Raw genomic sequence first — 114,119 nt, 5'->3', positions numbered from 1 at the left:
CTAAGGATTTTTTAAAGGCAGTAACACTAAGGCCGCCGCATCGTCACGGGCTCCACGCCCCGGTCTTGAAGTACCGAGTGATAGAAAAAGTAACGGCAGACAACGGTAAACATCCGAGGGTATTTCTGCTATGAAAAATATCCGCATGAAACACCATCTGCCGTTTGCAGGCGTTATAAAACTGTAGGTGCCTGCCTGCATTTGTAGAAAAAAACTTTCTGATAAAAAAATTAAAAAGAAAAAAGATTTTAATATTTTGGTAAATTTTTTATTATTATTTTTGAATTTCGAAATTTTTGATTGTTTAAGTATGCTTGGAAAGCTTGGAGTTTCGCCTTTAAAATGATACCTAAATTTTTGTGAAAAAATACAAAACGTCAGAATCGTAGATCCGCCCATTTACAAAGAAAACTACGGCTGGATGCCAATAGAGATTCTGACCTGTTCAAAAAGCCAACGTAAATACTTAAAAAAAATATTGTAAGAAACATTCTGCTGTTAACAATTTTCAAATTTTGTAAGTATAAGTTTTATCTAAACTCACTTGCGCTTATGACTCAAAGCAAAAAACTTAACCAGGCACTTAAGAGAAAAAAATGCAGCACCTTATACCGCAATAAAAAAAAAATGAGTTGATGAATGAAAAACAAAAAAGTAGAGAATTCTGTGCAATTTTATTCATACATCAACAACAAATCATTCATGGAATGGTGAAATACAGCATAGGCGAATATATTTTTCAAGTTCACTGACTTCGAAGGGATCAAATGAATGCTTGAGAACTGAATTTTAATGTTGTTTTACTAAGGTTACACATTTAATATTTTGTTTACGTTTTAATAAAACATGAATTCCGGGAATACGGAATTGCAATTACAACATTTTTTCAATTAGTGAATATGAGTATTTACCCATTAATCCAATAAAATACTTTACCGCTAGTCTTTCCATACATACATACATACATGCACATACATATTTGGCGAGAGAAACAGTTGTGGCAGTGAAATCGGAGTCGATCGACTCGCATAACGGACATGCCAGATAACATTTTGAAATACAGGCTTTTTACCTGTTTAACGGCGACGTTCCCGGGAGCACGTATGTTTTGCCAAAATTTCTGCTAGCCTCAACACAAATTTGCTACAAAGGCAAAATAAATAGTTCAGTCAACGTAAAAGTTGTGGGAATCCAACTCGGAATACCCCCTGGGCCCGTTTGAAGGGGATAATGTTTAACAATAATTGGTGTAAATAACTGAAATCGAGTCATCGAGTCAGGTTTGATGCGTACTCAGCAAAATCGTCCATTGACCTGGAGTGCGTCACCGCGTGCCTTTGAGTAAATAAAATACTCGCAATACCGCTGACTTGAGAGCTTCACGAGAATTTGGGCTGGGAAACTACGACTTAAGTTTTTAAGTGTGGCATTAGGGTATGTGGCTTGTTCCGTTATGCGCATCCCAAGCCATCGTGGCTGTGTACGTCTCAATAAGTCATAAAGAATCGCCTTCAATCTAATTTTTACTGGTTACTTTGTATTTTGCGTGCGCATAGAAATTATAAGTACTCGCACATATGAGGCGTACTAGTACATATGCACTTTTTAGTTATATAAAAGCAAAAGCTCAAAGATTCGCTTTACGGCTTGCCATTTAAAAACAATCAAGTCAATCAATTTCTTGAAAAGGCTATCGGACAAAAAATGCGCAAACAAAACCAGGCATTGAAAGTCAATGGTATTGCGTCAGTCAAAAAGTTCCATTATAGCAACCGGTAACCGCAATGGCACGAGTAGCGGTTAATTAAGCAAATAATACAAAAATCATCTCAAAAAAAACAAAAAAAAAAAAAATACAATAAACAAAAAAATCGATCTCAAGGAAGGAATAGTTACAATAGACAGTTAAGGGGTGTGGCCTCAAAGCAATGGAAATTTTCTGGGGCAAAAGCAGAAAGAAGAGGAAATGTTTAGAAACAAGTAAAGAAGGAAAAAAATCGCATGGATGTTACTGATCAGTACAAAGTACAAAAAGAAAAAAGCTTTAAATTATTATTTTGTCAATTAATAATGGCATATGCTGCGATCTTTCAATTTCTTAATTGGGGACTTTTTATAGATTCCATAAGCATAACAGTAAAGAAGTGTTTAAGCTTGGCCGGCACCAAACTTTATATATTTTAATATATAATTAATCTAATTTTTTACATTTTATCATAACAAACTTTAGTATGTTTAAATTCTGGTACACAAATGGGTCGAAGTTCACAGACAATAGGAAGGGTACAGGTGTCTTTGTGCCGAACTTTAAGAGATCAAAACCTATGTGCGGTTATCCCAGACATCCATGGCTTAGAAATCGATGTCAAATAATGCCTTCTAAGTGGCACGATTTCCAAGCGCATCTGCATGTGATCAGACAGCCAGGCAGTCCTATCTGCCCTGCAGTTTTACATAATAACATTCGAACTCGTTGAAGGTTACTTCACTGCCCTCAAAATCATGAGAGCAAATAACCTCATTTTATTGCGATGAAGGTTATGACGGCGACGAACAGGCTAACTGCCTGGAAAATTAAGGCTCTACTTCAAAATTGAATGAACTGATATAACCCTTTTGCTCACCAAAGCGCCCATAAAGGCATTTATGAAAGACTGGTATGACAGTGAATTCACAGCGGATAGAGAGGGCTAACGAACTCTCAATGGATATTACACGTTATCATTTCAGAAAACTATAATTATTTTCTGTTGTTGTAATCAAAAACATTCCCCATACATGTACGGAGAGTGCTGCTGGAGATATGTATAGTAAATCCGGGTCGTTCCATTAACGTAGAACCGGCTGTCGTGGGAATTAGTAGAAAAAACGGCTCCAGTTTTTGTGAACTGGACGATGAAACTCCAAGGCACATCCTTTGCGAATGGACCCGATTGCGAATGAAGGCCCGCAGACCAAGGTGGTGTAACTCTAAATTCATTAGTGCTATGGAACAAAAAGCTAGAAAAGGTGCAAAAAATTAAACAGAGGTCTCCAATTTTTGGTGAGCGTTTAAACCCAATAATAACAGTAATAAAAATAATGTACATACATAAATATTTACGCGTAGAGAGCACAGCCAATAAATAATTTATATTTAAAATAAACAACACAAGGTGGCGCAAAATTAATCATCCTTTTTTTTTTTTTTAATAACTTTTTTACTTAAACACAAAAACCAATTAATCTTTATTTTGACCTTTACGCGCTCCATTGCTTGTCTGTTTGTATACTGCAGCTGCCTAGTTCAAATATGATGTAATTTGCAAAATTTATAAATCTTCCGATAGGGTGATTAATTTTGTGCCACCTATTTAAAGTATACATTACATATGCATACATAAGGTTATACAAATGGCGCCCCATATTTTGTTGGATGTTTGGCCGACCTGCTCCGGAAATTTGAGGTGTGTGTTCTTCAAACGGATCGCCCTACAGTTTGATGACGCCAAAAGAAGCTGTTTTTTGACTTTGCAGAAATCAAAAGCAGCAACAAAATGCGATATAGTGCTTCAACCTCCACATCATTGGAATTGATTTTGATATACCTTTAACTTAATCTACTTTTTTCGGTGTTTTAAATTATCTCATATTTTGTATGTTATATTCTTTCTTTCGAGATTTCTTTTATAAACAATTTTCGGAGGATTTTCCTTTTTTTTTGTTCCTTTTTTGAAGTTTTGAATTTTTTTCAAATAACTGGACGTTTTTGCATATTATTAAAAACTAAAAACTGCAGTATTATATAAGTAATTTTAATATTAACAATCGAAAAAAGATCATAATTAAGTATGAATGGAGTTTTTCGAAAAAATTGCGAACGATTTTTGTTTCTTTAATTTTTAACCTTTTCCAACTATTAATAAAATTAAAAAAAATATGCTGTTCTTCCAGAACTATTCACATGTAGTAAAATTGGGAAAATTTTTTTTTTTTTTAATTTAAAATTACAGGCGCAGCTGATCTATGCCCCCGCTGCTTAAGGGGTTATATGCAGTTATTAAGCAAATAAAAGACGGGTTGTCAAGGATTTATCCTGAAGAAACTTCAGAATATTTTAATTTGAAAATTTTTGGCGGTTATAAAAGCATCCTTCAAGAACGTAACAAAATTTTTTATTTATGAAAATGTTGATTATAGAGCGCGCTGCAGGCGATTTCTGGAACCTCCTTTAAAAAAAGACGATTTACGGTGTACATCGTAACTCAGGATTGGATTATCTGAAATCAAAAAACCAAACAAATTTTGTTAATATATTAGATTATCTAGTAATTAATCGTTCGGCTAATCAAAATAGTGAATTTTCACAAAATGGCAGCTTTTAAAAGAAATGATTTCGATTTTTACGTTAAAATTTGGCCGTAAATTGATTATAAAATGGAAAATAAGTATCAGATTTACAAAAGGAACGATTAATTACTAGAAAATGTATCTTTAAAGATTGAGTTAAAACGGTTGACCGATCAAACAAGCCGTTTTCGAGAAATTCGAAGAAATTCCAAATATTTGCTACCACCGCTTACTCCTTGAAATTCCAAGGTGAATTTACTCATAAATTTTCTTATTCCCACCACATGAAAGTAAACGCCCTATGATAAAATAAATGTATTCCACCATTTTTCAAATTTACGAAATATTAAAAAAAAAAAAAAAAATTATTTTCATTGACCATATTTTACATTCGGTAATATTTTTTTTCGAAAATCAAAGTTACTCGATGGTATTGCGCTTGAAATGGCGCCAAATATGTACATTGCGACGCAAATGTTCTGCACAACTCCACACAAAACCAAAGCCGGCTGATAAAAATATGTTTTATTATCTAACTTTTCTACCATAAATGAGTAAATAAAAGTCGAAGCATTGCTAACTTTTTATCGACAAGTTATTTTCCACTATATATGGCGCCGTAGTTCAATGGAGAATGTTGACGCTCTCTTACACAAATAAGAGAAAAATATTCTCTTTATACAAATTCGACTTCCGGCACGTGAGCATGTGCTCGTGCTTTCTCTCATTTTTGTTTTTACCTTTTTGATTATGGTTACACAGTTCGTTAGAGCCCTAGACCTTCACGCAACACATTAAAAGCAAAAAAAAATTGGACAAATATTTAATGAGATTTAGATAAGTTTTATCAACTCCGCTTTTGTTTGAGTGTTACACTTACACATTGAAAGCGCCCTTTGAGTATGTTAAAAGGTGGCTAAAAAGACAATTTCTTGAGAGAAACATTTCATAATTTAGAATGACCTTGAAGTGTATACTTTTAGCTCGCAACTACGTATTCCATTCCTGGGTATCCCAGAATGTGATTTAAATTTTTCGCACAATTGCATGCACACGAAGTTCTGTGAATCAGACACACGTACACATACAGCCACATGTAGATATAGTTTATTTGGTGGTTGTATTCCACCACTTTGTAACAATAAAATTTTTGAAAGGCCAAATATTCCGCCAATAAATAAACAAAACTTGTTTAAAAAAACTAAGTTGTATTTTATGAGAGAAAAAATTCCATTAGCCTATCGGAATTGTTGCAGCGGTGTTACTTGAAGCATTTCAAAAGAGAAGAAGTCAAAATAATTTACCACAAATTGCGAGAATTTCATCATTCGTTTTCGCACGGCGGACCTTTGTAGGTCATAAAAAGTGGTTTTGGCGGACAAAGCGGCTAAGCAAAGAGAAGAAAAAATGTTTGCAACAAGTCAAATGAATATATCCATATATTGATATAAATGCATGTCGAAACCCTGCAGGAAAATCCACTAGAATCGAACTAATTCGCTTGTATTGAATTTAGCACCAATCTTAGTTTAGTTTCTTATTTTTACATAATGATTGCTTAGACAGTGTCAGTTGTCCCCATTTTGGTGTTGTCCCTTTAGTGATAGTTTGGAACTACACCTTTTAAAATAGTACTTCAAAAAGTGTCAAATGTACTTCAGAAACCGTAAAATTTATTTCAAAATAATCATTCATACTTCAGAAATAATAAAATTTACTTCAGAAACCGTAAGCGATATTTCGGAATAGCCAATTATACTTCAAATCCGTAAAATGTAGGTCAGAAACTGTAAAATGAACCTCAAAATAGTAAATTGTATTTCAGAAACCGTAAAATGCATTTCAGAAGCGAAGCCGTTGTCGAACACAAAGCAAGTCCTAGAGCCTTTGTGGGAGGGACTTATTGACGAGTCAAAAACGACAGTTGTTGATTGTGATTACGGCAGAGAAATTCAACATTTTACCACTTTTCATTCAGAAGTGCCATCTTTATTAGATATGCCAGTTCGTACATAAATAATTAATTGTTTCATTCGTAAATAGACATTGTGAACAAACTACTGCTATGTAATAGTAATTTGGATAATAAATTAAAAAAGCAAATATGTACATATAATTCAAATCACTATTATGTGTTCCATCTAAACAATTAGAATTTATTGTAATTTTCGTCTTTTGAAGTACATTTTACGATTTCTGAACTGCAGTTGACTATTCTGAAATATATTTTACGCTTTCTGAAGTGCAATTGACTATTCCGAAATACATTTTACGATTTCTGAAGAACACTTTATGGTTTCTGAAGTACATTTGAAGATTTCTGAAGTAAAAGGTGTAATAATAAAATTGACATTTGAGATGTAATACGCTCTGTGTCCCTTTTTCGATAGTTTCGAACCAATGTTGAATTCAAAGAATTATATTCATCAGAAATAAAACTGAGTTTCACTTAGTGCAGATGCTGCTGTCGCCATCTCTGGTAGGTTTTAGTATTGGCGGTACTGAATTCAATACTTTCGAGATAACCAAAAATGTGTAGCCTTAAACATTAGGCCTCTTCTTATCGCCAAGCGTTAGCAAGTGGCGAATAGATGAAGCAACTAGTATAACTTAACATACATTGGCAACGCGGGAATTGAGGTGCCTGAAATTCAATATGTGGATACAGCAGTGAGTTATACCAGTCTAATGGTCTATAGCCATACCCGATAGCGGCGAATCTAGCTCGATAACTTTGTAGTTACTTTCGCATGCAAATTTTTCGTTAAGTTAATCGAACATAGAGATAGCGAGAAGGGAAATGGCGAATAGGAGAAGCCTATTACTTAACCATCTGAAACCTTAACCCAACTATGAAAATTAAGTGCTAAACATCAGAAAAGTATCAACTTGGCATTTGCGACAGGGTTGCAATCGTTTATAAGTGTTGCAATACTATCGCTTTCATTACAAGCGTCATATCTCCCTACTTCCAACATTATTAGCGAAATATTTCCTATTTCGCAAAATTGTACTATCTCTGAATCAGCAATTAGTTTCACCATTTCAAAATTTTCTCTGCAGGGAGCGAGTGAATGAACACACGCATATGAGTGCATATGTATGTTGTACACTTCACATGCATACTACACATGTACACACATACACACTTCAGCGGCGTGAGTCTTCGAACAGGTTTTTATTGCTTACGTGACGTCATACACGAGGGGCTTGTCAAATACAACCAGTCTACAAAGCAGCCTCCACAGCCAAAGCAGTGTGTGTGTGACAGCCTTCCATTTCGAAAACTGGCCACTTTTCAACTGTAAAAGTGTGTACGAATTTATGTATTGGTGTAGTGTAGATGTATTTGTGTTATTTTTTCCACCGGCGAAGTCTGGCAAACAAAGCAAGCCTTGTACGTATGCAAAATTTATACCTACATATGTATGTATATGTATGTATGTATGTACATATTTAATATTAGCACGCGATTACTGAATTAGATATGCACTATCATAATTATCATAAATTTAATACAAAAAAAAATAAAAAAAAAAAATCAATAATGTTGACTCAGGCATAGAAGCTTGATGTACCCACATACATACATGCATTCAGATGTATATATAAGGGCTGGTCGATTCACGAGTACTTGAATGACTTTCAATTCCATTCAAAGTGGAGGACTGAAGAGTGATTGTGACCAGAGCCGATGCGTGTGACCAATTGTGAAATATTAATTTGTTATTGATGGCTAATCACGAAAATCAAATCAGTATTCTATGACGTGCATATACACTTCTATATTAAAGCACAAAAGCAAGTAACTGTTTCCGTACTTTTTGGAGTAATGAACTTGGATAAGGTCGCTTAAATTTTTACTTAAAAAAAACAACAATGGCAGAGTAAAACCAAAGTCGATTTACATTCACTTATTACACTGAACCACACCATTTTCGGGTGGTAGGTGTGAAATTCCTTACCTATCCATGGTATCGGGTGAGTATATCGAACCTCCCAAGGCGTACGACTCACGGAGGTAAAATTTGTTTGGTGGTTAGATAAATTAAATTTTCATACAAATTTCCATATAAGTTTTGAGTCCGTTTTTAAAAGGGTATCTTAGGTACTTGTCAAATAAAGGGTAAAAAATACCTACTATGAGAGACAATAATGGGTTGAAATGTTTTACGATAAGTTCCTCCTTAAATTTGATTTCTTATTCCCAAACACTATATTTAGCTCAAATTGATATTTTAAACATTTTTTTTTTTTTCGAAACAACCCTGGTCACAAATATGAAAACTTAATCGACCTCTCCGGATCGAACCTCTTGGGGATTTCGATATATTCATCCATCGTTCTGGAAAGAATTTTCTATCACCTCACACCTTGGCCTTCAATTTGTCTCAGAATGTTATTAAAATGAATTTTGAATTTAATTTACTTAGTACTTTGTTAAATATCTTCTAATAGCCGGGAACGATTTATCACTTTTCCACCTTGAGTCAAATAAGTTTTGACAGATGAAAGTCGTGAATGCGTACGAAAGCGCATTTATAAGTTGCAGCACAGCTGCTCATTGTTCGATGGCAACATTTTTGATTGTGGATTGTGGTTCAATAATGATGTTGGCCGCTAACCACTACACAACATGAGACCGCTAACCGCCTCAAAGTGCTTTTGAAATAATCAGCTAATTTGCTGAAGTAACCGGTGCTATGTAAGCGGTTTGTTTACGAAAAAATGGGATTGTATTCGTGATATACGAAAAAAATCAACACAGTCTTCGCTCATGTTACTTCGTTGCCATCTGAACACCGACTGCTTGAACGAGTGAAATTAACGGACAGAATCCACTGCCGAATCCCCAATGACGTGACAGCCGAAGTTACTCTCACCATTTCGCTTCGGATGGCCAAACCTGTTAATCTATCATCCTTGACTAAAATGTAAACTTTGCTTTGTGCTTAGAGCTGTTATTTTGTTGAGCTGCATATTTTCTTCAGTGTATTATTAAATAGTATTCTGGCCCATAAGTTACCACCACTAATTAAACCTTGAAAAATTTTTTTTTATGAAATAAATCTTTTCACTTCGTGCTTTTCCACTAAACGGTGATCTGATTTTTTTTGTAGTTGGAAATAACTTCCATAATAGTAGTAGAAATCTATTTTACTACATTTTCGATTATTTCTTTTGAATCTGCAACTCCACGAATTTTTTTATAAGAATTTCTTTTTTTACACAAATCTTTGATATTTTTCCGAGGCTCTCGACCACTATGCTAGCGGCTATGAATGTCATACTAGGAGATAAAAAACAAATTTAATTAAAAACACTTTTAAACCTAAAAAAATTTAATATTGTATTATCACTAGAGAACGCCAAACCTCGGCTTCGATCACAAAATTCCATTTCGATTTCAGTTCAGCTTTGGCAAAAAAAAAAAATTTTTTTTTTAAACAAAAAACTTCAACCGAACATTTTTAAAAATTGTTTTGTTCAAACATTCCATGAACCTTTAGTTTTTGTAACATTTTTTGAGTACTAGCATCAGTTCACATTTTCTGTTGAAAAAATTTGCTTTCAAATATTACCTGCTCCTCCATCGATTGTGACTCCATAGTGATAGATGGTTCTGCTACCAAGGTGGAAATATCGGTAAGCTATTATTTTTTCATTACAATTTGAAAATCTTCAACTATGAGTATTAAATAATTACCAGATGTATTTTAAATTTGTGTGTACTCTTTTTATTTTGTATTATTAAAAATACTAGATTTTTAAAAAGTTATTGCCTACTCGGATCATCGAAAATATTCGGTTCGGTGCGGCCTTATATGTATGTTCGATCGTTCTGCAATTATCCCCGAGCTCCTGTTATGAAAAAAACCCCTTATAACTTCGGCCAATTTAGCACTGGCCTTGATCGAGTAACGGCGTTTTATGAAATTTAGGCAAATATATGTATAGCATTTCCTCAAAGGATTTACTTAGGTCAAAAATAGTACGGTTGATCGATCTGTGTGTAAGCAGTACCTATTATTTCTTACATAGCTGTATACTGATATCAAACCGTTTGATGGATATTGATGCCATAATCTGCATTTTTTTTAGAAAAGTATGCAGAAGTGGTTTACCACTCTCGTTTATGCTGTGTAAAAATTGCATAGCGGTATCTATTGTCACTATCCACGTGTGAAGTAATGCAAAAGCTTGGTGAATTTGGCAGTATCAGCTGTTGATCTGACTTAATTTTAGAGTCTTATTTACAAGCAACTATTTCCTTTCTACTCTCCTTCTTGTTTACACTTTCGAATCTGCTCACAAAAACTCTCCATTTATTTTTCTCGCATACCTCATCTGCAATTTCGTCACGGAAAAGTTACGTTTTTCATTCCACTTCAATTTGCGTAATCACACATCATAAGTATTTCATTAGTATGAAATGAGGCTAAATTTTTTACCGACGAAAGAGTAGTAAATTCAAAACTTTAAAACAGATTCTTCCGATTTTTTTTTTTTAATTTTCGTCTCCTTCATTTCAACTCTCTTTACTAATTACTTAATCACACTCCTTTTTTAATTTTACTTTAGTGTGGTAAATTGTTTTCGTTTTATAATTTATTTCATCACATGTAGATTAATTTCATTTATTTTGTAATTATTTAATTAACGGTTATTTTAAGCTGTTGTATATTTGTATTCAATTTTATTTAATAAAATTTGTTTTTAATCTTCGTTTATTAATAGTTTTTTGGTTTATTTTATTTTATGCAAATTTGTTTTTTATATTTTGTTATGCTATTCCATTTAACCTTGATTTTTTTTTAATTTAATTTACTTTTATTTTTTTATTAATTTTATGTATAATAATATATTTACATTTTTATTTGTTTTATTTTTTTTATTAATTTTATGTATAATAATATATTGAAATTTTCGTATGTTATTATTTTTTGGTTTTTATTATTTTATACAAAATTGTTTCCTCGATTTTATTTTAGTTTAATTTATTTTGCTTAAATTTTTTTTAATTTAGCATAATTTCATTTTCCATTATTTCTATTTGTCTGTTTTTTTTTTTTAATTCTTTCCAATTTGTTTTTTTTTTTCTTAGTTTTGATTTTATTTTATTTTGTCAAAAAATGGTTACAAATTTAATCTTCAAAATAATAGCCATCGCTAGCGACACATTTTTCTCATCTCTCAGGCAATTTGTGGCCGTCTTTGGCCGCAAACCAATCATCGAGCCATTTTTTGGTTTCTTCGTGAGAATTGAAGCGCTGCTCGGAAAGTGCGTGGCCCATCGAAGCAAACAAATGATAATCGGAAGGCGCTAAGTCTGGTGAGTAAGCCGCATGCATCAGCGGTTCCCAATCGTACGTGTCCACCAATTCCCGGGTCGTTCTTGTTCGATGTGGCGGTGCATTGTCATCAAGAAAAATTATTGTACTTTGTGACGCCGATCGGCATATTCTCTGCGTTTTCGGTGCATAGCGCTGTTTAAATCGGCCAATTGTCGTTGGTAGCGTGCACCGTCAACTGTTTCACCAGGTTTTAATAGCTCGTACCAAATCATACCACGCTGATCCCACAAAACACACAGCATTGCCTTGCGGCCGAAGCGATTTGATTTGGACGTTGTTTTTGGCTTGTGGCCGGGCGGACCATACGATCGTTTACGCTTGGGATTGGAGATTCGATGCAAAAAAGACTTCATTTTGAACCGGGAGAGCAGCATTTCATAAGTGGTTTTACGATGTCTGCAAATCATAGTTTGAAGGCACGAAATTTGACATTGTTAAGAGCGACAAAAATGCATTGTTGAGTGAAACGTAACAAACAATGAACTGAATATTGTTTTTGGGAAGGTTTAAAAATACTCCTAACGATATCTATGGACTGAATAGCTGAAAGTCTCACTTCATAGGTATACACCAGTAATTTTCCATTGTATTGTTTTATTTTATTTTTTTGCCAATTTATATTTTTGATTTGATTTTAGTTTAATTTATTTTGCTTAATTTGTTTTTAATTTAACAAAATTTTATAATCTTCCATTATTTTCATTTTTCCTTTTTATTTTAATTTTTTCAAATTTGTGTTTTTACTTTTGATTTTATTTTATGTTATTAATTATTACGTTATGGTAGGTCATGTTTGTTATGTAATTTTATTTCAATTAATTAATTTTGTTTAATTTTCTTTTGCTTTGATTTTAATTTATTTTATTTCTTTTTTCATGTTAAGTTTTTTATTTCATTTGATGTAATTAATTTAACTCAATTTAATTGTCCATTGTACTTTTTCTGTTTTTTTTAACATTTTCAAATTCGTTTTTTTTATTTTGATTTTATTTTATCTTTTTTATTTATTTTCTTTTTATTTTATTTCAATTAATGTATTTCTTGTAATTAACTTAATTTTCCATTGTATTTTTTATTTTAATTTTTGCAAATTTATATCTTTGATTTGATTTTAGTTTAATTTATTTTGCTACACTTTTTTATTTTACATAATTTAGATTTCCCTTATTATTATTTTTCTGTTTTTTTTTTATTTCATTCAAATAGGTTTTTGTTTTATTGGTTTTATTTATTTTTTTTTATTTTTTTTTCTGTTATATTAAGTCAACTTTGTTATATTATTTTAATTTATTTTGTTTAATTTTATTTATTTCGATTTAATTAATTCAATTAAGTTTTCCTTTGTTATTTATTTATTTTTTTGCTCTTTTAATTTCACGCAAATTTATTTTTTTGTTATGAAATGTTTGTTTTGTTATCTTACTTTATTATATATTAATTAAATTATTTATTTTGATTATTGTAATTTTAATTTATTTCACTTTAGTTTTTATTTGATATTATTACTTTTGTATCATTTAATTTGTTTACCTTATGTTCTTAATTTATTTAGTTTGAATTGAAATCTGTGAACACCTCTTATATAAAAATAACTCTCTACAATTATGCAGGCATGCAGCGCTCCACGAAGCATTAACTTGTCCTCAAAAACCTGTTTAAAAAAAAACTAATATTATCGAAGATAAATCAAAGTGCTTCGATATACCACACATGCATACGGAGGGGCATATGCTTGTATTTATGTAGTATACATATAGGCACATATATTATAAATTGAAATGATTTATGAGTGTGCGTGGAGCACAAAAACACATCAAAGTACATTGATAAAAAAGCGGTCTGCTTGTCCGACGCGTCAGACAGTCAGTCAGTTTGACAGCTTTGCCTATTGGTTAATGCAACTCAATCCACCGTACAGTCGGTCGTCTCGTTTTCTAGACAAGCAAACAATCAACTACCACATATACATATCTGCATATATTCGAATACTATATGCCCAGGTATATGTATAACGGATTTACTTTTGCAGCCAAACACTTGTGTGGGCATGCGGACGTGTGGGTTGTCGAGTATGAATGGAAAATTTCCAAATGGATTTTCTATTTTTACACCACGGTAATTTTCCATTAAAAATGTTATTTTTTATGCCAAAGATCACATATCTGTAGGTATGTAGTGATATAACCATTTCTTAAATTTTACAGTGTGTCGATTTTGAAAATCAGCAGTGTGGGAGAAAAAGATACTCATTTTTGTGTTGATTCACTGCATGCCTAAAGTAGAGCGCTTCTGGAATATTCCGCAGACAAATTTATCAGCCATTTGACGCTTGCTGTAGAGACGTTTGCTGGCTGCGCCGGAATGCCAAAAACTGTAAAAAACCGATGCGCGGTAGCAAAGTGTGCCGCTGATGATGAAAACCGGAGAGTCACAGACCAGTTTATACATAGCTTTTGTATAGGCATACATAGCTGCGTATGTTTGTGAATGCAGCAGACTAGCAGATTTTTATTGTAGAAGTGGGAAACCGTCGTAAGGTCACGTTTTGCACGTAGGTAGTGGCTTAAGATGCAAAAAAGAATGAAAAGTTGTGTGATTACTCGCTTATTACAGATGGGAATTAAGATGAAAATCCAGTTATTTCATTTTGATAACATGAGACAAATGAAAAAGTTGTTTGAACAAAAAAAACTTTCGATTATCAAAAGGTTCAAAATGATCAGTGGTTAGATAAAGTTATAAAAGTTATTTATGTACATACACACATACATACATACATTCTTTCTCACTGGGGTGTAGCGAACGTTTAAAGGTCGAAGCCAAACAGTTCTTTCCAGCTAAAATGCCGAGTAATGTTCATATGCTTACAATTTATTTATATACATTTATGAATCATTTTTAGTATAAACTCATATCACATCAGACTCTGAATGAAATATTAGCAAATAGCAATAAATACTTTTCCAGTTATATGAGTAGCCGAACATGAAAGATATTCCATTGATTGGTTGTTATATAAAAAAATAGTTGCAAACTAGACGTCTGTTGAGGGACCCGCCTCCAAACACACCCAGTTATTCAAACCACAAATTTGCCGATTGGCGCCCCTGCAGGGAAAATCTGAGACAGTGCAACAACAAAAAACTGATGCTATTTCGGCAAATGCAAACCATTCGAAAAGTAACTAGCAAATGTAGCTGATTCTTATCGTGATTACTATGCGGTTGACAGATGCTATAGAAATTATAGAAAGCGGCAGATGAGTCCTGGCACCCACAGACAAAAAAGGCATGTAAAGAAAGTTCAGTGCTCTAAATTAAAATAAAAACACCAGTGTTTGGGAAAAGAGCCATTAGAGAAAAGAGATGAAATCTAGTTTTAGAAATATGGTCACCTTAGAAGCTTCTGAAATACGCGATGATATGAGAGCTATAAATAGTTACAACTTTTTCTACCACTTGACGCCGTATGCCGCTCAATAGTTGTTGACGTCAATGTTATGAGCGTAATGGCTTTTAAAACCACAAAAAAACTCGTCCAGAGTCTGCATTTATTGAACTTTGCAGGAAATAGCAGGACGGATGAGCTAACTGGACTGTAGATCGGTGAGGTGGTTTCCCCGCGAAATGAGAGGATTGCGATCTCCTTGACTATCTGTGGTCTGCTCCTGGAAAGGTGGGCTTCGCACCAACTCAGCGGTTGCTGTGCCAATCACCAACTTGCAAGGTCCCGCAACTTTACTGATTCTTCTGGATCCGAGAAACTCAATTAAGGTTAACAAAACCGCAGCTCTCGACTTTTTTGAGTGCTCTTATCGGATACATTGTCCGCTAGGCGCGCATGCTGTGCGACTCGGTAATACTTCAAATCCTTTTTGCAGTAGCTATCTGGAGCATAAGGTACAATCATCCCGGCACCTTCACTTTGCTGTTGTACTGCTCTCGCGGTGCTAAGATGCAGGCTTCTTGCCGCCCACTTCTTTGCTACGATTGCAGATTTAGCAGGATTAGATATGAACTATCTGATTAATTTCATCGGTAGCATGAAGCAGCTAACACAACCGTTATTAGTCATGTTGTTGTTGTATACCGGTACTAGTTGTTATTTGGTCTGCTTTCTTTGTTTTGCATAACCCTTTTTCCGATGCAAGAGTATCACAAGGGACGAAATTGATTTCTTTTTTAAGTGCGCAACCATTTAACCTAAACTAATTTGGGTTCATGGACAAACAAGGAATAAATATGGATGGTATATCTTACGCCTCTAATACCTTTTTTTGCTATTACAGGGATGAGCAGGTGGGGGTAAGCGTTCAGCACTCTGCTTTTTCTCTGGTCAAAATGCAGCAGTGCTGCCTTAAAAGGCAAACATTTCTTTGAATGCTCTGTGCGCTTAGACTTTCGCAATGGGCCACCACAAATGGCGAACTTAACTAAGAATATTTTGCATAAATTACACAAATTACATATAAAAAATTATAAATTAGACTTTTTTCCAACCTTGCCATTCAAATGATAATTGACACTTCCTTGAACATCACCGTGAAGGGTCGCGAACTACATAGTAATATTTGCCTGCAGGGCTTCTATCAATAATATATACACACAAAATTCAGTGCATACACATAACGGGTGATGACTAAACAATGAGACTTTTGTAAACTCCTTTTATTTTAAAGCTAACGCTTCGAATCTGTAGGCGCTAGTTTATATCCTTGCCAAGGATAATTTAATTCACTACGTAACTTCCAAGGCAAATATATTAAAGCTGATATCGGTAAATCAGCTGATTTGATCAGCTGATTCAACATTATTTGTTTTCTACTTTGCCAATCCTTTGCTTTGACAATCAAACCTACAAAACATTGTTGTTGGTCTATACCTTTTCAACTTCAAATTGGGACTAAACACATTCAAATTGGGACTAAACAACTTCAAATTGGGAATAAACACATTCAAATTGGGACTAAACAATTTCAAATTGGGACTAAACACATTCAAATTGGGACTAAACAATTTCAAATTGGGAATAAACAATTTCAACTTTAGTAATAAGAATTTTAAGTTGGAATTTAGCATTTTAAGTAGAAATTAAGCATTTTTAAATTGATGCAAATTTGAAGTTATTTATTGTAACATACTAAACATTATAAATCATCATAACAAATAACACAACTAATAATTGAAAAGGTATATATATATAATAACACAACAAATTAAATTGATTAATACAAATAATTATTACATATGATTAAAAAGACATGTCATTCATATTTAACGCATCTGGTATAAATCTTTGGACATGGGCGACATATTTGGCACAAGTAGCTACATTTAATTTGGCGATGTTCGGTTGTATTACATTTTCTAGCCGTTGCAGGCGATACTCAGTTTGAGTCATATCTAATAAAATATGAATAAAATAAGAAAAACAAAATTCAATAAAAATATCGGTTTTATGCACAGCATTCTTTATTTATTTAATTACAATCCTTATGACTAAAGTTTAAAAGACATTCAAATTGTTTATTCCCAATTTGAAGTTGTTTAGTCCCAATTTGAAGTTGAAAAGGTATAGTCCCACCACCTTTAAGAAATGCGTCTGGGTAGCTTATATTTAAAAAAAATAGTTTTCGTAAAGATGCGGTCGAAGCAACAAACCATACGAGAGCGCATTGTGTAATTCTAAAAAATAAAATGAAAGGTAGGCAAAATATTACAAGATCTTCTTTATATAGAATTATGATTAACGGCGCCTATCAAATCTTAACAATAAGCTCAACAATTAGTCTACGTAACACCCTTACAGAAGTTAATTAATCACAGCTATATCTGCAAAACGTTAAAAAACTTCAAATAAATTGCTGATTAGCCGAAATTAGGTCAGCAAAATACATCGTCGAACAAATATCTAAAATGAAATCGCAATGACGATGGACTCGAAATTTCAAATATATTTTCCTTTCTCAAATTGCAGGTGCTTGGAAATTATCCATTTTATACAAATGGCATTTCAAACTGTGGCTTCGATGTGAAATTGGAGCTTAAGCACAAATATGAACCTAGAAATAAATTTCTGAGCCTTTGATCAAGCCAAGTAGTCTTGCAGTGAACAAAGAGGAAAACCACAAGGAATGTTTAGACAAAATTTGGATTCATTCCTTAAAAACTATAATTCTGATTGCAACTATATCCTCTGGCCTAACAAAGCGTCGTTCCATTACGCCCTTAAAACGTAGATGTTTTTAAATAAACGAAAAGTTAATTTTGTACCAAAAGAGGGAAGCCACGCAAAGTTACCTCCAATGTCGGCCAACAGATTTTGGATCTGATCAGGGCCCTTTGTCAGCTATACAATAATTTTCCTTAATGTTCTACCACTAGCAAATCATTTTATTGTATACTTTCTGTAAAGAAATAAAATAAATCGATTTTACGTTTTTAAAAAGTCGCTTTTTTTGTCATCACCCGTTACATGAGGTATACTAATATGTATTTAGAGCTACTGTCAATATTAAATTTCTATCGCAATTACGAGCAAATATTTCAAAGATCAATTACAACCACCAGATCAACGTCAATCATTTGCACGCAAGTAACCGAACGCCTACAATTTTTAAAATTAGCAATTAAATGACGAAATATTTGCGACAACCGGATATTTTTAGAAACATACCTCTGCACTTATACATAGATAAATACATACCACCTGCTTGGGATAGAGTGAAAGCGGGAAGGCGGCTTATCACACATACAGTCCGGTTCACTTGATTAGAGGCAATAATTTTTATGGTATACAATGGTTATTAAAGCAAGCGTATTTGATCTAGTGACACAAGGGTTACTGATAATTCCAGTGAAGACTGTACTTTGGTCGAAAAAAAATATGCATCAATATATGATTCTATCTCGCAGCAGTAAAACTTCTACAGTTGTAATATTGAGCCTGATTTATTGGTTCTCTTGAATAGGGGTGCTCAGTTAGACTACATTATTTGCGCAGTAACGTTGTGAAAAGGGGTCGGTTTTTTAAGCATTCACTTCTCAATTCTAATAAATTGTGAAAACAGAAAAGTTTAACAGATCGCGAAAAAGGAAAACCCGATATCTTGACCTCACAGAAGGGCTTTCAAATCGCCAAATTGTCAAAAAGATTGGCCGAAGCCCAAATGTTGTGGATCTTTACGTGAAACAGGGTGCCTCCTGTGGTAAAAACTACAGAGGCAGAACTGCGATGACTTTAACACCGAAGGAAACACGCAAAATCCTTAGGATTGCATAAAATTCCACCCTTTCAACAGCAAAAATTAAAGCGATGACAAATGTTGCAGTCAGCAAATCTACTATTCGAAAAGCTATTCTAAAAGCGCCCCATCTGAAGCATAAAAAATTACAAAAAACCACCTTCAATAAATTCAAACATGGATGTGAGTTCTGTTACAAATAACGATTCCGCTGAATGGAAAAAATTCGTATTTAGTGACAAAAAGAAATTTAATCTGGATGGGCCGGATGAATACAATTACTAGGGAGGCAGGCAATGGCAAACCTCCGAGTGTATTCCCTTATTCCATTTCTACTAAATGTTACCGTCAGGACGATGTAGTCAGTCCTCTTCGAGCTGTACTGGGCTTGTCGAAGTAATAGACTGGCATGGCCATGAGCTTTTTCCTTCCAGCGCCCCGCTTCATTTAACCTAAATGCACGAATTGTTGCCATCTTCTTGATATTTAGATCTACCGGAATAACGTGTGTCAGAGCGTTCAGGGCCTCCCTAGGACATGGTCTGATTGCACCGACTGTTATTGCACAGGCTGATCTTTGTATTCTGCTAAGTAAGCTTTCCTAGGTAGAGCTTTCCACCAAACTACCGAGGCATACCTTAAAATTGGTCGTACAACCATAATGTATACTTGGGTTGAATACCCCCATCTTCTTCCCATCATGCGTTTACAGGCATATAAAGCGGTTTCTGCTTTCTTTACCCGTTCTTCAATGTTTTATATCCAGCTAAGTTTGGACTCCAGAAATATTCCTAAGTACTTTGCACTGGGTGAAAGTGAGAGGACTTGTCCGTTAATGTTTGGTAGAGTAAAAATTGGTACCTTATATCTGGTAGTAAATAGCATGAGTTCTGTTTTACGCGCGCTTAAACTTAGGCCACAGCCTGTAGCGCAAGAGTTAAGCTCGCTTAGTGCCCTTTGATTGATCCCACTGATCGTATTGGGACACAGTCCTGATGCCATTAACACCACATCATCAGCGTACGTGAGCACTTTTACCCCACCTCCATTAAGTTTTATTAAGATTTTACTAATAACAAATAACCAGAGGAGTGGATATAATACTCCCCCCTGTGGAGTGCCCCTATGGACTCTTTTTGTTATGTTGATATTACCCACATTAGCTCTAATTATCCTGGTTTCTAGCATAGAGATGATCCAATTGCTGATACAATTTTCCACCCCTAAGTCTATTAACGCCCGTGGGATAGCATCAGTGCTAACGTTATTAAATGCGCCTTCTATGTCAAGAAAAGCTGCCATGGTGTACTGTTTGCTTGCTAGAGACCCCTCTATTGTTCGGATTACCTCGTGAAGCGCTGTCTCCGTCGATTTGCCTTTGAGGTAAGCATGCTGTGCAATTGATATACTAGAGCTCTCCAGCGAGCTTCTAATGTGTATGTCTAAAAGCCGTTCAAATGTTTTTAAAAGGAAGGACGATTTGGCCATGAAAGGAAAATGTTTTGCGTCCGTAGAGGCCATGCAAAAGGCTTGTACCGACATCCTGATGGGCATCCTTTTAGATCACCCAAACCAATGTATCGAGGCCTGAGGGGACTATTTTGAATAAATAAACTCGAAGTTATAAGAACAAAGCTCTTGGCGTGTCTATTTTAGCTCTGCCTTGTTTATTTTGGATTTTACATTGTATATATAAGAAAGGAGGAAAGGAGTCTACATCACAGCCGTGAAGCTGGTGTTATGGTATGGGGAGCAATATTATACTATGGCGCGGCGCGTTCGGATGAGCTGCTACGAGCCGTCGTACCCTTGAACGAATCAAATCCTCACTTTGTGCATCACGTAAACGTCGGATTTTATAACATGAACTAAGTCTACGATGAGCAGTTGCACACGAATCACTGGCCTTGAAATACGCCTCGATTGCGAACACCACCTCATATACAGCTATGGGTAGATAAATAGCGCACTACTTCGCCACAATAACATATAATGATTACTTTTAGTGGATGACCTAGTAAAGCAGCTATTTTTACACGAATCCATGCTTTATTTCAGTATTATCAAAACAAAAAAAAAAAAAAAAAAAACATTCAATACCTCCTTAGAATTGAAGCTCGGAATTGAAAATCGGAATTAATCACATTTTTAACTGGACGCTGAAATAGCGCACTTTACTGATTTGCAGAAATTTATTATTTCAAATTGGTTAAATGTGTTCATTTATTTCTTTATTTCTTACCTAATAGGTATTTCGTTGAGTATAAATTATTTTTTTAAACTGGAAAGGAATTCCATGCTTCCTGTACTCCTTGCCATAGTTCATTCGCATTTTTAAATTAGGTTGCTCAACCTTAAACTTAACCTTAATATCGCCCCACAGATTTTCAATGGGGTTAAGGTCAGAGCTGGCCAATCCACAACCGCAATTTTTTCTTATGAAAGCCAAATTATCACCACTTCGGCAGTAGGTTTGGGGTCATTATTATGCATGAATAATCCGTTTAGTGGCACGGACTCGAAGGACTATGACTCCACCGCATTTTTGAAGAGAGAATATGAAGATAAGCAAAACTCTCCATTGTGCTATTTATTCTCACTATTGGGTCAAATCAATTTGAAGAAAATGATCCCCTAATTTTTTTCATGATGAACGAAAGTCTTCCCATCAGGAGCAATCATACTAATTTTAGTGTCGTCCGTAAAAAGTATTATTTTCCAGAATTTTACGCCCTTGCTTCTATGGGAAGGAAAAATATGCCTTTTTATTTTTTTTCCGACAGTAGCGGTTTTTTCTGCTGGCAGGCCCATTCGATTTATTTTCATTAAGGCGTCTTCGCACAAGTCTGCTAGATATATTCAGGCAATATTCCTCATTTATTTCCGGCGTTATGGCTAGAGAGGACTTAAAGGGATCGCGCTTACTTTTCTTAACGATGGCATTGTCCTCCTGAGTTGTAGTATTTCGCGCAGTCGTCTTTCGAACTTTCTTTCTTTTAAGAATATACATATTTGTCTGTCCTAATATATTTGAAGAGATTGTATAGCATTTTACGGGAATAACTCTCAATATTTGCGATTTTTGTTTGTTTTGTACCTTTTTCGTAATGGTCATAATGGTAAATGAAATGATGTTTTCCTTTCGAGTGAGCGGTGAGGTCCTCTCCCTATTTTCGTGCCCAATAACGATTTTAAAGGAGTTATGCTTGGAATTATAACAAACCAGAATTTACCAAAAAAACTAGCTTTAATCATCTAAACTAATGATTGAAATAGAACTGCGCTATTTCGCTGTACAACGCAATAGTGTGCATTTCGAATAAAACAGGGCAAAAATAAACATTAGAAAAGTTAAGGGACTTATCATATTATCTGACATTAGGGAGATGTGAACCATATTGACATACAAATATGTCCGAATATCTGTTAATCTTCTAAGAAATAACCATTCGTGTAGAGAACACTATAAGTCCGCTATTTCTCTCTTCTTAGCTGTATATATAATTGGCGCTTACACCCTTTATGGGTGTTTAACTGAGCTACTCCTCTAATTTTTAAGATGTGTTTATGTCTTCCACAAATGGAGGTCCCACAGCTTTATACTGCCACCGAACGGCAAATGGTTTTTATGACGACCCTTTTTTTTCAAAAAACGCAAATAGTCAAAACTGGGGGTATTATAGTTTTTTTGCTGGTTGTAGAAGTTTTGATTTCGCCTCAAACTCACCATTATTAAAACAGAAAATCTTTATAAATTTAAGAAACGTAATTGTATTTTCATTGCTATCAGCTGCTGGTTCTACTTAGTCCCGCCATAAGTTCTGTAACAAGTTAAGTCCGTTATAGATATGAAATTAAAATACTTTTTTTAATGAAGCTAGTTTTATTTAATCATGTAAATATTAAAAAAAAATTTAATTTTCATCCGAAATGGTCAGCGTTTGCTCTTACGCAAGCCTTCAACTGATTGGGCCATTCAGCTATTGCAGAACGCACGGTTTCCATGGGTATTTACGTCGCTTCTTGAACGAAAGATTGTTTGAGACTCTCTACATGCCTTCGACAGGCCATGTTCTCCAGTTCTGACCACAAACTGTAGTCCAATGGATTCAGATCTGGACTTCCAGAGGGCCAATCTTCTGCGGCTATGAACCCAGAAATATTATTTCTTAGCCACTGCTGGATGGTTTTTGCCTTATGGGCTAGACCGGGGTCTTGTTGGAAGATCCAACACTCTGATACACGGTTGCCCTGGTCGTAGCCCCTTTTTCGTAGAAATGAAGAGGCTGGATGGTGGCCATGCTGTACACTTGGAACAACATTTTTTGTGGCTTTAGAAATTTTAGCATAGATTTTGTGATTTTGCTTATTAAAAACTTCTTCAACAGTGAAAATTTTCTCATCTGTGAAGAGAATATTTTCATGGTCATTGACCGCGTGCCACCGAAGAAGCTGCTTGCATCTGCCGAGTCTAATTTTCTTCCAGCGCGTTGTCAAAAGATAACGAGTTGAGCGACGGAAGGCTGTGGCGATCATCTGTAATTAGTCTTGACAGGGATCTGGCCAATGCATTCACTTCTGTTGATATGATTTTCTGCTTCCTAAGGGGATTTCCGCGAATTGTTTCACGAACGGCTTTTATGGCTGCATTGGTTCGAACCACACGAGGACGACCACTTCGCTTTCTGTCTGTCATTTCAGACGTTTGGGAAAACGTCCTGCGGCAAGCAAACATTGTCGAAATATTAAGTTTTTTCAGAAATTCGTAAATCTCACTTGCACTTCTACCACATTTATGTAAATAATACAATCACTGCAATGTGATTTTTCTTAGCTCTCCACTCCATTGTTAACAAGCGAAATTTGCCACGAAACTGAATAGGCAATGCATACGAAGAAAAGCAAAAATAACGCAACTTTTTTCTGCCAATTTGCTCTCGCTGCAGCCTGGAGATCAAACGGGGAATAATTCTTGCCAACAGGTGTTACTTTGGACTCAGTAGGCAACTGAGAAGTAGAGCTCTCTCGTGAAGGACCAAACTGGCACTCTACAAAACGCTCAACATTGCCGCCCTAATATATGGCGCAGAAGCATGGACGATGTCAACAGCGGATGAAAAAGTTTTGGGAGCCATCGAGAGAAAGATTCTACGCAAGATCTTTGGCCCCGCCGCGTTATTGAGGAGTACCGCGTACGGTGGGATAGCGAATTGTATGAACTATATTATATGGGAATATGGACATAGTTAAACGTGTACAAATACAGCGGCTACGTTGGCTTGGCCATGTCACCTGTATGAAAGAAGACGCTCCCGTAAGACGAATTTACGACACGGTACCTCCAAAAAGAAGGCGTAGAAGAGGAAGGCCACATTTCCGTTGGAAAGACCAAGTGCTGCAGGGCCTGTCTTCACTCGAGATTTCCAATGGGCACCAACGAGCGCAGGACAGAAACAGCTGGTGCGCCATTTTGGGTTCGGCCACAACTGACAAACGATTGTAGCGCCACATACTAAAGTAAGTAAGTGATTATGCTATGTTTAAGCGCTAAATCAAACATTGAGAAAACGGAGCTAAAAGTTTAACGTTTAACTTACGAGTAGTAGTAGTTGTAGTAAATTTTTCGTATACCTTAATTTTTTATTTGCATAAAAAAAACTGTTGAAATAAACTACATTGGAACTAATTTAATGTTTTTGCTTTTTTAATATTAACCATTATACTAAGAAACCGTCTATTTCTTTGAAAGAGCGAAAATTGGGTCAAACTTACTCTCATATTTGATTTTTCATTAGAAGTCTCAGCTAGTAAGATAAAGGCTAAAGAACGCTTTAAAGTTAGGAATATATTATAGGTTCAGTTAGTAAAACGGACTTTGGATATTATTTGGCTGAGAAGAAGCTGCCCTATTACTCCTAGTCGCATGAATAAATATTTTATTTATTTTTAAAACACAGTCACTAAGAAAATAAACGCAAATCGTTAATCAGCAATAGATTAAATAGTGTAAATAGTTGCACACATACATTAGCGACACCACCATAACACGCGATCGTCAACTGCCAAAGTGCAGCGCAACACAATGAGGGCAAAGGTACCTACTTGCGCACCTAAATTCGGTAGAATAATGCTGACACAGAGGAATGCGCAAGTTACCTGTATACCTACAATACAATATTCATAAAGATAGCAAATATCATTTACGGCCAAGTGCTCTTTCTATGTTTATCAATAATTACGTGAGGCACAAAATGATAAATTGCAAAAAAGCTACGAAATCAAACAATACCAACAACAATATCATCAAGTGCAATGAAAAAATTCAACAATAAGTAAATTTTCAGACTTATTGTGGATTAGAACGCATGATGTTGTAACCGTTTCAAAGTCATTGCGGGCAGCCGGAACACATTCCATTCTATTACCCACTGCAACAACAATACGAGTACATCCACCAACCATAAAAACCCACTGTGGAGAGCGTACAGGTGAAAGCTGCATACTACGTGGGCCGGGGACATTTGGAGGCCAACAAGGTTGTGGCGGCATGCAAGTCAATATGCGAATGTATGCGTGGACAAGATTGCCGATCGTACAGTTCATTGGCTGGTTTGTGTGCTGCTGCTGCTGCAGTTGCTTCTCAAACAGCTGCTAATTGTTGTCTGCCATAGAGCGAATTGCCGCACAGGGATGTGTATGTGTGTATGTTGACAAGAGGTTTTGCCGCGGTTTGTTACTATTGTTGATATTTTGTATGATTTATTTAATGTAAATTGTAGTGATATGGGCGTTATTGTTGCTGTTGTATGCCATTTCACCGGCCTTATGTTACTTTGTGCAAATAAACAAGACACAACTGCATTGTACACCTATGCGCACACATACGTGTTCACATATTTACACATATAAATAAACACATTCACTTAAAATTTTAAAATAGTATATATATACACTTGTGGATAAAATAATAGAATCGCGATTATTTCACAAATTCTGACTTTTCCTTTGTTTCTTAATTTTCATTTGGCCCTACGCTCCAGCGCGAATTAAAAATGCTTAAGAACGATACCCATTCCTGTACGTTACTTGCCATACAGCCCGTGGAAGAATGGATTTTCCGCGCCGTCGTTTCGGTGAGCAATTTATTTGCCCCCCACAAGTAAAGTTTAAATACTTTGTGGATAAACCAGCTTCAATTGAGGTATTGGAAGCCAACATTACTAAAGTCCTCCAGAAAGTCATTCAAAATTAGTGTTTGGGGATGCTCGAATTACGGCGAAGTTGCGGCCAAATAAATGTCATCAATGGTTCTATACAAAAATAATAAAAATTTCCTAATCAATTTGAATTTTTGTTGTTTTATTTCAATTTAAAATCTGATACCCCTAAATTGACCCACCTTTACTTAAAGGGACAGATACCTGTGAAATTTCGAAAAAAAAAAATTTTTTCATAAAATGTTAATATAATCCTTTAGGAATATGTCAAAAAAATTTTACAACGTAAATTTAAGTATTTCTTATGTTATAGATCGTCAACCGAGACGGCTCTATTCTTTGCGTTAGAGCGCTGGGCGAGGTATAGTTACGTTGTATTCAAACTTTAGACACGTTTTTCTCAAAACTATATTTTTCGAATTGGCGTACACGATAACTCGAAAAGTGACCGATCTACTTGAAATTTTGCACACATCTTTTTTATGATATTACTTTCTATGGGAACTTATAAGTTTTCAAAAATTTTTCGAAGAAAAAATAGTAGGAAAATTCGCCCCAAAATTATTTTTTTTATATCATTTTATTCTGCGAATTATTTTTTTAATTCATATAGAAATTATGACATTAATAAGCAAAAAAAATGTTGGTTTTTTGTATTCAAGTCACTGACGCCGATCCTACAATGCCCGCCGATTGAGAAGCCCCGCTGCGACCTTCCTGGAAGAATTAAATGTACATCTTCCATTTTAAATAATTAAAATAAAAAAAAATGTATATTATTATAATGTATAAATAAACTGTATGCCAATTTTGAAAAAAATATATTGACTTCTTCATTTTGAATAATTTTAATGAAAATCAGAGAAAATATGGCCGTCTACAGGTATCTGTCCCCTTAATTTTATAGCCCATTCTATAGGGCTTTTCGGTAGATGTTGAAATGGAATAAAATGGCGTTTGCTGTGTGGCACGTAGCGCCGTCGTGCTGGAACCACATGTCGTCTAGGTCCATATGGTTCAATATGGGCCATAAGAAATTGGAAGGGCCACCACGTCTACCGAAAAATAGGCGCAATGCGCGCAACGTTTGCGTTAATGAACACTCATTTTGATAATAAAGTTTTATCATTTGAACGTACTGTTCAATCGCCTAACTTGCCATGATGATTTGGCATAAACAACTGAATAATAAAGAAAAGATTTGACAGATGTCCCCAAAACAAAATGGCTGCCACAGGGCGCCAAAACCGACCCGCGCCAATTGAAAAACCCTTTAGAAGCTTTTGAATGTGGTTTATATGGAAGAAAATTTTCAACATCGTATGTAAAAAAATTGTCAAAAATCAATGCAGCTGTAAGCCATTTAACACTTACACTTTGAGTTATAAAATTGCATACTCAGAAGTTTTCTAAAGATTCTGAATAAACAGTCGAAAATTTCGATAATTTTTGATTTTTTTGTGAATTTTGATTTTGAATTTGAAACAATGAACTATGTTTTGTAACGAAAAACATTTAGTTTCAAAAATATGTCAACCATTTTAAAAGATAATGTGAATTAATTATGCTTTTTTTAATTTTTATGCTGGTGCTCAAAAATCCACATTATTATTAAAATTCCAAGCAGTAAAACAAAGAAACATGCAAAATAACAAACAAGTTTAATCGATTCAAAAATTAATTGTCTTTATTACACTTCTCTTGTTCAGGCAGATGTCTTTTCATTACGACCTCGTGCGTTAGAAAATTGCCATCTTAAAATCCGATTTGAACTCTTTTTTCTAAAGTACAAGTGAAAAGATAAAAAAAAATTGGGCTATATACCCAACTATCAAACAAAAATCGACAAAAGCAAATCAGCGGATTTCTTCAAAGTTGCTGAAAGCCGGTTAACGACCTGATGTTCGCTATACCTCTGCATTCTGCTCATCGCGCATATCTCTAATTGACGAAATATCAGCAAAATGGTAGCTATACCTTGATTAAAGAGTCCTCAGAATGTTCAGAAATCTCAAAATACAAGTTTATTCCTCAAATTGATTCCTTCCTTTATCACCTTCAAAGTACTTCCCATCAACTGTAACGCATTTATGTCATGATCCCGCTCTTGAAACAGTTCTGGGATTTTATTTTCGATACAGTTGTCTTCGATTTTTCCATTACTTCCTTTCGACTGTTAAAACGCGTTCCCCATAGTGGTTTTTTGACTCGACCAAACAGAAATAAAATCACAGGGAGCCCATATCAAGTGAATTCGATGGCTGTTGGATTGTATTTGTTTCATTCTTGTTCAAAAATTCACGGATAATAATGGCACTGTACAACGGTGCATTATCATGATGCATTCGGAGCTCTCCACTCACTCGCCTGATTGTGTGTCGTACTCATAAACACGCGTCTTGTCTCCACTAATAATGTAAGTTGGGTCGGATTCAGCCATGAAAATCATGACTTTAGCAATATCAATGCGGTCCTTTTTTGCATGAAATACAAGTTCTTTGGGACCAACTTTGCAGCAACACGGCGCGAACTCAAATCATTAACTGCAATGTCCTGAACGGATCCATACCAATGTTCAAATCCTCTGCTGGCTTTCTAATGGTTAATTTGCGGTTATTTTCTTTCACTTTATTGATGTTTCCTTCAGTTTTCGATGCTGAGGGCTTACCACTACGTGGTATGGGTCGTTCTAGATGGACTCATGATCTCTTCTGGGGCGTTCATGCCTCTCGTAAACGGCTGTTATCTTTAGAGTATTATTAAAAGTTAAAAAAGTTTACTAACATTTCTAAAGTTTCCGCACCATTGAATCCATTTTAAACGCAAATTTAATACAAACTCGTTGTTGCAAATTGAAATCCATTTTTAAAACGGTAATCGATAACACGTGCAGAGACAGATTTGTTCAAGACGGCATAACTTTTACAAATGTCAAGTAATGGCGATAAAATTTTAGTAGGAATGTCAATCACCAATGTGGCAACCTAACAAAAAAAAACAAACAGAACTCAAATCAGTTGACTTAGAGCGTCACCTCGCGGTTGTTCCGGGAGCTTTTTGATGAGGGTGGTAAAAAGTCAACGAGAATTTCGAGCCACTGAAAACTTGCACTTTTATGGGACTTAAAACTGAGTATCCGAATTTTGAATTTTTATGAAAATTTGTCGAACTTTATACCAAATCTTGTACAAAGCTTGAAGCATTCATTCAAATGATATTCATTATAGACTGAGCTATATTTTCATGAAAAATTAAAATCAAAAGAAAAGTAGTCAAAACATGTTAAAATAGCCCGATTTTATTATTTTGTCCATAACTGTATATATACATATGTATATTAGTAATATAAATAGTCCGCTTAAGTATGCTTTCAGCTAATCCAATTTGGAGAGTTGCATTAAAATATTAAATGGTTCGTCTAACAAATGCATACTACAAGTAAATACTAAGCAAACAGGAACGTAAGTACACGCCACATTTCACAAACACAAACACAAAGCCACGTGGAAGAAACTGTAATTCGAGCAAAAAAATCTACAATAACAGAATTATCATTCATTGTTCGTGATTACCCGCTCGACGAGTGCATCTATTCCTTTTTCGTTTAATTTTGCGGAAAGCCCTACTACACAACGCAACAGCGATGCGTTTTTTTTTTGTTTTTGAATGTGTCACTTCTTCCAAAAAAGTTTAACCAACATTCATGCAAACTTTTGAAGACACTTGATTACCCTTATTGTAACAAAGTAGAGCATTCCCCATATAGTATGTTTGGAGTATGTGTCTGAAGTGGTAGTCCTTAGCCAGTTATACTCGTAAATCCGGATCGTTCTGATAACGTATTGACAGATTAATTTGACTTCAAATAGTTATTATTTGCAGGTAATAGTGATGTAATAGTGATAGTCAAATGACGTTCATGGAGCCCGAGGTGGGAGTATGCTCGATGATGATATCAACCACTGTACTAATGAAAGACCGGTTTAGATTGATAAGGACCAAATTCTGTGCTCACTCCTTCTAGGCCAAACCTGTCTAATAACATATCTCATAAGTAGACTCTGCAGTCCATCTACAATTGGCTTGGGCGTTGTAGAACGATCAGATCCAGAGCTTGCTTGAGGGTAGAGGGACGCTCACACATGGGGCAGAATTGACTGATTTAAGATCAGTTCCTACCCAGCCAGCTCCTCCGCGATGCAATTTCCAGTAACCTAGAAAACGTTCGTGGTGCACCGCTTAGCCACCTCATTAAGAATAACTCTACATTCAATTGCTACTTTGAGAGAAGTGTTATTTCACTGTAGAGATTTTAAGGCAGCTTGACTCTCGAAGTGGATAGTGACCGGTTTTGCTGCAACAGACGAGTTCCTGACACACAACGCAGCCTCTTCTATAGCTAATAACTCAGCTTGAAAGATGCTGCAATAGTCAGGTAGCCATAGACTTTGATTGAGCTGCAGCATTTTTCAGTGGATGCTATTTCCAACCATATTATTTAGTCTTGAGCCGTCAGTGAAGATAGCCACTGTCCATGTGTCAAGGTCCTTAACGTTATCTTTCTTTCTGGAATTCGTGTGGAAAAATTATTTTAAAAACAGAGTTGTGAAGCAGTGTAATTTAGTTCCATACGTATTCCCGAAAGAGTTCTAAGAATTTTCGAATACCCAAATCATAAATCTTTCCAGAATAGGCAGGCATTCAGTCTGAATGCGTTGCTATTAGCCCGAAATCTGCAATATATATCTATGGGGAGAAGTATGTATGCTGCCTTTGTACCCCTTCAATTTGCCAATGTTGGCCACCAAATAGTGACTCCATCGAAGAGGATAGGTCCCTCAACCGCATGCATAAAGTGCAATGACTGTTAGGATATGTCACGCCTTTTTTGTGCAGCTGTAGTGTAAAAGTCAACATAAAGTATCAGTTTTTCCTAGTTTACATTTCTGATGTCCAACGCTAGAGGGCAGTTAAAAAATATTAAGCGCTTTATGAACAATTAGTCTGAAGCGTTTACCACACTTAATTTTTACGATTTTAATACCTTCGCTAAAATAAGATAAAAAATAAAACGTTGCCTCAAAGTGGCATTCATCATGAATACTAAATAAAGTAGAAAGTGCTGAAAAATGATGTTGACCTGTGTTGGCAGAATTATTAAGTGCAGTTAAAAGTTATCATAACGCTTTGTATACCCAAGTGTATCAACAATTGTAAATTGCAAACAAATGATTCCTAAATAACCAACCAACCGTCCAACCAAATAAGCTGTAAGCGCGCAATTCGCACGCGAAAGATGAGTAAATTACACTCTTGTGGCGTAATCAAACAAACAAACGTAAAATGATCACCAGCGTAATATAAGAATATACATACTTATGTATAGTAGTAACATGGCATCAGAAGTAGTGCTACGAAAGGTCGCACAAAAAAGTCAAGGTGGAAGAAAGTGCCGATGATATCGAGCTTTTGATCACACTTGGCTTATTTAGCCCTGCGAAATTTATTGTTCCAATAACCAAACCTATTTCATATCTGCTTTCAATCATTATTTTCAATGAATTGTTATTTTCATTTAAAAATTGCAAAAATATAAATATAAAAATGTTGAAGTCAAGAGGTCCAAAAATCCCATGAACTTTGAAAAGACGGGGCAATTTCAAAAAAATCAGTGCAAGGTTGGCTAATTGGCCTTGCGAAAGGGCTTCATTGATTAGAATTATTAAAAGTTAGGCGTATGCATTTTACTATATACAGGGTGGTCCAACCAGCCTTTGGAATTTAATACGGCAATAAATTAAATACGCATCAACTTTTTTCATTTCTTTTTTTTTTTTGAAAGGGTAAACATAGCCATTAAATATGGTCAACAAGTTCGAAAAAATTACTTTCACGGCTGGCATACCGTTTATCGCTCAAGGTGGCACACAAAAAATATTCGAATGGTGTCAAATCGCAGCTTCCAGGCGGTCCATTGACATTACCGTTTAGGCTGATTGGCATATAGCGACGTCCTGTTAACCAAAAATCGTTTAACATGGCACAGTAATGCTCGTCATTGTATGTAACGTTCATTTTCAAACAAATTGATCCAACAAAATCCACACCAACCAGTCACTCGACTTCTGCAGAGTTTCGGCCATATGGAATTTGGTGGATAATTGTGACGATGCGATGCCCAATTTTAAATGCGCAGCAAGCGATATTAGTCTCAGAATATAGCAATCATATTTACGTGAACAAAAACGCGTGTAAAATAAAGCTAGAACAAGATTTTCAATGCGAATAACTCCAAATGGATCTTGCGAAGAGTGTGCGAAAATCCACATGAGAGCGCTCCAATAAATACAAATGATGTTGAAAACTATCTTGCGAAAAAGCGCCATCTCAAAACTATCCTCAGAGGCCTAAGAGAAGCTCATTTCTTGGACGTACATCCTATAATTTATCAGTGCTAAAAACCGTCCGGCAGGTTTGAAGGATGATAACTTCAGGAACACCATAATTGTTGCTGACGAAAGCCAGTTCAATGGATCAGACGGCAAAAGCTTTGGTTGGACAAAATCAAATTCAGAGGGACAATCACAAAACCTGCGCATCACAGCCAACCACGGCGGAGGACACGTATTGAAAGTAATATGGATAGACATAAATAAGTATTTCGATATCATAAAGGTAAATTTACTAAAAACTGCTACAAAATTAAAAATGGTAAGTAAGTATTTGGATATCTTAAAGGTAAATTTACTAAAAACTGCCACAAAATCAAAAAATTGGAAAAAATGTGCCTCTATCCGAAGCTTAAAAACAAGTACAATCGCCAGCTGTAGTCGGTTCTAGATAAAAGAGATTCGAAAACATGAAATTCGCAACCTCTTTGACCTCAAAAAGTATAAGCAATGTTCGGCCGCCGTAGCCCATTGGTGCGTGACTATCGTTCGGAATTCAGAGAGAACGTAGATTCGAATCTCGATGAAAGATCAAAATGAAGAAAAACTTTTTTTTAATAGCGGTCGCCCCTCGGCAGGCAATGGCAAACTTCGAGTTTAATTCTGCTCTTCATAAAAAATATCGTTCGGAGTTGGCTTGAAACTGTAAGTCCCTCCATTTGTGGAACAAAATCAGGACGCACACCACAAATAGGAGGAGGAGCTCGGCCAAGCATCTAACAGAAGTGTACGCGCCAATTATTTATTTATTTTAAGCAATGTTTTTAGGACTGCATCATTTTGGCTGTGAGTTGCCTTTTTAGTTTGCGTTAATTTTTTTGTTTATATTTTTAATTAAAATATGTAGGACTTCTAGGTTTCCCTCTCTAAGCTAAGCAGATTTTGCCTGCCAACTATGACGCTGACTTTTTTCCACTTACTTCCTTATAGTCGAAACACTGTGCGACGTGTGGATTTTTCGATCACAAATGCAAAAATTCTGTTTGTTAACATATCCGCCGATGTGAAAATGAGCTTCATCTGCATGTATTTTGTTCAAGCAAAAAGTGATCCCTTTTTAAATATCTAACCTCAAACTGAACTACTAGCACAGTTATTTTAGCTACCAGAGGCGAATAAACAGGGAGTTCAAATACCAAACATTACATGAACCACCCGGTATATCAAACGAAAATTATTGTTTCATGTGGTGATAGCCCAAAATGCTGTGAGGCGCTTTTTCTCATTGGATGCTCATAAAGATTCAGAATTAGAAACATAAACATATTTAATCAAATGTGTGGACGTACATATTTATATATGGATTAATGTAAGACACATCCATTTCCAATGAATATGAATGAATGTATAAGTGGTATGTATGTATGTATACAATCTTTACCCCGCCACGCAAAATTGGCGCTACGCTTACAAACCCATAAAATCAATCATTTCCTTTCAGTGTTCGAAATTTCTGCTGATATTTACTTAATAAATAAAAAAAAAATCATTCACACATCTTATGATTTACAATTGAAAGCCTTGGAAGTGGTTTTTTCGGCGCCATGGTCTTGAAAAAGCACTCAGTCAAAATAAGCAAATTAGTCGAAGTTTCATGTGGTTGAAAAATAGTGCATTTAAAGTCAGCTCAAAGTTAATTGAAATGCCTACTGAGTTGTGATTTGTTTCCCTACAAAATGCGACTAAATTTCAAACTCCCACATTTCATTAAAAAAATATGACATTGAAACAACCTCTTATAATTTACTTGACACTTGTTGAAATGAGTGACATTTTGTTCTTTTTTGTCCAGAATTATTTGATTCATAATAATAACAAACACAACATTTACGCTCCTGACGCCTAACCGACCCGAAGCGTTCAATCCTACAAGGCGTACGGATAATTTTCTACTTTGACACCCAGTCGCGCAAGGCAAGAGTTTGACTAGCGGCGAGGTCTACAGAAAGAGCTCATCAACTGTTTAAAAAGTTAAAGTATACAAGCAAGTTGAAAAACAAGTTAGATATACACATTCAAAGGGCAGCGGAATGAGAGTTAACAACTTGGAATAAACATGGAAACCAGAAATTTAAAAAATCGATTGTTTGTTTTTTCGATATTTCAAAAGTATAGGCTTTTAAAGTAGAGTCAGATTCGTCACGCGGCGGCATAAATGGTTGCATTAAAATGGTCATTAATTTAAACTCAAATTTCGGTCTGGTGTTGTCAAAAAAAAAAACACTTTCAACCGAATCTTCTGAAATTTTAATATGTTGGCGATCGCCCGTACCAGAATCATTTTATTATTTCAATTATTTCGTATTTTTTTGATGAAAAAAACTGAAAAAATACCCGATTCTTAAAGTGTCAAAACGGCACATTTTGTTAAATTTTTTTTTTTTATTCTAATAGGGGGCATAGCTATAGTCATACTGATTTACAATTTTTTTGGTTTTTATGTTTCAGTTAAATAGAAGAGCCAAACACCGCCCAGGTCCAATTATTCGGAAACGTCAACTTCAGCGCCATTTTTTAAATTATTAAAATAAAAACAAAAACTTTTTTTTTTTGTTTGCGTGTAAAAGAAGTTAAATAAAAAGTCTAAAAAAATAAATATCGTATTTCATTTTTTTTTGGAAAAAAATCCTGAAAATACCCTAAATTTTCGAGCTCTAGGCCACCGGGACCCCTTAATTTATAATTTTTTATACGGTTTCAAAAAAGGGATGCGTTGATTTTTGCGACGAGTATTAAATTTAAATTTATACCAAAGATATGGGTTAGAAATTTAAGCTTATGGCAGTTTTACCATAAGCAGTTTAAACCAATGAGGAGTTTAATCATTTTATTCCTACAACTCTGCAACTACAAAGATTTAAGAATTTGAGTATTTGACTTTTAACCCTTTCAGACACAGAATGATCAATTGTGCATAATGGTTGAGTTTTGTTATATATTTTCGGTATATTAATCGATTTTGTGTTTCTTTCTCTTTATACAAGGTGGCACAAAATTAATCACCCTATCAGAAGATTTCTGATTTTTGCCAATGGTGCCGTACATCAATCATATTTGGCACTTGCGAACTATACACCTGCAGTATACAAGCAGAGAACAATGTAAGCGCGTAAAGATCAAAAGAAAGATATTCATCACTCAAAGTCATTTTTTGTTTTGTATTTAGTAAAAAAATAACCAAAAACAAAATGGGATGATTAATTTGGCGCCATCTTGTATATTTTTTGACATTCTAACCTTGTTGTTGTGAAAATTAGGTGTTTAAGTTGAGATATTTTAAAAAATTTTAATTTGGATTAAATAAGTATTTGAAATAGCTAATAAATGTTTGGAAAATAAAATAAAGAAATCCAATACTTGTAGGTAAAATTTTTGCGCAAATGTTTCAAAACTGTTTCATGATCGATCTTTAGCTCTTGGGCGATGCTACAACTACTAACATGTCGGTCAAGTTCGATTATTTCTGTGATTTTATCGACATTACTAATCGCAATCGGCGAAACCGAAATTTCACGCAATTAGTTGTTACACCATAAACACCATTCACAATTTCGGCGGCTTGGCTTGCATTTTCGACTTTATCAAAGGAAAACTGTAAAATGTACTGAATTTTTTCTTTGTTGTCTTCATTGTCAACACCCTGTAACTCCAAACTGAATGGAACAAACAAAAACACAGTAAAATAATTTTGTGAGTGTGAAATGTCACCTTGTCTTTAAATTGTTGCGAGATATCGATCACTACTACTGCTATCTACCGAGAAAATAATGAATGGCCGAGCTCCTCCTTCAATTTGTGGTGTTCTACAAATCGAGTGCTTTACAGTTATATGCCGCCTTTGACCGGCAAATAGATTTTTTGTGAGGAACTTTTTTATGGTAGAAATATGTACACTCAAAGGTTTGTCATTGTCCGCTGAAAACGGCCGTTATCAGAAAAGTTGATTTCTATAATTTGATGTTTCATGCCTATTTTGGGTTTCGAACCCAAGGTAACCGAATGAAACTCGGACAGAAATCATTCAGCTACGGCGGCCGTCGAATCTGAGCGAATGGCCCAAGATGCCACTCCGGAATACTTACCACTTTTAAACTAAATATTTCCTATATTCTGTATTGACAATCAGTTTTCGACAATGACTACAGAGGGAAACGAATGAGAAGGTTCGACCTGGATTCAGGCACAACTCTACATGGAAATATATTAGTAACCTAATTACCTGAGAGGTTTTTACTTCGATTTTAAGATCTTCTGAACCTTCTACTCATCACATTACCTCTTCCAATCACATTTCCCTTTATAAACTTAAGATGGAGCTGGGTTGGGCAATTAATTTGTATACAAGGTCCTTGTATCATAGTATAGGACTAGCACTAGTAAACATTTAATCATACCCCATAATTTTAGGCGCGCTATTCATTTATACCAGTTACTTCATCTATTCGCCACTTGATAACGCTGAAAAGAAGAAGCCTACAGACTCTAGTATTATACCGAAATGCACGTGAAAGCTACTGGTATGGCATTTAAGGGCAAGTGCTTTTACCAAATCCTATAACCTCACATCAATCAGCCAATTTGCGTGCAAGGAGGTAAAACTTGGATAGACCACTTTGTAATGGGTTTTTTCACATGTAGACAAAGGAAGTGCATTTGATGATGCCACCCTCAATAGCACGTACAACGTAGTCATAAAAGATAGATGATGTAATTGTCAACTGGATTTGTTTAATGCTGATGCAAAGGGTTGACCGAAAGGTTGGTCACTTAAATGCCGGTATGAACCTCATTTACTTTGATTTTCAGTAATTTATTCTTAATTTTTTAGTAACTGATTACACTTGATATTTCAGGCTTCGATACCCGGAACCAGGAACCATGAACCACCGATCGCGTTATGATACAAAAAAAAGGTGGCAAGAAAACATGCTGAAAGAGCTTCAAAAGAGGTGTATCAAGATCATGACTGCTGTCGAATCAAAAAGCTATGCGTATTTATGCTTTTTATGGTTTTTTTTTATTATCGTATCACGTTCACCATATAAATAGTAACGTTCATCACTAACTTAAAAATGGCATTGAAATTTTGGCAATTCAAGACGATCATAAATTATCCGAAATCTTATTGCATGAATCGCATGAATCTTTCAAGTAATAATAACAATGTGAGGCAATACAACTTTTTAGTTAAATTTAATTTACTTATATGAGCATCACCTATGCCATTGACTGCAATAGAAATCGCAAAAATATAAATAAAAGTCATCAAGGCTTAAAATTTATGTATTTATAGCATGCACGAAGGCTTCTTAAATTTGTATTACTATTTTTTAGCACATTTCAAGTATTTTGGGTTATTTACTTGAGTTCAAGTTTTTCGGATGTGTTTTTTATGTTTTTGAAGCGTAACTTTTGCATTTATAAAATTAAATGGCTTAGCTCAACATGAAATTTAAAGTGTTTCAGTTTAAAGCACTTTCAGTTACTCAAACAGTCGTCAGTACCTGATCTCGAAGTAATATAAGCCCAAAAGAACAAACTGAGAATGCTTTCAGGCATTCTTACTCTTCATTGCAGATTCTGAAGTCACCTACACAGGCTTGGTATAGAGTGGTTCTTTTCGGTTCTGCGACTCGTCACCGGAGACAACAATGCACTTGGTTCTTGAATTCGAAGTTATTTCGAGAAGATAAGGGACGCATATCGGTTTCTTATGTCCAAGGAAAAGCCACATATGCACATGCACTAAAACCTCATACCCTCTTGGATAACATAAGAGAATTAGTTATTAATGAAGTTTTGTTCGGAGTAGGCAATTGAATGAATGAATTTATGAAAATTAGGTTTGTACTTCGACCTCATAAACATGGATAGTGTTTTGCTCAAAGTTCTTTGACCTAAAGTACCCCGTTTTAGCACTTAAGCTTCATATTTCAGTTCTTATTGCCTTACTATTGGTAGGTATGTACAAAATAATATCTAATTGAATGATTTCTAGAATAATAAATACTAACAACTTGTCTCCTCGAGACAAAAATGTCTATATAATATATCATACTCCAACATCCGAACGTAAATGCTAAATATATGAATACGAAAAATATACAAAACGAAAACTGCGTGCAAAAAAACAAATGTTTTTCTTCGAAATTATGTACACTACAAAAATATTTCAGCCTGAGGTACTTAGACTTCGGTACGGTCTAATGCACGTCCAGAGTGGCCAACTCATATGCAACTTTTGCCCCGAATAAAGTCGAATGTAAATAACTTCTATAGCTAAATATACGCTAATATTCGGGGCAATATTGAAGGGCAAAGCAATAGAGTTTGCAAGGCGATTTGGCGATGAAAACTTCAAGGCAAGCACAGCTTGGCTTGATAAATGGAAGCAGAGGTACCTATTTATCGAAACAAAAGAGTGAAAAGATGATGGAAGTAGTATAATGCTGGGGCTGTTTTTCAGCAAGCGGAGTTGGGTAATTACATAAAATAAATGGAATTATGAACCAACACCAGTACAAAAATATTTTAGAGACTGTTATATTGCCAAGTGCGAAGTGGGAAATGCCGTCGCATTGGGTCTACCAACAGGAAGCTGGCCCATGGCAAACGGATAAATCTGTTAAGTTAGGGTTTAGCGCCAAAAATGTTAATGAAATGGAATGACTACCGCAGTCTCTGGAGCTCAACCAACTTTAGAACTTTTGGGAGTTGGTCAATAGGGGGATAGATAGAATTAGCGTAAGAAATGGCGATTCTCTTTTCAATAGACTTCAAGAGGGCTGGTAATCAACTCCGATGAAAACTATTGATAATTTATTTGTATTAATGGCAAGAAGACAAATGGATTTGCTACAAAATATTATTGTAGTTAAACATAATTTTCATTTTGTTTGTATTTGTTTTGTCCAATCATTTTTAGAGTTATAAAAAACTGAATTATTTATTTCTACAAGGATGTAGAAAATTTCTTCGGAAGAGTATCACTCGAAAGCTACGGAACCGATTTAAACATTTTCTACACCGTTCGCCTTCGACTAGTGTGGTATACGTACCATATTTTAGCTAGGCGTGGTCATCGATTTATATAAAAAACAAATAATTTCATTAAAAACAGAAATAAGTATGACAGTATGGGTGTGAAAGCAAATATTTTTAAGAAAAATCAAAAACAATTTATCACACATTTGAATTGAATATTAAGATATAGACGTCAAATGAAAGGTGTTTAAACAAGTTTTATTAAAAAAAATATTTTTAGCTAATTTGGTTAGTTGTTTTTATAAATTAAAAAAACTGATAACAAATATATTTCTTGTAAAAAATATATAGACTTATACAAACATCAATGCAGGGGTAAAGTTAACTTTAGTTCAAACAAAAATTTTAATAATAACAAAATCAAATAGATGTACTGATATGGGTTCGCACCTAAGGCCTAAACCAAATATCAGATTATACGAGGACATCCACAAACTCTAAAACTTTGATCGACTATGAATCAACAAATATGCCAAATTTGAAAGTAAAGATTACTACGAATAATAAAATATCGGACCACGAAATTATTGATATGGAAATAAAAATGCATCATCCAAAACAGCTGAGCACAAAAAACTGAAATACAATATCTCAGGTAAAACAAATATACCTTTGCACTCCAACTTAAAGAAGAAAAGGCACATTTAGTTGGCACAAGAGACGTGCATACATATGTATGCAAAAATAATAGATCAGACGCTGAAAACCCTAATCTCTAAACGTACTTAAAAAAATTACACAAGAAAGCAACCAATTATATAATTGGTTTAATAAAGAACTGTACGCTTAAAAAAAAGCCTAAATGGAGGCGTATCGTAGAACGAAACTTTTAGAAGATGAGGAACAGTAGATACACAAAATTAAGACACAAACATAAAAAGCTATAAAAAATGGAAAAAATAACTACATCAAGACTAGACTTGTGAAAGCAAGAGCCCAGAGAGAAATGTGGAATGAAATAAAGAGTCTGGTGGTCAAGACATGCACAAGTAATAGAAAAGCGGTTTCTTTTGAAAGTAAGTAGAATACAGTGATTATACGATTATACGCGAAAAGTAGAATACAGTGATTATACGAAAATATCAAATAAATATAATGAGGACTTCATGTCAAGTGTAAAGCATATAAAAAACAGATTTACCAATATCATACAAAATAGATGTACAGTCTTTAAATTACGCGAAATATTACACAATGAACTTTATTCAGAGTGTAAATCGTGTTAGTCCAAAACTACTATTAGATCACTGGGTTACACTGAGTCCTACATTACTGAGGATCATTAATTCCTCTAAAGCAGAGTTCCCAAAATCGTGGAAAGATTCAATGATAACGCCTATAGAAAATATTAAAGATACAAAAAAATGCGAAGCATTGAAGTCAATTAACGGCTTAAAAACCTTAGAAAAACTGCTTGAGAAAGTTGTCAAAGAACAGCTTGAACAACATGTAGAAAAAAAAAACAGCCTATTCTCAAAATTCCAATCTAGTTTCAGAAAGAAATAACAGCTTTCGAAAGAATAGAAGGGGAAATACTGTCAGAGAAACTAAAAATGTATGAAAAAAAGATAATGAATTAAATTATCTATTTGAAAGGACTCAAAGAACCTAAGTAAATGGAGGCGTCTCTGGATTTGTAAAAGTACAAATAGGTGTCGCACAAGGGTACCTCCTTGGTGCTCTACTATTTATTATTTTCATACATTAATGATATTGAAAACGTTTTAAAGCATTGTAAAGTAGTAGCACGCAGACGACACTCTAATATGAAACTGAATGCGAAAGCAAACTAATGTATGTTATTCAACGAGTAAATCTAAGGCTCAAAGATAATAAACTAAAATTAAGCGGCCAGAAAACAAAAATTAAGAAAATAAACAGTGAAATTGAATTAAAAATAAATGATCTTAGTGATGATATTCAAAGTCAAGAATAATAATGCGCCAACTTATCTAACGGATAAGGTTGAATATATGAAGGATGCACAAAAATACCAACTTAGAAACTCGAATGAATTTAGAATAAAATTCAAGAGTACCTCCACCCTTTCGACTTCCCAAATTAAACAACCACGTTCTCCCGCTCTCATCGGAAGTAAGGTATCTTGGAGTGATACTTGACTCCAAACTCCATTGGAAGCTACACATTGAAAATCGGGTAAAGAAGGCCAGTGTAGCCTATACTCCTGCAAATCTATGTTCGGTAACAAATGAGGACTCAAGCCACAGGTCGTGCTGTGGATGTACAACGCAGTGGCTTTGCCAATTTTAACGTATGGATGCCTGGTTTGGTGGGAGTCTCTTCGGAATATCTTTAATATCACTAAACTGGGGAGGGTGCAAAGGACTGCATGCATTGTCATCACCGGAGCATGTAAAACTTGCCCCAGTGCTGCCCTGAATGTCCTTTTGCACTTACTTCCCATTGACTTTTCCGTCATTTCCATCGCAGCTTAAAGTGCAATCAGGTTAAAGGAGATTGGCTTCTGGAGACAATCTCTCAAGGGACATGGTAGCATTTTCGGGCAGTTAACACCGTATTTCTCCGAACTTCGAACAGATTTCTCTATCCACAAACTAGAGTTTGAGGGTCGTGCTAGAGCAATCTTTCCAAATAGGGAGGATTGGATCGAGGGGAAATGTGCACCGCAGCTTGCACCTCTGTCTTCACTGTTGGTTCCACGATGGAGTCGGGAGTCGGAGCAGGGGTTTTCTCTAAATCAGCCAATTCATCCATCTCCTTTAAACTGCCGAACACTGCTAGTGTTTTTCAAGCACAAGTCTTTGCGATCTTACAGGCATGCAAAATGCTGAGGAAGCGCGGGAGCGAGGGAGATATTAACATTTTCTCCGATAGTTAAGCCGCCATTAAGGCTCTTGATGTAAAGAAGAGATCAAATCTCTTGGGTGTAAAGGAAACATTTCTCTGATCTGGGTTCCAGGAAATATAGAGGGAAATGAAATTGCTAATGAGCTTGCCAGGAAGGGGACTGAATTGGCCTCAGAGACCGTCTACCCAGTCATCGGCATCCCCTTGACAGTTGTTAAAGGGGAACGGCACAAATTATTTCTCAGGAAAGCGCAGATGGAGCTCCATTTCTTCATGTGCTATTTCGAAAACCCTTTGGTCCCAATACGATATACGAAGGACTCAGAAAGTTCTTTGGACTCCTCACCATTCAATTTCCAAACTCGCAGCTGTATTTACCGGCCACTGGACGATCGGCACGCACGCGGAAATGCTAGGGTTACCATTTAACCCCCATTGCAGAAGGTGTGGAGACCTTTAGATAAGGACACTGTAGAGCATTTTCTTTGTAAATGTCCGGGTTTGGCAACTAGACGACTAAGGTCACTGGGAGCTCCTTTCTTCGACAGCCTGGGGTAGCGCGCCAAAATCCAATCAATCTTCTACATTATATCAACAGCTCTGGTTGGCTGTAGATATTTGCCTGTTGGAGGTCTCATAATGGTATCAAAACGGCGCTTTAGTGCCACTTGAGGAGTGTCAGGTGCACTTCAACCATGCCTCTTTATAAGGATTTCAGCTATTTAACAGCCAGTGAATATTTCCAGGGAATATAAATTTGCTTAACATTTTCAGGGAATATAAAGAATGAGCATAATATAAACACATTCTTTCAAAAAAGTACCGTACATTCTGTCAATAAAACGCAAAATAATTGTTTAATCATCAAAAATTTATTTTGTCGTCTTCAAAATAGGCTTCATTCGAAGCAATACACATATGTCAACGACTAGTCCAGTCATCAAAGCACCTTTTAAACGCGTTTGAAGAGCTCTTTTTCAGTTTTTTCAGCGAATTCTCCGTAATGGCCTCTATCGACTCAATGCCGCGTCCACGAAGTGGCAATGTAAGTTTTGGGGAAAGTCGCAGGGGGCTAAGTTCGGTGAATACGGTGGTTGTTCAACAATATTTGTCGAGTTTTTGGTCAAAAAAGTTTTTACAATATGAGCCTTGTGAGACGGTGCGTTATCATGGTGCATCATGGTTTTCTTTCCATAAGGCCATTTCCTAGGCACAATCCTGCACCATTTCCTTGGCTTTGTCGACATTTTCATCCGTTGAAGACTTTGATGGGCGACCTGATTGGGGAAAATCTTCCACGACTTCTCGGCCCTCTGCAAAAGCCTTATACCACTCGTAGACCCGTGTTTTTGATAAATCACACTCGCTATAGACTTTCTGCAACATTTTCAACGATTCGGCACACGAAATCTCGTTCAAAACACAAAATTTAAGACAAACTCTTTGTTCGATATTTTTATCCATAGTGAAAATCGCAGAGCACATCTGCGGTTGACTGATATAATTAAATGCCAAAAACGAGCTAATTGACAGCTCACGCTCGAACTCTACGACACTACAGAGGACAGTTGTACCAACATTTCAGCAAAAAAATTTAGACATATGTGTAACGCGCGCTTTTTAAATGAACAATTCCCGATATTTTTTTGACAGAATGAATATATTCATATACCCAATGAGTTTGGGACTGTATCATTTTGGCTGTGAGCTGCGATTTTAGATTGTGTCATTTTTTTTGTTTATATTTTTAATTAAAATATGTAGGACTTCTAAGTTTCCCTCTCTAAGCTAAGCAGATTTTGTCTGCCAACTAAAGGGTAATTTTTTAAGAGCTATAGGAAAGTTTTTCAAAAAAACACACGTAAAATTCAGAAAAATGCATGAAATTTTTATTTAAATCGATAGTACAGTCCATATAATTTAATGTTTGAAGATTATTTCATGCAAATGTTGACTGCGACTGCGCTTCAAATGGTCCATCCGCTTAGTCCAATTTTGGCATACTCGTTCCAATGTTTCGGCCGGTATCTCACATATAAATGATTTAATGTTGTCCTCCAATGCGTTAATTGAAGCAGCCCCACAAAAAATAATCTAAAGGCGTTATATCGCACGATCTGGGTGGCCAATTGACAGGTCCCGAACGTAAAATAAAATGTTCACCGAATTCGCCTTTCAAAAAGTCTATTGCTACGCTGCTGTGTGGCATGTGGCACCATGTTGCTGAAACCACATGTCATGCAAGTCAAGCTCTTGCATTTCGGGCAAAAGAAAGTTGGATATCATTTCACGGTAGCGCTCACCATTCACAGTTACGTTGCGATTCGCAGCATCTTTGAAGAAGTACGGTCCAATGATACCTCCAGCCCATAAACCGCACCAAACTGTGACGTTTTCCGGATACATTGGTGCAAAATCGACAATTCTGCTTATTTACGTATCCATTGATCCAAAAATGAGCTGCGTCGCTGAACACAATTTTTCGATAAAAAAGTGGATCTTCGGCTAACTTTCCAAGAGCCCATTCACCAAAACTTCTGTGTTGCGGTAGGTCGTTCGGCTTCAATTCTTGCACCAGCTGTATTTTGAAAGGCTTCACACCTAAATGCTTTCGCAAAATTTTCCACGTTGTTGAGTAACAGAGGCCCAAGGTTCTAAACTTAGCTCGAATAGCCGCTTCAGTGGGTCGATTAAACTGACCATTAAATGGAAGAAGAGCGCGATAAACTTTCTTAACACAACACGCATTTTTATAATAAAATTCAACGATTTGCATGCGTTGTTCGTTTGTAAGACGATTCATGGTTAAATTATAGACCAAACTGAAGATGTTTGATAGTGAAACAAAACACGAAACGTGCGTCAGCTGTTTAAACCACTGTTTAAAAAGATAATAGCTAAAAAATCACCTGTTACCTTGTGTTGGACTAAAAAATCGAAATTTTGGCATATTGCATATTCTAAAAGTACATCATCTTAAAAATATAAATTCAAAAAATCATAAAGATCGGGTCACTACAACGAAAGTTACAAACCGTGGAAGCACGCGACCTTATCCATAAATGAAGTGCATGCAAAACTTTAGACGCGATTATATCGAAGTCGTGTTTTTTGAAAATTACCGTCAAAAACTCTTTGACCGATTTGCATAAACTTTTTTTTAATTATTCGAAGTTACAACTTCGTGAATCTGACCAGTTCAATTTTTATAAATATTTGCATAGTTAGCTGGAATTAATTTTTTTTTTAATTTTTCAACCCCTCAGAAAGCGGTTTTCATATCGAGAAAATTTTTTTTTGGGTAAATAAAGCGTTTAGATTCACTAAAAAACATTTTTCTACAATAAGCATTTAATTTTTTTGATTTCAGTTGAGCTGCTCAGCGCTACCGTGATCACCGCAAACCTCTTTTAAAAAACGACGTTTCGGGGGCGGGGCGATATCAACAATAAATAATAACATTTTTTAAAATAAAAATACAAAATGTATTCTTCGAGAGTTACCCGTCAGTATGATATATGCCTCATTTGAATAAAAGTTCTAAAACATATTTAAAAAAAATTTTGATAATAGTCCATTTTTTCGGGCACACAAGGTATATAACCCCTTACGTATTCGAATTGTCTTATAATACACCATAAAGCATGTACAGCAAAATAAAAAAAAATATAAAAATGTTTCTCCTTTTGAAAGCAAGCGAAGCCGAGGGCACCAGCTAGTTTTTCAATAAAAATACAAAAAGACACTCTATTCCAGGGTATTTCCAGATTATTCGTATTTCATACGAACACGAATCCTCTCTATACGGCTGGTTAATTTATTGTCATATCCCATAACCTACCCGTAAATCAAAAGAATAGTTGATTCTAACACACATCCATATATATGAATGTATGCACATATGTATGTATTGATCACCTTCAAAGGCAATCAAACCAATGCATTCTAAGCAAAAACAATTATTCGTTCAAATATTTGTAAGTATATTTCTGCAAATGTATGTGCCAATATTTATATTATACGTTCTTGGTTGAGCAAACGCGCCTCCGTGTATCGAACGATGGGTCAGCAAAAAGAGGGCGTGACTGCGGCGATCACAGTTAAAGCAAGTATTGAGTGAACGTGATCAAATGCGAGAATTTCGTTGTAATTAAAGGAATTTGCCACAAACGCCACGACGAATCGCAATCAAGAGAATTGAATTCAATAAAAAATTTAAATAAAAAAATGTTTTATTTAAAAAATATTAATAACAAATTTATTATGAAGACGTACTATATACGTATGAATAAACAAATAATAAAAAATATAAATTATTATGTATGCGCAAATGCTCAGTTATTATGCATAAATGTACATATGTATATGAAATAATAAATAAAATTGTTTAGCAATTTATCATGTGGCCTCATCCACATACATAAGTACATATCTAACTGCCTCGTGTGTGTGCGTGTGTGTGTGTGCGCGTAAATGTATTTGGATAGCAACCAGTCATGTGGGTTTAGTTTTTCATTTGCGGTTATTTCGAATTTCTGTTGTTTTTTGCATACAATTGTGTGTATGTATGAATTGTAATTACACATACATGTATCTGTGTACATGTAGTGGTGGCTGAAGGCGCATTTATGTACGTTTATTGCCAGTTTTTGCTTTTATTGTAGTTGGCGTAGTCGATTGGGGGCTCGTCTCGCATTCACTTGACGTCAAAGCCACTGATGGCTTTGCCTCCTATTTGACTTTACGTATACGTAAATACATACATACATATGAAAAATTTATCATACATTTATGCTTGTATGTGTGATTGCACGTGAGTGAGTGTATCGGTATGCCGTACACTAACACAAATAAGCGAGATACAAAACAAAATATAAATACCCAAAACAAAAACAAAAAACCAAACAACAAAACAAGAAGTGATGATGCAAAAAAATAAATGAAAAACTATAGGGAAAATCAAAGAAAAAATGTTAAAATAAGGCAACAACTACGCTGCAAACTGGTACTGCAACGATCGCTGATCAGTTAGCTGGTTCAAAGCTGGTGCCGTTGCTGCCGTGATACATGTGATTCATTTGTTAGTGCATACTACATGTATGTATGTGGATGAGTACGTAAATGTATGTGGATATATTTGTACTTGTTGACACAATTGGGAAGGCAAAGTGCGGAACGTGAGTAACTGTTGCGAACGTGTGACTTTCTGCACACAACACAGCCATATAAATTGAATATATGTGCATATGTATGTAGGTATGTAATTTATATGCTCACGAAGGCACGCTCACGTACACGAAAATGTACTTACATTCATGCATGAACACATACGCATACATATGTATGTATTGAAGGCAATTAGCGCCGTGGTTAAAACCTTGCAGGAAAGAACTGTCAACGGTGAAAAAGTAGTTGAATTTTAACGAATCGAAATTTGAATAATTTTTAATTGAATCATAAATAATTAATTTAATAGGGAAACTATTTATATACAGCGCGTAAAAGCTACAAAGGATTTCTATTTAGACCCATAGAAATTAATTTTCATGCAAAAAAATTGCACCTACTATTTATACGGCCATCGTAGTAGAGTGCCGCTGGATGCAACTTTCATTCAATTGCTTGAGGTTCTATGCCAGTTTTATGCCCAGCGTTATTTTTTTTTTCTAACAGCGGTTGCTTCTCGTCAGGCAATGGCAATCTTCCAAGTTTATTTCTGTTAGCGGTCCTTGACGGACTCCACAAGAAGAAAACCAGCAAAAATGGGAGCAGTTCGAATTATATACCTATACAGTACTTTCCGCTTAAGCCGTACTCCGAGGGGCCGAGAAAATCGATTCGTTTTCAGTCAAGCGCATTTTAAACGGAAATATTCAAAACAACGTACATACATACATATCCAGATAAAATGATGAATTTGTTATCTTTATTTAGTATCGAAAAAAACTCCAATTTACTTTGTTTAATATTAAGATATATGGATTTTATTTTATATATATCGTCCCCTTAGTATTAAAATAGCCTATAAATTTTTTGATGTTTTGAGAAAATGAATTTCAAACTTTTTGTCGAAAGTAGCTCTCACTCAAATCTCGTTATGTCTGTAAATATTTATTATTTTTGACTGACGTTTTGACCCACTTTGTGGAACTAGAATTTGACCAAATTTTGACCACATATAAAATCGACGATGGAGAACCCAAAAATGCAATAAAAAAATAATAGCCTATGAGCACATAGGCTATTGTTATACTAAGGGGACGATATATATTACACCTTATCGGAAGATTTATAATTTTTGCAAATGGGCAGCTGCGGTATACAAACAGACAAGCAATGCAGCGCTTAAAGGTCAAAATAAAGATTTGCATCACTCGAAATCATTTTTTTTTATGTTTCGTAAAAAAGATGTCTATCGCTCAAATCATTTTTTTTTGATATTTCGTAAAAAAGATTTCCACCACTCAAAACATTTTTGTTTGTATTTAGTAAAAAAGATTTCCATCGCTCAAATCATTTTTTTATATTTAATACAAAAGTTATTCAAAAACAAACTGAGTAGATGATTAATTTTGCCCCACCTTAGATATTTTAACTTCAACTATCTAATCGAATATTTTTGTAGGGTGCCATGTCAAGGGACTGCAAACAATTTCGGATGCAAATGTTCCTGTGTATGGCGCTAAAGTCGTAACTGGGTCTCATCGTTTCTGGGTTTTTGTTGACTCCATTATTTATTGCTTCCGTAAATTAGCATTTACAGTATTTGAAAATGTATTTTAAAAAAATTTAATATTAATGCCATCGTAACATAAATAAAAATTGATTGAATGATTAACTTGTGCGGATGCATACAGAAACTTAGTAGAATAATTCGAGTTGACTTGCTGATGCTCATTTCTCTGCATATTTGCTTTTGTTTCACACCTCGCTGAAGGCGTTTACCATTTGTTAGTCGATTATCTATTTTGAGTTTTACAAGCATAAACTTTTAAACATAAAAAAGATTTCTCAACAAAATAAACAAATGATTGAAGAGCTGCAAGATCTATGAAAACAAAGACTTCGGGTTCGTATTAACCGTAAGTTCATTTTAGCGATGAAAAATGTGTATTTTCTTGAAATTCGGGCTTTATTTTTGATTTGGTTCGCCTTAGCAAGAAGTTTGTCTTAGCCAGAGTACGTTTTAAACGGAAAGTAGATATGGGGTATATACCACATATTTAAGTAACATGAATGTGGACCAAATCCGTCGATAAAAGTGGTTTTTCCAAACTTCAACACTGCAGCGCTCCCTAACGGTTTCATGCCTATTTTGATATTGCATTTTCATCGAGTGTTGGGTGATACTTTAAGCTAGCATCTTCAGTTTAGCTGTCGATTGTGGTAGGCGCCAATAAAACAAATGAATTAATTAGTAACACTGTGCTCGGATTTCCCACTTTTTTTAGACAAAGGTTTTAATAGTTGATCGTACAACATTGGGACCTTCTAAACTCAACTGCGTGCTCCGTTTTGTAACATTGGCAACAGTTTTCAAAACTTTGGCCCTAATTTTGAACTTGCACAGAGTAACTAGTAACTGTAACTAAGAATGATTCCTGCTGAATTCTTACTTTTGCTGCATTAGGAGCGAAGGTTACCTATATTGCACTTTCTTATTTGAGAAATGTCTCAATGTAAGTGTACTCACATACCATCTAAGTTTCATAGTCCTATATGCAAAAACAAAAGAAATGACAAAAATAAAGATAAAAAATTGCCGGATTCAACTTATTTTATAGTGGCTTCAAAAATGTTTTACAATGCTTTGTTTCATTTCTTACTGGGATCAGGATGCACATACATACGTCTGTATTTGTGTATACGTATTCATCATGACAATGCTATATTTAGCTTTCGCCAAAAAAATTCCGCTAACTGTACACCGCCAGCAGTTTGCACTTAGTAAAATGAACTTTGTGTCGCGCCTGCTTCCCATGCGCACCCCAAAACCGTTCGTGCCACTGTACTCTAAATACAAACATACATATATTCGTATAGTATTGGCAGCAAAAGTGCACGGTGCTTTTGATTTCTTCTTAGCCTAGTGTTAATGCTCATGGGAGGGGAAAAAATTCACACGAGGTAGCTGTAACGAGCCAAAGTTAGCAATCTCTCTCACTCCTTCATAAATTCAATTAGTTGAGAAATGCAAAGTGGCAAATACAAATTTACGCTGATTCTGTCTAATTTACATGATGTGAATTTTGCGACTCACAAATGCTTACTAACCTTTTCAAATTTGCGCGAAAATATATATGAAAAGTAAAATCGATAAAAATAAATAAAAAAAGAAAAAATATTCGTATATTGCATAGGAGAATTGCAAAACAATTTGTGTTTTGTGTCAGATTGTTACTAAAACCCGATTTGGAAAAAATAATCCGCTTACTGTTCAGCGGAAATTCCGATTGGCTTAGTTTTCTTATTAAACGTCAAATACTAAAATATTCGTATACTACATAGGGGCCCTTCAAAACTAGTTTAATAAAGGGTGGTTAAGTTTGAAGGGCCGGTGTTGATTTTGAATAAAATACAATTTTTTTGGAAATTATTGCCATTTCTCTTTATTATGATAATATTGATATGGCTCAATTACGTATGGAACAAAATATCGGCCAAATGGCCGCCGCGGCCTCGGCGGCACACCTCCATCCGATGGTCCAAATTTTCGATGACGCTGAGGCATAATTGAGGTTCTATGCCGTTAATGTGCCGAATTATCTCATCCCTTAACCCCCCTTTACCTTCAGTTATTAATGTTATGTGAATACAAGTTTTCGAAAATTTTTCGAAAAAATAATAGTAGGAAAATTCGCCCCAAAATTAATTTTTTTTTTTAAGCATTTTATTCCGAGAATTTTTTGTCCACTTTCGTTTAATTCATATAGAAATTATGACATTAATAAACAAACAAAATTTTGGTTTTTTGTATTCAGGTCGCCGATCCTACAATGCCCGCCGATTGAGAAGCCCCGCTGCGACCTTGCTGGAAGAATTGAGTGTACACCCGCCATTTTAAATGATTAAAATAAAAAAAAAATTTATATTATTTTAATGTATAAATAAACTGTATGCCAATTTTGAAAAAAATATATTGACTTCTTCATTTTGAATAATTTGAATGAAAATCAGGGAAAATATGGCCGTTTACAGGTATCTGTCCCCTTAATTTTCATTTTTGATGCTACTGTTCGAAAACAACCATATGGAATTTACCCAACTTAACATCAAAGAAAATTTAACAGTGCGTTTTACGTTACTTCGAATTATTTATTTCGGATCCCGTCGTACTGCGCGTTAGAATTATGCCCTGCATTAAGAAACTCTCTAAGCGAAATTTCTACTCAATTTGAATTACAATCCGAATTACGTCAGCTGTTAAACAAAAACAAAACCAACAGTTTCTAAGACCGAAATTAATTTTGTGATTAAAAGGCAATTAACAAAGAATAAATCTCATATACAATAAATCTTGTCTTGGTACAATAAATATGTACAGTACAATGCAACATCAGAACCGAAACTGTCCAAATGAATTATGAAGCGAGTAATTGAAGTAATTCGTAATTGTAGAAACATATTTTTATTTGAACTCAGATATTTTCGCTTTATGCTTTAAGCATCCTATAAGAATATCTAATTTCTATTCAGCCTTAACCGCAGTTTAAACTTAACCACAGTTAAACAGAGCTTTAAAATTCATAAACTGTTGTTGTATCAAAGTGCGTTAGCTTTCGTTAAGAACGGAATTAAAAGGTGAAAGAACAAACACTTTTTTGACGAAACTACTATTAGACCTACTCGTTTATAAAAATTCCATCTTTTTTCGAATATTTTATATAAATTCTAGTTATGTAGTTTTGTATTCCACTGAGTTTTGGTACATTAAAGTGCCAGTTTAAAGTGGCTCAAAATTCGCGTTGATTCTTGATAATTTTTTTTTGTTGACGAGGTTACACATTTTCTTCCATCAAATTTTTTTATATGGAGAATAAAAAATACATAAATAAATTTAAAGAAAATGTACAAGACCGCCAATAGAAAGAATGGTAAAAAATCAACGCGCTTCTTGAGCCATTTCATACTTGAGCTTTATTGTACCAAAACTGTTCTTTGCATATCCCGAACTTTTCTAAACGTAATAAGAACAGAAAAAGTTTGAAATTTTTATGCAAATGTTTGTTTTTTTTTTTTTAATTTTGTACAGAGTTTGAAACTTTGAGTTATATGATTTTTTTTTGTAGTATGAACTATATTTTTAGAAAATAAATACACAAAAATAAATAAACGGGTAAAACATTGTAATATGTCGTGCTGCTATTATTGTGAACGCCATACTCGCTAACGGCGAATCTTACTCGATAACTTTGTTGTTGCTTTCGTATGCAAATTTTTCGTCAAGTTAATCGAGCATAGAGATAGCGAGCGGGGAAATGGCGAATAGAAGAGGCCTTCTATTACACTTCACAAACTCTCAACAGCAGTTAACAGAAGTCACGGTAAAAGCTAACAGAGTTCTGAACAGCAGGTAACAGTAGTCATAGTTAAAATTAACAGAGCTCTTACCAGCAGCTAACAGAAGTCATAGTGAACTATAACAGAGGTTGTAACAACAGTCATAGTTAAACTTAAGAGAGTTCTGAAAAGCATTTAAGTTCTTGCTGGAAATAGACAACTAAAAATGTTAAATTGTTAAAGAGATCACTGAATGCCAATTTCTTACAAGCTCTCTAAAGTTTTTTAAAAGAATTTTGCCTCTGCCCTTAAGAAAATCCCCTATCTCTCTAAATGATGGAACGCTTATTTTCGTGTACCGTTTTTCAACACTTCAATTCTTCTTCTTCACTTATTCTGGGAACCGTATGGTCTCATGAATTGGTTTCCTGACTCTGTTTGAGCGATGAAGGCACATTTTTAAATATTTACACTCCTTGAAAACCATAAAACTGGAAAAATCTAAATTTTATTTTAAAATCTTCTTTCTAAAAATTCACACATTACACTCCATTATGCCTAATTTACCGCTTATGAGTTACATGTGTCACACTAGAAATTGATTGAGGACATGTACCGGTCCAGGCATCCCGTTGGATCCGAAATCTGCCTACAGTGTTTTTTCTTAGCCCAAACGTCAAGATACAAATAAAGCTTAAAAGAGTAATACTCCATATATTAAATTGTACATTTTCAACACGTTCCCTTTCATTGATGTCATAACATTTCAAAACAAAACAAAGAAAACTCAAAATTACACATCTGTTCAAACAAAAAATGAAAAATGTTTTCTTTCCTTATTAACCACTTCACATGATTTTAATATGTTCCTCAATTCTTATTGTTTTATTTTAACTACAGCGTATTTGTATGTTGGATCCGCTCGTAATCTTACACATTCACAAGTTGGCACCGCATATTGCTACTAAAAAACTATTGCTAACTATTGTAGAAACTTTTATGACCAATATAATTAGGATGTTTTCTACTTGCATACCATATAGATATTGTGTGAAAACAACTATGGCTCGGGGACTCATTAACAAGTTTAGACAATTTATTTTTTCCCATTAAATTTTAATATTTCATTTATCAAAATATACGTCGTTCTACTACAAAAGAACATATAAATCCAAGTTCCCAACTTTGTTCAAATTAAAAAAAAAATGGTCTACAAATTTCCATCAAAACAAAGTTTTAGAATAAATTCGGGCACGCAGTTTTATAGCTCACATTTTGGTATAATACGAGTAAAGTGCAAGTTTGCGTTGATTTTTGACAATTTTTTCCGACCGGTCTTGTCAATTTCCTCGATATCCGTTTTTCCATTGCATTTTTTTATATGGAAGGAAACACCCAACATCGAAAAAATAGGAAATTATCGAGAGGCAGAAACTCTTAAGGGGATAATTTGTTAATACTGTTCCAATTACTAGGAATAGATATCCAAAAACATCGAACATCAACAATCGGTGGTCAGTAATCCAGCATTGAACGAGTTTTTTGTAGTATGACAGAGGAGTAAAGCCATGTCAAGTGATCCTCGAAAATTTCACTAAGTCACGGATTTTAGGGCAAGATGTCTCATTGTGTAGTCAAAGTCATGTTAACGCTGTTCTATAAATATTTCGCGCAAATTCCAATTTTAGCAATAGTTATTAACAATCAAAGTTTTAAGCAAGATTAAATTAAAAAATTAATTACTCCGAAACTACAATAGATAATGGCGTGAAATTTTGCATACCGTTCAAGTATTGTCTGTACTATTTTTCAAGTGTTAATAACTCTTTTTATTGTGACAAATAGATAAATAAATAATAGCTTTTTGTAATCAGTTGCATTTTTTTATGTTTTCTTCACGCTGTTAAACAATCGGACTTACGAATAATTTTGCGGCAAACGCTTACCTTCAATAATCTGAAAATAGAATTTTGTACTTTTACTCCATTTCCGAGGTATTGGCTGTTTTGTAACTTGATGCGCTCGACGGTGGCATTGCTGCCATCGGCTGATCGGTCGCGCGGTGGCTTGAGGACCGCGCAAACTGAAGCAGCGTGCACGTTTGAACATGGACAGGATTTATTGCCTATTGACTGAATTCGACACTGCTTTGTGACAGTTCGATTTAAGTGGTGACTGGTGACAGAGCATATTTGCATATTTCAATATTATGGTAATTATTGTTCGACCGAGCGTATGCTCTAATCTGTTTATGAAAAAAGGCCATAATTGTGTCCGACGCAATTTATTTTTGATGACATCTAAGTGGAATGATAAATTTGAAAAATATATTGGTCAATATGTTTGTAAAATGTGTCGCAAAGAATTATATCAGGGTGCGAAAACTACTGTGAACGCTCTAGATGAACATTGTCAGAACTGTCTGCTGTTGCAAACAAGATTTGAATTTCGATTGAAAATTATTTCTTTTCAGAGTGAATGGATGTTTGCTTGTATAATGTGCATTTCGTTAGATATTTACATACTTTCCAAATTTTTTGTCTTTTATTGCTGTTTTTAACCTCAAAGGACAATTGAATGAATTTATAACAATAACTTATGAATAAAAACACTTCAATTTTTAATGTGAAAGTTAATAAAACATTTAAAATTGCTGACTCCGCTAGAGTAAATCGCCACGTTTCTTTTTTCAATCCTACTCAAAGTACAGAAAGTGAGACGTCGGATAGCTCTATAGATTCTTTTGACGATTCGGAGGATGAAAATTTCGAAATAAAGAACATTGATCATTCTTTGAAATTCGATAAAGTGAACAAAATTCTGCAAGAACTAGGCGAACCACCTATTAAAAAAAAAGGTATTCTGATTTATGCGATAAGGAACTCAAAGAAATTGTTGCAGACGTCATTAATTCCGGAAAAGGAACAGAAAATGCAGAATTAAAAAATCAGAAAAAAACAGAAAATCCATACTCAGCTTTTGTGAAAAATATTAAAGACGCTTTGCTTGAAAAGAACAGTATCAACCATAAAATTCAAATACTCACAACAATTCCAGACAATTGGACCGTTAAAAAAATTTGCGATACATTTTCTGTTTCAAAAAGAATGGCATCGAAATCTAAAAAATTGAGAAGAAAAAATGGCTTTGCATCTGTGCCAGCTAAAAAACGTGGAAAAAAATTTCAGACTTGTCTGTCGAAAAAGTGCGTAATTTCTACTTGTCTGATTATTCAAGTAGACTGTTACCTGGAATAAAAGACTGCAAAACTGTTTTTAATAACGGTAAAAAAACAAAAGAAAAAAAAAATTGTTACTTTTTAATCTGAATGATTTACACGAACAATTTAGAATAGAATACCTTGAGGCATTAATTGGTCTATCAAAATTCAAAGAACTTCGGCCTCGCGAATGCATTGTCGCTGGGCAAAATGGGACGCAAAGTGTTTGCGTTTGTAAAACGCATCAGAATGTGGCTTTGAAAATTTATGAAATCAGGCATGAATTAAAAAAGTGTAAAGTAAATTTCAAGGAGAATATGGGCGATTTGATAAAACAGTGTGTCTGCGAAAAATTCGAATTCAGTCAATAGGCAATAAATCCTGTCCATGTTCAAACGTGCACGCTGCTTCAGTTTGCGCGGTCCTCAAGCCACCGCGCGACCGATCAGCCGATGGCAGCAATGCCACCGTCGAGCGCATCAAGTTACAAAACAGCCAATACCTCGGAAATGGAGTAAAAGTACAAAATTCTATTTTCAGATTATTGAAGGTAAGCGTTTTCCGCAAAATTATCCGTAAGTCCGATTGTTTAACAGCGTGAAGAAAACATAAAAAAATGCAACTGATTACAAAAAGCTATTATTTATTTATCTATTTGTCACAATAAAAGGAGTTATTAACACTTGAAAAATAGTACAGACAATACTTGAACGGTATGCAAAATTTCACGCCATTATCTATTGTAGTTTCGGAGTAATTAATTTTTTAATTTAATCTTGCTTAATAACTATTGCTAAAATTGGAATTTGCGCGAAATATTTATAGAACAGCGTTAACATGACTTTGACTACACAATGAGACATCTTGCCCTAAAATCCGTGACTAAGTGAAATTTTCGAGGATCACTTGACATGGCTTTACTCAGAGATCAGATTAGATCAGACTAACAAATTTCAGCACTTAGAAACCAGTAGAAATTATTTTGGAACATTATGGTTATAAATTGAACTTTTTAAATAAAAGTAGTTCTAACCATTTTCTGTTAAAAATTTCTTTAAGTAAAGCAACCTTTATTTATCTAATGGGTATTTTTAATTCCATGTCATTTCGATGCAGACAGCTTTACGGTACGGCTTTTTTGCACTGCTTTAGACTTATAGCATAGACAGACGGTGGCATTAGTCGGGATTAACGACTTAATTCGGAATTATCGCAGAAATTATGTGCAACTAATCCAGATCAACTAAGAGACTCAATACTCATAATTTAAACAGATTAAGGGAATGTTCGATGGCAACATGGCAACGAAAAACTACAGTTTATATCTATTGTGAGTGAAAAATAATGCAACTTTTAAAAAGAAGAACAAGAAAGACTGAAAACAATCATTGCTGTATGGATGAGATAAATTGGATGCAATGGAAGTTTGCTTTTTTTAATAATTGTTTTTAGTGTCAGGGCAGCTAATACCAGTATTTGTTGCCTGCAGTCTATCTTTCACTGACAAAACTATTCACTAAATAAATCAGCTATTTACAAATCCGCGCAACAACCGTCTGTCACACTACAATTTTAATAAGATTTACTGCCCAAGTAATCTGGGTTAACACCGTCGTCTGTCAATGCTATGTATTAAATAACGTTTCAAATTATTGAAAACTTGTTCCTGAAGTGAGTGCTGTGTGGCCCAAATGTGGGTTTATTGCAAATCAGCTCGTGGCGAGGCACACTAAGTTCGATGATTTTGTAATCAGTAGTTTTGATAACATCAGCTGACCTCCGCGGAGTTGAGCTTTACCCTTTGCGATCAGCAAACTTCTCTGATAGGTGTACCGGCTAGCCGAAGACCCTTAGTGATTTAAAGCAAATATATGGATATTAGAAAGCACCGAATTCGTTGAAACTGATTTATTGTGTTTAATTTTAAAATAAAGCGTGCGAAATGCAGGGTGACTAGCTTTCTATGATCTCAACTGTACTGATCCCGGAAATCTCACATTTCGTCTTAATGATAGCTTACCGTCAGCTGGCAGCATCGACTTTTCTGACGACTTGCGAATATCCGCTGCCGTTAAAGATCCTGACAATCCAAAAATATTTAGACAAGATACAATATTGCTGACGCTATTGCAGAAATAGGAACCGGAATTATAGAAAATGTGCAGAAAATGGGGTTCCCAGGGCGGGCTACTGCAGGCAACTTTTTAAATGAAGTTATACTCGCATTCCATAATTAATTAGTTATGATAAAATCTAATTTTTCTAATAAAAAATTATGGACAAATATTAAATAAAAGAAACCAGACGATGGTCAACCATTTATGCATTCAAAGAAATTTCTCCGTCATGGTGCAATTCTGAAAATAATTTCTTACGTACCAGCCAGACAATTTAATTCAACGATTGGACTTCGTAAAACGTGCACGCGGTGGTCATGCAAAAGAAATCGAATTTCATACTTAAATGTACATGTTCAAACTCGATAATAAAAAAAAAATTAGTTAAAAAAGTCAAACCGTTTGTGTTTTATTCAAAAAAGTTCAAAAGTTGAAGCGCTCTTACTGAAAAACCCTATATATTAGTTTTTGAATAAAAATGGTTTGTGTAAAATTTTATGATTTATTAAAAGTAAAATGCCTAATTCTGTTTCACATGGTAATTAACTCTAGTGAGCCCAGATACCTTGTCGAACGAGTTCAATTCACTAGATCGTCCCGATCACTTAGCCTGCTTAGTAAAAAATACAGTTATCTTGTATCTGAACGTCAGTTCCTTGTTTTTGATGTTCGTCTTTGGAGCGCTCTACCACAAAAGATTAAGTCCATTCGAAGTATAATATATTGCGCTTTAAAAATGAACTCATACACTATTTTGCCGAAGTGCTGATATGCACGTGCACATACATGTATGTTTTTTCTAATGCTTCCGTGTTATTCTCCTCCTACTTCCACTTTTTACAGCCTACTACTTCCCTTTGTCAAATGTTTTTCCCTAAAACACCTCTATTTTTAATGTTGTTTTTAATCTTTTAGAATTAGCCCAACACTGTAAAATAACTTATGGTTGTGTGTTTGATTAATAAAATAAATAAATAATATTTTTTATATGAAGAAATGGTCAGCCTCCTCGATATACATATGTACATGCCTACAGACCTACATTTCCATGAAAGTTTGATGACGTCAAAATGCTTTTATTTCAGTCTTTACAAAGTAAAGCTTTTATTTGTATTGCTCAAAAAATAAGAAAAACTTCAAGATCACGCCCATCATGCCATTTTCAATTGTTGTTCAATGCGACCGATTACCTCCTTCTTCATATTTACCTTAAATACCTATTTGCGTCATATTCTTTTCTGTCATACCTAATATTTATTTTGCAACGAGCATCAAAAAATATATTATTTATTTTGCTTTTACGCCCAAATGTGAGTCAAAATTCAATTTTTATTTGCGAATTCTAAAAATAAAATGAACTCTTATTTGTGTATAAAAACTACTAAAAGCTTTTTGAAAAATATTTTTTTTTAACTCTGGCTTGTAGATTTCTGCAATTTTCGCAATGCTATAAAATTGTATAATATTTATAAGTAAGTGATATGTTAAATACTTACTTACTTTAACTATTTAAAAAACAACCTATACAAATTCAGTCCAAATCACTTAAAAATGTGTAGATTTTTAAATTCATAGGCGTTACTTCAACTTGCAAGATGTTCAAAAATGGCAAATTTGTGCGCGAAAGATGCCCAAATAAATGTACATAAGTGGCTGTCTGAACACACATGCACACATACATACACATATGTATATATAATCATTGTCAAGTTGTAGGTCGACGCGTATCCGGCGTCAAATTGAATATGATTAAATTAGGTTGGTGTAAAAATAGCTTTTACTTACACTATGCAAACGTACTATACGTGCGATTAAGTAACTAAATTGGAATATTTGTAAATATGCATTTGTAGTAAATCTTAAAATCTGCTAAGTTTTATAAATTTCAATTATTTTGCATGCCAAGGGTCAAATAACCAACATATCTATTTTATAATATATAATATAAACACACATACTTACATATGTATCTCGGTAAGAATGAAAGGTATTTATATATAATATTAGTACGTATGTTACAGTTACCAAGATGCTCGCTCACCTCAATGAATTTTCAATGCCAAATGAGCGCCACACAAAAACGACTTTTTGTACTTTAACAAATGGCACACTTTTTACAATTACAATAACGCTCACGATCATTCTACTTCATTCTCTCTCTCATCTCCCCTTCCTCTCAAACTCTCTGCCATTTTACCAGTCATCTAAGTGCATATACATGCATATATAAGTGTACAAATGTAATTTTTCAGCTTCTACACATCTGTATCAAGATCAATGATCGCTAACATTTCATTCAAAAATCAACAGAAATTTTCTTTCCAAATTGCATGAGTGACCCACGACGACTAATCGACGCTCTGCCTCCCCCCAGTACCTTACCAAAAGAGTTACGTATATATATCGTACTCACGCATTTATATCTACATACATACATGCCCGCCCATATAGTATCTGACCACGTTAGTCGTATGCGTTTGTGGTTTTTGTTTCTTTTCATACCCACTCACCTACTCTGCCGCGCAAGCAAAATTTGGAAAAGTAGTGCGCCAATTGCATTGAAAGAGCAAGAGAATGAGTAAACTCAAACTCAATTGGATACCAGAATATCGTCGGCGTCAAGTGAGCGAACGAGCGAGGGAGCGTTCAAGCAGCGACTATATAAACGCAGCGCATACTGATCGCGTGCTTTAGTTATAGCGTGGATATATTTTCAATTTCAAATTCGAAAAGGTAAAATGCCAAATCAGTATCGCGACTCAGCGAGTCGGTAGTTTGCAATTGCTGATTGCTAAAATTTACATAAATATACATTATTTAAGATTTTTGTTGTAAAGTTGGGTGCGCGCAAATTGTATGCTGACTGGCAAAGTTGTAAAGTTGAGTTTGATGGCAGCGTCGGCACTCATTTCTTTAAATGAAACGCGGGTTGAAAAGGCAAAAGTCTAGCAAGACTGAGACTTGAAACTATTTACGTATTGAAAAAGTGCAAAAAATACAATAAATTGCAGTGTAATAAATGGAATAATAAAATATTTTTTTTACTGCCTCATTATAAAAGCGATTTGTTATGATTCGAACCGATTGCCCTTTTCATGTACATAAATGCCTTAGTGCAAACGGATTTTTCAAGCGAAGCCTAAAAGATACAATTGCTACTTGTTTAGTGACGAATGATTAGCTATTGATTTAGCAGTAGATGTGTGGCAAATTTGTGTAACTCAGAAATCAAAACAAGCAGTAGGAAGTATAATTTTGGCGTGTGAAAACATACAAAAGCAATTAGTGACGTGAAATGAAATGGTGAAGGTCGAATAAAAATAAAAAAACATAATAAAAAGCATGAAAAAAGTTTGCCAAAACAAAAGTATAGCTAATGTATGATGCCAGAAAATAAAATAATTTTGTGTATATTGATTGATATAGATTATATAATTGTTTTTAAAAGTACACACATTTCATCGGAATTAAGTAAGACTAAGCACGCAGTTTGTAAAATATGCATACACCTTTGATAAATGTATGTGACTAAGTATAAAGAAACTATATTCAAATAATTTAAAAAAAAATTATTAAAATAAATTTTTTTCCGCCAAAATTGTGAGAGTAGAATTTTTAGTATTCAAGTAATAAAAATCAATCAAAAAGATTAAAACAAAAAACGGGGAAAAGCGCAATTTACAAAATTTTATTTTCACTTTGTCAGAAAGAAATCATTGCCATCAATTTTCTTAATAAAAATATTGCAACTAAAAAAAAAAAGTAAAGTACTAAATTTACAGTTTAGAAAACGTTCCAGAATTATACAATTTTGTTTTTGATACATAATTAAAAAAACTTAAATTCTTAAATGCCCACAGCCATTACCAGCGAAACTTTATTACAATTCATTTTTTTTTTGTATTAAGTATTTGTTTTGAAAATTTGAATTACGAAAAAAACACATTGAAAAAATATTGTTGTTAAATAATGGAAAAAAGTCATGTAATGCTTGTATACATACAGATACAGTTTAAAATTTAAATAAGAAAGAAAATGTTGTGGTATTAAAAATATTGTACTGGGATGGAATGGTGAGAAAAAAGGAAACCAATAAAAATTGTGCGTTAAAAAATATTACTCTTCCACCAAATTTCTGGTTTCCAGTTATTTAAGTGCGTATATAAATAACTACATATACAAACTAATATATATACAAACTTTTACAAAAAAAAACTTAAATCAACCCTGCACTTTCTACGTGGCGGCCGCTAAATAACTGAGTTTTAATTCATTACTTCAACTTTTAATCATTTAAAATTGTAGTTAAGGAATCCAACTCAATAAAACTTGAATGAAAATATTCATATATATATTTTTCCATGAAGATCACAATTTATTGAAAAAAAAAACAAAAACAAGAACCGCTAAGGCCAAATAAGTTGTTTTAGCAAAAGGTCAATGATGCGATGATCTAAAATAAACAAAATGAAAATTATTTTCAAAATATGGAAAAATTAATAAACTACGTAGAAGTGCATATTCATAAACGTTTGCTTTTCCTCATGTTTGTATGTACCTATGTATGATTTAGAACTGTTGCCTCCTAGATTTGGTGAATAAATGATTTTAATTTAAATATATTTATACGTAACTACACACATACATACGCATGCTCTTCAAAAGCGAAAATACCAGAAGAACTTGTATGCAAACGACACACATAAATATGCGAACTAAGTAATTAAAAATGCACATACATATATATAATATATCACATTTTAAAGAATACGTACGCACGCAGAATTGCTGCAAAAATTTAAGATGAGAAAGTAAAATCGTAAACACAGAAGGCACAAAAACGTATAAAAATAGAAGCACTTACCTACAGAAGTATTCAAATATATGTAAAAATATTTATATATGCATTTTTACATATGTACATACATACATACATACATACATACATATACATATGTAGGTCGAAAGTAGCTTTACTGAATTTTCACGAACAATTGAATGATTGGCCAAAATGCCAAAAGCAAAACGGAAATTTAATAAATAATGTTTTTGGTGGGCAAACCTATACGTATGTGTGTGTGTATACATTTATGTGGAAATGAAAATAAAATAATATTAATAAGGAATAGAAAAATATATGATTTTTAGCCACTGGCAGCATAGACGCGTTTCAAGTAAAAACTAGTTTTATTGTTGTGTATTAAAGCTAATAAATAAATAATAGTAATAAATATTATGTTTAATGAAGGAAAACAAAAAACAATATAAATAAATAAAAACAATAAAATTAATAAATAAAATAAAACCAAACTAATAAATAATTTGAAAAAAAAAAACATGAAATAAGGAAAATAAAATTAAAGTAAAAAGTAAATAAAATGGAGTATAATAGAATTAGCTTACATAAAATAAAATAAATGAAAAAAGAAAAAAAAACAATATATTAAAATTAAATAAGGAAATTAAAACTAAATTAAATTAATTAAAACAAGAAAAGGAAAACTTTAATAAGGGGGAAAAAATAAAATGGAATTAAACAAAAGTAACTAAACAAAAATAGAATAAATTGCAACAAAACAAAAAAACAATAGAAAAAAAACTAAATAAAGAAATGAAGCCTACATTAAATTAATTAACTTAAAACGAGAAAAGGAAAACTTAAATAAGGGGGAAAAATAAAATAAAATGGATTGGACAAAATTAACTTAAATAAAATAAAATAAATTACAACAAAACGAAAAACAATAGAAATAAATGTTATTTCATTTATTATTAAATATTTATTATTATTATTTATATTTATGTTTATTATTAAATATTAAAATGAAACAAAACTTAATAAAACCAAATAAAATAAAAGGAGATAAATGAAAATGTAATAAAATAAAATTTAATGAAAATAAACCATAAAATTAGAAAAAATTAAATAAGGGGAAAAAATAATAAATAAGGGGGAAAAAAATAAAACAAAAATAGAACAAAACAAAATAAACGAAAATAAGTTAAAATAAAGGAAAAGAAAATTAATATAAAATAGGAGAAAATAAAATTATATTAAAAAAAAAACAAATTTAAAAAGCCACTAAATAAAAAGTAATGTGAAATACTTTAATATAAATTGAAGTAATATAAGAAAAAACTGTAATTATGAGAATGAAAAAAAGGAAGAGAATTAAAGATAAAATTGTGTATGAAATAAACTATTTTATTCCAATACAAAAATGACAGTTGAAATGAAAGTGGTTGCCACTTTCCATGAGAATGTAGGAGTTTAGGACTGGAGACCTATTGTGATACCACTTGTTTGGCCATAAGTCTCTGCCTCTAAATAAAAAATTAAATCTAAAACAACCTATATTCAATTGAAATCAAAATTATAATATACGTAAGGTGAAATGAAAAAATGTAATTAAATTAAATCAGATAAAGTACAAAATAAGTTTAAATCTTGAGGGCATAAATGGTGTTTGATATCCTACAAAGGCTAGAAATTCTTAAGCAATATGTACGCATTTCATAATACATAGTACCTCTTGAAGGGATTTTAAGCCAAGCCAGGCTGTTACATTTATGTCAAGAAAAACAAGTATGTAAAGAGTAGACTTCTCTCTCCGCGGACAGGAAAACAATTTATATACACTATGCAATCCTATAAATAGGACAAGGTGGAGGAAAATTAATCATCCAATTTCATTTTAAAACAACATTTACTAAATAAAAAAAAGTTTCAGTGATGGAAATTTGCTTTCTACGTGAGTTTTCTAGTTCACAAGTGTCAAATATGATTGGTCGTACGTCAAAAATTGTACTATAAAACCGATAGCCTGATTATTTTTGCGCCATAATGTATTATAACTTTCTAACCTCTACATCATTGGATACATATACAATAATTTACCGTTTTTCTTATTCTAAAATGTTTAATTTAATTTATTTTTCCATACATTGACATATCGCGGACTCCGTCCATTGGAATGATTTATGCAAATGGAGTGCGCTATAAAACTGAATATATTTTGACAATTTTCAAAACGTTTAAATTTTATTCAATTAATTGTCATATGAAGTTTTAAACAAAGCGATGAGGACTGAAATGGGAGTTACAAAAGAAGAAGAAATATTGAAGAGTTTAAAATAAAGCAGATCAGAACTTTGGTTAATGTGCAAGTCCGCGTCAAACGTAATGTAATTTTGTTGGATTCCAATAAGAATGATATTTCTGAGTTTTAGATCATTATATAGTATGTTGTTGTATTTAGAAATTAATACCTTTTCCTAATTCTTTTTCTCCGTAATTTTTGGGAAATTAACGTTTTGACTTATCCCTCTCGTGTTAAACGATGGCACATACAATTTTTTTTCTTTTCAGTCTATAAAATAGTTTCGACTGTTTCTCTTTTCCTGTTTTTAATATTAGTTATTTTTCATAAAATTATCACTCATTGTCTGAAAAAGCCATATAAATTCAAGTTACAAACTTTATGCAAAATTAGAAAAATTCCACAAAGTTTTCAACACAATTGGACGCTTGTTAATTAGAACTTTAGAAAACATTATTTTACGTGGTATGGTATGAGGTTTGAAGGTAGAAAAGTTTTAAATTTTATTTTATGGATTAAGGTGCGGGTCTATGGTGTAAAAAGTATCTAAAAACTGTAAGATTTTTTTTTTTAAATGAATGCGCTAAAAAATTGTTCCTGAATTGAAAGAAAATTTGTGGCAGCATCGACTAAGTAAAGTTTTTTTTGTAGTTATTTACACTTTCGTGGGAAATTATAAACAATTTAAAAATATTAAGTGAAAAAACTACTTCTTTAAGCTTGCGAAAGGATAAATCATGAGCTCTCACAGAAAAATCTGCATTGCTTAAAATTGAGATATTTAATGCTTGACAAGTAAAGGGTATTAAACTGACTTAAGTTCTTTGGTGAAAAGTTCATTTATTTATTTTTTTAATATAATATTTTTTTATTTTTTTTTTTAAAGTGTGAACTTTTATCGGTACTAAGTTTGGCAGCAGTTCGTTTATTCGTTGATCCTAATACATTTCTGACCACGTAATACTCTCCATTTAAGTTAATTAAGCCCTGACTGCAAAAAACATAAGAAAATAATTGTCAATTGGTTCGTTTGCGATTTTTATGTAACACTCTACTTTCCTAAGTATTTTCGTAAATTTGCCATTCTTCTTTGCAAAACGCAGCCAAATTTATTTGCAAAGAAAAGGGGTGATGCGAGCTGAGCGGGGAAATTTTTCAGAGCAAGTGCAAAGCACAAAGACCGTGAATGTTATAATTAGAAAAACTTTTGAAAATCGAAATCGAAAGACCGAAAACAATTAATGAATACACGAGCACTGTTTAGTGTTAATTTGGCTGCACACTTGTTTGTATACATTCATATTCGCGGAATTCGCACGATAAACAAACGACGAAAGTAACCAAAAAACAAAAATAAAAATAACTAAATTAATTGCTCATAACAGAAATTTTGAAAGGAAATCACTTTTGTAAACAAAATATAATAAAGGAGAAACATAACGAAAATAGCGCTTGCAAATGTCTAATGGGGCGCAGACAGGTGCGCGCGCACTATTTCCACTTTCATATTACTCGTGTAGTGTAAGTGACATTTGAAGTACAAGCGCTACCACCAAACCAACAAAAAAACTCAAAAGAACTAATGCTACTAGCCAAAATTGCAATCAGCGCACGTAGTGTTGCAACAGCAACAAAGATAATACAGCAACTCACCCAAATCGCTCTAAGCGCAACAAAAACTAAGAGCATAAAAAGCGCAATGCTCTGCCTTAGAATTTTACAATTCTCCCGCTCTCTTAGCGACAACACATATTCATTGCTTTCTTCTTCTCTCACTCTCTTTTAGCGCAAATAAAAATCAACAAGCATAAAAATTTAGGTGTGGTGAATATCAAACTTATCATAATTACAAAGTTAAAGTCAACAAAAGACCCACAACTGAAAAACTGCAAAAGAAAGCAACGCCGCAATGAGTGGACGAGATAATCGTGGCAGTGGCCACCAACCGCTTAGCAATGCAATGGGCAAAATAAAGGATAAACTCACACGATCAACGGTATAGCACATATTTTCTTCATATCTTTTTTGATTACTGTAAGATAAATCATACTAATTTTCATGTCATTATGCAGGATACATACCAACGCGTCGAAGAAGGACTTTCTCAATCAAACACAGCAACCAGTCTGGACACAATTCTACCCGAGGATCCATTCCTCTTTCCACAGGGACCCACACCACAGCAACGACAAATGGTGAAACAAAGCAATTTCCCCGTCGATGATACACCACTACATTTTGGTCCAATCATTGAGGATAATGATATACGCGCTCCACCCCCCTTACCGCTGCCTGTAAGTCAGGCGAAATCTAGCGGCAATCAGGAATTTGTGGCTTTACCACCACCACCATCATCACAGCACAGTCACCGCGATCACCATCAACGCAGTACTGTTTCCCTGGCTACTGATGAGCTGCAGCACAGCAAGCAATCGCTGAAGGGCTCGCGCGTTTCATTCGAACGCAGATCGGTGGACAGCAGTGATGAGGATAATTTCGAGAGTCGACGCAGTGGCTTTCAACAACAGAAAACAATCAGTGTAGACCACAAGGGTATACTGAAGGTATGGCAAATAACAAATGCCTTCAATTTTTTGCAAACTCATTTGTTTTGCATTTTTAGGATCTTAAAAACATACTTGCAAATGATAATCGTCGACAGTTTCAAGCCAAGAAGCATGTCTCGCTTGATGTCAAGGGCACACGTTTCCTAGAGGACATGCTGAAAGATTCCTCCTCTGAGGAAGAGTTTCACAAGAATCGACGAGAATTCCAAGGACGAAAACATCAAAGTTTAGATCCGCGTGTCAGCTTCAAATTGGAAAAAGTTCTGCAAGGTTCAAGCACAGATAGCGAAGAGGAGGCCGATGATGTCGAACATAAGCGTTTAATACACCGTCCTAAAGACATAACAAAACCGGTTATAATTGACCTCAAGGATTTCGAGAGTGAAAGTGAGGAGGATTATGTGACAAATCGTCAACATTTCCAACAACAACGCTCCATTAGTACAGATTCGCGAAAGAGGTATGTACACAGATTACACTTCGGTGTGGAGGGTGTGCAAGGTTAAGTAAATGTTTGTTGTTTACTGGTATTTCAGCCATAGACTGTACGAAATGGATGAAATGGGCAAAAAGAAAAATGAAAACCTGCGCAACGCTGTACCATTCGTCAGACAAATAACAGAGGATGGCAAACCCAAACTGGAAGTGTACCGGCCGACAACGAATCCAATATATATTTGGACGCAGGTTAGTGCAGAAATTTGTGCCTGTGTGTGACTTAAGAGTTAGTTAACTTAGTAGTTAGCCCAAGGAAGTTGAACCCCTTACAAGTTACGTTAGAAAACAACTCCGTAATTTTTAAGACCACTCATTTTAAAGCTGATTAAAAGATAATTATAACATTTTTTTCAAATTCCGAATATGCAAATTTATTTTTGATACTTTTCTTTTTCAATTACATATTTGATTTGAATAAAAATCAGAATATTTCGAAATTCTTAGTATGCACAATTGTTCTTATTGCTTTGGTTAAAATGAACTCGTACAATTTACGAGGTTCACATTTCTAGGGTTAAAGTAGTAGTTCGTGATATGTCTAATAGTTATGCGCATTGAGGTTGAACTTTTGAGAGTAGAAATATTTTTTTTAACTAGTTTTATTTAGTTTGAATGGCTCCTACATATACAAAAAAATAAAGATGGCGCCAAAAATTCATTTTTGATGACTCGTTTTGGAAATTTAGATAAATTTAGGTAGTTTATTACCCTTCTTAAATGTTTTGATATCTTAGTATTCACAAATTTTGGCAAAGGTTCAATATTTAAACGTGTATGTTTTTAATTATAAATATATATGTACAATAAAGTCAATTTTGAAAATTATAAGCGTTCCATACAAGTATTATTTTGTTTGTGATTCTATAAAACAAAATGTGATTGGATAAAAACATGTTACCAGTTTCATCAAAATAAGATTCAATACCTTTTAAAACTTCCCTTTATTTCTTAAACGGCCCTCAACAGTTTAAGCAGTTTTTTCATAGTGTGGCGACCTACTTTCGAAAATAAGTCTATGCTTTATGACTAACGAATGTGAATAGGTATCGAACTCAAGAACTCACAAAAATAATATCAGATATGATATCACAAAGCTAATATTAACATTTCTGTTAAATACGAAATCATTTCACATAGACAATAAATTAAATCGTCTATAAATAGTGCAACTACTGCAGAAAATGCTTAGAAAACGCGAAAAGGATATAAATTCATTTAAAAACTGCAATAAATAAAACTAAGGCATAAGCACATTTCATTAAAATACAAATGAACGTCCTCCAGCTACACACAGGGTGGGCCGATGGAACTGCAACAAAAACAAAAATTTGTTAATGGAGCAAAGGGCTGAAAAGAATAAAGGATTTCGAATTCAGTTTGTGCATCGCATTTCCGCTAGATAGACATTAACAAGTAATTTGGAAGAAGAATTTTTCTCGGCAGCGCAATGGTCCATTTTCGGTTATATATACAAAAGATTATTAGTCCAATTAATGTCTTTTCTCGATATCGTTCCCAGCCGATTCGAATTATACATAAAATTCTAAGAAAACCACTAGAATCCACTAGATTATAGCTCTAATGCTAATTTCAAGCGTCTCATATTAAAAAAAAAAACATCTTTAATTAATACGAAAATTGAGAAGTTGTGGCAATGAAAATAAAATGTAGAAAAAATACGTCTTCTGTTGAAGGAGCGAAAACCTAAATACTTGTAAATTCATTGTTAGTTAATAGTACAAAAAACAAAAAAACTAGAAAAAAATGTTCAAAATAAATTTTTTAAATATTTTTTTTTTTTGCTAGTAGCGCCTTCATGAGGTTACGTAAATAAAAAATGGATATCAAAAATAAATTATTGGTTCTAAAAAATCCTCAAGCTCGTATTTGTTAAAAAAGAATTATATATATATATATATATATATACATGGGACGTTCCACGTCAACCGGTACACTAGCCGGTCCAAAATTCTATGGGACCGATTTTGAAGTCCAAGGTCTCAAAATGATCGTCTGAATGTCCACTATTGAAAGCCGTCTGGCCCATTGAGAAATTCAATATGGCGTCCAAATTATGGCGTCTAAGGAGACTAAAAATTAGAGTTTATTTAAAATCTTGTGTGCTCCTAAGAAAACCAGGAGCAATGAAAAAAAAGTAATACTGATTCTTTATGTTCTTAGGGTCGCAGATTACGATTTCGGAAGCAGATTTCCAAAATTCAAAATGGCGGATCCAATATGGCGGTCAAAAATAAAAAAATTATTTCGATTTTTTTGAAACCTGTTTTAAAAAGGTTTTTGGGGTCGCTGATTGCGATTCTGGAGTCATATTTCAAGAATTCAAAATAGCGGATCCAATATGGCGGCCAAAAATTATTTTATTTTATTTTTTATTTTATTTTTTTTTTATTTTTTTTTTTTTTTTATAACGATATTTATTTTTGGCCGCCATATTGGATCCGCTATTTTGAATTCTTGAAATATGACTCCAGAATCGCAATCAGCGACCCCAAAAACCTTTTTAAAACAGGTTTCAAAAAAATCGAAATAATTTTTTTATTTTTGACCGCCATATTGGATCCGCCATTTTGAATTTAAAAAATCTGACTTCAGATTCGTAATCAGCGACCCAAAAAACCCCTTAGAAATACATTTTAAACAAATCGAAATAAATTAATATTTTCGGCCGCCATATTGGATCCGCCATTTTGAATTTTGGAAATCTGCTTCCGAAATCGTAATCTGCGACCCTAAGAACATAAAGAATCAGTATTACTTTTTTTTCATTGCTCCTGGTTTTCTTAGGAGCACACAAGATTTTAAATAAACTCTAATTTTTAGTCACCTTAGACGCCATAATTTGGACGCCATATTGAATTTCTCAATGGGCCAGACGGCTTTCAATAGTGGACATTCAGACGATCATTTTGAGACCTTGGACTTCAAAATCGGTCCCATAGAATTTTGGACCGGCTAGTGTACCGGTTGACATGGAACGTCCCATATATACCTATATAATTGGCGTGTACACACTTTTTGGGTGTTTGGTCAAGCTCCTCCTCCTATTTGTTTCGTGCGTCTTGATGTTGTTCCACAAATTGAGAGACCTACAGTTTCAAGCCTATTACGAATGGCAGATATTTTATGAGGAGCTATTTCATGGCAGAAATACACTTGGAGGTTTGCCATTACCTGCCGAGGGGCGACCGCTATTAGAAAAAACTTCTTCTTAATTTTGGTATTTCACCGAGATGCGAACCTACGTTCTCTCTGTTAATTCCGAATGGTAGTCACGTTACACGAAGTTACATTCATAATATTTTTGGTAATATTAATCTTTAAATTAATTTGGTATTAATTGACTTTAGAGCATTGCTCTAGTGGACTTTTTTCTTAGAACTTATGTAGAATCCGAATCTGCTACGAACGGCTGTCAAGACTTAATTCAATTATATATTCTCTGACTACAGCAGTCAGTGCACACTTTTTAAACAGTAATTTCTTCGATGTGCCGTGCTTTCGAGCCACAAAGGATTATTTCGTGTTGATGTATTTGAGTGGTGCTCTATAGTCTAATACAATGGCATAGCACAAGGATGATACATTTACCAGGTTTGGCTATTAGCTATGTGGAAAACAAAATGTGCGAGCAACATCGGCTCAGATTTTTTTGTAAACGCATCACCTGTTACGTCTGCTTTTCAACTGATTCTGTTAAATTCGCGGAGAGACGGAAAACGGTCTGATTTTGGCCACACCTGTAATAATTTTTTTAACCATGGCTGTAGAATTGCTTGAGACTTTCTAACAATAGCGGAATACAGCGATATGGTACTATTTTATTCTACACAGCTAAATCATATCTCTATAAGTAAAGTAACTTGAAACAATTTAAATTGAAGCTGTTTTCCTCAACATTTTGGTAATTTAGATTATGACTTTATCGCGATATGTAATTCACAATAGTCGTTCGCTATGTACAGGCTTTTGATAAACTTATCAAGCTAATTATGAATTCTAAACTATTCATTATAAAAACGTCGCCAAACGAGATTTGTAAGGCATAAAGCTTTAGCAAGGTTCGTTAGAGCGAACGTTATTGCAATGGAAATTTTTAAATTTATAGCACGCCTATCGAGCCACCCTTTTTACAAGCCAACAAGTAGTCGCGATTGGAGTGGTCAAAGTGCAGGACAATATAGCTGGCAAAAATGTTATATGTATGAAAGTGCATTTGTATTTCTGCGTGGGTATGCGTGGCAGTTAAAAGGTTGTTCAGTAGCTGAAATGTTGAAGGCAAAGCTTGTGAAACATTCAGTATGGTAATCACAAAGTTGCATATACATATAATATATATATAATTATACCAGATAATTTATTTTCTAAATCTTGTGAACACCCCAATTTCCTGTTCTTAGAAACTGTAAACTTCAAAGTCGGTCTTAAGAAATAATTTCGATAACAAGCGATCAGGATCAGGGAAGCCCATTGGCATGCATGTCATTTCAAGTCTTTTATGTGTTCATATAATAGATTTTTCATTATTTACGTTCACGTGGTGATAACAGAATTATGTTATGTTTTTACTTTCGCACACCACTGATTTCACTTACCTAAATATGTGCGGATGTATTTGCGTTTACTTATTTACGTTTCTTCGAAATTCGAACAAAAGCAAATAGTTCTATTTACGTTGTTTCAAATAAATATATAAAATATGTATGTACGTATGTATTTCACATATAAATATGTATGAAATATATTTTGTACATATATTGAAATATATAAATGATAATCGAAATTTGCGACTCTTCCAGAGATTAAATGACCTTAAAGTGTGAATACAATTTAATTGAAAAATGAAGAAAACGTACATTTTTCAAGTCATAATCAATTTACAACAGTTCTCGTACTGATAAACATTCAACTCGACTTGACAGGGCTAGCCTAGGAATCAGCGGATAGTGAGTGTAACACAGGAGATGAACGCGGATGCGTCTAAAGTGCCAGTCAAGCCAATAAATCAATTACTAGAGCAAGGAGTATAAGCATATTTTGAACACATTCTAATAGAGGATAATTGTATTTGTAACATTTTGAAGCTGAAAAATGGATCAAAATGTTAAGTTTGACATAAACGAGAACTGCCAGCCAATTTATCTTTGGACTCAGGTAAATGAGTGAAATACAACAGAATGTGCCATTGGGAAGTATTTAAAGAAAATCAAAATCGAATCTGAAAAAAATGTAGTTAAAATTGCTTTAAGTGAATTTGAAAATTAAATTTGAAAGTGTAATTTGAAATTTTTAGTGGTGTACATATATATTTTGTATTTTAAATTTAACGTTTATTTTATTAATTTAATTGTAACTAATTTTCGATAAAAATTAGTTTATTCTTTAACTACGCCATATGAATCAAGGTTTCAAACTTTGTAAAAAATTCAGAAAATTTCATTTTTTTTTTGTTGAAGGTATGGTGAATTTTCTTCCATTTTTTATTTAGAGGCAAAGTTCAACACCAAAAGTAAAAACAAAGACAAATACTCAACACCTACGCTAATACTAAAATTGCATGGGCTACATACATAACTGCATAGACAAAAGTGTTCTAAAAGTTCTGAATAAAAAGTTGGAAATTGTGATGAATTTTACTGAATTTCGTACAGAGTTAGGAGGTTTGATTTATATGGCTTTTGTTAAAGAATGAACTATATTTTTATCAAAAATTAATTAAAATCAATTAAATATCAAAATTCTTTATTTATGTAGGCGTTTCTTTCTACGCCGGTTGCATGTATATACTTTCTTAGATGCATGCGGCAGACAAATTTTTAAAATTATAAATTATAAAAATGTTAAATCATATGTAGGCTAAATTTCAAAGTGATAAGTTTTTGCAAAGTTGCACTGAAAAAGGTGCATATGCACGATTTAAGTTACAGTGTAAAACTAATAAAGTGCATTTCAAAAGATGCGCCTACTAGATTTTGTTTTAAAATAAAACATGTAAAAAGTTAGATTCTTTCAGGTTTCACTATTTTTATTTAAAGTACGGCTTTTAATAATTATATGTGAAAAATCACATAACTTAAATATCCACTATGAGCCCGTCTACATGTAAAATCCACCAAACAGTCGTTTCAAAAACCCTAATTGTTGAGAACGTCGAGATATCGGTGTTGAAGGTTGTTCAGCAACACTTCGTTACAGCAGCAATATTCTTAACAGAACGTCTAGTTTTTAGTCTGGCAGTCCTTTTTCTATCCTCGACAGAACCAGTTTCTTGAACTTTTTCACCAACCTTTGAATTGCTGAGACATATGGAGCCATTATTTCCATTAAAAAATGACGAGCTTTGGAATATGTTGTTCTTAAATATCGACCATTTTCATAATAAGTTTCAATAATTTTAACGCGTTGTTCTATCGTTAAATTGTTAAAATTGCACATTTGTCTACTTGACAAAGATGGCATGAAAAAATTTACAGTCTAAGAATTATTCACTACTGACATCTAGGCGTCACTTTTTAAACTCTTTCATCATAATTTTCGAGGACTTGAAGAATTGACGTATTTTATAAAAAATCGCACAAAATTTCACTTTTTGCAATGAAAAAAAAAAAAAAAATCTCTTCACTTTGTAATGCCTCACCTCTAAATAAACACTTTTTTAAATTAGGAAGTCAACTTTTAGGAACGTAAAATTTAGATTAATGTTTAGGTTGGGTTAGGTTATGTTGAGTCAGGTTAGGTTGATGATAGTACTCGAACAGCAATGACTGCTGCATGAATCTGTATATTAACATCTCAAAAACAACAAAAACAAAAACGCATACATACATATAGAGGTACTTGTGCACAGAAATGCTTGACAAATTTAATAAAATCAAATTTCATTTAATTTAGCATCAAACCTGTATACGGAAATGTAGAAGACTTAGGTAAACAGCAATTCCGAGCGTCGCTCGAAAATAATTTTTTTTGTATTTCCAAAAAAATATTTACCAAATATATTCACAAATATGTACATATATTTTAAAAATAGTAGTCGGCGGTGACTATGGTGATCAACAATCACTTCCCACAACAGCCATAAATGACCCAGATTTATATCCTGTAAAGTACTGACACTTCAATGGCATTCCACAAACTTTATGGGAAATGTCTCAATATGGAGTTAACTCAACTTTCATGGCCTAAAAGAAAATGTTACGTTAGCAGGCGCAGTTAGATAGGCACATTACAAATATTTATAAACATTTTTCACAAGATATAGTAATACTTTCAGCGGCAGGCTCGACGTAGCTGCAACAAACAAGAGAGGTTTAAGCTTTGTGTGGCAGAATTTTCATGCAGAAAAGGGCAGTTTACTTTATTTTTAGCATAAATAGAAATCATCAGTAAAATAAAGGAGCAACTACTAATTAGAAATTGTGAAGTCTAAAAACGCAAGCCGAAAACATGAACTTCACAGGTGAGAGTCTTTACGTACAGCTCAGTCGTCAGTAAACCACAAATGTAAACGTAAATCAGCAGTTTGAGTTAACTCTACTGTTTTGGAAACGCCGAACAGAGCATGTAAAAAGTGTTTATTCCAAATAAAAAAATAAGTTTTCTTCCTATTTCCTATTCGAATGCCCACCTTAGAGTCAAATTTAAAAAGTGATGTAGCTGGAGCTTGAGATCGAGAATATTTATTGACCCAGTACTTTTGATACTCAGGTTTGCAAATACTTTTACACTTATTTATTAGCTGCAAAAAATAAGACAACACAGCTGTTTTGCACACAAACGATCAGAAAGCTTGACAGAAAAACATTTCTTTTATTTTATTAAAATTCTTCATATTTGTTTATAAAATTTATGTTCTGGTAGCTCAAAGCTTGAAACGCTCAAATACTACCGATTATTATTATTGCTAATGCTAATATTAACTAATATTAATAACAGTGACACTTAAAGAACCTTGGCAAATTTAGATCGAATTGCAGCAAATAGTTGAGGTTTTCATTCGCAATATTTCTACAAAGCGGCGGCGTTGAAAGTGTTTTTATGTGACACACGAATTCTCGGAAATCGACTATTAACTTTTAATACTAGAAAATTATCAGAAAAATTAAAGGTTATTTATTATTATTTCGTGGTAACTGTCGAAACAGAGAAACGTAAAGCTTGAAATAAGGTGCTGACTCTCGAATTCAAACTTCGCGGGTATATCGATTTAAAAATATATTTGGTTTTTAGATTGGTCGAATAGAATTTGTGTGAACAAGAAGTTAAAAAACAACCCCTCAAGTGAAATGGGTGCATTTTACAATGTGGCTGGGCGAAGTTAAAATTCTTAAAATATCTTAAATTTTTTCTTTTTGCTAAAAGTTATAAGGAAAATCACACGAAAAGTTTTTTTGATACCAGTTTCTATTACTTACAACTTTTAAAATTACTGGTTCCATCTACTAGTTAAAAAATGTAACGTTTTATCTGTAGAGTTGGCATCGATACATATAAATAAAAATAAAAATGGAACGAATGTGCCAATAAAACTTCAGCACGTCTTCTGTTGAAAAAAAAACTATTTCTGCATATAAAGGGTGTTTTAATAAGAGGTATTATTTTGATATTCAAAGAAAAATTATATTTTTTAATAACATCAGGCAAATGACCACCACGACCACGCTTACAGGGAAATATCCTTTTCATGAAATTTTCCATAACCGAATTGCAAAGTGGTTGCCCTATGTCCTCGATAGCCTCACGAATTCAATCTTTGAGGTCTTGAATCGACCCTGGGCTGTTGGCGTAGTCCTTCTCTTTCACGTAGCCCCAAAGAAAAAAGTCACAAGGTTAAATCAGAGATAACACGGTCCGGAAACTTTTCCCCGTGAAAGAGCAATGGTTGCGTGGCACGTAGCGCCGTCTTGTTGTAAATAAACGTTGTCCAGATGAATACCATCAAATTCCGGCCATAAAAAAAATCGTTAATCATCTCTCGATAGCGCAATCCATTGACCAATAACACCTGTTATTGGAAAACTTTTTAAAAGGCCAAAATATTAGACCAAGTAAAAAGTTCTGGGCACTTTTGCTTCATTTCGACGTTAAAATTAACACACACTAGGCTGAAGGAGTATGCGTTCAGTTTTTTCTTCACGTATTTTTCTAGCTACATGAGAACTTTCGATATCGATACTATGGCTTGACTGAGATGGTGCTGAGAATAGCAAACTGTGTTGATATTTCTGTGCAGTAAGCTTTGGTAAGTCAGCCTGAATCTTTTAACGCCAGAACAACACTTCAAATAGTGGAAATTTAGAACAATAGCGGCCACATCGGTCCTCAATTCTTTCGAAAGGAAGGAGGAAGGAGCTGCCATTATGGTGAATGGCGTGCGCTATCGAGCCATGCTGACTGAATTTTTGCCTCCAATCAATGGTTAATCAGCTAAATATCGACGTTTAACAATCGATTTATTAGACTGATCGAATGGACCACGTCACTCATAGCCGCAGCGAACTCATACCGGATATCATATTCAAAAATGAATTGGCATGGAATTATCCACCATACATTAAAAAAAATATTTCCAACAATATATCTCTTTTGTATCATCATTTTAAGTTCTCAAGCTTTTAGAAAAATACCAGAAATAATATTCACAATTTTGGTTTTGTTAAATCTTTGTCGCTAATTTTTTTATAAATATGTACATAGTTCTTGCTATCAAGAACTTTATAAAACTAAGTGTCAAATTTTGTGCAAAATTTAGCTATTCGCAATGTAATGAATCAAATTCCTATCCGCTTTAAAATCATCTTTAAAAACCTTTTTTTGAGTTTACGATAACGCCCGTGGTGAAACTTATTTGTGCGCAATACTTGTATATATACATATATAGTACATACGTACAGCTGTGTTCATAATAATAACAGCGGGACATATTGCAGTGTTTGACTATTTACATATTTATTTTTGATACAATTTTTTTTAATTGTTTTTATTTAATGAAGTTAATATTACACTAAAAACCACCTAAGTTAAAGTTTTAAACTTTCTACAAAATTAAAAAAAAATCAACAAATTTTCACAAGATTTTCAAATTTTTTTGGCAAGATTTTAAAAAAAATTCTGGGTATGCAGTTTTTAGTGCATTAAGTTTTGGTCTAATACTGCGCTAGCTTAAAGTAACGTAGTTCCAAACGTTCTATGGAAAAAATGCATAACACCATCAACAAAAACAATTATCAAAAATCAACGCGAGTTTTTAGCTACCTTACGCCAAAATGTTTTTTAATTTTGTTTTTTTTTTTAAATTCTGATTCTACATTTTTATAAAAAACATTAAAAAATAGTCCAAACTTTGCCGCCTTGCTATTGTTGGGAACACTGTTGTATTCATTCTCAAGCGATGCTATATTTAAAAGCAAATATACGATTCCAGCGTACTAGGCGATAAATTAAGTTATAAATTAAATAAAGTAAAAATATCCTACTAAATAATGATAGCAATTTTATTGAGTGCGTGGGACGCACCAAAGCAAAGTCAAGGTAGCAGGACACGTGCAGGCATCTCTCCCATGCACCGCTCGTTTCGCCGCCTTCCAACCAACCAATCAACTTTTGATGGATGAATAGGCATGACTACCTTGACTCAAGCTGCGTACGTGTGTACGCAAGTAAGTGGTCAATACAGTTGAATAAAATAATGTGCAGTAAAAAACAAACCTACTTTGAAATATGTCCTGTTTTAATTGCTTGCCGTATTTTGCTGGCATTGTCTGCATTGTTTACATTTTCTAAGTATGCACTTCAGTTGCATTCAAAACGAGCTTAATAACGGTCCAAAAGCAGTAAAGTGCCTATTACACCTGCTAAAATTGATAACAGTACAAAAGTATGCACTTGCAATCGCAAAAGAAAAATTTTATCAAAATGGAGTGATCGTTCGTTCGAATCCGATGTGTTTGCAATTAACAAAAACGCAAGAGCCGAATAATCAATCGAATCGCAATTTGTCGAAGAAAAAACTCTTCGAAATGGGCCGATTAGTCGCTCGAATCTGGCGATATTTACAATTTTTACAATTTAAAATTTACAAAAACATAACAAAATTAAAAAAAAAAAAAAATCGAATAATCAACGTGATCTGACGAATATACTTAATTGTTGTAGCCGCTGCTTCTGCTGCATTTGTCATTGCTGTCGCCTTTAACGCCACTGCTGTTGTTGTTGCCTTTGCACTTTTAATTTCTAGTGGTTATCAGAATCTGCTGGCTGCATTGCACATTCGAAAACAGCGTGATAAGAAGATGTGCACCGCTGGACCCTAACGAAATGGAGGAACAGACACAAAAGGAAGCGAATATTTGCATAGCTCATTACATTATTTAATAGACCGGTAACAGCTTATAGATAAGCTATAGACGAATTTGTTTATATTTTCATCAAGAGTATTGTCATTAATTAAGCGATGCTGGTGAAAATGCCAAAAGTTTTCATAACTTTAGCAGAATTACAATAAGATGCGATGACGTATACGGTTTTTTTGCTGTCGTATTTCTACTAAGACGCTTGGCGAGCAAGATTATAAATTTGTATTTTGAAAATGGTGGCTTAGCTTTAGACTCTAAACAACAACAACATTATCAGTTCAGTTGCTGTGGTAGCAATAAAAAGTCGAATTCCAATGATTGGATGAGTGAACCTCACTTTTCAAAATTTCTTTAATGAACGGAAAAAAAGAAAAATTGCGCTCAACAGAAAGATAAAAAATGGACTAAAATTTCTATATGCGCATTTATATGTACATATGTACATACAATATTTGTATACAAATAGAAGATATTTTTGAAAACACCCTTTCAAGCTAAGATTAAACTTCTATATATACATATAGGTATAATTGGCGCGTACACCCTTTTTGGGTGTTTGGCCGAGCTCCTCCTCCTATTTGTGGCATGCGTCTTGATGTTGTTCCACAAATGAAGGGGCCTACAGGTTTAAGCCGGTTCCGAACGGCAGAGGAGCTTTTTCATGGCAGAAATACACTCGGAGGTTTGACATTGCCTGGCGAGGAGTGATCGCTATTAGAAAAACGTTTTCTTCATTTTGGTGTTTCACCGTGATTCGAACGTACGTTCTCTCTAAATTCCGAATAGTAGTCACGCACCCACCCATTCGACTACGGCGGTTCTAGATAAAAAAAGAAAATATTAGTAGATTAAAGCCAAATTCACAAAATTAATAAAAATGCCTTAGATGATACCCCTTTGGATATTTTCAAGCAGTCACAAACGGATATTTTCTAGCAGTCACAAATGGCATTTTTTAAAGTTTTTTTTTTAAATCTAGCCAGGATTACTTTATATATTTTATCTTTCTTCCCTATTAACTTATTTTTCTGGTGATATACAAAATACAAGCTGCCACAAAACCAAAGGACCAACAACAAATTGTATGTAAATCTAAAGAATTGTTTGATGTGTTCTCTCCGGACGAGATATTGCCGAAATTTGTTGGTAGTCAAGAGTCATTAGATATGATTATAATTATTTCATTATTAAAGTCCCACATTGTCTTGATTGTTGATACTTTTTCATCCTTAGGAGGATGAAAAATCCTTTTATCATAACCTCAAATAAAATTTTCGTAGCACATTTGAGTTCAATAAATGCCCATTTAATGAAACTTCAAAGAACTTCTTTTAACTAATAAAGGTTCAGAATGACGCACGAAATAAGCTTAAAATATTCGACAAAAAAAAATAGGCCTAAGTAATTTAACAAAATTACGCTGACGCAAATGGAATTGCAAATTTTTTTCTTGAAGCTTTTTCATGTATATTAGATACTTTTCAAACAAATTCATAAAAAAAATATTAAAAAAAAATTTAAATGGAGAAGGCATCTTATCTTCAAGCAGATTTTTAATTCACTCAAGTTTAATAACCCATAAAACCCCACGTGCATGAGCTACAAGTCTCTATACATATGTCGAAATAAGAACATTCGCAGCTATTATCAATTTACGCACAGACGCTTAATACTACGAAATTCCTTTTGATAGCTTTTCGAAATTCCAATGATACAGCTTTGTGGCTCAGCTCAATACAAGTGCTCACACTTCATTGGGTATTAAAAACTATTGTTGCAAACTGTTGACTATAAAATTATTTACTAGAAAAACTAACGGCGTGTATGTATGTATATTTTGACTAATTTGCGATGTGAAGCCTAATCTTCTAGTGCTAGACTGTATGGCAAGTTTTCGTCTGATGCCAATTAGTACAAACGGGAGCATTTTCAAATTTCTTAAAATATTATACACTTTGAATGTAACAGAATTTATCATACATGGTCGGCACAAGTAAGTCAAGATTCGTTACTTTTGTGACAAATTTAACCATGGGATTAGGGTCGATGGTCGTTAGTGTCCGGCCGGTTTTTTATGAAACTACTGCACGGTGCATACCATTTGTTTATGATAAAATATTATTAAAATAAAAAATTTTGAAAAAATCTCTTCAGATATATTTAGTTAAAGCTTAGAAAATACGTTATGAATTTTTTCTAATTTTCTGTTGCCGTTATATTGTAGAAATAAGCGCCGACTCATCGACATGGGACTAGGGTTAAGAGACTTATCACCCACGTGAAGACCTGGAATAGAATAATAGTTAAAAATAGAAAAAGTACCAAATAACACTTGCCACTATTAAGGCATAGGCCGTTTTTTGAAGCCCAAGAAGTTATAGATGATAAGTCGCTATTGAAGCTAGAGCACAAGTCCCAGCAAGGCCAGAGTTTTTGATAAGTAAAGCTGAATATTATCCGCATACGCACTAAAAATGCAAGCACTAAAAATATCATTGCTGAATAAGCTAAATAGTAGTGGTCCCAGAATTGAGCTTTGAGGTACATTTGGAAAAAGTTACTTTAGCTAAGAGAGGTCAGAACCATTTTTACGCGCTGATTTCTGCCGGTTAGGCGCACAGCTTCATTTTTAATATGGAATTGCACTTAAATATGCGTATTATCGCTAAAAGCTCAAAATTTTAATGATATGATTGAATTATAGGAAATTAACGAAATTCTTTTGCACTTTATTAGACCAAAAGCTTAGTAAGCAATAAAACTGCATACCATTTTTAGAAATTCTAATTAAACCCCGTAGTTGTATAAAATTTTAAATTAAGAATTATACGCTTTGTGTTAGAACGCCAAATTTACCAGCGAAATCAGTTGTTGTAGCAGCATGCAACACTATTTACAAACTACTGAGCAAAGGAGCTAGAGTGAGCACTTTGTTGGCAGAAATCTGACTGCCTTAAGCAGGGTAGACAATTTGTCATTGCACTAAAGTAACCATGTCTTGCGATTATGCGAGTAAATTGACTTAATTCTACACAATTCTACACATATTCTTGCTTGCAGCCTATAAAAATGTTTAAACAACCATTTTATATCGCCAAAAGCAGCTTTTCATTGAAAAGGTATTAACTCGCCACGGTGAATTACAAAAATAAAAAGTTAATAAACTACTAAAAAAGAAAACGTTTTAAGCAAAATATATAAACATCTCACAAAGAGATCGTAGATGGCGCATACGTCTATTTCTAAATCTCCGAATGCATCTGTTGCGCCACCTACGCCGATTGGCGATCCCCAAAATCAATAGCAGCAACAGCAGCAGAGCAGCAAAGGCAGCAAATACTCACAAGTTCTTAAGCTGTTGTAGCTTACAATAGCAATGATTTATGAAGAAAATATATTGAAAACTACATCATTGGCATCAGTTCGTTTTGAGCTACCGACCAACGCGTAGTAAACTTTGTGCATCGCAAATAGCTTTTTTTTCACGGCACGTCCGTCGAAGCATAATAACCGTGGCGTTAATGTGAAATATTTAGTGAAATTGTTCCCTTCGAGCTCAAACAAGCAAAATTAAACGCTTTTTTCATAGGGAATTTTCGCAACATTTGTGGATCATCCGACGAGAATTTATGCGCAAAAATCAGTTAACTCGAAATTTTGGCGGTTTAAGAATTATTTTAAAATTCGCTTCAAAATGAAGTTGCTCGTACGTGCCGACACTTTCATGTCGTTCTCAGTGCCCGAGAATGAGCCCAAGCCACAGGGGATTTTTCATCAGGTGCAGTGTTGATCCATCTTAAAATACATATAAGTGTACCTAACCCTTATATGCATATGTATGCGAACTGTTTTCAAAAGAATTAATTTTAAGAATTTTTGTTTTAATATTTAGTATACTAGCGTGATTTAGAACTATTTAATTCAAACATTTCCTTTCCTTTTTATTTTAACAGGTACTTGCCGCGCTTAGCGTCTCTCTGGGTTCATTGGTTGTTGGTTTCTCCTCTGCCTATACCTCTCCTGCTTTGGTTTCCATGACTGATCGAAATTACACTAACTTCGATGTGACACCACAGGCGGTAAGTTTTGAACTTGAGTACTTTCGTAAACTAAATTTCAGTACATATATAACGGTATTTTAAAAGTTTAAGATTTTTGTATTAATGATTCTCCTTTCATCATTTCATTTGCAGGCTTCTTGGGTAGGCGGTCTTATGCCTTTGGCCGGTTTAGCTGGTGGTATTGCTGGTGGCCCATTCATTGAATATCTTGGCCGACGTAATACAATTCTCGCCACCGCTGTACCCTTCGTAATCTCTTGGTTGCTAATCGCTTGTGCTGTTAACATCATCATGGTTCTAGCTGGTCGTGCTCTAGCCGGCTTTTGTGTGGGCATTGCTTCGCTATCGTTGCCCGTGTATTTAGGCGAAACTGTACAACCGGAAGTACGTGGCTCGTTGGGTTTATTGCCGACTGCATTCGGTAATATTGGCATATTATTGTGCTTTGTTGCCGGCACGTATATGGATTGGTCACAACTAGCCTTCCTTGGTGGTGCACTACCGATACCTTTTCTCATACTTATGTTCCTCATACCTGAGACGCCACGTTGGTATGTCTCACGTGGGCGTGAAGATCGTGCACGCCGTGCATTACAATGGCTGCGCGGTAGACAAGCCGATGTAGAACCAGAATTGAAAGGTCTATTACGAACACAAGCTCAAGCGGATCGGCACTCGTCAGGCAATCAGTTAATGGAATTGTTCAAACGCAACAATTTGAAACCGCTATCCATCTCGTTGGGTCTAATGTTCTTCCAGCAGCTTAGCGGTATAAATGCAGTCATTTTTTATACAGTATCAATATTTCAAGAAGCTGGATCTACCATTGACGGCAATGTGTGTACGATCATTGTGGGTGTGGTGAACTTTATTGCAACATTTATGGCAACCATGCTTATCGATCGTCTGGGACGTAAGGTAATTAGCTTTATGCACATATAAATGGATATATTTACCTGCATAAACTAAGGATTCAATGGTGTTAAATACTCAATGGTTTTTTTTCTCCACAGATTCTGCTGTATATCTCCGATGTTGCCATGATTATTTCACTCTTCACGCTTGGCGGTTTCTTCTACTGCAAGTCATCTGGCATGGACACCTCCGAAGTTGGTTGGTTGCCACTGGCTAGTTTTGTTATCTATGTGGTCGGCTTTTCGCTCGGATTTGGCCCCATACCCTGGCTAATGATGGGCGAGATATTGCCGGCGAAAATTCGTGGCTCTGCCGCATCGGTGGCCACCGCCTTCAACTGGTCATGCACGTTCGTTGTGACGAAGACTTTTCTCGATATGCTTGGTAAGTACGCAAAGCAGTGCAGCTAAGCTGGATAATCTGATTAAATACATACACACATACGAGATTTCCAGTCTAACATTCATTTTCATTTTCCTTTGCTTGCAGAAACTATGGGCGCGCATGGTGCATTCTGGCTTTTCGGATCCATCTGCGTGGTGGGTTTGTTCTTCGTGATATTGTACGTGCCAGAGACGCAAGGCAAAACTCTCGAAGATATTGAGCGTAAAATGATGGGACGCGTGCGTCGTATGTCCTCCTTAGCGAATATGAAACCATTATCCTTCAATATGTAGAAGGATTTTACTCAAATCCTGTATACGTCGAACGTATGTGTCATATATGTGTACATACATACATGCATGCATATACTAATGTATGTGTATGTAAATACAACCAAATACTAGTTAATAGCCTTAAATTTAAATCTAGTTCTCGCGACACCACAGCAGCTAAGGACCAGTGTGAAGTAAAGTTTGACGAACAAAGCGGAAACAATGTGCGCGGTTAGAATGTATGAAAATAATTTACATAGTTATTAGGGAGCTAGCAAGTCAAAGAAATTACGTAGATGAGATTTATAATATTTTAAATGTGATGTAGTCTATTAGCCGTTTTACGAAGGGATATATGGAACTCCGTTCCTTTCGGTTCGTGACAGTTGATGTTTGCAAAATTTTTAATAAGAAAAATCAAAGCAAACGCAAACTATGATATACAAAAATTTCATTGTGTTATTAGTAGTATTTACCGTAAAATGTAGTAGTGAACTGTGTACTTTGTTCTTAATTGAGCACATTCGATTTTTTATTATTATAATGACCTATAGTGCTATATTTATTAAGTTAGCGGGTATAACTAACCGTAATACCAAAATCCAATAAGAAAAAAGCAAAACATGAGAAACAATTGAAAAAAGAATTTTAAGATAATCAAACCAATTATACTATTATTACTGTAAATCAATATAAATTATAATAATTATCTATTCATTAAGTAATTGTTAAAAGAAAAAGAGAATTTAATTTAAACACAAATAAATGGTCTATCGACCAAAACTTGAAGCGTGCAATGGCCGAAATAAGGCGAGCGTTATTTCTTGGTTAAAAAATTATGAATCTGCAGATATCGCGGTTTTTTAGTTTAATCGATTGAACCTCTGGCTTTTCAATAGGGCATAGCTCAAATTTTGCACAGTCCAATGTAAGTACAGGGTGGGCCATATAGCGTTTGCTTTTTGAACCACCTATTTTTTTGAGAATGGTAACACAAATGACATGTCAAATGTGTTCATAATTTACTTAAAGATTTGACATTTACGAATTGGGACGCTATACGCTTGAACAAAATTGGGAAATATTGAAAACCTATTTCCAAAGTAGTGAGTCTTCTTCTTCTTTTCTGATTTTCTCATCGGAAAATCCCCACGTTACTGTAGAGAAGCAAATGCATCCACAACGAGTCACTGTTTGGTGCGGTTTTTTGTCTGGCGGCTTCATCGGGCCATTTTTTTCGAAAATGAGCGAGGAGCCGCGGTTACAGTAAATGGCGAGCGTTACCGTGACATGCTCAACGAGTTGTTTCCAAAAATTTAAGAGGATGACATGGAAGACATTTGGTTTCAACAGGACGGTGCAACTTGTCACACTGCCAAAGTTACACTCGAACTTTTAGCTACCGTTTTTGAAAACCGAATAATCAGCCGAAATTCCGATATCCATTAACCGCCTCGGAGCTGTGATTTAAGCCCGTTGGACTATTTTTTGTGGGGAGCCGTTAAGGACAAATGCTATGCGAACCATCCAGAGACGATTGATGCTTTAAAACACGAAATCGTAGTTGCCATTCATGAAATTGGAGCCCAAACAATCGAAAATGTGCTTAAAAATTGGGTTGATCGAATGGCCTACTGTAAAACCAGTCGTGGCTGTCATTTGAACGATATTATTTTTCATTCATAAATGACAATGTTCAATCTTCAAAGTAAAACAAAAAGTTTGAAAAAATACGATTAGCTTTTTTTATAGTCGATTCAAAACGCAAATTTTACATGGCCCACCTTATAGTTTCGACACTTCAAATGATCAAGACGCTGCACTTTTGAGTAAATTTTATTCCTCGATCCTCCGATGGGCACCCGGGTCTGGCCAGACTGGCTCTTTCGACTTTGGACGTGAATTAAACATATTTCTTTTATAGCTAATGATTTAAGCTGCCAGGTAGCTTCCTAAAATTTAGTTTTCTAACGATTTATGGATATAACCTTTTAAAGAGGATCCTCCAGGTCGAAAAAACGCGAGACCCGGAGCCCAACCGAAGGTTTTAAAAACGGTGTCCAATGGAGCGCTACCGGTGTAGGCAAAAATCTTCATTAAAAAATCCGCCACAAAATGGGTTGAAGGCGTTCGATTTGTCTAATTTTCAACTGAAGCTGCGTTATTTTTGACAGTAGCTGATTGGGTTAGTGCACGATTTGGAAATGCACAGGTTCGAATCACCGGGCATGAAATATCAAGTGATAGAAATCGTTGTTTTTTTATAGGTGTCGCTCCTCGGAAGGCTCCGCGAGTATTTCTGCAATGAAATGGCTTCTCATTAAAATCTTCTGTAAACTGTAGGTTCCTCCATTTGTGGAACAACATCAAGACACACACCACAAACAGGAGGAGGAGCTCGGCCAAACACCCAATAAAGGATTTAAATCCGGCCAAGGATTGTCACTCCAGCAGCATCCACCAAACATTTACTCGAAATTCTTATGCTGCTACATCAACAACAACAACACCAATTACCACTACTAATACTACTAAAAGTCGCGCTTCGACAGCAATGATCATTAATTTCCGGACGTTGCTCATTTGAATATGACTAAAGTTCGTGTTCCTTTGCCTTTTCATATAAGCAAATGACAAATTTGATACTGTGATGCTCAGAGAAGTGTCAGTTGTCTGAAAATTTTCGATTATTAAGCACCAATATCAAATTCGAAAAGTTATAGGTATGCTTTGTATAGGATTTTTCAGTAAGAGCGCTTCAACTTTTGAACTTTTTTGAATAAAACACAAACGGTTTGACTTTTTTAACTATTTTTTTTTTATTATCGAGTTTGAGCATATACATTTAAGTACGAAATTCGATTTCTTTTGCATGACCACCGCGTGCACGTTTTACGAAGTCCAATCGTTGAACCCAATTCTCGACCACTTTTTTGCATAAATCGGCCGAAATTCCAGCAATTTCGCGTTCAATATTGGCTCTGAGCTCACAAATCGTCGCCGGCTTGTTACTGTAGATCAATGACTTCACATAACCCCAAAACGGGACGGCTTGTTAAATGGACCGTAAAATGGTCGTAATGCTCTTAAAGTAGCAGCAACAGAACGATTATTTTCATAAAAAATTTGCACGATTTGCAATCGTTGCTCAAGTGTGTAGCGTTCCATGATGAAATGTATACTAATGAAGTTTACAAATGACAAGCGAAAAATAAAAAATATTGCGTCGTTCGCCCTCCCTATCGGAAAAAAGTTGAAGCGCACCTATTGAACAACCCTATACTTGTGAGCCTTAAAAGGTTATGTGGCGAGAGTAATGGCATTCCTGCCGAGGGCTGTTCGAAATAAAAAACTCAATGAATGCGATTCTTTTAACGTGAATTAAATGTGTACCACACAAAACATTAGCTTCCAAGAACGAAAAATGTCATGGTGGAAAAAATAGCAAACATCAAATTACATTAATGGTGGCAAACAAATATGGAAGGTTCCGAAAAGCTTAAAAATTCGTTTGATTGGGAGAAGAAACAAACCTCGATGCTTTCGTGGTATTTAGTGGTTACCCGTTGATTATAAAGCAAATTCCAAAGCATGGATGACCGGGAAATTTTTTGAAGAATGGATTTTGAAGCTAGATAAGCCCTTTCAACATGGAAAGCGTAAGTGGTTAATGTTTTTCGACCCAAAAGCCGTATAAAATAAACTGAAACGATTGAATTGGTATTCTTTCCACCGAATATGACCTCCAAACAGCAACCACTTGATCAGAGTGTCACTATCGTAGCAGGATCAGTAAAGAAGCCCTAAGGAGCTCAAAAGACAGGATGTTACACTTATTCATTGGATCAATCATATATCAAAACCTTGGCATAGAATAGAGCATTGATAGACCAACACTCGTAAATTCGAATTCCAATCTACGATCTCAGAGATTGCTCCCCAACTTAGAACTAATATTTACAAAATACCTGGACCAGTAGGAATTACTGGCAATGAGGTAACAAATACTGCAGCAAAGTCTGTATGCAATGCACCAATCTTTAAAAACTCTATCATGGAAGAAACTGATCGCCTGAAAACTCCAAGAGAAGAAAATAAAAAATTGTTTTGTCGCGTCTTTGCCCTAACCACACAAACGTAACACATTCCCTCCTGGTAAGCAATCAACAAAGCAGCAACTATCTCCATTATACCACACATCTCACGGACAACATCTCCTCGAATGTCCGATACTTCACAGATGTAGATCATCCTTCTTAAAAACCACATCCCAATCAACCTACTCAAAAATTCCACAATTCAAAACATCAATACCATCTCTAATTACCTTCAAGCCATCAACGTTAATGTATTATCTCCTATTTTTACATTATCAATACAGCCAATAGCCCTGGTAGCTAGCGTTGCATCCTAACTATTAAATTTTATAATTTATTATAAATTTAGTTCAATAAATAAATAATATAATAAATGCTTTAAACAAGTTAGAATTTCTTTTTACTTTTACCTTTACCAGTTTCAAGTCCCCAAACTTGAGATTACTTGTTAGATATTATTTTTGCCTCCTCAGACGACTTGCAGTCACAGAAAGCTCATCAAATTTAGTGGTGAAAGCCAAAAATGACAGCCAGCCTCTAGTGTGTTCATGTTAGAGATGCATAAACATATAAGTATATATGTATATAAGAACCGCAAAAACAAAATTTCAAAATTTGTTACCTATGCAGGTTTGATATGAGCCTTTTGAAAAATGTATAGTATTATATTAAAATAAATTAAGTGGCGTGTATTTTCCTTTGTACGAAAATTTGGCGGCCGCCGTGGCCGAATGGGTTGGTGCGTGACTACCATTCGGAATTCAGAGAGTGAACGTCGGTTCGAATCTCGGTGAAAGATCAAAAAATTAAGAAAAAGTTTTTTCTAATAGCGGTCGCCCCTCGGCAGGCAATGGCAAAACCTCCGAGTGTATTTCTGCCATGAAAAAGCTCCTCATAAAAAATATTTGCCGTTCGGAGTCGGCTTGAAACTGTAGGTCCCTCCATTTGTGGAACAACATGCACATCTCAAATAGGAGGAGGAGCTCGGCCAAACACCCAAAAAGGGTGTACGCGCCAATTATATATGTATATATATAAAGTGTACAAAGCATTTTGTTATAATATGGATTTTATTTCCGTCTTTTATAACAAAACGATATATTTTAATTTCATGTTTTTTAAATTAGTATTTGATTCTCTACTAATTACTAGAAAACAACAAAAAAAATAAATTGCAACAACAAAAGTTATAAGACAAAAACAAAATTTAGTGCATATTTTACGCGTCAAAATAAAGTGTACAGCGTGCATCAGTAGCATTTTAGCGATGTTGTACGGTAAAAAATACCGTTATATTTGGTTGTTTACTTCCTTTTTCGATGCATTGAAACTTTTTTCATATTGTATTTTAATTGGTTGCGATCGGCAGAGTGAAAAGTTTTTGTCTACAGTAAATTAAATTCTAGTATTTTTTTTTTTTAATAATGGGTAAACAAACTTCGACTGATGTTAGAGAACTGGTACTAAAGCTTCGCAATGAAGGTAGAACCTTTCGTGAAATTGGCTCTATTGTCAACAGAAGCCATAATACTGTGAAAAAAATAGTTGACAAATACAAAAAGTTCGGCAAAGTAGAAAATCGCCCAGGTGCAGGCCGTCCAAAAATTTTAAATGAGACTGAAGTAAGGTCTATAGTGCGTGATGTGAAGAAAAATCCCTTTAAAAGTGCGGTAAAAATATCACAAGAAGTTTCAACTACATCAGATACTAGCGTAAGTGCCATTACAATACGTCGAGCGTTGCACGCAATTTTGTTTTTGTCTTACAACTTTTGTTGTTATAATTTATTTTTTTTTGTTGTTTTCTAGTAATTAGTAGAGAATCAAATACTAATTTAAAAAACATGAAATTAAAATATATCGTTTTGTTATAAAAGACTGAAATAAAATCCATATTATAACAAAATGCTTTGTACACTTTATTTTGACGCTCACAGTATATATGAAAATTTAACTAACACAAATTTCAAATGGAATTCGACATTTGAACATTAGTTTTTTTACAAATTAATTATATCGAATATTTATATGAAAAATAGCCAACCATATTTTTTATTGCAACTACTCTTCTTATTTTAAGATTTATGCTCGAAGCAGAAATCGAAGCTTGATCTTCGGGTGTTCAGTAGTTAACGCACGCTAGCATACATTTCCGCAAGAGTCGAGTTTGCGTTGTAGGAACTACTGAGTTTATATCCGGAAAAGGACTTCCATATCAGCAGAACTGCCAAAATGGAAGCTTACTATATACAACAACTAATGTATACATATGTTTAGCAAATGTTAATACACATTTAGCAAATAATTATCGCTGTAAATAAAAAAATACTGTTGTTCAATTCATTTGACATCTACCAAAAACTTGTTGGATTTTTGAAGGTTATCAGATACTAGGATTTATTTCGTATACATCAAACCGTATCAATGAAGGATTGAAAATATAAACAAAGGAATTTACTAAATTTTCCACTTTTCTTTTTTTTTTTTTTGGAATTTGAGATGTGTTTGGCGGGATTTTACATCCACAAAAAGCCAGGGTGTTCAACGTTTGGTATTGAAAAATACCTATTTTCGGTATGCAAAACTAAGTGCTCTGGCGCATCAAAGTTTTGAGAGTGTCATTATTTAAAAGGAAAGGTTGGCAGCACTAAGAAATGAAATAAAAGATTTAAAGACTTCATTCTTTTTAAATATGGAAACGAGGTCCGTATATGAATCAAAAAAGCTGTAATTTGTTCTGATGTGATTAAGGAGTGGACAGTTAAAGATTCTGTGAACGTAAGAGTTAATTTCACCGCACATACAAAGATCAGTGTTATTTGCCCCTATTTTGTGCAAATATACGCTGTCATAAGTACATCCTACTAGTATTCTATTTACCATTTTGATAATTTTAACATCAAAGGAAGCTTTATGAAACCAAGGTTTTGTCGGCAAGCAATCATGCAGTTTGGCAAAAAGGTTTGGTTTTTCTTCTGAGAAAGAACGAAAGCCGTCATACCAATCCTTGAATATTAAATTTCTTATAATTCTGAGTGCCTCTTCAAAAGTGAATTCTACGCTCAATATTGAGCCGTAGCAAACAGCTTTTTTTGCAATAGCATCGGCTCTTTCATTTATTGGAATACCAACATGTCCAGGCGTCCAAATCACCCGAACACTGTCAAAACCGTATTCATTTACGTTTTGTTTAAAAAGAGTAACACAGCAGTTGTTGGAGCTTGCTTTCTTGAGCAGCAGACATGAACTCAGACTATCAGTAAAAATACAGATCTTGCTCATTTTGCATTCTTTCGCAATATCTAAGGCCTTAAGCAAGGCCCACAGCTCACCAAAAGTGGAGGAGGTTCGCATTTCTATTTTAAACAAATGCTCCGTGTTGTTCGTAACATTAAAAATGCCACACCCAACAGCATTAAGCTTAACAGACGCATCAGTTGCCAGAAGATCGACACCATTACGCTTGAGTTCATCGATTTTTTCAGAAAAAATAGCTTTAATTTCATGATTAGAAAATTTGCTTTTCGCTCTAGACAAGGAGTCATCTATCACCACCAAGTTTTCACAGTTTACGGTCATTAATTTTACATTGGTATTCACAAAAATCTCTTCAAATTTTTTGAAAACAAAGCTATAACTGGATTTAACCTCTGCAGAGTTTTCAATCATTTTGTAAATGCTAGAGTTTGTTTGTTTTAATTTCACGATTTCTTTGGCCGTAAGCCAAAGAGATCTTTCAGTGGGTGGTAACTCATAGGCGACAGCATAAAACAAGGGAACTGGTGTAGCTGGAGGAACCCCTAAACTTCTCCTAAGGAAGCAATTCTGAAAGGTAGTAATCTTTCTGATCACAGTCTTATTTGCATGACCGGTGGTGGTCCTACAATACTCAATTTTTGATCTTATAAAGCTTCTATGGAACTTCATAGCAGTCTGAGGGTGTAACCCAGCCCTGACAGTAGTCAACATCTTGAAAAAATTTAAATTGAAGGCCGAGTCCTTGATTATCTGATCATAGTGCGTTCCTAGGGTTAGTGATGAGCTTATTACTCGACCAAGGAACTTGATACTTTTTGTCTGTTTAATCATCACACTGCCAAACTTATTGTTCAGAGTTTTACGGTTTCCTTTTGCAACATACATAAGGTTGCATTTCTCAAGGTTGAATGACAGATTTAACGTATTTGTCACAAGATTAAACTCTCGAACTTTACTGTGGAGGTTGGCCTCAGCCAAATCGAAATCTCTATGATATGAGGCAATAATAAAATCATCCGCAAATTGATAGATAGCGGTACAATTATCCTGAATATCATGCAACTTAGCCGTATAGACATTAAAAAGTATAGGCGATAAACAGCTACCTTGGGGTAAGCCGTCACTTACAACAACCGAATCCGTACCAATTTTTAGGACTCTATTGGATAGGAAATTCGCAATCCAGGACGTATAATGACCCTCTATGCCTTTTTTTCTGAGTATATCAACTAACAGATTACCCCTTACACAGTTATAGGCATTTTCTATATCCAAAGTAAGGAGTATAACCTTAAGACCTCTATTTTTCCATATAGCAATTTCATGTTGTAATTGATTGATGCACATAGCAGCCGATCTATCCTTCCTGTACGCAAAAGAGTTCCTGGGGAGGGCGCGACTCCCATCAAAGGCATCGGTTATTCTTAGCTTGAGCATTTGGTTAATTAACTTTAACATGACTGAAATCAAGGAAATAGGTCTAAAATTTTTGAAGTCTGTGAGGTCTTTATCTTTTTTTGGAATGGGAACAATCTTAATACATCTCCACGATTCTCTAATGTTATTTGCAAGAAAAGCATCATTTAGAGCTGTTAGAAGGTTGCATAAGCTTTTGTCAGAGAGAGCGCGAATCATGTCGTAGGTTATTCCATCACAGCCTCCTGCTGAGCGCCGTTTTTTGGCATTAAGCACCGTGACCACTTCATCATACTGAAAGGGTAGCCTGGATACAGGAGTTGTATTGGGTAATTCCTGCCAGACAGCAGAGTTGGGTGGTACCTGTGATTTCAAATGCTTAAGGTACACATCATTATTGTCTGAGTTCCACTTAGAGTCTGCAGAATATCCATTTGCTCCTCTAAGGCATTTACCAAATTCCACGCCTCTCTCGAATTTGAATTACAATTCAGCTCCGCTATTTTTTCCTCAAAATTTTCTTTTTTGGCCTCTTTTACTTCAGCTTGCCACACCTTCTTGCGTTGCAAAGCTACTTCCAAATTTTCCGGAGATGGGTAGTGTTTAGCTTTTTTGTAAGCAGCAACAAGTAGACGATAGGACTTGGCTAGTCCCTCATTCCACCAAGCCTTTGGTTTGCATTTCTCAGACCAACGGAAGGTGGCAGCAGATATTTCTTCTTGAAGTTTATTTTCAATCATTTCGAAACATGGATCAAAGGAAATATCCCCTAAGGCATTTAGAAGCTTCTTTTTGGCCAGGAATTTGGGATTGTTAATACTAACTTTGGAGAACTCTATTAGAATTGGGAAATGGTGGCTACCACCAAGCTGAAAAGGCAGAAGATTCCAAGTACAATTGGTAGGAGCTTTTGTGAAGGTTAGATCCAAAACCGACCCATCGGTCCTGTTTAGATCTCTTTTAAAAGTAAAACAAGAATTGTTCAGACACCAGAAATCGGATGAATTTACAAGTTCAACCAATTTCTTACCTCTGGGTGAATTTAAACTGTCACCCCATACAGTCGATCTGGCATTGAAATCCCCACAAATTAACACATTTCTAAAACCGTTTAGAAACTGAAACAACCTTTTGACTTCGGTCGCAAATTCATTTAAGTGTAGACTTGGAGGGAAGTAGACCGCACAAATTACAAAGTTTGGGTTTAAATTAACCGTCTTTGCAACAATTATATCCAGATTAGAAGCAAAAGTTATGCTCCTGAATTGAATCTGTTTTTTCAGGGCTATGGCAACACCCCCATAGCCATCTGGTCTGTTTTTTCTAATGATATTAAAATTGATAAATTTTCTACATTTATTTTCATTATACTCAAATATTTCACTAAGACAAAGCAATCAACACGATTATTATTAATATAATAATCAATATTGTCTATATTTGTCTTTAAGGATTGGCAATTATATTGCAGACATTTCATCTAATGAATCTACTGATGCCGAACCGCACTTAAAAAGTGCTACGTCTCGATTAGCCAAAATCTGATCCCTCATACCGCTCAGTTTGGTGACCTGGGCAAGGGTCTCAGTATCATTAAGTCTTACACAAGTAGCTTTAGCTATCTTCACTAGCTCCCATAACACCTTTTCTAGCTGGGAAGTAATTTGATAGTCTTGTCTTTCAAAGACTGGAACCACACGAGGCTTGGTATTTTTGTTCAAGACCTTATCAGGCTTGACAGAAGACTGTTTGGGAATTGCACCCTTCTTGACAACTGAGCTATATTTCTTTTTTGTCAAGGAACGATTTATGACTTCATTAGAGTCGATCATGTTGTCGTTCTCAACCAGTACCGGAAAATCCGTATCTTCAACATCTAAGACATCGAAGCGGTTGTTGCTTCTCGGAAAGAAAGTATTTAGCACTTATTTACGCGATAACTTTTTTACTGTTTTCAATTTATTAATTTCATTCTCCTTCTTCCATACTGGACACTTCTCCCTATCTGAATATTTATGGTCGTTACCTTTGCATAGAATGCATTGAGTTATTTTGCAGGGCGGTATACAAACTTCCGTACTTCCACAGAGCAAGCAGCGTTTACTACTTTTACAGCCTTTTTGTGTGTGTCCTAATCTTCCACAGTTGTAGCATTGTCTAACAGATGGATAGTAATGTTCTACTTGAAAATTTGTATACTCAAGCTTCACATCCTTAGGTAGGCTGTTGCCCAAAAATCCCAGCTTAACTGAGAAGGTTGGGAGAAATTTGCTTGAATCCTCCGGATCACGTCTCAGAAAACGTTGTACGAAGTTTACTTTGCTAGCAGACTTTATATCTCTCATGATTTCTTCATTTGAAAGGTAAAGAGCAACTCCTCGAATTACGCCATATGTTTCAAAAGCCGTTCTGGGAATGAAAGGCTTTAGCTTCATTTTTAAAATGTCACTATTGGTGACGAAATTGTTTGCCGATTTGGGATTGCAGAAGAATACCTTATATAAGGTGACACCAACTGCTTCAATTATATCAATATCCTGTATTTTTAAGTGACGGATATGCTGATATAGACTCAGGCCATTTCTAATTTTGATATTTTTGAATAGGTCACACTCTGAGGTGTCTACCAAAACAAAAGGTTTGCCTATAAAATTGGATGGATAGTAAACGGAGCTATCAGAATTATTTGTATTCTGGATTTTTTTGGCAGTTGCATTTTTTTCAACTGTACCAGTTTCAGCATTACAAATATTTTGCATTTTTACGGAGTCTTTCGAAGATTTTACAACCTCACACTCCATCATCTCCTCACTCTCATTTCCATCTGACTGAAACCCACTCTTCTCAACCGAAGCATGTGGCTTGGTCGGATCAAGAATATGTCTCACTCTTTTTTTCTTAAATATATCGCTTTGACCTTTATTTTTGGTCTTTCGCAGATTTGTATCCACTTTTTCACTAGCAGGTTTATGGATCAGAGATTCATTCTAGCGCAAAATTCCTCAAAATCCTCTGCTGAGCATGATGCCGAAGGCGTTGAGGACGCCATCGCATCACCTTTTTTGTGGCTGACCGCAGGCACTTTGCGGTAAGAAAACTCTATACGTTAGCCTTTCAGGTAGAAATTCTAGGAAGTAATAAAAAAAAAACACGTGGTTTTCACAAACAGAACTAATATATTACAGCGCTATACACCGAAATCCGCGAAAAAAATGTCACTATCTATTGTTTTTTTTTATTTCACTACGCCACTTTTCAAATTATCAGAATTATAACAAATTTTCACCATGCTTATATGCACACTAACATGAAATATTATCAACAAAATCATTTAGAAAAGAACCATTTATATTAAAGACCAATACGCCAACAGAATTATAATCAGGCTTTGTCGGATTTTGTTATAGTTTCGTTTTATGGTATTTATTGTAGTAGGATTGGGACTTTGCTACTTAATTGTAACCAATATAACCTATATATGGATTGTTTATGAAATGCAAAATAACAAAGCAAAATACATACATATGCAGGCGGCAATACAACATAAATAAAATAATTACCAAAATCAATCGTACAATATTTTCTATATAAATACAAACGTGCCAATGAAATGTGATTCTTGCGTAGCTTGAACTACGTCTTCCTAGTAAATATTCTCGGGATTTTAAAGACGAGAGATTGAAGAAGAACCAGGTGCTTCTCAGTTACTGAGCCTTAAAAATATACATAACTGGATGCGTTTTACTGTATATACGCATGAGCTCACGCGTTGGATGGACAGTATTTGGCTCGAAATGTAATATGTCTCTCCTGGTAGCTGCCATCGTAATGAAGTATTCTACAGCGTGGAATACCGACTTGTAGTCCCAAGAACCAAGGTTTTAACTCTGCTTTAGGCAATGAACATCGATATGAGATTAGAACTTAGGACCTTTTCATTAAGCCACCCTTAAGTCACACAAGAATATATACGTATGTGTAACGAGTGAATAACAAAATAATATTTAAGGTATTGCTATTTTTTAACAAACAAACAATACAAACAGTAAAAACCATTTACACTCACCCATTACTTGCACCCGGCATATCGCGCAAATATCGCATTCCACATCCCAGCTCCACATGGCTACAGCATTCCACTTCTTCAAGGTGAACATTTTATCTGGCTTTCCACCTTCGTTGTCATCGAATTGTTTGTCCATTGAACTTTCAATATCTTCCCCGTCAGCCATTGTTTACAATTTGTCAATGAAAGTCAGTGAGCCAGCTATAAAATTTGTTGCTGTTTAGTTCGCTTTATTGCTAAAAATTCAATTCTGAGAAATAGCGGAATGTAATCATAACAGAAACCGACACAGGGTGAACACTGATCTTATAAAAATGTTTGCGACTAGATTCTTCGAACTAGTTGTTCAGTGCAAGCAAACGTGGTTTAACCTTGCTTTTCAGATTAACTAAGCGCCAAATTTTGCAGACTTCAACTCAATTTTAAAAGTTCACTTCAGTTAAACTAGCACTGAAAAACTAACGAAGGCCTTTTAATTATTATATCTAACTTTTATGAAATGCTTAAATATCTAGAAATTTGTTAGCAAATTTCTTGTTTCATTTTATATTAATTTTAAGTTATTTGGAGACAAGCAAAAGACATAGTTGGCATATATTGTATAAACACACAGAACGGCGACACAAATTAAAAAACAAGAATTGGACACTCAACTCAGAGACGGAGGTCCCTAACTGCATCATGAAATATACCGGGAGGGATTTGATTTAATGTAACATGGGTAATTTTTGGCAAAGTATAGTGACTTATTTAATGAAACTTGGTGGAGATATTAGGGAGTGGTTCAGGAACAACTTTTATAACTCAAAATTATTCCGGAAATAATAGTTTTATAATTTTTGCCTTCAACGTGCTCTCGGGAACTTCATTATAGTTTGACACATAATAATATACATATATGTTTCTATAATTATATTATTCACTTAAATTCACAAAATATACAAGCAAACGCGGGTTGTTACTTATTTTTATACAAGGCGAATTTATTACAGGTGACAGCAAACACATATAAGTAAAACCCTACATGTATTCGTTGTTGCGTTTGGTGCAACCATCACGTCAAAATCAGCAAGCAAATGTAAACATACGAATGTAAACATACCAATACAATACCAACAAAGCATATCATTTTGACATAAGCCATACCTACGGTGAAAAATTCAGCTGGGTGAATGCTGTCACCTTAATAAATTCGCCTTGTTTTTATACTAGTATTCAAATTATTTCAATGGAAATTAATGCGAATGCATTTACCATCACTTTCTAATTTTAAACGCGAATAAGAATTCATTGGAATTGACAACAGTAAAGTGTTGCCGGATGCCTGCAAATAAAAATAAAAATATGAACAAAAATGAAGTATTTCAGTTCAGTGCTGATGATGGGGACGCGTATGGCGTTTTAATTTTGGGTTTAATGATTTGAACGTTGAAAGGAGTTCTATGCAAAAATACTATGAATGGCGTAGCCGGAGTTGGATTGATGAGGGTTATTTTGTTCAGGCGCGGCCGAAGGCTGCCATGCGCAAAAAAATCCAAAAATTTGAAAAACCTCTTCTAGTCGACGCTCCTGTCAAATCCAATTTAATATGTTTATATTTTCGAAAATATTTCTCAATTCTAAACTAAAGTAAAAAAAAAACTGCAGATTTAAAAACAGTCTTCCAGTGAACGTCTCTGCATGCGAACTTCGTTCTTATTTGAAGTATTAGGCAACATCAACTTTTCACTAAACTTATTAAAAACTATAAGCCTCCGGAGTATGCGGTTTTCAGTTTCAGGCGTTCAAATCGTTTTACATTATAATAAAGTTTTCCCTTTAAGATAACATATCTAAGAACAAGAATCGCTCAACAACCGTTGTGAGTATTCCAAGGAATATTGTGTTCCATCATCTGGAAAAGTTTTTTCTTCTCTCTTCTTAATTGGCGCGACAACCGCTTACGCGATTTTGGCCGTGTTTAACAAAGCGCGCCAGTCGTTTCTTTCTCGTGCTAATCGGCGCCAATTGGACACACCTGATCTTTACAATGCAGAGGAGACCTTCCTCTTCCTCTACTACCACCAGCTGGTACCGCATCGAATACTTTCAGAGACGGAGCGTTTGTATCCATTCGGACGACATGACCTAGCCAACGTAGCCGCTGGATCTTTATTCGCTGTGCTATGTCTATGTCGTCGTAAAGCTCATACAACTCATCGTTCCATCGTCTGCGATATTCGCCGTTGCCAACGTGCAAAGGTCCAAAAATCTTACTCAGAATCTTTCTCTCAAACACTTCAAGCGTCGCTTCATCGGATGTTGTCATCGTCCACGCTTCTGCGCCATACGTTAGGACGGGCATGATGAGAGGCTTGTAGAGTGTTAGTTTTGTTCGTCGAGAGAGCCTTTGTTCGTCATACTAAGCCTGCTCTCGTATTTATATTTGTTGTAGAAAACGTAGAGCTAGCGGCGGCAGCTCGTTTAGCCTGAAGCTTTCTCCTCCGAATGCAGTATCTCTCCCATCTGTAAACACCCCAATATAGTCCGGGAGCCAGGGGTCATTTTGACCTCATCATTTCATGTCGACTGATTTTAATACTGAAGGCAGACGCCATCCAATGGATGACAAAACCAACGGTCAGCTGGTCCAGTAGCGGTGGGTACGTGCGAGGGATGCTGCGAAACGTGTCGGAAAAAAATTGTTAACAACTCATTTAATATCGGCTGAAATTTTTTTGTGTATTGTTGACATTTAGTAGAATAAAAAAAATAGTCAGCTGCGCCGTAGAGGGGAGAAAATACGTCAGCTGAACAGACGAACTTGTAAAATAAATTAAAAAGTAAAACTACATTATGCCGATTGAAATTTTTTACATAATTTTGGACACATATGAAAATATAATAATGATGGTCAGCTGCGTTTATAGCGGTGGGAAGACCGTCAATCGAAGCAAGAATTTTCTTTGCTTCGGCTGACGGTCTTCCCACCGCTAAAAACGCAGCTAACCATCATTATTATATTTTTTAATGGGTCCAGCCGGTATAAAATGAGTTGGTATAATTTTTTTTCGACACGTTTCGTAGCCTCCCACAATCACACCCCCCCGCGGGTGCGCCAGCTGACGTCACTTTAGTTATTCGTGAAAGTTAAATCACAAGTATAGTTAAGAATTTAGCGATATAAAAACGCAGTCCAAAATCGACCCCTGGCTCCCGTACTATTATAAGTACATACATTTTTCAGATAACCCCGTCAACGCATCTTGCTGTGATTTCGAATATAAAATGCCGCAAAAGTGTTTTTTCTCTATAGAGTTTGCTAAGTCGTTTTATTTATCTTTTCAGTAACGGTTTGATCATAAAAACTTATTCGAATAAAATATAAACCAAATTTAAATTATTATATGGGGTTTTTCAGTAAGAGCGCTTCAACTTTTGAACTTTTTTGAATAAAACACAAACGGTTTGACTTTTTTAACTAATTTTTTTTTATTATCGAGTTTGAACATATACATTTAAGTATGAAACTCGATTTCTTTTGCATGACCACCGCGTGCACGTTTTACGATGTCCAATCGTTGAACCCAATTTTCGACCACTCTTTTGCATAAATCGGCCGAAATTCCAGCAATTTCGCGTTCAATATTGGCTCTGAGCTCACAAATCGTCGCCGGCTTGTTACTGTAGATCAATGACTTCACATAACCCCAAAACGGGACGGCTTGTTAAATGGACCGTAAAATGGCCGTAATGCTCTTAAATTAGCAGCAACAGATCGATTATTTTCATAAAAAATTTGCACGATTTGCAATCGTTGCTCAAATGTGTAGCGTTCCATGATGAAATGTATACTAATGAAGTTTACAAATGACAAGCGAAAAATAAAAAATATTGCGTCGTTTGCCCTCCCTATCGGAAAAAAGTTGAAGAAGAACCCTATACATTAGAGACAATATTACATCTTATATAATGTAAAGTAAAAAAAGGATTAAGAATGAAACAAATTTTACTTTAGTTTTGAGAGGTCTTTCAGTTTTAGCACTGATAATAAACACTTTAGTTAAATTACCAAAGCATATTTTTATTTGTTTTCCTCAATATTTCTATTAAAACACCAAATATATAGTAAACTTACATGAATTATTTTCACTGCGTTATATGTATATTTATTTATTTTTTTTAAAGCCAAGTTCTTATAGGCTAAATAGACATATTTTAAAGTCAATAGGCATTAAACAAATATAAAGCAAAAATATTAATCTTTATAAACGCTTATTTTTACTTTTTGATTCCATGATTGCAATACCTTAATTTTTATTTTAAATTACAATAATTCCTTTATGGAAGTCCTACTACGGGTAGCGAAAGCCGAAATCCTTTAATTTGTGCGACTCCATATGAAAAAAGGAAGAGGGAATGTAATGGAAGACCTCTTCACTTTCAGGAAGGCCTTTTGGAAGGACTGAAGGACCTGAAATTATCTACTTGGAAATTCTCTAATTTTATGTAATTTTTTTCTGTGACCTTTTTTCTAAATAAATTCTCGCAAATCTGTCTCCATTTTCCCTAACATACATACATAATTTCAACAATTAGTTTGATCGAATAGATTTCCAGTGATTTCCGTGAACATCGCAGGGAAAGCTGCCGCTGCACGCACTGCAATCAGATTGAGAAGTTCGGGCCACGAGCTAGACTTAAGCTATTGACACTCAAGTATTCTTAGAAACTTAGAGCTCGTTTCCATGGACACCCTAGCTGGGCTCGAGCGGTACTTTTCCCCATTCATATTCGCTCAAGTGGACGGGTGCAACATTTGGAGACAGAGCTTAGCAAACATGTTTACGGATATCTCGAAGTTGCACAAATTTAGGCTACTGGACCAATTGCCTCAAGTCCTTTCTGCAAAAGTTATTTGGAGGACGATTTGGAATGTTCTCGTCGGGCTAAGATTCAGATATCTGGGCTCTCATTTTTTTGTTTCACCTGCGGATATAGCAGATTTAAATGTTACACACCTGGTGCATTTCATCAGCAGATTGAAGTGGTTATCGTAATTAGTTTGAAGTGGTTCAAAATTCGAATTGATTTAAACAAATTTTTGTTTTCTGCGGCAGTTTTGTTCATTTTCTTTATATAAGGAATACTCGACATCCAACATCGTCTACAAAAAATTGTCAAAACTCAACGCAATTTTGAGCCCGTGAAACTTCCATTTTATTACATAAAACTCAACTGTATACTCGAATTTTTCTAAAAATTCTGATTAAAAAGTAGGAAATATTGATGAAAATTTGTTTAATTTTTTTTCCATTTTTCCAATTGCACTTAGAAAGTTTTAAACTTGGATTAATATAGTTTTTGTTGGAGTTTTCGCATGGAGTATTTTAATAAAAATAATTAAATTTAAATAAGAAATAAAAAATAATCAAGTTCCCAAGGCTCGTCAATAAGTTCTTGTGCTACAGTTATTGAAAAAGATTTTAGAATGTAAATAAAAATTTCTGTATAGTTGTTAGTTTTATGTTATTTGTATATACATATCTGTAATTATTCCTTTCATATTTCAATGTTTTCTAATTGAAGTTAATTCATAAACAGAATTTCCCCAGCTATGAATGCATGCCTTGGATTACAAGATTTTCGTATTATACATAGATTAGTTGACTTATTGAATCACTACTGTGCTGTTGTACATTTTGCAACTAAAATTGTTATTTGATGACTGCTGCAATACTCACCTGTAATTGATACTGAACTGGAGCCGCCAAAACAGACAAACACGAGACGGCCAAACTAACGTTGCCGATGAAAAAAGTTGTATGTAGCAGCATTACTTCATTGTAATATTTCGAAATTATTGTGTGCTGGTGGTTTGTTTAAGCACTCATCGTATTCAATTTGCCCTCACTAGTCTATTGTCATGATTCACTCGATTTTAATACGAGGGTCGTTTGAGAAGTCCGTGCAAAGTCAAACAGATGGCACTACTGGCGCGTTTCGAGGCATTGTTTAATTAGTAGCATCTCTTGGAAGAACACACACCAAGTTTAAGCCAGATCGGCATATTTATGTGTGCTTGGCAATCGCTTGAATCAAGGAAGTCGAATAATTTTTTTTTTCCAATACAAATGGGCAAATTCTATTATTCCGGAAGGATCAACAAACAAGAACAGCATTGGACGAAGTGTATAGGCCTAAAAGGATACCATGTCTAAAAATAAAAAAAGGTTTATCCCAAACAATTAAGTAGTTTTTATTTTTGTACGCACTTTTTAAACGACCCTCATACATGTAAGTGCAATGACCATGGCGTTTGTACCGAAAAACCAAATAACTTAAAATACACCATTTTTGCTTCGCGTATCTCATTTGAGGATCTGCCCACATTGGTGTTAGTGTCGCACTGATACTACATACAAGGTCTTTTTGGTCAAGACTGAATTAGAGCCGATCGAGGAAGCTTCTTAGGCGAACCAAGACTGGGAATCCATGCGGTTAAACTCCGCTATGTGAGGCAGAAGATGAAGTGAAGTCGTCAAACGTACCATATAATCGTCTCCTTTTCAACAGTTTGGTTTTCGCTCCATTGATGCTACTTCTTTTTTTCTCTATTCTTCCAGTGTTCAGTCCATCGAAATGACTATTTTTGGTCACGAATCGGTGATCATCAGCCCGATGCAATATAAAACTAGAGTTATCTCGACATATGTACTTTTATCGAATTTCTTCGGGCATACACTGTATGTATCATACGTTCAATTGCAATCGTTTGTCTGTTTGCCAGCGAGACGCCAAGCTCAGGTGCCACAAAAGAAATAAAAATGGCTACATACCTCGCACGCTCATACAGATGTATGTATGTATGTACACAGTACACAAACTAGGCCAATATTTAGCAAAATTGACAGCATACGTACATATCAACATACCAGTATCAATTGCACTATATTTTGTTGGATTTAAGTCCACACATAAATACATACAGGGTTCGGGGGTAGAATTAGGAATTAAAAGCTATTATTTCAATATTTATTAGAAAGGAGACAAGTGCGCATTTTATTTTTTTTTATTATTATTTCCTCTGAATGGTGATCGTTATGTGATGTCGGGATGCCATTAACCTCGCGAACGATATTTTCTTTTAGTGCTCACACTTTGATAGACTTTACTTTTGAGGTGCCCCCACAGAAACAGTCCATTGGGGTAATAAGATCCTGGGTGTGCAGGATATGTCATCGAAACGGCTTAACAAAAATCACGCAGTATCGTCATGGTTGTTCTAGCTGTGCACTAAAGAAAGGTTTTTGTCCCATTATTTGCACAAAATAATCGTTCATCATGCGCCGATAAGATACATCGTCCACAGAAATTGCTTGCCTCGACAATTTTCAAAAAAATATCGTACAATTATTTTTTATTTGGGGACAGCCACTTCTCAGTGGGTTTTGTCCTTTAGGTGACCAATAAATAAAAATGGGCTTCAGCACTCCTAAATGTTGAGCTTACTGTACGAAATCGCTCCAACAGTGTCTCGCAGAAGTTATTAAACAAACTTTAATCGTCAAGCTTAAGCGCTTGCACGATTTGAATTTTGAAGGGATGCAGTTTAAGATTATTCCTCAATATTTCATCCACAATAGTTTTTGAGAGTCCCATTGCAGCCACTATTTTGCGCACGGACTGACGCGAATTATAGTGAAAAACTTATAGCGACGAGTTCAATATTTTCATTTGTAAATGTCGAATATTGTAACGTGAATAAAATCTACCACGAGCAGTTGCACACGAATCATTGGCCTTGAAATATGCTTCGATTGCGAACGCACATTGTTCACCTGTCTACTGCGACATCCTTATACTATAGATAAGACATCGGGACTAAATAACCCTCAACAATGAGAGCCTCGTCATCGCGGTCTCCTTCCAACTCATATGATCAGCAGCTAAGGAGAAACTTCAAATTTAAAACCGAATTCTGCCGCCGAACACCCTGTACATACCAATGTATGTACGTAGGACTTCATTTTTTTTGCAATCGCTATGATGGAATAGCTATTTATACATATACACATACATGTGTACATATATGTAAAAGTATAAGAAAGTGTATTAAGTATCGAAGTATTAAATTTCTTTTAAATGACAGTTTTACTAAACAAGTTTTGTATTGATACTCAGGGTTTAAATTCATCTGTCATATTGTGCATATGTGTGTCTGTAGTTTTGTATAATGCGATGCATACATACATACTATATGTTTTTTCATTAATTGACGATAAAGAATTGACTGTCCGATCAGGCGCTTTTGGCCAAACAGAGCAAACCAGCTTTCGCTCCATATTGGGTCAGCTGATGTCAATTGAAAACAGCAGCCGAAATCAAGACATCCGTCATTTGGCATTTCCCACGCAGATACGGCTGCTGCTTTCCCACGGTTCAAATAAAACAGAAGGTTGCGCATACCTAAATACAGCTACTCGGGTCTTAGCGAGTTTGGCGGCATCAGCTAATGCAATATCAGATTTTTGTTAGCAGTTTTTTTGTCTGTTATCAATTTTTTTTTATTTTCTCATTTGCTTACATTAACCCAAATTTACTTTTCATTAATTCGTTATCTACTGAAAATTTCTTTGTTTTAAAATTAATAATAAAGAATAACAAAGGTCATCTCTATGCAGTGATGTCTGCTGTACGCAACAGCGCCCGCGAATTTTCAAACAGATCCTTCAAGAGCTTCTGAGCGGTTATTGCCATTGTTTTAATTTCTGTTTTAGTTTAACATAAAAAATTTGTCTGAATGTGCTCTGGTGGTATAATTACTTTGTTCGTTAAAATGATTTTATAGCTTAACTCGTTACTTCATTTACAATAGCACTTGCTGGCAAAAAAATTTGTCATCACTTTCAAAAACCGGTAGAAAAAGACATACCAGGTGAGTTTGTTTACAAACTTTTGTGTCGTCCAAAAAGAAAAATTAGCATAAATATACTCACGTTTTTTTTGTTAGAAAATTTTCCATTTTATCGTTACTGGCTATAAACTGGAAGTTACAGATCGACGCAAGTCAGACACCAGGCAGTATGGCACAAACGATCACATTCCACAAAAAATAAATTTGTTTTGTTTACAAAAAGTTCAATCAAATGTTTTCAGATCATATGGTATGCTTTCGTGATGGAAAATTTTTGCTTCTCCATAATGCAAACAAAGGAAATCTTATCCAAAACAGTAAAAATTAAAATACTTTCGGACAGTCAATCACTCCTTAAAGCCTTAAATAACTTGGCGCCTAATTTAAAAGCCCTTATAGAGGGTAACAATGCACTCAACAAGCTGGCAACTCTTAATCAGGTCTCCCTGATTTGGGTACCAGGACACGAGCGTCACGAAGGAAACAAAAAGGCAGACTTTTATGTATGCCAAAAATAGGGGCGGAAGGGCATTTATTGGATCAACCCCATTTTTCCGCTTTAACAAAAACAACCTAAAACAGGAAACCAAAAATGGATCGGGCCTTAATCACTCAAAAATGTTATTGAATTTTAATACTCTTTTTCTTCTTAATTGGCGCGCTAACCGCTTACGTGATTTTGGCCGAGTTTAACAAAGCGCGCCAGTCGTTTCTTTCTCGTGCTAACCGGGGCCAATTGGACACACTAAGTGAAGCCAAGTCCTTCTCCACCTGATCTTTCCAACGCAGATGAGGCCTTCCTCTTTCTCTACTACCACCAGCTGGTACCGCATTGAATACTTTCAAAGCCGTAGCGTTTGTATCCATTCGGACGACATGACCTAGCCAACGTAGCCGCTGGATCTTTATTCGCTGTGCTATGTCTATATCGTCGTAAAGCTCATACAGCTCATCGTTCCATCGTCTGCGATATTCGCCGTTGCCAACGTGCAAAGGTCGAAAAATCTTACTCAGAATCTTTCTCTCAAACACTTCAAGCGTCGCTTCATCGGATGTTGTCATCCGTCCACGCTTCTGCGCCATACGTTAGGACGGGCATGATGAGAGTCTTGTAGAGTGTTAGTGTTGTTCGTCGAGAGAGGACTTTACTACTCAATTGCCCACTTAGTCCAAAGTAGCACTTGTTGGCAAGAGAGATTCTATGTTGGATTTCACTTTACTTTAATACTAGCAGAGCGAAATATGCTGTAACCCTACAAAACAAGGGCCTTAGATGGTTATGTGGAGTATTTATAGGCCATGTTGCCTGCAATAAAAATTTCAATACAATGGAACTAAATTATACACTAAACAATGCAGGTTCTGCTGTGATGAAAAGGAGTCCATGGAACACTTAATCACCAATTGTGAAGCATTAGGCCACAGGAGACACTGATTCCTGGGGTTGTATGTACCTACTGGAGGATGAAGGCTTCCTCCTAAGGAGCTGGTTCGCTTCCTCGCAATGGTAAATAATTAAAATTAAGCACTTAGTGGCGCACAACAGCTCAATCCAGTCGCATACATAAAGGACTTAGCCTAACCAGTAAAACCATTACCATTAGATGTGTGCGAAGTAAGTAAATCTACTTTGAAATTTACGGAATATGTCTGGAGAAAACACTATTGGAGAAGCATATCTATACTCACTGATAGACACACACACTGATAGATTGATGGACGTGCAGGTTCTGTAGGGAGGAAGATGAAGCCATCAAACATGTGCTGGTATCGTGCCAAGCTCTGATGTATAAGCGGGACAAATACCTGGGTAAACAACAGATACCAGAAGTGGAAATAAAACTCAATAAAATATGATATATCTATATACATCCTTTATAGGCTGTCTGGCCGAGCTTCTGATCCAATTTATGATGGTTTTTAAGAGGAGTTTTTCCATGACAGAAATACACTCGGAGGTTTGCCACTGCCTGCTGAGGGGCGACCGCTATTAGAAAAAAATATTCTCAATCATTTTGTGTTCGATGCCTGGAGTTTCGAATCTAGGCACTACCGAAATGTAGTCACGCACCAACCCATTCGGCCACCGCGACCGACCACAGGACAAATACGAAAATTTTTTGAAGAATTTGCGCCCAGAGATATGCTCTGAATCAATGAGCAGCGAGGCGCAGTAGATCTTTCAGGTCACAGCTCTAAATGTCCTCATAACAATAATAATCCACATAAAAAATTCTAGTATATACTATGTATGGAAGAAAAGGTGTGACCGCTAAGTGAAAATAAAATTTTCAAAAATTGACGATATTTGGTAGTTTGGAACTTTTTTATACTAAAATGCCATGGGTTATTGCATACCCAGAAAATTGTTTAACATTCTTATTAAAAAGTTGGTCATTTTTATGATAATTTGTACATTTTTTTTTTTTTTTTTGAAACCGCGTTATATGGTTTTTGTTGTATATTTATTTATACCTTTTCTTAATTTTTATAATTTTTTTTTGTATATATTTTTATAAAAAATAGTGGTGTGTTTGGAGTATATACGAGTATGAGAATAAATCGTAGAGGTACGAATTGTTAGTGGTTCGGGAAGTACTATTTTATTCCGCTGGGGGAAATTTATTACTGGAAACGCGAACGAATGTACCTGTGTCAACCACCTTTTTTCTGCAAATGTATGCAAATGTAGCCAAAGCGACATTAAGGAGACTCGATTTTTTCTAATACTACTCGTACTTATGTATTTCTGAAGAAAGCCTTTCAAAATATTTTGCTAAATTTTTGCTAATTTTCCCTCTGCTCGTAGAATAAAAACCGAAGCACAACTATATTAGACGCCATTTGCAAAAATTATTACTATCTTCAAGCTACTACTACCATTCAAGCTCAAAAAGGTTCCTAGCTTTCCAAAAATTCGTGAGAAATCAAGTTTTTATTGATTATCGGTTATCTAAATAGATTTTAATTTTCTTAAAAAACCTACTTATCATCCCAGTGGAAGGTTTCAGCAATGTTAAGGCTCAAACGCCTAATAAAGTGCAAGTCCAGAGGATTACCGCTCTGCTAAAAACATAACGCTTATCGGATGTTAAAATATTGCTTACCTCAAAATTTGTATTAATAAAATATACGAAGCACTCGACACAAACGCCTCCTATAACAGCCTTACTTACTTTTTAGCCGCTATTGCTTTTATGGCCACAAACTGCATTTAAAACAAATTTATTGACCACTTGTTGTTGCTCATATTGCACAATAGCACTAAAACTGAACAACAGAAGCAATGCCATTGTTAGTTCAGTAAAAATATTAAAAGTTATTATACATTACTCAATGTTAATACTTAAATATACAGTGAGTTGTCGATAATTGCGATTATTGCAATAAATAAACCATAAATGTGGCTTTGTATCGTTTTTTTTTTTTTACTTTTCATGTTTTAAATCAAGTAGGTCATGATTTAACTGTAATTTTCCACTGTTTATAAGAATGCTTAAAATAATTTTTTTCTAAAAGCGTTCGTTCCTCGGCAAGCAATGTATTTTTGCGTCCATTTCTGCTACAAAAAAGTTCCTCTGCATTCATTTTGCTTTTGAATAACTTTTTTACTAATTAAAAAAAAATTATCTTGAATAATGCAAATCTTTTTTTTCGGACTATTTGTATACTACAGCAGTCTAGTAACTACAAATCTACCGATATGGTGATTAATTTTGTGCCGCCTTGTTTCTATAGGTAGTTCCTAAGTCCAAGACGCAAGAATACAATAAGTAAGACTTAGATTATGAAAGCCAAATTAATTGTCTGCTTAAAATTTATGTGCTCTCATTTTTGTGTGAAAATTCTAGTTAAAAAATAAACGTTATTATCTGACAGCCGGCTCCGAACTTTGTCAGCCGATTTTCGAGAAGCACTGTACTTACGTATATTTATAATAATTATATATACATATGTATATATTTTTTTATGTACGTGCACAAATGCATCTTGGCATACATATTAGCAATTATTTCAACTTCATTGTTACTTTAAAATGGTTATGCAATAATCGCTCGAGTGCTCGTTGCATGACACAATTCAAATGTGACTCCTCTCTTCTCCCGCCTACGTTTGCGCATAATTGTGTCAAGTAATTGATGTATCGAGAGCGTTTGCATGCTTCGCCAACCAACCAAATGGCGAAAAAATTGCATATAATGGCTACCAAACATTTTTTCTCGCATGCAACAGGTTTACCGACATTCTGCAGGTGCTGCCATAAGCATGCATACCTATAGAAAGATGTGCATGGATTAGTGTATTTTCGCTTTCACTTCGTGGCATAGTGCGCAGTAGAAAAACAATGTTTGTTGTTGGTGTAGTGCAATTAAAGTATCTTAAGCAACAAATCTGCCAAAAATGGAGTATAGTTTTAAGTTTGATTCATTCGATTGAGGAAATAATTTTTATGCTGCAATGAGCGTAAATTATGTAATCAAATCTTATAACTGATATCTTATATATATAAATATATTTTAAATATTTTACATTTGAGCTGAAAACTTAATTCACTTTTTTTTAAGTACAAGAAAAATAATTAAACTTTTTTTAATTATGTGCAATAAAAGTAAAATTTTTGTAAATGAAATTTTGTTAAAGGGAAAAATATTAAATAAAACCTTTTTTCTATCATTCTAATAATTAAAAATCAATTTAGATATTTTTTACAATTTTACCAAGTTCACTTGACCGCAATCATTTTATGGCACAAGCTACCATAACTACTTACCTTCGACACACATATAATAGTGGCTCCCTCGTGTCAACCATTTTAAATAAAAACATTTTCAGTATTTGAGTGTTTCTTTAACTTATTATTTAAATAAAGTAGCATTAAACCTAGGGCAGTTTTCAAGTTGTATAAAAAAATATATAACACATTTGGCTTATAATACAATGGAAAAAAACGAAGTAGCCATAGTTGTGGGATACTCTATGTATCCGCAACCAACAGTCTCGGCTACCCCATTGAACCCCCCTTCCATTAGATTGCTTCTTCTCCTCCTCCTCCTCCGTCCTTCGTCTAAACATCCGACTGGCCATCGGTCCTCCTTGTTCTCGTTATTGTGCTAATTTCATCCTCATTAACATCCTCTTCAAAGTTGTTGTTGTTGTTGTTTTGGTGTTACTCCCGTTCAGCTCAACATGAATGCGTCCAGACTTTCTTGATTACCTTCGGATGGAATCAATTGGAGTGGTTATTTTACTTATTACTTTATTGGTTGCTTGATTTCTTTTTATCTTTTGTTCCTTCCTTCTATTTTTTCATCCTTTCCTTCGGTTTATGTTCTTACTTGTATTCGCGATCTGTGGTGGCAATCTTCGAATTTCGCCATTTTTATCTTTTTTGAAATTATTTAAATTTTCTTTGTGTGTAGTTTTCATCCAGTTTGCCTTTTTCAACTGTGTTCACCGATTTTCTCATACTATGTCGTTTTACATCTACTCAGCCTTCTCCGTCTTTAGTTTGCCATCTTGTTATAAACGTATTGAATTCATTTTATTCGTGATGATAAGAGCCATGATAATCATGATGTTCTTCCTTGTGGAAGATTGGCACTTCAACATGGTACTTTTCTGGGATAGGGATCTCCTTGTGCACTGGCACCTTTACTTCCGAGTAAACTGGATAAGGTTTCTCAATGGGCACTTTTACTTCGTATGGTACCGGTTTCTCAACCGTGTATGGTACTTTCTTCTCCACGGTGTAAGGTTGTGGCACGGGCACCTTCACATGCACTGGGTAAGGTTTCTCGACTACGACTTTGTAGGGTTTGTCGACTGGAACTTTCACTTCGTAAGGTACCTTCTTCTCCACAACGACTGGATATGGTTTTTCAACTTCGACTGGATATGGTTTCTCAACTTCGACCGGGTATGGTTTCTCCACGGGCACTTTGACCTCATAGGGTACCTTCTTAATCACCTCATAGGGCTTGGGCACAGGTACTTCAACTTTCACTTCATAAGGAATTTTCTTGATGACTTCGTAGGGTTGTGGCACGGGTACTTTCACCTCATAAGGGATCTTCTTGATGACTTCGTAGGGTTGTGGCACGTGCACTTTTACTTCGTACGGTTTGTCAACTGGAACTTTCACCTCATAGGGTACCTTCTTAATCACCTCATAGGGTTTTGGTACATGTACTGGAACCTTCACGTATTCCTTTACATGCACTGGTACCTTTTTCTCAACATAGTATGGTTCGGGCACTGGTACCTTCACCTCGTATGGTACCTTCTTTTCCACGGTATATGGAACGTGTTTCGTAACAGTGTAAGGCACAGGTACTTTCTTTTCAATGGTTATAGTCTTAATATGTTCGTGATGATGTTCGTGATGATGTCCTCCATAATCTCCTAGATGAAGTCCACGCTTTTCGACGGTTTTGCCATCATCTTTCGCTTCAGCTGCATCTTTCTCGCTTGCCGCAGCAGCTTCCGCTTTTTCAGCTGCTGGCGCACAACTAACAATTGCCACGCACAAGGCGAGACAAGGAAGAACAAACTGTAAATAGGAAAATAAAATTTTTTATTATAATTAAAAATCGTGTGTCCACTTTGATGATAGACATATTGAGGACGATAGAGTGTCCATAAATTTTGAGTAAACTAAATGTTTAATTACCAAGCGCATTGTCGAGCTGTCGGTTTGAACGGACCAGTAGAGGAAAATTAACACTAAGAGTTTGTTTAGCCAATAACGAGATCCAAGTTGGGACTGACTTGTTCAGCTGTGGTCGCTTACTTTATATATACGTGAAAAACCAGCGCGCGCGCATACGCTATTGTACCAATAGTTGCGCTTGACGGCGCGGCAATATGTTGGTAACGCCAAGAGAGTGCAGCAATAACAATCATCCATAATAAGCG

At 34.8% G+C, this 114,119-nt stretch overlaps 3 protein-coding genes across 4 annotated transcripts; 1 reads left to right on the top strand and 2 right to left on the bottom strand.

The window, feature by feature from the left end:
• Window positions 1–16,934: 16,934 nt before the first annotated feature.
• Window positions 16,935–98,562, bottom strand: LOC128867086 (RING-box protein 2-like). Its single transcript, XM_054108183.1, has 2 exons — window positions 98,309–98,562; window positions 16,935–17,086 (listed from the first exon to the last, which is right to left on the bottom strand). The coding sequence occupies exons 1-2, from the start codon at window positions 98,472–98,474 to the stop codon at window positions 16,935–16,937; spliced, it is 318 nt and encodes a 105-aa protein (XP_053964158.1). The 5' UTR covers window positions 98,475–98,562.
• LOC128868167 (facilitated trehalose transporter Tret1) lies at window positions 60,936–86,286 on the top strand. 2 transcript variants are annotated; one of them, XM_054109971.1, is made up of 9 exons: window positions 60,936–61,036; window positions 67,190–67,399; window positions 67,476–67,967; window positions 68,027–68,430; window positions 68,507–68,657; window positions 83,794–83,919; window positions 84,034–84,819; window positions 84,915–85,200; window positions 85,306–86,286. In XM_054109971.1, the coding sequence occupies exons 2-9, from the start codon at window positions 67,313–67,315 to the stop codon at window positions 85,491–85,493; spliced, it is 2,520 nt and encodes an 839-aa protein (XP_053965946.1). In that variant the 5' UTR covers window positions 60,936–61,036; window positions 67,190–67,312; the 3' UTR covers window positions 85,494–86,286. The 2 variants fall into 2 exon arrangements, with proteins under 2 accessions (XP_053965946.1, XP_053965947.1); XM_054109972.1 differs by lacking the exons at window positions 60,936–61,036; window positions 67,190–67,399; window positions 67,476–67,967; window positions 68,027–68,430; window positions 68,507–68,657 and adding an exon at window positions 83,311–83,618 and having other exon boundaries at window positions 85,306–86,282.
• A 13,482-nt stretch (window positions 98,563–112,044) lies between the features above and the next one.
• On the bottom strand, window positions 112,045–113,965 carry LOC128867891 (skin secretory protein xP2). Its single transcript, XM_054109473.1, has 2 exons — window positions 113,875–113,965; window positions 112,045–113,754 (listed from the first exon to the last, which is right to left on the bottom strand). Exons 1-2 carry the CDS (start codon window positions 113,881–113,883, stop codon window positions 112,747–112,749), a joined length of 1,017 nt encoding a protein of 338 aa, XP_053965448.1. The 5' UTR covers window positions 113,884–113,965; the 3' UTR covers window positions 112,045–112,746.
• Window positions 113,966–114,119: the final 154 nt, after the last annotated feature.

Source organism: Anastrepha ludens, chromosome 6, assembly GCF_028408465.1.
Source record: "Anastrepha ludens isolate Willacy chromosome 6, idAnaLude1.1, whole genome shotgun sequence".
Taxonomy (NCBI): Eukaryota; Metazoa; Arthropoda; class Insecta; order Diptera; family Tephritidae; genus Anastrepha; species Anastrepha ludens.
Note: the sequence above shows the minus strand (reverse complement) of the source record. Positions and strands in the feature narration are given on the sequence as shown.

Coding starts and splice junctions, on each gene's coding strand:
- LOC128868167 (XM_054109971.1), top strand. CDS start 67,313: ATGAGTGGACGAGATAATCGTGGCAGTGGCCACCAACCGCTTAGCAAT. Junction 67,968..68,026: donor ACCACAAGGGTATACTGAAG/GTATGGCAAATA, acceptor TTGCATTTTTAG/GATCTTAAAAACATACTTGC. Junction 68,658..83,793: donor CAATATATATTTGGACGCAG/GTTAGTGCAGAA, acceptor TTATTTTAACAG/GTACTTGCCGCGCTTAGCGT.
- LOC128867086 (XM_054108183.1), bottom strand. CDS start 98,474: ATGGCTGACGGGGAAGATATTGAAAGTTCAATGGACAAACAATTCGAT. Junction 17,087..98,308: donor ATGCCGGGTGCAAGTAATGG/GTGAGTGTAAAT, acceptor ATATTTTATTAG/ATATGACTCAAACTGAGTAT.